This window comes from Corvus cornix, chromosome 11, assembly GCF_000738735.6.
Source record: "Corvus cornix cornix isolate S_Up_H32 chromosome 11, ASM73873v5, whole genome shotgun sequence".
NCBI lineage: Eukaryota > Metazoa > Chordata > Aves > Passeriformes > Corvidae > Corvus > Corvus cornix.
The window spans coordinates 13,888,714-14,031,717 of record NC_046341.1 but is presented as its reverse complement, the minus strand read 5'-3'; the positions used below and the strand labels follow the sequence as shown (position 1 = coordinate 14,031,717).

Sequence of the window (143,004 nt, the reverse complement as noted above, 5' to 3'; positions counted from 1 at the left end):
CATCACATGCAATAGCAGTAAGTTTTGAGGGAGAACAAAAAAGAATTGCTAGTGTGACCCACTTAGTGTATTTATACTGTCACTTAATGACAGATAGCAGTGAAAAGTTCAGCTGCAGCTACTTAAAAATTTCCAAAGCATTCCATTGAGTACAAAAGTGGAAGAGGTGTTAAATTTCTTCCTACTGTCATTTGGCTGCAAACAAAGTTCCCACATGAAAAGAGGAGTATTTAAGTTTTCAATACAACTTTAAGCAGTTTCTCCTAATAAAAACAGAGGCTTCTCAAACACAAGAAAGCTATGTATGATTACATAATCTGCCTGAATTGGCTACAATTCCAAGATAAAAATCTCAACACACCACTAGCCAGTGGTGTTTTCCAGTCACAGAAGAATTCACACGTCCCTCTACAGTTAATCACTACAAAATTGATCCTATGCAGCAGGTAATTCATCAGCAGCCTCTCAGTCTGACAGTCACACCAAGAAAAGGCTACATGAAAAAAACAACAGAATGGTGGACATAAACAATCTCATAGTAAAGTTCATCTTAGGTTTATTTAAATGCAAGCACATAAATTATAAGGGTACATCTTTAAGTTATCTTGTCAAATACTGGAGCAAAATCAGGAAGACATATTCAAAGAATACCCAAGGCTCATTCTCAATGAGCAGCTGCCTCACTTATTGGAAAAGGGTCTGGCACAAAGATGCATAAAGGGTTAATTTTCCTCACAGCACTAGAGGTTGGTATTGATTTACTGTTTTATTCCTAGCAGACAAGAAGCTTCATTGCATTTTTAAGTCACATTCTTACCAAGCATCTCTTCATCTGGAACGACTGCACCTTCACAGCCTGAATGGCTTCATCCAGGAGCTTTTCCTGTTCATCCTGAGGAGATTGCTGTGTTGTTGGCTGGAGGAAAAAAGAAACCAAACAAAACTGAATTCAATTATTTTTATTAAGCTGTTTATGACTTGACTAAAACTGGATTCCCACACTTTAGAATGCACTGCAAGTGACACTGCAGTGTGACCACTCAAGAGTTGTCAGCAATGGTTGTGTGACATGTAAGGGAGAAAGTTCAAGTGCTCTGCAAAAACCCGAGGGGAGGTTACAGGTAGCCTGTGAGCACCCCTGCTTCCTGGAGAGCAAAGCCATGGGGACAGAGCAGGGCCAACTTTTCCTTTCTGACATTTAGAGGTCAAGAATCCAGTGCAAGTACATGAGAAGAAAAGCTCCAAGAGAATGCAGAGACATGACTATGCTGAGAGGAAGCACTGTTATTACTTCTGTCCACAGAGCTTCAAAGCAATGCCCAGACCACACACTGCAACTGCACAGATGCTTTCTGCGCTCACAAGTCACAAGTTCTCAACTGCTATCTGAGCCATGTCATTCCATTCAGGACAAGTTTCAGATAAGCAAAGGATAAAGTACAGTTAGTGCATTCCAGAAGGTAGAAACTACTTGCAGACAGGAACAGAAAGCTGAAGAGAAACAGCAACTCTTCATGTCTCCTTGTCCCAGTCACTCTGTCACATTGTCAGAGTGACTCTCGTTTCCCCTCGGAGAGGCACATTCTAGGCCTTCAACTGAAGTTTTCACCACCTTCTGACTTTCCAAGGTTCATACTGCACTTTCTTAAAATATTAAATAAATCCATTGCTTACATCCTTAGATTTCCCCTCAATCCAGCTACAACAGGCCTTCTCCTTCTGCAGCTGCTCCCTTCCCTCTACCCGAATAATGAGATCAGTTTCTACAAGCATCTTTAAGCTATTTGCTAAGATGTCCGAACTGACACAGATCAGAACCCCTACTGCTGTCCCCACCTGCACCCAGCCTTCTTCCTAAGACTTTACAAGGAAACACTGCCATCCACCTCTTGTTCGGGATCAGCCTTCAACACCTCCACTTCTCTCAATCTTGCCGTTTGTTTTCAGATGAAATACTGTGGGAGATAAAAGCACTGATGTGGTATCTCAGCTACATCTTCTCTAGTCTTGACAAATACCAAGCACACAGTGATTTAGCACAGCAGGTTCTCTGAGCCTACAGCAAATTCTCAGCTATTTATACTTGTTCCCTTCATCCACTGTGCTCAGAAGGTCCCTGGTCTCCTCTTTTTAACTGCATTTCAGAAACAAGCTGGAAAGCCATGAATTACATCACCCTAATGTTTTTAAAAACTCTGTCTTCAGTACCAACTCCCACATGCCCCATGCATGGAGTCCCCAGAAGTATCTGTTGAGGACTGAGATTAAAATCGAGGCCTTCATTAAAACACAGAAGTTTTACTTTAACACCAATTTAATGGTTACGAAACATTTCATACCCCTGTTATTTCCCATATTTAATTGAGTTCTTGTTCTGCAGTTGAAATCTCCCCACTATCCTCTTCCACATACAGAAAACAGAGAGTGCTCTGCAATCCTGTTCTTGCCTTGACCATGCCCTAACAGGCAGTGAAACTCCGCTCTTGAAGCTCTGCAATCACCCAGGTGGACAAAACCAAGGCTGATCTGATCCAACACTGGTGACAAACCTGCTTCAAGGAGGTTATATGAGATAAAGATTCCTTCCAACCAACACTTCTGTGACTCTGTGCCTCAGTAATATTCCAACTATGGACAACAACCAACTAAGAAGTGTACTTCGTCCACAGAAAAAGCCATCTCTGCTAGTTAGAGGTGCTAACTGCACCTCTTACAAAGCTCTCTCTACATATAATTAATCTATGTGCAGGTCTTCTGAAAATGATTTAAGCATAAGGAAAAAGCAGTAACCATGGCTAGATGATCCTATTTCCCCAGCAATTCAATAGCTACAAATCCTCAGACAACCTCAAACTGTGAAACAAGTATGTTCTGCCAGCAGAAGTTTGCTGTAATTGCTAAGCTTTAATTATTCAATGGAAGATCAGACTTTTAAGGAACGTCAAATGACAGTGCTGGGACTCGCGTGCAGTAATCAATACCAGAACATCACATAACAGACTTGCTGAATTATGTCTATACCAGAATGTTGGCTACACTCTACAACCCCCTGAACCCATACCAGTGCTTTAGAGAAAATGAATCACTACTGAGCTGAATGTCCTATGTTCCGACCACATCAAATCTATATGAAAGCACAGCTAGAAACAATGCAGCAATGCTAACACTGACCACAACTTCCTAAGCCCTCTTCTCCTGATGGGCATTAAGTTTACATAGCTACCAGCCCTGCTCTTCCATCCCCAGCTGTTCACGGGGCCAGGTAGTGCTTGGAGAGCACTTAAGGCTATAAACCATCAAATAAGCTGTAAGACAAGCCCAGCTGATTAATAGATTACCATTCACCTAGTTCAGCCTAAAACCATACCAAACACTGCAAGCGGGGCTGTGAAAAGAGGGCTTTTTAAACAGCAACACCAAGCCAAAGCATTTATTGAAACATACACTTACTTGCTACAACCCCAAGAAGTATTTGGTTGAGTCCATGTGCATTGGTTTCCTTATTTTTGGTGTGCAAACATGCTGGTTATGGAATCATGGCTACAAGTTTGGGATTACTGCTTTCATGATACCAGCTATGAGCGCAGCAGATACATCTGTATCTTCTTACAGAACTTTAACCGCTGTAGTTTAGCAGCAGCTGGGGAAAAATTGGGAGTTTCGTTCATTTATAGTGTCAGCTTTACATCAAACTCTGTCTGCATTAACAGAAGACAGAATACTTCCATTTCTGCTCTGAATTTGAACAGTCAGGGCCCACACTCTATTCAACACTAAGTACTGAATTCATCAACAGAAGCATTTTCATGTTAACAGGAGATATTAACTTATTTCTTCAGTATCTCTTCAAGATATAGAGAATTAAGAAAGAGGGAAGTTCAATTTGTATCAGTGCTCATTTGAAGACTGAGAAGGCCATCAGTCTAAACAAAGATGTCTTTACTACAAGGACACTACATTTCATGTCTGAAGTGGCACCCGTAGCAAAATAACCTACACTACTGTCAAAAGCATACAACAGGAGCAGTCGTGTTATTTGAAGGGTTGTTTGTATCAGCTTTACTTCTGTAGGAATAGAAAACATCTTAACAGCAGCACTACTGAAAAAGTTCCAACTCTTTCTTACTTTTCAAAGTCTGAATATTCATCAGCTTACCCCTTTCTTCCAACTTCAGAAGGCGAACTCTTTCAGCTTTAGAACTGTAGGGGTTCCCAAAAATAATCTGGTTATTATCAAGTGATACACAAGACCACATCAAGACACGTATATCCTGCTAACACATGCCTGAAGTTTGAGGATGTGGTGACAAAAGGCAAGTGAAGGAAAGAGAACATACAGCAAAAGCCTACCAGTGACATCCAGCCGGGCACACACTGAATCAGAACACAGTTCTGTCAGATTCCATGTTGAATAAAGCTGTTTATGTTCTGTATTTTCCACTTAAATTACCAACCTAGTAACACAAGATGGTATTTCCAAGTATCATTTCATTAAAAAAGCAACCATGGAGTCCTAGGCACATCTACAAAAATAATCTTGAACATAAGCTTTTGAAGTGGAAGATGCTTTGACACTGGGCAAAAGCAGCAGTACTCTGTAACTGAGGCACAAAATATCCTGCCTGGTCAACTACATGCACAACAAGGTATAAACCCCTGCATGAACACAAGAGAAGCAATTTACAACGATTACACAAAATGTCTGAGCTATACCCACACCACATACACGGCAATGTTGAAGAAAAAAAATACAGTTGATGAGAAGAGTTTTGCTTTACTCATTTTTTCCTCTGAAGCAACAAGGATGCAAGTGAGCAATGCAGAAGGGACAGAGGACTGCCTCTCCCAGCTGCACCAGCAGTTTCTGCACAAGAGACAAAAGCCTTTTGCTAACTTTGAAGATAAGGCTAGCATAAGTTACCACATGCAAGTTATGGAAGTCAAAACTCACAGCAGATGAATCTAGAGGAGGGGGGAAATCTGGCTTTTGGGTTTTTGAGCTTTTTGGTGTGCTTTTTTTGTTCCTTTCAGGTTTTGTTTCTTTGGTGCTTTTTTTTTTTAATAAAAAGGTAAATTGTTAAGTAAACTGTAAGCTACTAAACTGTAAGTTGCCTTGGAAAACAATTTTTTTAAACCCAAGACAGCTTCAAACCAGCTGACCAGAGTACTTAATACAAGTTATCCTGCAGATAACTATTAGGGAAATGTATTATTGCAGCAGCAAACATTATTCTGGATCATGCCTATCCTCATAACAGCAATTACTCCTGAACATACAAACCAAACATTGCACCTACTGTGTAAGATTTACTCATTTTCCAACACTCAGTTCCATGAGACTCATTTTTAGCTCTGTATTTGACACTAAGCTGCACTCTAGAGATGGCCCAAAATAATAACCAATGTGCTGACATATTTCACTTGAAAATCTGGTACCTTGCAGTACTCAAGAATGACACAGTACTGAGAGCAGAGTTCAAGGGAGCTTGTTCAAGCCTAAAAGCTCACGTTCTGACACACAGGTACCTTAAGCTACATGCAAAGTATAAATAATAATGAGTAAAAGGTTTTGCTTCCATTCCATTCTAAAGTGCATTGTCATCTAATCTCCAGAAGTCCTTTTCTTTAGCTAACTGATGTGCTTACAGCCTATTCCACATGGCACTTCCTTGTATTTGCTCCCATGCCTGTACTGAATACCACAACAAATGACATTTACCCAAGGAGGTTTTCCTGCCTCCTCCCAGCTGGATATTATTAAGACCACCTACCAAAACATCACTGTTGAGACATTTCAAATTACTGCTACCCAAAAGAGAGGATGGGTGAGCTACAGCAGCGGGTCAGGACACTGCCAGCCTACAGCGGAAGCCTGGATGCACACAGTGCACTGCTGGGTAACATATTGAGGGAATTACCCAAAAAAAGGCATAAGCATTTGATACCATACAGGAAGCTTTTCTCTGCAACACTGTGGGCTTCAGAACTTCTATTGTATCTCACAGTATAGGAGCTCAGAGATAAACCAGAGAGATAAAAGCATTTTTCACATGTTGAAACTGGTACTTACTACCACAGGAAGCCACAAGACACTATTAAGTATTAAAGAGATGGACTTTTTATTCAGGGTATGATCAAAACCAGCCAGAGCCCTCTTAAAACAAGTCATGTTAAAGGTACTTAAGCATTCAGCTTCAGGGTTTAAACCAAGCTCAGCCACAGGAAATCACAGGGGAGCTTAATCTGGTAGAGGGAATTATCCCATGTTCAACACCTGTGATTATCCCATGTTCAACATCTGTAACTTTAATTTTTCTGAATCACCTGACAACAGCTACTCTTAGAAAGAAGCCACAAGACCAGACAAGTCTCCAGCCAGTTCCCATGGAAATGACAGGCAGAGAAAAGCAGTTTCATTTCTGAATTAATGACTATCACACAATATTTGTGTGGGGGACAGAGACTGAGGGCTATATAGATTTAGAATTTTTCATCACCCAATTCAGTATTTACCAGTCTTTCAAGTAACACTACAGGTTTTACCCACTCCCAAAGATACAGACATCAACATACATATAACTTTAAAAAGAAAGTCTCTTCTAAAAGCCTAAGAACTGTGCAATCCCTTCTTTATAAAGCATTCAGCTATTTTCTGCCTCACTATATACTACTAGTACTGTTTACACTCCACACTTAGGCTAATAACACGTTATGGTGGTTACAGCAAGTGCTACTTAAAATTTTGTTGAATATTACACGCCGCTGAAGGCACATTAAAGATATTTGTGTTTTACTAGGAAACCTGACTGTCCCCTTATTTTCATTTGATTGAAAAGCATTTCTCAATACACATTATTTCCATGTGGAAATTTCAGGTTTCACAGAATGAATGAGGTTGGAAAGGACATCTGAGATCGAGTCCAACCTACGGCCGAACACCACCTTGTCAACCAGACCATGGCACTGAGTGCCACGTCCAGAGTCCAGTCTTTCCTTAAGCACCTCCAGGGACCGCGACTCCACCACCTCCCTGGGCAGTCCATTCCAATGTCCAATCACCCCTTTTGTGAATAAATTCCTCCAAATGTCCAACTTGAACCGCCCTTGGCACATCTTAAGACCCTACCCTCTTGACCTATTGCTAACTGCCTGGGAGAAGAGGCTGACCCTCACCTCGCTGCCTCCCTGCCTAACAAACACCAACATTTGCGGCAAAGAGCGCTAATGAGCTGCGCTTACCAATGCGAAACCACCTCTTCTGCCGGAAAAGAAAGGAAGTTTACTCGGGAAGCCTACGACAGCAGTCTTGGAAGGTCAGGAGGGACTGGAGCACAGGCTGCAAGGCGGACAGCCACGGCACACGTGCACAGCACCAGCAATGACACAAGCCCGGGTTTAGCACAGGGGCAGCACAGCAAAACAGACCGAAACTGACCGCTGGTACGGCCGCGTTTCCCCAGTAAAAACACCACTTTCCTCTGCGCCCTACGAGCAAATGGGCTAAACGCAGCGAGGCAGTGACCCGGCCCAGGCCGCGGGCAGCGTTACCACCGACACGACGGGCCCAGCCCGCACCTCAGCCCCGCCCGGGCCGGACGGTGAGGCCTCCGCGCCCGCTGCAGCCCCGCACCCGGCCGGGCCCGCCGCGCCGCCGGCCCAGAGCGGGCCGCTCAGGGCGCTGCCCCGGGCCCAGGCCGGGCCTGTCCCTCGGCCACCGGACCCTCCATCCCGCCGCACCCCTGCCCGCGGCAGCGGCTCCCCGCGGCCCCTCGGCCGGTGCCCCTCACCATGGTCGCGCTGCCGCCGCCCCCGCCAGCGCCGCCCCGTCATGTGACTGCGCCGCGCGCGCCGCCCCACCCCGCCGCCGCGCCGCGCACCGCCCATTGGCCCGCTCCGAGGAAGAGCCGCGCTGCGCGCCCATTGGCGGAGCGGGCGGTGATTGGCGGCGCGGGCGGCCAATGGGCTGCGTGCGCGCCAGGCGCGGCGGGCGATGGAGTGCGGGGCCGTGCGGGCCATGGCGGCTCGGCTGGGCCTGGCCGAGCCCGCCGTGCTCAGGTACCGCCGGCCCTGCCGCGAGGCGCTCCGCGCTCCCGTGCCCACAGCCGGCCCTGCGCTATTCCCGCCCGGGTCAGCGGGTCCGCCCGGGCGCGCCCCCCCCCCCGGCCCGCTCTCCCCCGCGCTGACTGTGCCCGGCACCGCAGCAGCGCCACCGCACCCCGGGACAGCCGTGCCCGCCTTGGGTCTGGTGGATGTGGTAGAAGTCCCAGAGCCGTGGGCTCGATGAAACAGCCATCGCCAGCCCTGCAGTGCTGAGCTGCTGCTGCTGCACATCATCAGAGAAGGGGCGGCGTTGTCCCTCCAGCACCCCCGGCTCTCAGGCCGCGCTGCAGCCGGACTGCGACACCTTGGCTCGAGTCCTGTCGGGCATTCTGTCTTGTAGCTGTCGTTTTGCTGACGAGGGCTTTGTGTTCTGGGTGTTTTGCAGAAAAGCTGAGGAGTATCTGCGGCTGTCCCAGGTGAAATGCACGGGGTTAATGGCTCAAATGACGGCGACAAGCAGTGCTGTGATGTGCCTGGACCTGGCGGCGAGTTTCATGAAACAACCGGTTGACAAAGTAAGATAAGAGTGTGTGGCTTGGCTGGTTGGTGCATTCTGCCTGACTCAACAAAACCATTGTTCTGTAGTGTGTGTTGGGAGCAGGAATGGGATATAACAACTAACTTTCCCCTAGATCCCGCAGTTTGCTGTGTTAGACCTTTCACTGTTCAGAGTTTGAAACAGCACAAATTGAGATCAGTGTCATAGTCCCTTCACAAATTGAGCTTGCTTTGGTATAATTTCAGCTTAATTTCTACTCTTGTAGTAACAAATAAATTACCAGCAAGGATGTTAAATTTAAGATCTCTCCTTTTACTGTGGGAAGAAAGCAGTTGCTCCAAGGAATCTGTCACTGTGGGGGTACCTGTAAACCTCCATCTGCAAATCTGTCAGGTGAATAGCAGTGACCTGTCAAAATAATGCCTGATACAACATATTCATGATTGTCCATTTACAGCAGAGGAGAATTTAATTGGGCCTAACCCCATGAAGATGTTGCTTATGTCTTCAACTTGCCCAGATTTTGGTAATTTTGTCGCTACCTACCTTGTGATAAAGGGGCCATATATGGACATGTCAAACCTCACTTCCAGTGAAACAGTCTAAAAATATCACTGCATTAAAAGGTGTGGCATTCCTAGGTGGTTAATCTTTTTGTGTGCAGTCAAAACATACATTATTCATTGCACAAACTTGTTTAATGTAGCAACTGAACTTTATGGTGTTGTGTTGGTTGCCTTATTAAGATGTCAGGAAGGAATCTTGCTAATTCTTGGGGTTTGTCTTTGACTTCTTGACAGAGCTATTGTGTTAAACTCTCTGGTTTGAACAAGACCACCTACCAGAGCTCCATGAAGTCTTTGGAATGTTTGCTAGAGGTGAACCAAAGGCTGGGGATGCGAGACTTGGCTGTGCAGTTTTGCTGCTTAGAGGCAGTGAACATGGCTTCAGAAATCCTGCAGAGGTGAGGAAGCTCTCATGAATACACTGGGAACCACAAGTAAGGTTCTCTGTTCTTTAGATGTATAAAGAGCTTGATGTTTGAAAGGGTCAGATATCTCCTACTGATTGGAGCAATGAGGTGAGTTCTCAGCACTGATGATCCAGCCATGAGCTGGGCCACTTTTTAGAAGACCTGTTAAAAAGATTTAGTCTGTGAATCTCAGCAAGTCATTGTCCAACCATGAATTCTTCATCTAGGAATAGCGTAAAAAAATAGGACTCCTAATCCCTGTATTTGCCCATAGAATCACACTGTCATTCATTTAACTGCTGATCATGGCACAGTTCAGAAGTAATGCTCAGTGGAAATAAATCCTCCCTTTTGGGGACACAGATCTCTTAAAATGCACATCACTTGATCTGTAAAACCAATAGGTAGAACACTTCAGTGGAGATTCAACAGAGTTAACTATAATTTTCCATTCTGTATCATCTGCTTTAACCAGAGCAGTCCCTGAAGAGCTCTGTTCTGCAGTGCTGTCACCCTGACAGCACATGTTCAAATGCTGTTAGGTCAGAGCACAAAGGCTGTGCTTGCTTGGTGGTGCTTAATACAAACTGGAAAAAAAATAGCCTGGGGCAGGTGGACAACAAAAAATGACATTCTTCAGTGCTGCACATCCACTGTGTCATTTTCCATATTTAAGCCTTCCTCTGTGTAACATACATACTGCAGGAATCAAAGAAACGGTAATGCTACCTTCTATTGTAGGGATGGATTTATGCAAAGCATCTCATTGTAAATTTTAGATCTTAGGAAGAGCTAAAAGTGGTGTGTGGATCAGGAGCACAAGAAGCAGATTTTCTGACATGCCTTGATCCACATCCCCAGTTTAAAATACCTCTAATTCCAGAAGAGGAGATCATCTCAACTGCCTTCTTTTCCCTCATCTCTTTTGCTCCTCTGAGCCAATAGCAGCTTCTCTGTTTGACTGGCTTACAAAGGCCCAGGTGCTCCAATAGACCTGTTCAGCTGCCAACTGCCATGCAACAGATGGATTTCAGCAGCTTCAGTGAGGCAAATACACTGTCCAACTCTCACTTGCTGTTCCTCAGGTATGAATGCAGCCTCTCTGAAGCACAGCGAGTGGACCTGGATTTCTCCAAACCCCTGTTTATAACAGCTGCGCTGTGCACTGCATGCAGGTGAGTGTAACCTGGGAGACTTTTGACAGGCTGAAATGCCTGCTGAGACTCCAACCAGTGCCAGCATTCAGGGTCTTGCTTAGCATGTCCCGCTGCCCTGCTTCTGAAAATGGAGACAGCTGGAGCAAACCAAGCCTTTCCTCATAGCGAAGTCTGGAACGTGCACTGCACAAAGCAAAAACTTCTATGGCTTTTGGTGAAATACTGCTCCATGCAAGAAGGGCTTCTGAGCACCAAGAAGCAGCCATTATGAAGAAGGAAAAACTCCAAGCCCTACACCATCATGTCCTGGTGCTCTAGCCTTTGGGAGATGGCTCTGATAACTGTAGGCCTGTGTCAGCTAAGAGAGGTGTGTGACTCAGCCAGCACTTGGGAAGAATTTGCTTATATGCAAAGATCTTCCTCCCTCAGCATTACACCTTGTGACAGTCTTATTCAGCAGCACAGGTGCTGTGTAGTTGCACAGCTCCTGACAAGGGCTCTCTTGACAGAGTGACATTCAGCTTTTTGCTGTAATGGCATTTTATCCTGGTTCCCTGAAAATCTGAAAAGTCACCTCTTCCTTATACAATTCCTTATGTAAGTTGAACTCACCCTGAGTTTCAGTTGAGCTCTATTAACTGAGTAGTGTAGGGGTCTGGTTTTTAAGCAGATTTGTTTCTGTGGGAGACAAGGATAGATAGGACAAAAAGGCCTGCCTTGCTCATGTCACAGGCAGTGTTGGTACAGTAATTATCACCTCACCTAAGTGATAGTTGCTGGAATGTTGCTTTGTACAGAGATAACTTTCTCTTGTAGGTGTTTGAAACAAAAAGTGGACAGAACTAAAATGTTGGCTACATCTGGAGTGAAAAAAGCAATATTTGACCGGCTGTGCAATCAGCTGGAGAAGATAAGCCAGCAACTCAGCAGTAAGTGTTTGGCTTTATCCCTGTAAGACAGCACACCCATCCCATGGCCTCACAGTGCCCCATCCTGTTCCACTGGTGATTTCAGTCTGATCACTTTCAGCTGTCCCCTTTTAGCCAAATCTGCCCTCCATTCCAACATGTTTCCTGCAGCCCAGTTCCCACTCACAGTCCTTGCTTCTGGAGAAGTTGCAATAGCTTAGCAAGGACGAAAATAGGAAAAAAGTGGCAAGGACAAAAATATTTTCCTCTCTTCTTGAATGCTCACTGCTCTTTACAGTCTCTGCTGCTGCAATTTATTCCTTGCTTCTCCCATACTACCTGACCTATCTTGGATTCCTCCTGCTTGCTTGGTTTCTGCATCCTGTTAACATGGCAACCTGACACACGAATTACCACAAACATCTTCCTCAGACTGACTCACTCCTGTGCTTTCCTTTCCCCCACTGCAAGATTAACAAGCATAAGCCTTGCTGTTCTGGTACCAACTCAGCCATTTCCTGACACCACCTCTCCTCATACATTGGGCAGATGTCAGGAATATTTCTTGCCCATTGTTGAGCCTGCAGCTCTCTCTGCTCCTCTTTATGGGGGAGAAAGCCTGAAAAACAATACATGCACTAATGTCCTTGTATTTCTGTTGCTTCCTCTTTCTCCTTTTTCCTTTCTCAGGCTTTCATTCTTACTTTCCCACTGAAAGTTACCCCGCCTCACTATGTCTTCATCCCCTGATGTTTTCTGCAACATGCTGCCTGAATCTAACCCAAAAGCTGCTACTTTCTCCTAGGTGTGTGCCCTATAAAAACCCGAACAATACCCCAGCACTAAAGCAACTAAAGGCAACTGGGAATTGCCATATGAATTCAGGGAAGAGTGTGCATCTGCATACCTGGACAGCTCCCTGCATGTTGTGGGTATCTATAAAAATTGTGAGAATGGAATCAAAGGGAAAGAAATAATTGATAATCCTGCCTGAGTTACCTAGAAGGGTAGCAGTGTGGTTTTGGGCAATGAACATGGTGGATCATTGTGGTTACCAATGCAGCAGCAGCTAATTAGCAGCCTGCTAATTAAAGCAGCCAGTCAGTCCATGCCATACTTGAAGTGCTGGCACCTCTTGTATCACTTGTACTCAAGTATCAGTCTGGACCAGGGAACTGCTCTGACTGGACAGCACTACTTGTGGAAGGTGGCACTGCTGTCAAAGAATTACATGTGGCCACCCTTGGAGCCCCAAATACCATTCAAAAGTAAAGCAACTTACTTGTTTTTTTAGAAGATGTTCCACTGGCTGCAGAGACACCTGACAGCTTGCAGACTGCCCTGGAGCAGTGTGAGCAGGAAGAGGGTAAGTTGTGTTTATCTGTGAATGAAAATCACCTCACTGGAGTAGTTCTGAGCTTTCTTGCTGCTCCATGTTTTAGTTGTGTGATGGGCCATGATGCTGCAGTTCACAGCAGCTCTCTACATCCTGCAAACCATGGGCTGTGGAAGCACAGAGAGAACCTAGCAGGACAGTGGAGTTTATACTGAGTAGTCCTAGAATTCAGGACAGCTGTTGTGTTCAGACACAGAGGTGAGGAGGTGACTGTCCCAGCAGGTGAGGGGAGCAGTGACCACAGGATTAGATAACAGGGACAGGCCCCTGCTGGTGTCTGAACATTTGCTCACTGCCTGTTATCCCCAGCAGCATGTTGCCCATGGTGGCCTCTCATGGGCTTTCTTGTTTCCTCACAGGCTCTGAAGAGGATGAGGAGATGCCATGTAAACGACCAAAGACTGAAACAAAGCAGGACTATGAAGAATGGAAAAAGAAAATCCTGGAAAACGCTGCTAAGGCACAAGGGACAAGGAGTACTGACTCTGTAATGCCACCCAGTAATGCAACTGCTGCTTGCTCTTAATTTTAACTCTCCCTCTGCTCTAACAAGAGATCCAGTAGCATATGAGTGATGGCTGCCTGGCAGACAGCTCATTTTATTTAGGTTTTAAGTATTTAAGAACGTTATTTGTAATAAATGACACCACGGATTGATAGGAATTTACAGGAAGCCTGTCTGACTATTCAGCAGGCTGTGGCATTAGGGGTAGAATAGCTTCATTCTCCTGCTGCAAGAAGCAGGTAACATTCTAATGCTACTTTAAGTGTAAATAAGTTATAAGTTACAGGCCATTGGGCCCCTGGCTGGAACCAGTCAGTGAAATAAGAGGGAGGGGACTAACAGTGCCTTGTTAAACTGCAATGCCAGCAGAGAAATGAAGCCTTATTTTTAAAAGGTTTTTTTTAATAAATATTGTTTAGTCATTGAATTTGACTTATTTTCATGTGTATAGGAACAAAGTCTCTTGTGCTTTTGTAAGAGGTCCCAAATATTCCAAGAAACAATAAAAGTACTGGAAGGAAAAGCTTTGTCTTATGATATCATGTTCTTGGCACACATAGTTGGAATGCAAAATAGAAAACATGAAGGAGATGCCTGTGCCTTAAGAAGGAAGATCTCCAGGGGAAAAGGACTGGGTAACAGGTTTTTTTGTGCCTTGCAGTCATAAGCTTAGAGAAGAGGTCTGTGTTCCTTTCTCTTGCATATTTTCTGCCTGGGCTGTATCTCTGGACCTACCCAGAAATACTTTCAGGTGTGTTTGGCAGCAGGGCTTAAACCAAAGTTGATGAATAGGCTTGTTCCACTTTCATGAAATTTATTAGTATTAATTCAGAAATATACAGACCAATGAATACAATGACATTCAGCATGCAGAAACACTGTGGAAGGAAAACATGAACAAAAATGGGCCTTCATAGAAGGTGATAAATTATCAAGATTCTTCTCTGTCCCAATTCTGGAAATGCTGCAGAAGTCGGGACTATGCAAAGTGAGAAGCACTTGAGTGGAAAAGATAGCTAGACTGGGGTAAGCCAGTCTTACAAACCTCATCATTAGCAACCAACACTTCTGTAAATTCAAGGGATGTTAAAGTCCGTAAAGTTCAAAGGAGCTTTATAGGTGCCTTTGATGGAAAGCTACTTCTAGTAGTATTAGTTTCCATTTTTCCTAGAAGGCATCCAGTTCACACTGAGTTTTGCAGAATCCAGAACAGGAAACCACAGGTTTAATAAATAATGTTATACTTTTATCTGAGAGATGGTAAGTGGCTCCCACTCTACACAAAAGAGTTTAAAATCCAAAATAAGTTAATATTGTGAAGAAAAGGTTTAATGTTCAAGAGCAAGGTGAGGGGGGGAAAAAAGGGCTTCAACCTCCTAACTGGACTAAAGGCAGAGTCTGGCAACACTGTTTCCCTGTCACTGAACCTATTAGAAATGACACCTGTTTTGCATGTCACACCATACCAGCTTCTCAGACTTCACTAAAATTTCCAGAGAGGAGAAACAAATCCTCAAACTAAAACTTAGCAACTTAAGTGCTGCAGTCACAGACAATGAAAAGCACTTAGAAGTTTTAAAAACATAAAATCTCTGGAAATCTCCTTTTCTCTACAACATGAGATCTTTCTGCATAGACCCAACAGTCATTAGGTGATTTGTATTCATGGCAGTTTCACATATCTCCTTCCAGAAGTTCAATCAGTTTATCTCAATTCAACTTGCCATAACAAACAGCAGCAAAGGACCAAATTAATTTGCTTCAAACCAGTTCCTAACTATGCAGTGACTATTTTTTAAAGGAGAGAGCAGAACAGTAGCAAAACAAAACCAAAACCATCCAAGCTGGAGTTGCACTATAGCATCTTCATGTTGTGGGGAAATTACCTTTTTGAAAGAAATAGATAAGATAACAATGCTTGTATCTTTTGTTTTAAGTAACAAACACCTGAGGGACAAGTTGTGCCACTCTTGTGGCAGTTCTCTAAAGCTGGTAACATACATACATCAGTCAGGAAAAAAGTCTTTAGAGATCCCATGGTTGGTGTGAGAGACCAGAAAACTGCCAGGGGTTTTCTGCTATAAACACACCAATACTCTGCAGAATCAAAGCCTTCAGCAAGAAGTCAGCCCCTGTAACAGCCACGATTTTCCTCCGCTATATAGAACAACTAAAAACTTGTAAAAACAAACAAAGTAGCTTCTGCTTTTAGAAATCTTGTGCCTCTTCCTTAAGGCACTTCTGGAACCGTAGCACTAACACACCAGATAATTGAGGAAGACAGTCCCAAAACTTTATGTTATAAAACAGGGATAGAAATCACTGGAGACACTTGAGTCCTCCTTCCACAGCTTCATGTCCATCTCCAAGAGTGGTGGAGCTGTCACACAAGCTCACGCGAGCTTGACAGACATACTCTGAAATCTCTTCAGCCTGTTAGCAGCAGCCACCACATAGAAGTGTTTCTGTGAACAGAACAGAACAGTCCAAGTGTGAGCACAACCGAGGCAAAGGAACTTTGCTGCAGCTGACAGGGATTTTTCTTCCAGGTAAATCCATTTCCTTCTAGTGACCCCCAGCTTGTGTGGGTTGCAGTGGTTCCTACACAGCAGCTGGGGCTGTGAGGTTCTTCAGTTGTATTAGGAATTGTATAGTGATAGGTCTTTAGATTATGTCATCTTTAAAATGCAAGTGCAGAACTTTGCCACCAAGCAGTTGCAGTGCAGGACTGAATGAAGTGTAAGCCTCTGGTTTAACTCCTTGGCAAGGAATTGCAACTTCCCAATGACAGAAGAGAAGGAAATGGTCGTCACTGAGTTTGCCTTACAATTCTTTTTAACAAGATCACTGTGTTCACCTTTTAGGATCAATTATCTACAATCAAATAGAGACTCAAACACAAATTATTATCTTTCACTTCATAAAAACTTAGTTCAGAAGGAGCCTGGGGTCATCAGAAAGATCCTGAAGAGTTCTCTCAATGGGTGTAAGCCTAATTTTTTTTTCTCTCTCCCACACTTCTATTCTGCAGTGGGAGGCACAAACTGCCTAAAGTTGTATCCCTACTCCATAGTGACAACAGATCCATGCAACTGTTACCAATGGAAAGAGTATAAAGAGAATGAACATTTAATATAAGGCAGCATCAGAAGCCTCTGAACATGTAGAAAGAAAGTATATCTTTCTAAACTTCTAAAACACCAATCAGAAAGAGTGAAAATTGAAACCAAACTTGCTAGAAACAGAAGCAATATCCTTCTGCAGGACAAAACAACTTACAGGTAAAAATAGACTTCACAACTGGTATTTACAATCAAGAAGCCTGTGGGCACAGTGAGCCCACACACAAGGGGAGGGAATGGCTCTGCCTGTGTTGTGCTGATGTTCCCTGTGGAAGCAGATTTGCCAGCCTTTGTGTATTTACCTTCCATTTCCTGTGGGCCATGTAACTCTGCAGCAGCAGCTGGGACTTCAGGCGGAGCTTGGACTTCTGGGCCTTGGCAGGGAGGTTGTTGAGCCACTCGTGCTTCAGACACTGCGTCGCGCTCATCCGGCAGCTGCAGGGGAGGAATCTGCCGTGAAAACCCAGCCCCCTTTGCTCATTTCCTCACTGCCCTGAGCCCCTCTTTATTAGTGATAAGGAAACTGCCTCAAATGAATGAACACAGTGAAAATGCTGTTCATGCCCGTGCATGGGATCCTAATGGCATCCTGCACTCTCCAGCAGGAGGGGCGAGTGGGATGCTGGTGGCTCTGCAGTGGCTTGGTTGAGCTGTGGTTAAGTTCATGAGGTAATGTATCATTTTATGATGCAAATTCAGAACTTTGCTAACAGAATAACGTTTGTGGTGTTACCTGTCTGCCCTGACAGCACAAGCCCATTCTGTGCCTCATATTTAAAAAGCACAATTGTCTATTCACCCTAAACTTGGATGAAGCTAAGCATACTTTATATCCTGACATCCAAAAATGGGCCAAAATGCCAGAGGCTATCCTAAAAGCTTTGAGAAATATATGGTAATAGTAGAAATCTTGAGGTACAGATGTTGAGAAAGAAGTTTAATTTGCCTTTTTTCAAATCAAAAGCCTATGCCCAACTCCTGAGCTCTGTCTGAGCTGTCACTGAGATGATGAGAAGACAACTCCTGCCTGCTCACCCCGATTTCAGCAGTCAGGGGAGGGGGCTGCAGATCTTGCACAAGGCCAGACCCACTGTCCCAGTGGGGCAAAGGTGCCTGGTCCGCAGGAGAGCAGGGGCTGCCACACTTTGTGAACAACTGGGCCAACTAATCGCTGCTCTCTGCAACTCACTGATAACACTCTTCTCTCACATGCTCGTTTCATTCACAGCTTCTAACCAGACCTTGCAGAGTGTCCCTCTGGAGACCCTAATCCCATTGCACAGAAAAATTGAAGACTCCAAAGCAAAGTTTACAGTATCATAGCAAATCATCATCACAGTCTGAGAAGAAATCCTTACATTTCTCCTGCTGGCAATATGCTAAATTTCAGTTAATTCTTTGCTTTTCATAGGAACCTATTGTTTAAAATGTAATTAGTACTAGAACTGATTTGTCTGATTTAGGCAATGATCAGAAAGTTGTTAATATTCTAAGCACTCCTTTGAATTCCCCTCAAACACACAATCTGTTTTACTGTATGCATCATTTCCTGGTTTGATTAGTTTTGTGTCAGTACTCAGCAAGAGAAAAATTTCTCCACCCAGCCAACCCCCCAGTCGTGGTCTGACATCAATATCATCCTCATTCTCTTCTTTGTTTCATATGTGCAATCACTTTTTCTAACAGTGGAGCCAAGAATGAGAAGCCACATGCAGAGTTAAGTCCCAAACACTCCCTAATATCTCCCAAAAGCCTGTAGACCACTTAAGAAGAGAACAATGCACATTCTCACAGCTGCAGCTTCCATTTATCCTCCATGGCATTCAAGCGGCATTTTTGCAATTTGTGACAGTCCAAGCTAACAATAGAAATAGTTTTTGCTCAGAGAAGCAAGAGCTTTAGAGACCGATTCCTATACTGCAAATTCTTCCAGATTCTCAGTGTTCTGCCTGTATTGATGCTACTGTGAAAAGCAGCTTTCCTCAGTCAGGGTACATGGACACTTTCCTTTAAAACAAGGGCTTCTGAATCACTGAGGAACTGCCCAGCAAGCCCAGAGACAGCACACAAAAATGTCACATAGTAAGTTGTCATTGTTGGCTACAATCCAAACAGCTGCTTGGTAGGAATTTAGTATCATTGGTGCTACTGTCCCCACAATCAGACACAGCGGTACCTTTTCTCCTTCACAAGTAGCCTGGAAATAAAGTCTTTGGCTTCCTCCGAGAGCTGTTCAAATGCTTCTGCATCAAAATCCCAGCTGCAATTGACTACATAATTCATTGTCTCTGCATCAGTCTCTCCCAGGAATGGGGACAGGCCACTAAGCCTTAAAAAAAGAAAGAAGGGGAGGGGAGAAGAGCAGTTATCATATGCAAGATGTGTTTTTTTCCTTCTATGAATCCTCTGCTTTATTACTGTTGTTATGTTATGGGGGGGAAAGGCTCCTCTCAGCTATGGAGGATTCCACTTCTCAGTCCCTGCCATGATAAGGCAACAGTCTGGGGAAATAAATTCAGCATTACCCCCTAGCAGTTCACTCAGGTCAGGGAGCAACATTAATAGAACCCCAAGGCATGGATTCAGTGAGGATTTAGGTACATCCTTCAGTGTCTTCCCAGCTAGAAAAGCTAGAGGGACTCAAGAGCTTTCCCAAATCAGGGCCCGTACCCATATGTGGGTTGAATTAAACAGAATTCTGAACAATAGATTACTTTTTACAATTAGCCTCTAAGCCCAGATTTATTGCTTCCATCATCTATTACTTCATTCAGTTGGGTTTTGGCTAACATACAAATTTAAACCAGAAATTTATCCAGTTCACAGAAAACATATGTGAAGGATTCTGGGATGCAAAACAAGCTTATCAAAAGGTGGAGACTTTGGACAGACAAGCTGTCCATGGTTGCCATCCAGATATCAGAGAAAAGTTTTAGCCCTGTTCATGACAGGTCATTTCTTAGACCCATGGCCTAACACAGACAATATTAATTCTCCTGTGCAGATGCATACCAAGTCTAAAATCATAAAATTATCAGATTACAAATTTAAAAATTAATTCAAGTCCTCAAAAACACAATCAAAATTTAAATTCTCACATATTTTGGGCAACTTTTCAGGGTTAAAAAAAAAGACCTGACCCATTTTACTTTGCTGAATAAGATGATAAGGGAGAAGAACATTTACATATTTATCAAAAGGATCATTTGCTGTTTAGACACTCTGGACACACAGCGAGGTGCCTCTGTATGAAAAGCTGGGGGGTTGAACAGAATTAATTAGGAGGAGTCACAGCCAGATGGGCTCAGTGGCTGCTGCATTCCTGCCCTGCAGGGCCCTCAGAGCCACCACACGACCCCTGGCAGGGCCACTCACAGCATGTACGTGATGACACCCACGCTCCACATGTCCGTGGGGAAGGAAACAAAGTCGTAGTTCACCACTTCGGGAGCCAGGAACTCCGGTGTCCCGAAATTCACCTTCAGCTTCTCACAGGGTTTGTACCTGTACCAGGAAAAGAGCCACAAGTGAGGAGCTGGGGAGTTCATCTCACCAAGGGAAGAGCAAGGTTTTTGGGAGCGTGGCAGCAGAGCAGAGCCAGGAGGAAGACCAAGGACACTAAACCTTGCAAAGGGCTCTCCCAAAGAGTGGTAGCAGCTTTATCTCTGCCAGGCACCACAGGATACCTTCCAGCAGATGTTGTCCAAAATCCATAAAATATAAAACAAAGCATCTTTGTTTATACAGGATTTGGAGAGCATTTGATTAGTGGGATGTACTCAACTACAGCTCAGGACAGACATCTGCATCACAGATACGAACACAATACAGCTACTAAGGTGGAACTGGAGAGGATTAGAGTGTCCCCATATAGGGGAAATTACTCTGTTCTATTGCTTAACAGGGAAAGGTTATGAAGCTGAACCAGTAACAATTGACACTGATGGCAGTTGGAGTAACATCTGTGTTCAGGCAGAACAAGCCACTAAAGCACTGCTTTTAAATCTCTTTCTCCTGGAGGATCTTGTTTGCAAAACTGCTTCAGCAGAAGTTTGTATCTTTACCCTCCCAATTTAAAAAAACAAACAAACAAAACCCCAAACTCAACGTACATTTTTTTTTTCTTTCTGAAGTATTTTATGGAAACAAAGTCCTTGAACAGATACTTATATACAAACACATAAATATATATATATATATATATAGGCATGAATGTACCAGCTTTTAGCTTAAGAAAAACCTCAAAGGGTTTAAAAATAAATAGATAAATGTTATTGTCTTACTGTCATAGTAACAGAAATAATTCCTTTTTATTCTAGGGCAATGGACTCATGCTCTCACAGCTTTTCCTTAACAAACTCATGCAAGCAAAATAAAAGAATGGAGAGAAGTTCTATTTCTCTGAGGGTTTCCTGTTTCACATGGGATGGCTCAAACATGGGGATTTTTTTTCTTTTTTTTTCCTTCAATCAACTTAGCTACTTAAAAGAGTTTAGCAGATAATTTCTACAATTAGAACCTGCACCATGAAACCCTGCAGTCAAGAAGTCTCTGGGAGCCTTCACAGTGTCCCAAGAGTAAAAGCTCTACATGGGGAATAATTTTGAGATAATTAGAACAGTAGTATAGCCTTATCCAAGAGAAATGTTATTTGAAAAAGTAATTAGATAATTAATGCACACAGCAGAAGACTCATGCCTGCAAAAGCATAATGCTCAGCTCCCTCACACAGAATTATTACAAAGCCATCAAAACACAACCCCCCACCAAAGAACTACCAGAAACATGTCAGAGGTTTGTGGGTTTGATTTGGTTTTGTTTTTTAAAATAAATTCACAACTGAACTTTCTTACCTCCTTGCTAATCCAAAGTCAATGATTTTAATCTGGTTTCCTGTGTGATTTACACATAGTATGTTTTCAGGCTACAAAAAGAGAAGATGGTATTTTGAGTTAAATGTTTGAGACAGAGATCTAGCAAAAGATGGATAGTATAGATGTCCCTCCATAAAAAGCCACACAAAACAGATCAAATGCACCCAAGGTTTTTTTTCCCAATGAGAATATTTTTCAAGGTGGGGATGAGGGGTTGATGGGATCCAAATGTATTACAACTGCAGAACTGTCTACGAGTCAACCTGGTCTAATATCATTTGTGTAAGGTGCTGTGTAAACAAGCAGGAAAAAAACAGTTTGTATTTCTGTTTAAAAATTATCAGTTATTAAGGGACCATTAGGAAAACATTGCAATTTTGCTGCAGGTTGGTTCCAGGCAGTAAAAAGCACAAACTATGGAAGATGATTGAACAGGTATTTGAACACGGTTACCAAGGGATAGGGGAAATGGAGGGAAGACTGTGGGCACTTCTAGCCAAGGAGGTTTTGGGTGGGGCTTTTTGTCACTGATGACAAAAGGGGATTGCTTAATCTTACAGAGAATGAAAAGCTTCTGATTTAAGAAAGGCAAAAGCCCAGAATCCTGATCATTTTACTATTCCAAGCAAGCTACTGAACAGACATTGGAAAAAAGTAATGAATCTCTAGAGCTCCATTCATTGTAGCTATTAAGTCTATTCCTTTATGACGTGAGTCCATGAAATGAGAAATTACTCCTCAGTAATTAGAGACTCTGTAAACCAGCACCACTAAAGCACGAACAACTGACCTTCAGATCTAAGTGGAGTATATAATGCTGGTGCAAGTAGTGGACTCCTTCACAAATCTGTTTGGTGAACAGGATGGCATCCAGCTCAGTCAGATGGTAGTTTTCATCTGTGATCCGGTCAAATAATTCCCCACCATCAAGACTAAAATTTTGACATAGAAAAGCATTAAAAACCCTAAAATCTTGCATTAGCCCAATTTATTTTCGAATTGGGAATTAGACTCTGTAATCGAGGGTCCTAACGAAACATCCAATATTAAGTGTATCAGTAGCCTCAACGACTTCAAGAGACTTACTTCTCTTGAAATTAAGTATCAATCTAAATTTGAAAATGGAAATGTTGTCACTAATATTTGAGGGGATACATGTCAAACCCAAAGCCACATGACCTGGTGATCCTATGGGACCGGGAGAATCTACAGGGAGTACTAAACTATATGTTATTCACTCATCTTATTAGTCAAGGCAAAAAAAGTCTTCAACCTACAAAATTTACTAAATGGAACTTCTCAAACTGAAAGCTGTTTTACACGAGCTGACAACTGAACTTAATTCTGCACGGAACTTAAGAGAAAATTAGTCAGAGATAGAGCTCTGACAAGAAATTACCTTTAAAACATTGTTATTTCCTTCTGAAAGTGAGATCAACTCTCTCTCAGGCTGGGAAACTACTCACCTCTTCACAGCTCAGAATTATCATTCCCTATTTCGTTTAGTGACCTGAGAAAACCCAAACATCTGACAATTCCCAATATCATTTAAACTTACTATTCCATGATCAAAGTGATATTATTTTTGGCTTCAAAAGCATCATAAAGCTGGATCAGATTCACGTGATTTAACTGGTTCATGATGTTAATTTCATTTTTTACTTCCTCCTGAAAAAAATAACGAAGGGACAAAAAATGAGCAAAATGCACTCCTTAAATTTCAACATACCAAAACAGAATTATTTGTAAAGTCCAACAACAGCTACATCACAGATCTCACAGGGATTGGACGTTTCATCATGAATACAGGAGATGATGAAGATTGACACCAAGCCCAAGATTTTGCAGTATTTGATGGTACTCAAGGATGAGCTGCCCCTCCCAGGGCAGCTTGGGGCAGTGGCGCTGGGTCTGGCAGGGAGGGCAGGGTCAGGGCTCCCAGCAGTGTGGTTACCTTCTCCTTGGCTCCTTTCACTTTTATGATTTTGGCTGCCAGGTTGAGCCCCGTCGATATTTCCGTGCACTTGTGAACTTGCCCAAAACGCCCCCTGTGGATGCCAAGGAAAAGATGGGAAACCAGCTCAGCAGAGCTCAGCACAGAAACCTCTCCTACGACTATTCTTATCATGAGCAAAAATAGCCCGGTACAAAGTGAACGGAGTCGGGTGGCCAGCAGCATGGAGCTCCTCTTTCTCTCAGCTTATGAAGGATTAGTTTTATCTTTCCAGCCAGTTGTTCAGTGCTTACATTAAAATATTAAGCCCCCTTGGTCCTGCTGAGGTATGATGGCCTGGCCATGCTCTGGCTCCCTTCTGTAACTGGACCCCCTCGCTGTCCTTCAGGGATGTGGTAGTGGGTATATTAACAAGGATATTTCTGTCCTGATCTCAGAACTTTTTAAATGAGCATAAGACCAGTAACTGTAGCCACTCCGCAGACTGCATTTCTGGCGTGCTGTAAATTCTACCCCATGTCACGCAGATACGTTAATGCCCCTTGGGATGATTTCTAAACACCATCTTCCCTGCTGTTGCATCACATTGCTTACACTTATTAAGCCATATTTGTATGTGGATCAATGTGTAAATCAAGCCTTCTTGTCACATAAGTAAGGATACAAGAATACAAAAGCTGAAGCAGCTGCAGACTTCCTATGAGTGAAAACTAAACATAAGGTCAAAATAATAACTCTTCCTCAGTTTTCTTTAATATGCAGCTCAGCATAGCAAAAAAAAAAAAAAGATTTTGGAAGTTGCCTGACTTAATGGGCTTTGTTGATATCAGATGCTCTGAATCTGTCTGCCTTAAGGGTACAGGTTTTTCTCACAACACTGAGGCCAGGATTATTGTAACAAATGAAAAAACCAGTCATCCAAGATGGCAGTCAGGCATCTGAAAATGGAGCTGGGGCAGAAACCAGCCATCTAGGGCACACCCTTGATGTAGGAGCAGCTGTGATGGCCCGAAGGGCTCCAGGACGAACCCCCTCCCTCTGGCTGCAAGGGAGCTGTCTGTGCCGCTCACACGCACACCCTGGGGCCAGCTGTGGAGCTCTGCAGCTCCCTGCATTTCCCCAGCAGCAGCAGCACAGCATGGGGACAGCCACACTTACCCCCCCAGGACCTCGTGACGACACACGGAGTAGCACGCGGTCACCTCTGCTTGCTTGACGCTCACGATGCGGTGCTCGAAAGGAGCCGGAGGAGAGGGGCTGTCATCTGCACAGGGGACAGGCTGGTCACTGACACCTCTGCACACATCACTGCCCTGTGTCACCTCCTCACACCACGGATTTCACCCCACTGGATGTGAGGGGCTTTCACTGCTAACTCCCTTTTACAAATGAGGAATAAAGTCCCAGAACTGAGATCAGGATCCCACCTCCTGAATCTCCTCTCTGTTTTTAACACAGTAAACCCACTGGACACCCTTAGGAGACCAGCATCTTAGTTTATGCATTAACAGAAAGGATCACTTGAAAAAATTATCTGAAAGCTTGAAAAAATTATACTCGATCATCTTTTAATCGTTACATGACAGCCAGAAAAACCAGCAAAAATACACAGCACTGAGGAATGAGGACAGTGACTGATAAAATCATGAGGTTCCTCTTAGCAGCAAGAATTTTGGAGACAATTTCCAAATTAAAGCTGCAATTATTAGCATTACAACTATTAAGTTTAGTCTGTTTGTGGTAAGCTAAATTAGTTAACTGCGATTACTTAATGTCCAAGATTTTCTAGGATAAATCTTCATTAAACCAATTTTTGATGTCCCCCATTGAAAGCAATTTTATAATTAATCTCCAGGTATGTCAGGCTACAAGTTAACATGTTTTCAACTCATCTGCAGCCACTGTTCAGAACGCCAGAGCAGTCAGGTCATCTGCCCATGTCTGTACATTCTGGAACATACACATGTATATGCTGCCAAGAGAGAGCACTCCCTGAGACACTGCAACCAAGTGTCCCTCAGGAACCAAGAGATCCATGGCCAATAACAAAATAGGCCATGGTAAGAAACATTTCCTGCAGTACTTTTCGGTGCTCTGGATCTCCAGTCCAGAGTTGCTAACATGCGCCTGGTTTGCACACTCTATCTGAAGGAAAAAACGCTTCTTCTAAAGAAAACGGATTTTTTCAAAATTCAAAATTTCAAAATTCTCATCTTCTGATCACACATACACTTCACCCTATTTTATTTTAAATTTTTTTTCCCCAAAACACACTTTAAAAGGAAAGTTACTATTTAAAGAATCTGTGAATTGTTATTTACATAGTCAAAGGTACCCAAGGGAAAATGCTCTTGAAGTGTAAGACATGGGGGCTCTACTGAGCAATACTCCTGCTCTTATTGTCTATACAACAGGCACAAAATATATAGCACAAAATCCTCAATGTACAAGTTTCAAGAGTAACTGTGAACAACTCACCGATAATTTCTCCCTGAGTGGGAAGAGCTCTGCCAGCTTCCAGAGCTTTGGTCTTCCCCGGTGCCTCTCCTGTACACTGCCGAGTATCGTGCCCGCTTCCCCCCGGAGATGCAGACTCAGATTCTCTCCTCTCAGGCTTGGTATCTGTTGAAGATTTTTCTGCTTTTGCTGTTTCTTGATGGATTTTCACTTCTACCCCTGCACCTTTCACAGGCTCCTTTGCAGAGGTATTCTGTGAGGTTATGGGCTTGCATTTTAATTCCGATTTCTCTTCAGCCTTTTTACCTGGTTTGGGCTTGCTCAGGAATGGCTGTTGCTTCCCTGTTTGAGGTGCAAGTTCATTTTGCTTATTGTCCCCTTTAACTTCTGAATTTGGCTCGGAGCTGATGTTTTTAGGGCTCTGTTGAAGTTTTAATTTGTCAGGCAGCTGTTTGACTCCTTTCAAGTCTGCTGCTGTGGATTTCACTTTGGGACCTTTACCTTTGTTGTCACTTATGTTTCCCTCCTTGGCCATCTCAATCTTTTCTTTCATGTCAGTCATATGTACACTGATGGATATCCTGCAGAACAAACAGGAGAAATTTGATATTGATGCAGGTGGCCAGCCTGGTTTTTGTAACTTTGTGGAGGAAGAAAAATCTGTAAGTTTCCAAACCCACAAATTTCTACAGCATTGATAAAACCTAACTGTACCAGTCTTGCTGGGAAAGACTCACAAACACTAAGGGGAGAGCACCAAAAAGCATACTGATTCTTCTTCTGTGTCCTCATCTCTCTACATGTCTGCCCTTCTGCTGAACAAAATGTCTCACCCTGCAAAGGGTTAATCCCACATTTGAAAGCTTAGCACTTTTTGCAATTATTACAGTTGGTCTAATAAAACACCACTCATCTGGGCAGAGATAGTGATTGCCTTCCCAAATTACAGGCTGATTATCTAAATAGCTGGCTGCTCATATGGCTCTACAAATCTGATGGTTTGCATCCTCTTCCAGCTGGCTGACCTGCACACTCAGCCAGCTGGGTTTGGGTCTTCTGATGTGATAGCATTCTTTCCACAGCTTTCTCTTAAAAATCTAACTTTGATAAACTTTCTCACTCTATCAATACAATTTTCCTTGGCATTTTAACTATTGGAAAAGTTTAATGATTTTTTTCCCTCTTGTGTTAGAACCAATTCTCTGTGCTCCTAAAGTCCATCAAAGGCATTTGTGTGATAATGTTTGAGTCAACTGCTACTGCTCCAACCGTCATGAACAGTCTAATTTTACCGAGGCTGAATTGAAACTTTTGAAGTTGTAAAGTAGATTTTATACAATGGCAAATGAAGACAGTTTCTGATGTCTGGGAGAGAATGTATCTCATTTTCACAGAGGTTGTTATTGCCTCTTTCAGTGGAGGAGCCTCACTACAAAAGATGTTATAAAAGAAAATGTTTCTGCTTTCGTAAAATAAGAGTCTGAAATGTCTCATTTTCTGCACCTTTAACACCCGTGTGCTGTGTTGTGGATCTAAGCTGCTCTGGTGTGAGCTATGAGAGCAGCTGAACGCAGCTCTGAGCAAACACTTCCTCTGCTATCTAGACAAGCCTGAACTCAGTGGGACTCTCGGGCATTTCTCCAAGCTGGGGAACACAATGTTCCTTTGACGCCTCTGTGTGGGCTTACAAACTTCATTAGAAGTTGCATCCATTTTAGAGAGGCGTTTACCACTCTCATGTGACTTCACACTCCAAACCGTGACAGTACCCTGGGCAGGATGGCTGCAGCTGCCCCTGGGGTTTACTCCAGCTTCTGCCTTCCAGTTACCTGCTGACCTCCCTCATTCCCCAGCCAAAATCTGGGGCTCAGACGCCAAATTTGTACACATGAAACACAGAGAAATTCCCCACCCAACATCATACATACACACGTAGGTGTGTATGGATGAGTGTGTCTATCACCCCCCCCCACACATATATAAACCACTTTATAGCCACCCACCCAGACAGAGAAGGCATTGGCAGTTACAATCTGCTACAGAAGTTCCATTTATTGGGGTTTAGTTGGCAGGAGTCTTTTGGTTGAGGGGTTTTGTTGTTTTATGTTGTGTGGGTTTTTAAAAATTTAAATAAATGGGATTAAAATAAAATCCTAGATAAAGAATTCCAAGGAAAATGGACTATGAAACACCTATATGAAAAAATGAACAATCTTTAGATGACCAAGACACTGAAAACACTGAGGACAACAAACACAAGTTCTTTGGTTTTGTCATATACTAATAAATATCTCAAATTCCTTTCACCCCCAGCAATAAAGGAAGGACTAAGTGGTTTATAACTACTTGAGCTCCTCTGTTGTGGTCACCTTTCTATGTCAGTACACAGAATGCTGATACGTCAAACCCCTCCCTCCCATCTGACTCCTGGGTTGCACAGAACTTTACACAGGGCCCCTTGAGCCTTCTGCCTTAATCCTCATAAAGTCTCCCCACTCCTATCCCCTCATGCAGGAGCTGCCTCCTTTAATGGCCTGGCTTTCCTTCTTTCCCTTCTAACACATGAAAAGGTTTCAGGTCACACAGAAAGCTACCAACAAGGCCATTACCTGGTATGTGTCACTTCACACCCCGTGTCAGATATGGCCCGGGATGTGGAGGGCACAGCTTCCCGGGATGCCGCACTCGGTGCTGGAGGTTTGTTTTCATTCTTCCCCGGTTTCTGATGAACAAGCTGCCTGTGGCACTCATCAAGGCGTGGGGCTCTATCCATGTTCTGTGCTTTAGCAGGAGCATTTTGGCTACCTGCATGATCTTGATGTACGAAGGGAAGACCATTGCGTTGATTCAAAGCTTTGACACCGACGTCCTTTTGCTGTGGAGAGCTCTTAGAGCTCTGTATGTTGCCAGCACTTTCTACTCCTTGGTGCTGTGCTGTCCTCTCTTTAAGCTGTGGTTTGGAATCAGCTTTGTGGGCTATAGCACTAGAAGAGTTCACCTTCTCACATGCTCCCTTGTTTTCATCCAGCTTTTTCACGCTTTTTGTCTCTGAATAAAATAATCCATTACTAAACTATCCTTGGCAAATGTGATGGTAAAACATAGAAAGAATAAAGCAACACACCTCTCAAAATAACCTACAGAGTTACACCTGAAAAGATAGCAAGAAACCCTCCAAAAGGTTTAAAATCTTTACACCCTCAAGCTCGAGATACTACTAATGCTCATGGCTTAAAACCAGAGATTTACCTGCTCTGTGGCTTTCCAGCAATGTCACAGATTGAACTTGGATTCCTTAAAGCAAACGAAAACCTGCAAGGCTCAAGCTCCTTGTATCTAAAATCTGAAATCACTCCGTGGGCAAATATAACGGGTAGTTAAGGCACTGTAGATCCTGCAGGACCCCTCCTGATTCCAATACACCCTCTACCCTTTTAGAGGGGTAGAGACACACCCAGCATTCATCACCTTCCCATGACAATGGCTGTGACTATTAACATTCAGCATGCCCAGACCACCAGCAACCAAGGTTTGCTCACAACTCTGTGTAGCTTTTGAGTCAGAATTGTGACCATTTGCTTTGTTTTTGTCACTTCCAAAGCGATGAAGCTAAAAAGGAGATTGCCCATAATGCAAAGGATTCACTGACAATTTGTGAAGACAACGGCGTGACAGGGCCTGCTCAACATCACATTCACCCCTGTTGCAACTCCACAGGCATTAATAATGGATGCAACAGGGCAATGCCCTGAGAGATGCACCCTAAATAGGAACCTGGCCCTGACATGCCAATGAAACTTGCTGATCAAAAAAAGATATTCCCAGTGTCAACACGTCCCTTTTACAGAGAGGGTGAACAGGGGGGCTGCTTCAGATATATTAATGGAAAAGAACTTACTAGGTTTGCTATGTGATATGGCCACTATCTTCACAGTATCTCCAAACAAGCTCTGCTCTCTGAATTCAGCTCACCAAAACCCAACTCAAAAACCCCCACCTCTTCAGCTAAACAAAGGTGCTCCTTTTAATTTCTGTGTCTTCTAGCTTTTTGTGGTGCCTGATCCTGGGGATAAATCATCATGTGAAGGTGGTGAGAACAATTCTATTTTCCCAGTACTGAGGGGCAAAGTTACTCAGTTCCATTTGAGTAATTCAGGTAGTGGGAAATAGTAGGCTATTAATTTCCAGTTTGTCTGCTGTACATTCTAGAGTCAAAGCTTGTAGCATGCCTGGAGGGATACATACCTTCCAGAGGCTTCTTGCTTTCAGTCTGGGTTCCTCTGTTACTAAGCACATGCTTAGGTTTTGCACCACTCTCCTCAGACTTATCTTTGGCCTAAAAATGACAGGGGAACACAGAAATAACAGTTACAGCCGAGAGTGTCTATTTCCCACCAGGTTCCTCCAACTATGTAGGCATTCAGACTCTGTAACATGGAAAGTAACATCTCTTAACTTATGAATTATTAGTCACTGCTGTGTTCACTTCCTTCTTCCAATCTCCCCCTGCCCTTGCAGGCAGGCATCCTTTTAAGACAACATAACACAGATTAATACATTAGCTCACTGCCTTCCAAAATTTTTACTGTCGCAGTTTTTGCCTCCTGTCATCTTTATTCCTATTGATTAACAAGTATGACATGTGAAACATGACACAGTAGAAAAAGAAATGCCACTGTATTTCTGTAGCTTTTTAGCTAGAGACAGAATGAAAAGTAATGTTTCTGAATGTATTTGTCAAAACATATTTGTCTCAAGGTATCTAAAAATTTATTATTTGACCTGATAGAGGTGATACCAAAAAAGAGCCTCTAGCTTTATGGTAACTCTTGTGTATGTACTTGACATTTCACATGTCACCTTTAGAATGATTAAAAACAGATTAAAAACGGAAGCAGATTTTTATTTTTAAGCAGTGTTTTTCCCCCAATTAGTTTGAGAGGTATTTTGTTATAGGACCACTAAAGACTTCACACAGCAATACATGTGAAATCAAATTACAACCGAACACTATTTAGCAAAAAGCATTACACAAAATTAGGAAAAGGCATAGTATTTCCTGTGGTTGGCATATAGTTAAAAAATCTAGTGATGAGCAGCCTCCTATCCTGATTTGTACAAGCAAATAAGCACCATGTAAAGTATTTCTGCAGGTAACTGATTACAAGACAGCTGCACATCAGCCCTTCACCTGTTAGTAAAAGCAGTTAAGGATTTCATGCACCAACCCTACAAATTGCACAGAGCCTCCCCATCTCCCCCTTCCCAAAAAAAACTCAAAACACCCAAAGAGTAAAAGTAGGAAAAAATCATTACCCTTTTTATTACAGCTCTAAGCAAACCTGCAACAATGACCAGGGTGAACATTATTCTTGCACAATCCTACATGCAAAGAAAGCCTTGGGTAAGTGACAGTTTAATGCCAGTGTGTTTTTCTCTGGTTTTTAAGTAAGAAGTTAGAGGTTTGGAACATAAGAAGCTCAATTCATAGTCTTTTGTTGACTCCAACCCCATAAAACTTTTCCATAAGCATTCCCACGGCATCCCTGGAATGCTGTCAACAAACAGCTTCACCCAGAAACGCAAACACAGCCTCCCCACTCCCAGCCCATCCCAAGCCAGCCTGTGATAAGCAGCGCCCTGTTACAAACAGCAAAGGCTGGAAAGCAGGAACAAGCAGGCAGCAAGTTCTTTTTCTGTGCTCCCCCTGCAACTGTGGAGCTCTTTGGCCATGTCTGTGCTGCTACCACACAGCAGGCTGCAAAAACCAGACCCAAGTTAGCACATGGCTCAGCACAAGGTAATTTGTTCTTAAGTTCACCTGTGCTTTGCTCCACATTTTCCAGCCAGGTCACGTACACACACACAGAGCCTCACTAATTCGAGCCTAGTTCAGATATCACTCAGCAGTCTGTGATCAAAGCACAGACTTATCTTAAGGTCTTATAACTGACCTTACGCTCCAATTTCAAAAAGTGTTCATGACCAGAAACAAAAAAGGAGGACAATGATGGTCATATTGCAGTTTGCCATAAAACTGCTCACCCAGTACACCCTGACTGTTCTCCAACCAAGGCACAGGTTAGAGCCTGGGACACAGACCTCCACCCCATCCCAGCCCACCAGGTTGTCACCAGCAGGTCATCTCACCTCTCAATTTCTATCTGCCCATGCACAAAATCAAGCAAAGGACAGTATCTGTCTCCAGGCATTTTGCAGTGACTGCAGACAGTGACTGTAACAACACAGCTTTACCCAAAACATATGAGACTTTTCCATTTCTCCAAAAACCTGTAGAACTGAAGTTGGAACTGGAAGTATGAGCTTTATCCAGATTTAAGGTTGATAACTAATGCATGATTTATTGCTCTCAACACTCATTGAAGCACTTTATAAGTTCTTCTGTCTCCTAACAGCCAGCTCACTTTAGCCGCTGGCACTTAAAAAAGGGAGAGCACTGAAAGCCTGAAAAGTTACACTGGCATCAAGCACTGCCCTGTTCTTCTAAAGGGTTAGATGTACCTTCCCATCAAAACATTTTAGTTTTGGTAAAAAATATTTGGATTAAGATACAAATGGACATTTTCATTTGAGCTAAATTCTCCTTACTGTAATCACATCTCTACATACAACCAGATTCTTGGAATCAATAAACATATTCCAGCTCTTGCAGCTTTCCTCCCTTTTGTCCCCATGGTGGGATAGAAGCCATAGTGAAAAATGGAAACTCCCATTATAAAGAACTAATTCCAGATGCCTGTAACTTTTAAAAAACAAGGCTAATCTATTTCAAAATACCATATCAGTTAAGTATTGGCCTTGCTGTTTCTCCCTCCCTGTCCTCAATAATTAAGAAATGCTTAGGAACGGATGTCTGGGAACTTGCAAACACAAGAACTACTTGTTTTCAGGAGTGAACCATGTCAATGGAGTTGACGAAGTCACAGCTGCATCAAAAAAATGTAGCTAAGGACAACTAAGATGTCTAAGGACAACATAAATTTCTCAGTAACATGACCATAGGTCAGCACAGGTTTCAGGAACTGGTGTGGATTCAGAATTTGTGAATGAACAAAGAAATAGAAGCTTCTCTCAAAAAAAAAAAAAAACAACCCAAACTTCTAGTATGTTACTCATTCTTTTCTCTGGGGCCTCAATTCAGTCACTAATTTGGGTGACATTGCTGAGCTCTGAGCACTGGTAGAAGCTGAATTTTCCTTTACAGTAGCAATCTCCTTCTCACACTCATTACAGGACTGCCCAGCACCCTTCAGGAACTTCAGACACTGTTTTGAGCTTGCTCCCTGCCTTAAGAGCCTTGCAATTTGAAGGTCCCAGCAGTAACGTGTAGCAGCAACACAGAAAGGAAATCTTGAATTAAACATCATGCAAGAGATTGACAGGAGAGCCTAAAGCCCTGCTATGTCATAAAGTGAAATGAAGAACAGTAAAACTAAACCAACCTCAACAGGGATTTCCAGCAGACTCCCCTTCTTCCAGGGCACAATGCCTTTGAGAATGAAATCCACTACTTTAGAATTTTTTAATACTTCTCCCACAAATGTAATAACTTTATCCAGGGTATCAACCCTTTTCTCTATCTTTGCCAGCCTCTCCTTATGCTTGGAGGCATCTAGCTGGGCAGCTTTCATCAAATTCAACACTTCTGAGCATATGCTCTGGACGTCAGCTTGGGCAGCACTGTCCGGTACGTTCAGGCCCTTTTGCATTGCATCTGTGTCATCAGGAGCTGCTCGGGATACTGTGAGCTTGTTACTGCCATTTCCTACATCAGCAATGCTTCTGTCAACTTGCTGCAGTTTGCCTGTCAGGTCTTCTTGGAAATGCAACAGTTTGTCCATCTTTTCATTCAAGAGATACAGTTTTTTGTCCACCGTACTTAAACTGCTCACTTTTGTAGGCTGAAACTTTGTCAGGGCGTTTCCCTCTGCGAGGTCCAAGCTCCCCGCAGACATTGTGTCCAGACAGCAGGAAGTCAAACAGATTAGGCTGGCTTTTCATTAAGCATAAATTAGAAAATGAGGCTCTGAAAGTTCATCTTCTTCAGCTATTCCTATACCAGACAAGCTCACTTACTGGAGTCACTAGAACGTATCATGAGATAGCTACTGCACAAAAGATTTATTTCTGTGTTATCTATTTCTTACTGTGGGCTTTCAATGATGGAGGCAACTTGGCACCAGACTATGTTTTCTTGTGCCTCCTTGACGTCACAAAACCATTTAAAATTCTTTCTCGAGTGGCTGTTGATAGGCAAGCATCTTAACAATGGCCAATGCCTGCACAGGCCTCTGGAGGGAGGGGAATTGTTTTCATGACCGATTTTAGTTCTGTGATAATGAAAAGGTGCTAGAACATTTCCCTTCATTAAACAGGAAAAACATAAAAGTAAATTGGCTGGCCTTGTGCTTCAGCTTGGAAGAATTCAGCTTTGTAGCATGGATGCAGAACACCCAGCATCAACACAGGGTGCTCTTTCAGTTGGCTGGCAGTTGAATTTAAAAATAGAGTACAATGACAATGATCTGAAATACGTACCTAGCACCAGCATGTCTTTGTCAACTGAAACTTCTAAAATTAAATCTTTCTCCCCGGTTATAAAAATGAACCAAGTTAAAAAAAAAAAATCATTATGAAGGCACAGCAGAATTAGTCAAACTATTAGCAATGAAATCATTAAATCATAAATCTTAAACGATTTGTAACTGACTTGCTTTTCACTTCTGAATCACAACATATCTGCTACACAAATTACATTCCCTAGAGAACAGAAAGAGTCACTTCACACTGCACAGGCTCGACTGCCACAGCTCTGAATGCTTTAGAAACATTAATGAATGCACCCTTACAATACCACACAGAAGGGGAGTCAGTTCCCTGCCACAGAGGATGAACTGTGGCATCAAGAGAGAGCAGTCTGTCCCATGCCAGATGTGACACTGTAACACGACAGTGTCTGGTTTTCCCGGGTCCGTTTGTAGAGCAGGGAGGAGAACAGTGGGGAAACCCTGCTGCCACAGGAGTCCTGACAGCAAACAACAGCAAAGCCCCGGCCTTTGGGATACTGAGCATCCCTCTGTCTCCAGTCCCTTCCTCATTTTTTGTAAGGGGCATATGGAAAGAAAATGTCACTCTTAAAGTGAATTTCCTGTATGAGATAGGACATCCTAGACATTAAAATCCTTCCCACAGAGTAGCAGCAGCATTAAAATTACCCTCTCAAGACAATGTTGAGTCCTTGCCACTTCCATAAGACAAGAATTTTTACCTTTACAGTAAAAAAAGTGTTACATCTACCAAGGCCATCATATAATTATAGCCAACCTGGTGGTTCTGTGACATTTAGAGGCCAATAACCAGCTTTACCAAACACAGCAAAAGCTGTGAGACTTGGACTATTCATCATCTTCACGGGAGAGTTTGAATACCAAGCAATGACTTTAGAAGAAAAATTGGCATTTCATGCCATATCACTTCTCCTGACCAAAAAGGTATTTTAAAGTCACTGGTGGTGGGGATAGAATGGTGTAAGTTTTGTGATATCCCATACAACACAGTAAAATATACAGCTCTATCTTGAAGGACACTGGCAATGAATGCCTTGCAACTCTACTACTGCGTTTAAATAATCAGAGTTTTTAGCCAAATACCTCCAAGTAGTTAATTCTTTCAAGACTATAAACATGCTTGATGACAAAAGATAGAAACAACCAATATAATTCACTAAATCTAGAGTACCTGTTGAATGTTGTCCTCTTAGGAACAAAAAGAAAGTGGTAGAGTCATTAGAGTGTTGTATTTAAAGTCAGACAATGCAGAGCAAATACTTCAACAAGGAAACAGCCACAGAAAGTCATCCCCAACTGCACACTCAGAACTCAACTTGCCACCACCAATGTGCTATTCCAGGCACAGCACACGGCCAGGAAACAATGCAAGTACAACCAGCGAGCACAACTGGCCTCTGGGCATGCTTGGGGGCAAACAGGACTCCTTCAAAACCTGGAACTGCCTTCTTAGTTATTTAACAATTGAGAGCAAAAAGCATGAATGCTGCCCAATTGTTATTAACTAGTGTTATTATTCATGTAACTGCTGATTTAATCCTCCTCACATGCAATGGACTAGTGGTAAATGTTGTGTAAAGCAAAAAGTGGGGCTTCAAAAAAAAAAATCCCATCCCTTTCTCCTCTGGATTCAGCCACACGCACTGTGTATTCCAGCTACATGGAACAGATGTCACCACCCAATAACTGCTCACACAGCGCACTTAGAGATGTTTGAGATAATGCTCTACAGAGAATTCTTGCTAAAAATATGCAGCAAATATTCCTTGCCAGTGTTGTCTGAGGAACAGGGAATATCCTGCCACAACTGCCTCCTACTCAGATACAGCTGTTTGACTTATTACACTACTTACATCAAACTGTGCATCCATAAACAACTGCAAAATTACAGATGGGTGAAGGACAGAGAAAGAAACCTCATTTGGACCAAAGTGAAAAGTTTTAAACATCTGTCACAAAGTTAAGGTCAGCTTTTCTTTTTTGTTTTCATTTTCTCCTCCACACTCTCCCCTTTTGCACTGCTGGCAAACACAAACAGAAAAAAAGGCTCTGGCAGGTCTAACAGTTTGTCTTGCCTTCAGGACGATAATAAGTTGGGGTCTCCCCCCCTGCCATGTGGTCCTGGGAGAGGGGTCCTGGGGGGAGGCACGGTGTTTCCCTGCCCCTGGTCAGCCTCGTTCCCCATTGGTTTTTTGTGTTCCCCTGCGTGGGCAAGGACCCTCAGTCCCGGGATTGCAGCAGTTCCTCAGCAGATCCTCAGCCATTCGGCTGGAGAAATAAACATCTCTGAAACATCTAGCAAGAATCTGTCCATAGATATTTCTTTTCCACGGGGCTCGTTGTCTGATACACGTGCTGGCAGTATCCCCACTGTAACAATAATATGCTCAAATACTGGCAAAAACCCTTTTATTCCTTTTGCTTTGAATTACAATAGGAGGCAATTGTTGTTCAGAACATTGATTTAGTGCCCAGTGTTCAGATCTTGCTTGAGCAGCCTGGAGAGAGTATTTATTTCCACTGCCAGTCCCAAGCCTTTCAACAGTTACCAAAAAATAAGGGAAAAATCCTAAAATGCCCGACATCACAAAAAAGCCCAGCTGTTGTGACAAGTGCCACAGCCTATTAAACTCACTTTTTCTTTGTTAGGAGCTACTGCTTATAATGACATTTTGCACTTAGATACCACAACACACGGTGCTTCATCTTCAACCCCCAAATTTCACAGTGTGTTGTATGAACAACAAATACCAGGGAATGCTGCAGGACTTCTGCAGAGAGCAGAGCTATGCTCAGTCACCCCAGCTGGCATTGCCAAAACTGGTTGGTGACCCACAAGACTCCATCCCAGTCTGGATGTAACTTGAACAAAGTTTCTGATGACCATTGGTCTCCTGAGGCTTCCTGTTCATTTCTTCCAGGTAACAAAAAACGAGCTCTGGGATCTGAAGTGCGCAGGCAACTGCCTTGATTCCATTGTCTGCTGAACTGAACTCTGATCCCTTTAGAACACCTCCAAGGTATCAGGTATCTCAGGAATGCAGAGAAAAGGAACACACATGCTGGAGAAACAGAACTACAAGTGACCTTGAACCAATGACGCCAAAGAGACTTCTATTCTCAAGGGGGAGAAGAGTTTATTCCTCTTTGGCTCTCACCTCACACACACTCTCCCAGTTGTGAGAGAGAGGTGTCAAAAAACAAGAGAAAAAGTCACATCTAACCATAGAAAATCTATCATATAGCAGTTTAGTTACAGTTCCTCCCTGCTAAGTCTGACCCAAAGGAAGGAAAAAATCCTCAGACATGGAGTGAATAGAAAACAAGAAGTAAAAAAAAAAAAAATCTACACCATGTACTGAAGTGACAGCAGAGACTTAAACCCCAAACAAGAAATGTCACAGAGGTTAAAACCAGCTGCTCAAACAGATCATCTCATTAGATTGTTGCATTGCTTCCAACAACATTGTAAAACTGGAGATGGCTGACAATACATAGGAAAATGAAAAAATAACTTTTTATATGGCCTATAAAAAGCCAAAACTTAATAGAGAACTTAAAGGCTTTGGGGAAAGTTTGCAGTGCAACAGAGTTCTAAGAAGATGGAGAACTCAATGTGGCAAAACATCAGGAGCTCACAAAAGGAATAGCCAAAGCAAATAAGCTCAGAGCAATCTGGCTACATCTGATAAACACTGCTCAGGCAGAAAAAAAATAAAAACACAACAAAAAACCTAGCAAATATCTTTTACATATTTAGAAACCAGATTTCAGCTTTTTCAAGTTATAATGAAAATCTACTTAATCTACATCTAATTGCTGCAGCTCATTAACATAAATTTCCTACTTTTCCCCCCAGCAGATGAAAGGGTAACTGAACCTTTCTAGGGTACCTAAATTTTTGAAACATTAAACCTAGTTTCTCATGAACAGCACAGAAGGTAAACTTTTTATATCCACAGGGTCATGGTGCAGCAACAGACCAATTCTCACAATGGCAAATACAAAAGAGGCATTGGCTCTAACTCAGAGGAATAACTTCCAAAGGCAGGATATGCCATACAGCCTGGATAAATCCATCTAGTCCAATGGTTGGCTTTCCTGCTGGGACCAGATCACCCCGGGAACTGGGCCATACCAGCTTTAGAAGGCCAAGAAACCCACGTTTAATGTACCACTCATGTCACTGTTGGTTGAAATCCACCTGCCCAGTAAAAGGATCTGTGGAACACTATTGGTATCCCCAAGTGACCCTGGCATGATACAACTCAATATTATCTCTGTCACAACATGACTGTGGTGCCAGGTACACTCAATCTTAGCCACCACTGTAGAAACTTGGGGTTTCTATGTATTTAATGACAGAAAGCTGATAACACAGTAGATTAGGAAATACCCTTGCAAGTCCTGACTTCCTCCCCCACTTCCATTTCATTATTTTTCAGACAACTGAATCTAAGGAAAAATCTCCAGGCAGCAGCACAGCTAAGGATAGGTTACTGAACCCCAGATCATGTGCACTACTGTAATGCATCTCAGTCAGGCAGCTGACAGCAGAGAGCTGAACAGATCAATTATGACATTTCATTTACATCAAAGTGATGAGATTTCTAGATAACACTGTTTACCATTTGCCTGCAGTCCTTCCACCAGGTTACTCTGCCTCTCAGGAGGCCAAAAGTGCACCTGTTGTCCATCCACATTCACTCACTTGACCCCAGAGCTTATTCTCACCACCAAGTCTGTTACTCACAGAAACTACATTAAGAAGCTCATTACTTTGAATTTTCATCCTTTCAATTTATTTTCTTTTTAAGCAGCTATTAAACTATTTAACTAACTTGGAGCAGAAGAGTGGCAACTGAGAATGTTTCCCTGGGATAGTGGTAAGGATTCATGCTCCCATTCCTCCACACCCTCCAACAACGACCTCTCCCTCTGAAAACTGAACAAAAAAGTCATGCTGTTCCTGCTTTCTCTGAATTTCAGCAGTTTTTTATCTAATGCAGTCAGTTCCTCATAAAGCCTGCTGATTTAAAGCCACAAAAGCTTCCCCTAGGATTCAAGAAGCATCTTATTTACAAGATGCTTTCTCAGTACTACTGGGAGCTCAGCAGAGAGCTCTGAGGCCCACTTGACACCTGCCAAATGCTCTTGTGTCAATGGCAGTTTGTTCAGGTACAAGTAATTCTAAGTCAGTAGGGATCTGCCACAACACAGAAGAGTAGCCCTGGCTGTGCAGTAATGCCAACAGGAATAAAATCAGTAAAAGGAAATTCTTGTCACTGAAGCAATGGGATAGGGCTCTCATGATAGACATATAGGGAACATACCTGTTGCATAAGAAGGGGTTATTACTAGACAGTCAACTTTTCTGGAAAACAAACTTACATAATCCAGAGTTTGCTCCAAAACACATTAAAACCAGTACAATTGTTCTTGCTGACTTGAAATTTGACTGGCTTCAAATCAAATCCCTCAGAAAAGCCTCTGCTTTGCCAGCAACATGCTTTTGTTTGAGAAGATGAAAATCCCCTAACTGCACTGTGCTTTCTGCACTTCTGCTCCCTTCCTACTTCAGGAGATCTTTTTAGCTTCAAATCTGAAAAAAACCAACAAGAATGCACACTCAGAGCTGTACTAACTTGTTAATCATTTCCATGTTGTAACCATCATTTCCAACTTCACCTTTCCCACCACCATGACTGACAATTGTTGCAAGAATATATTACACTACTTTATTTGCTTCTCCACTTAAATTCCCATGGTTAAAAGGCAAGAACTCTGTCCTCCAGCCCCCCCCCCCCCCCCCCGCCCTTCATGGATACTTACTGAGGTATCATCACCTCGAGCACAATTTTACACTGCAGTGGTTTAGGTCTTTGACAGGTAAAACACACAAGCACCTCAAATCATGCTGGATTGCACTGGAATTAAGTGATGGAAGTGTTCACAGGCAGCCTTGCAATAGGCAGCCTCCAGCCTCCCAAACCATCCGACTGGACTCCAGCATGCCTTGGCTACTGCCCCACACCCTTGGAAACTCCTCCCAGGTGGCGCTTACAAAAGCAGCTGCTGCCATCATGTCGGGCCTTGTGTAAGCTGGAGCCTCAGTCACTGAATTTTTTCTCTCACTTACGTTCCCAACTGTGGTACAACAAGCACCAAGCACTGTGGTCACTGCTCCTTGCTAATAATGGTCTTTACAGGACCTTAACAGCACAGGGATTTTTTTAAGTAAGAACACTCTTTGACATTTCTACTCCCCACTAAAAACCAAAACACGATGTTAAGGAAATTCTAGATCAAGTAAATACTTATCTGCCCTATAATGAAGTCTGTTATGTGCTGTATTCACTTGCTGATTTAGATCTGGCTGATATTTTGCTTTGACATCATTCACAAAGACAGGAATAACCATCAGTTCAGGCTTAGTCTAGACACAAACTACTTTGAAAAAGATTCAGAATAAAAGAGTTTGTGTACAAAAAGCAGTGGTTTTGCAAACTCTTCTCAGTAATTAAAAGCTCAGATAGAAGCCACTTGCTCTCCTTTAGGTGAATGTTTCAATGTCTGGCAAAAAGCAGAGAAATTGCTGCATCCATCTGTGAAAAACATCTCCAGCTAAACTTAACAGTAGTTTTCACCAGGTTGGAAGAAGTATACAGGAAACAAACAAAAGAATGTGATCTACAGAAAAGCTTGCCTATAAGAGCATTATATCACATGCCAGTGGAATTGCAGAAAGCAACTAACAACAGGAATCAAGCTTCTCAGAGCAAGGAATGAGAAAGCAATTTTTAAAGTTTATCTCTGTAAAGCAGATAGCTTAAGAACAGCTGGGTGTGAATGAGAAGCCTTGAATTAGGGCTCCAGGGGTATGATTAGCACAGTGATCTATTTTTACATCTGAGGTTAGTATCTCAGTACAAATATCCAGTAAAAACAGAAATCCAGAGCACATTTGGTACAGCCATTTCCACTCCCAAAACACTAAGTACCCCCCCAGTGCCTCTCTGCAAGGCTTCTATCAGGACTCAGGAAGTTTTGCTTCTGAATCACCTTGTTACCTTAAATCAGCCGTCTACAGACTCCAGAGTATGAATTTTCCTCAGCCACACAGACATTTCTCTGCACTCATAGGAGGCTCCTGAATTAAAACTAATAAATCATCGATTTTGGAATTCTGCTATTAGATCTCCAGCTGCATTGCAGAGACAGCTGTAGTGTAAACACAGACACACTGATTATCAGTGCTAGACTACAAAAACAGCCCCAAGTCCTGGCACCATAAAGCCAAAAATCACTCAGAGGAAAGCAAGCAAATAACAGTGCTGATAAAAGATCCAGGATATAAATTGTTTGGATTTCATATTACTTGATACCGTGAGTATTTGTCACTAACAGGTAGTAGGGCAGTGCCAGCCAGAAATCCAGTTACAGCACAACAAGATCCTCTCAGTGCAAGAAATTAGGAGAGGAGTTAAAACACGGGGCTGGATGCTGGAAAATACTGCAGCAATATTCCGCAGAGAGGTTAAGCAAGTTACAGCTGGCAAGAGTCTCTTCATACAGTCCCTGAAAACAGTGAAATACAGGGGCCTCTTGCTCTTGTTCCACCACAAAAGAAGAAAAGGGAAAATTCTGACAAAGTTTGTCTAAACTGAATCCAGTGAAACGTGGATTCTGTGCTGACCATAACACAGATAAAAGTGCCCACAAAAACAAGCTCCGAGGCCCACAGCAATGACTGGCAGCTTTCTACCTGCCTTACCAAGACAAGCAATCCCTGCTGGCCATGGTGACAACTGCCTCATGCAGTGGGATGACCCACAACCATTTGGTAGCTTGTGCCAATGTTTTCTGGCCCTAAACCTGATAATTCTGCATAAAGCAAACCCAGAAACAAGAAAGTCGGTCAGTCATCAAATCTGTAGCAAACTGTTTTCTTTTTATAGCAAGACAGGTCAAGGAAGATGTGATTCAAGCTGTGCTGATTCCTAAAGAGGTGCTGAAAATTAACCAGAACCCTGAAGCTTCCTACACTGGGCTCCTGGGGACTTCAGCTGAAACTGGGAACAGGAACCCACCAAGAAAACTTCCAGAACAGAGTCATTTATAGAAAAAGGGCAGTTCTTTTCAACTCTACCCAGCCCCATACAATACCAGTGAACACGCAATGACAGTGCTGGCAGGAATCAGGTCTCTGAAGGGAAGCATTGGGGACCTGAAATCAGAAGTATGCCTAAGATGGGTCAGTCAGAAAGCATATGGACTGCTCAAGCCTGAACAACAAAACAAGGACACAAATGAGAGTGAAAGGTGAGCCACAAATATAGAAGACAACAGCAGGAGGACCTGTTAGCTCCTGCTGTCTCAATTCAGCCATGGAGAAGGTGAAAACAAACCTGGATTGTAATGTCAGAGACTATATATAGTTTACTACTTTAGTTTCTGGGATATGAACTGTCTGAAAGGATACTCAGTAGAGTATATTTAGACAGCAGACCACTATGGTGCAAAATTTAAATTGGAGCACGTGACATCTTCCTCTTGAGTTCCCACAAAGCTTGGGGAAACAGCGTTAACAACTGAGATGGTCAGAAATTTTCCAATCATGTATTTTTCTAAAAGTCCCAAACCTTCAGAATGGCTTCCTTCTTCCATTCATTTCTTTCAGTCTGTCTGCCTGTCTGTGAGCTCTCCACAGCAGTGTGCACACAGCCTGCCAAGAATCTGGACCCTGGGAGGGCTGTTTGGGCCCTGCAGTACATGAACTGTCCAGAGCCTGGATCCCAGAGCTGCTCTGCTGAGGAGAGAGAGGAGTGACTTCCCAGGTAAACAGGAGCCTGAACTGCAGGTACCAAGGCCTGGTCTCCATCAGCAGCTCTGCTGTCCAAGCATCCACAAAATGGGAGACAACTGTTTAAAGAGATTAAAGCAAAGGTAATTGTTGCACAGTGCAAGACATTTGAAAACAATCACACGAAGTTCAAGATGTGAACCAACACTACCTGAGGAGTTCCAAATAATTCTACACATGACTCAGAAAAAATAACTCTGAGTATGAAAAGCAGCAAGATATTAGCCCCTCCAAAAAACCCCCACAGAGTGGGATGCATACCCCCCCCCATAAACATGAATGAGGAAAGGAGCATCAAGATTAACTTATGTGAATGACTAGGTAACTTCAAATATCTCATTAAGTGTCTGTGTCCTAAAAGAAGAGTTAGGTCCAGCAAGTCAGCAGAAGAAAGACAGCATTGCCACCAAGGCTAAAAGGATTGATGTAGGTGAACATCAAAGCTGTTCAGTTCTGAAAGGAAAAGCCTGAAGGAAGTACAGGCGACTTGATCTTCAGGCACATGTTAGAACACTCCTATCACTGCCTCTCCTAAGAGCCCAATTAATTTCAGAGACAAAAAATGCCTCATCTTATTGCTTGAGCACCGATTTCCCCCTCCACTGTACCTCTGAGCAATAACAGAGTTGCAATCAATCTGTAAAAACATGCAGGGCACTGTTACAGAGCTGCCTGGGGTTGTGATCCTTCCACAACAGCCCAGTCAGCTGAGCCAGCCACTTGTTGGAGCAGCAGCAGGCAGATCCCCAGGTACTGCACCAGGAGACTCCAGCCCACAAACATGCAAACAACAGGTTCCCCCCTGCAACTACTGACATCAAAACTGTACACACACCCAGCAGATCCTGCTGGGACAGTCTCAAACCTGACCTGTAGGCTGGCACTGGGAGAAGAGAGCTCTCACTAGGGTTAATATTAAACTTACACATTAGAGCAGTTCTCACCAGCTTTACTGAGAATTGCACATGTGGTCCAAGACTATTCATCCTTATATGTTCTCTGCTGGTCACATCCTCCAAAAGCATCCTTCCCTTTGCAATGTTCCATGAATTTGAGTACTTGCTTTGTGAACAAAACAAAGAATGATTTTCCAAGAGATAAACATAATGAGTTTGGTAAATTGGCCAGAGCGATGTAATCCAATGTGAGACATCCAAAACAAAGTTGGTTTTGATTGTTAGTGCACTGAGAACAAGGAAAACCAATGAATCAAACTAAATCTAAGACAACTTTTACCTGTGGATAACTTTTACCTTAATGTGCTTCCAGAAGACAAGCACCATTATCACTAATTTTACGGAAAAGGAAATTGAAGTAATGAGTATCAAAGAATTACTCAGTCACCCAACAGATCAATTACAGAGAAACAAGACATTCTGAATCTCATTATAGTCTTCATTGCAAAACACTAACTCTGATCTGCACAGAGCCAAGCCAGAGAATGCTATGGAGACAGATAACTGCAGTACTGACTTATTTTCCCCCAAGACACGACTAGTCCAAAAAACCCTGGCTCATTTGTTTTTATGGTTCTAGGGCCACCTTCTGTAGTCCTTCTGAAAATATCTTCCATTTGCACTCCTTCAGAAAAAAGCAAGAGAAAATTGCATGTATTTCAGGCTATTTATTACCTTTAACAAAAAGCTGAACACAAACAATTTAAACACATCATTATCTCTTCAACATGAGGAACAGATGAGTAGTATATTCAAATTAATAGACCAAAATGTTTTTCTGCTATGTTGCCATAAATAGACAACAAAACATGCAGTCACTGGGATATGAAAGGTGTCTGGTCTTCTGAGCCATTCTGTTTCTTATGTAATATATGATAAAAAAAAATCATATTATACTCTTGGCTATTAAATCCACTACATGTCATTACATTAGAGGAATTTAAGACTTTGAAACAATACCTTACTTTTTGAAATTAGTAGAAATTTTGTCCTTTCTTCAACCGAGCCAGAATTTGGTTTATTGCTGTTGATTTAGTTCATTTACTCCACTGGCTCTTTAAAACACAAAGATAATTACAAATACAAGCTCTTTAAGAAAACCCATTACAGCTGTCATTGAACAAAATACATGAAGAAATCCTTTCTTCAAAATTTTGAAAGAGAACAGTTTTAAAAACCCCACAACAATTTGATCTATTCTAATTTAAAATGCAACTACTACAATTATTTTTTTTTAATTTCTTGAAAATTATTATATGTACATGGAATTCTTTTTAAAGTTGCTTAAGTACATTTTCTGCTACTGATCTTTTCAGCAGCTCAAAAAGTAGGTAAATGCAAACAAGCTGCTGAAACCTAGACTTCCTACCATGGTAGCAACTAAAACTGAACTTCACAGGTAGCTTGAAAATACAGTGGGTTTTAACGAGTAGCTTACAAAGGTAGAAAAGCAGATTCCCATTCTCTCTTCCACCAGTGGCGTCTGCACGTCTCTCTGCGCTTACAGGGTCTGTGCTCTGCCCATCAGCTGAAAGCTTTGGACACAGCTCTCTTTTGCTTTGTTCCCTCAGACCTTTGCACAGTGGGGTTCTGATCTCACAGCTTTCCAGGACTACCCCAGAGCACCCTTTGAAGCACTGAGTGCCCACCGCTCAAGGTGATTGCACTGCTTTTACCACAGGTCAAATGGGCTAATGCAGAATTTGGCTGCTCATTAAATCACCTCAGTGTCAGCCTGCCCAACAGAGTCGTTGTCTTAAAACTCACGTATGTCACATATATGACAACCAAAGCAAAAAGCTGTAACAACCAACCTCCACATCACGTGAATGTCAGTCTGCCATCCTATACAACAAATATTCCAGTCAGAATTAAAGTTTTAATATGCCAAGGCTAGTAAAAGTAAATTTATTTACGAAGGCAAAGCCGCAGTCATCATTTCAGAAACACCTCCTTGACACTGGCAGGTGTTCTGCAAGCCAACAGGCTGCACAACCTGGCCAAGAATGTCAGACACACAGAGCATGTTATAAAAGGCACAGAAACCAAATCTGTGCCATCCAGAAAGTTTTCACTTTCAAACCAGGTTTACAATAAAGCACTAAGGAGTCCCTTACCGTAAATCTCTTTATGTAATCAGAAACACAAAATCCTCCCATGCTCAAACGTAGGGATCTGTGCAGGGCAGATTCTTGATATAAAGTCCCCATTCTGTTTGGCTTGTCTGGTGGTCACCCTGGTAGCCTGCAGCCTTTTACTGAATAAAGCTGCAGAGTCTCCCTGGATCTTGCTAGAATTCTGCTTGCATGATAAACCAGGCATTTCATCTTATCTGACACTACACCAGGCATTTCAATCATTTCACTGCCTTATCAGCAGTACTAAGTTCTATCCATATTCCAGCAGTTCACTTCCTGAATCACCGATAACAGATACTCCAGGGCACGGAAACAATACAAGATGACAGCCAGACCTCTGGCGTCACTGAACAGTCCCTTCTTTGCATTTCTTTGTTCCTTCGCTGATTTTCATCCAATTTTACTTTGCTTTAGCTGTAACTTAAGGACAGCACCTTGGCTTCAGCCAAGCAATGACAAGACTGCCATTTATCCAAGTGCTATTCTATTTTTCAGTGACACTGATAACTGCTGCAAGTTATTTGCTTCAACACAACGGGAATATTACACATTGGGAATTTCTTGTGTTTCCAATTTCTTTAGCACAGGAATTGAGGGAACAGTGGATGGACACAAAAGGACCATTCAGGAGGGTTCATCCTCCATCAGAATTCACATACCTATTTATGCCTTAAGCACTGTTTCTACATCTGATGCTATGCACACAGAGCCATTCACTTCAGTCTGTAAAACACCTTACCTACTTACACAAGTGTACATTGCCATGAAGTCCATGTAGGCATATTTGTGAAGCCCTAGATCTAGGATCTTTTAATTTTTTTCTACCTACACAGTTAAATATACAGCCACAATGCACCCAAATTATGTTTCTTGTGCATTTGGTCCTCAGCTAATGAATTCCTTTTTATTTTGCCCTGTGTAAAATACATTTTCTTTTAATAGAGTTCTGACCCATAAGTTTGTGTCCATGGAGGACAAATATACAAAGAGAACAGATACCAAGACGCTGGATGACCTAAGAAGGAAATAAGTTCTAGAGAAGTAGAAGCAAATCTGTTCTCAGTTTTAATCTGTGCCTTCCTTTCCCACTTAGCCAACAAGCTGTAATAGAATTATCTCTGATTACAAGCTGCAAGCGATCTAACATTAAGCTGAATCCATGAGGCATGGGTACACAAAATGACAGCCTCTCACTATGGCCCTGCCTTTGAGCAGGTGGACAAGCACCTCAGGCAGCCGGCCCAGGGCCTGCCATGGGCCACGTCTTCACTGCTTCAATCACAACAGAAGTGCGTTCTACCACAGGATGGGTGCACGTGCACTCTCCCCTGAAACAATCAGGTGAGCAATGGAGATAAGATACTGTACCTTAATCATTATGATCTAAGAGATGTCAGGTCCAGAGGTGTGGGTACAGAGCTGGCTGCCCCTCTCACAGCAAAAACAAGTGTTGTGTTTCCAGCTGGGTTTGTATAGCAAAATAACAAATATGCTGTTAAAAAACAGAATGAAACCAACATAAGTACAGACAAAACTAGAAACAGGTGAGGAACTCTTGCAGGGCCAAAGCCATGGAGTACGTGGCCATGCTTGCTCTGCTGCATTTTTTACTGCCAGGCAGGGAATGTTTTTCAGGCTAATCAACAAACAAGTGAACAGGGGGTGCCTGGAGTACAGGATGACTTGAGCACAGCTCATACAGGCGAGATAGTTCTACCAAGATGCTGAAAGTGTAACATTCTGCTTAAGGGATATAGGCAACCCGAGGCTGCCCCAGATGCTGGACTTAAACCTCCAGAAATGTGAGACCAGTCTCAACTGTCAGACCCCTGCATAATTCCTAACTCCTTTTTTGTGCCTTGGCTTTCCCACCTGTAAAACAGAGTTAAACCTTTCCTAGCTCATAGAATATTTTCATAGCTTTAATATTTATTATTACCATTCTGCCCTTTAAAAGGGCAAAACTAAACCATAAATTCTAGGTCAAAACTGCCCCAAAATTTTTAAGACACATGAGCTTGGTGTATGCAGTGGCACAGGAACACTGGTGCCCTCTGAGTTGAAAGCCCTGCCCCTGCTGCCGAGCCGTTCCACATGGAAAGGGCACAAATGCTGCCAGCCTTGTGGCAGCACCTGAAGCAGCATTCCTGGTACTGGGAACACCACCCAGCCACTCTCAGTGGAACAGGAGACCATCCACATGGGCATCAAGCTCTTGAACATGGCCTTCAGCTTTTTTACTAACACATAACTGTGGGAATTAAACACCCCCATTCCAGTACCTAAGAAAAGAACAAATATTAGAGCTTTTCAAGAAGTGTAGGGCTTAACAATGACCCTAGACCCAAGGGAGGGAAAGAAGTATTTTTATATATTTGTGACTTATTCCAATAGCACAAATAACCATGCAGTTAGTGTAGATTTAGTAAAGAGACAGTATTACTTAATGTGGCAGCAAAGGCACGTACAGCATGCAAGCACTGTGCCATGGGGGAAAGCTTGCATGACAAAGAGAATCCTTTAGAAACTTTGGCAAGAACTCTGGAATGAGCAATGCTCAGCCTGCAACCTTCCATTAGCAGATCTAAATACAGAAGCATAGTGTAAAACAACACCTTCCTGCAGTATTTTCATTAATTAATATTAAGAATATAATTATTATGATGAGTTTCACTGACTGCTTTTTTTCCCATTTAGTTTCCGAAAAATAACTTGGGAGCTTCTCTCTCCCCCAGTGTAATTTCCAGTCTCACAATGTCAGTTCTGGACTGCGTGATTCTGTGAGTATTAAAGGCAACAAATTAGTAGCAACTATAGAACTTTTAATCCACAAGGAAATAGTCCATTTTTCACGAAGTTAAATGTATTGCTGTGACAATGGACACAGCTACAGTTTCTTCTAGTACCTGGGTAAAGTCTAATGGATTTTACATATAGGGAAATACAGAGCTTGGTGCCTTGACCTAAAATACTGTGAGCTCGAGGCAAGGAAAGTGATCACTGAGTATAGGCTTTGTAGGTGTCACGAGACACCATTTACTTATAGAATAAATGCAGAACTTTACCAAAAATCATGCACGTTAACATCCAACAAATGAAATCAAGATCAAGGTTAGTACTTTGGCTTTTAGAGGAATTCTTCAAGTCTGCTATTCTTACACTCCAGAACTCCTCTTCCAAACGAGAGAAGTTAGCAGCCCATCAGTGCATTTGGAGCACAGACCAAGACAAGGGAAGAGGTAAAGAGGTTATCAGAACTGGATTTCCCAGCCAGCTGCTGACACATTTGCCAATTCCTGCACTAACTACAGAGTAAAGCGAAGCGGCTCAGCATTTTTGAGGTGACCTCTCTCATCTCCCAGCACCAGCCTCTGTGAATTAGGAGGAGGTGTGCTGGCCCACAAACATCCCATTTCCAGGAAATTTATAATCTAAACAACATTCCTTAGATCAAATGGTTAATACAAAGTATCTTTCTTCCTGAAAATGAGGGGAAGCTTTAATCACTCGGCACATTTCTTTTACACACACTTAAGGGCTATGAAATCACTTAAGTATTTTAGAACCTTTTTTCATTAATAATCAGGGACAGGGAGCTACTAATACTGATGTCACCCAGCCTAAGTCACCGTGACTATGCCCTAAACATCTAACTGAAGGTTCCCAGTTCTCTTCCAAAGGCACTTCCAAACTGCACTGATAACTTACCCTTTCATTACGCTTCCATCCATGCAACAAGCTAGAGCTGGAAGCCAGCATACAGGAGTATCCCCAGGGAAATGCACACAGAATCAGCAGGCAGGATATTGATACCAGAAATGTGCAGATGCCCTTCTGTGTCTGATCAGGACAAGTATTCAGGAGCCTGTGAAGACTTTGACTGATGAGGCATTTCCTAAGAGCAGTCAATTCCTGGTTGTCTCTGTGCCAGTATCAGCTCATTTCTAGAGCCACTCCACTCACAATGGATTAGTATTAAAGGACAGGTCTGCAAGCCTCCCCACCTCATTAATATTCATTTTATGTTTTAAATTCCAGTTACAGAAGGACTCATGCCCAAGGCTAGGAGCCTCATAAATTATATTCCATTTTTAAACCTGCAGCATTCGCTCTCATTGTTTCAGAAGGAAAACACTAGCAGAGACAGCTTTGGGCAGGCTGCTTTCGTTTAAAAGAATACTATCTAAGGCCCTACTTTAACTTCATTAGCCCACAAAGATTTGCACTACAACGAATCCTGCCTACAAAGCACAAATACAATTGCCAGCAAATTTTTATTCTTTCATTATTCTGCTTTTGTTCCAGCTGCCAAAGCAAGTGTGTATAATGTTTGCAGCTGAATAAACTCACAAAAGACAACTTACCAAGGGAAGACTTGAAAATAGCTACAACCACCAAAAAAAGAAACCAGATTAAGAGGCAAAGTGACTCAACATGTACTTTGTCTCCCGGCAAATACGGGTGGGTGATTTAGATGATTTTGCATTGAGAACTACCACATTACACAGCAAACCTGGATTTGATGGTCAGAAAAAATGTCCAAAGAAGAACACATTGAAGTCTTCTCTGTAAGGATGGGGCCAATTTTTGGGTAGCATTCTCTTCCTTCTGTGAAACACCGAGCCTTGTTACACAGGTCAACCTGACAGCACCTGTACCCTTCTAGTCTCCACTAGTGAAGGAATGAACAGCAAAAGCAAAAGGAAGGACAAACTTTTCTCATTTTACCTTTACAAAAAGTTGCTGTAGTGCAGATTTCATGTTCAAGAGCCTATTAGTTTAAAACACGGACAGGTAACTGGAACCAAAATTATTTGACATCATTCTTCTACTTGCCTTCTGAAAAGCCTTCAGCAGGGAGAGGAGCAGACCGGGCATGTTTCCCAGCATGGGATGAATAGGTTGTCACTTGCATGGGATGATAGATTTTTATCAAGTTCCTACTTTGCAGATGCACTATCCTGTCGTTTTTATAAAGAATTAACACATATCCTCTTGCCCACTCTGAGGCAGTCACAGAGTTGGTAATTACAGCCTCTCATTTAATGGTTCGTTAACTAGAGGAGACATCATTTAAGTGAGCAAGCCCCATAAAGTACACATGCAGCACATGAATATACATGTTGAAATCAGAATTACAGAATCCTCTATTCTGAATTTGAAATTCAAAGGTAAATATTTTAGCTGTATTTTAACTTTGGCAGCCTGGATTGATGACTTTTCCCCCCCTATCTTTAAATCAGTGTCCCCTAACTAGATTCATTCTAGCCCTCAAAAACCTTCTTCACAAGATATTTCCCCATTTTGACTTAGTCCTGAAAAACACAGATTAACACTCTCAATCCCACCCCCAGTGGGGGAGGGATCTTGTTCACCTTCCTTATCATGTCTGAATCTGTTCCCCACAGAAAAGCCCAGTAAATTCTCAACTAAGGATACAGACGGGGAAGACCCAACACAGGAACAAAAGAACACAGCCTCTGGAGAACTCCTTTTTCAAACCACTTAATTTCTAGGTATAAAGGAACTCCTCAACTCTGGGAACAGCTGGAATAGCAGTATCCTTACTCCTCTACAGATGCAGCACCTCTCCACTCTCCTTGTTCTCCAAACTGCCCTGCTGCTCCTCACAGCTCCCAAGGGCTGATACAATGCACTGCTTCCTTCAGTGATACCCTGCAGGTTTCCATGTCACTCTCCCAAACAGCCTGAACACACTCATTGTTAACACTAATCATCAGACCTTTCTCCATTCTCTAGCGAAGTCCAGCTTGTCTTTTTCCTACCCTCTCCATTCCTGGCTTACTCTCTCTGCTCCCTGCCTCCCGCTCGTGTCTGGAGCAAGCCGCAATCACCTTCCTGCCTTTGCTATATAAGGAAACCCCACAGCAGCTCCAATGCTGGCTAATAAGGAAAACTGCATGCCTGAAACCCCAGAAACTGAGATTACTGTAATCATAATACAGTAACAGTCTGACAGTGGCCTTTTAAGTCACTGTGCTTTTGAGTATTACTGCAGTCACAGAGTGCAAGCTGTCAAAAACCCATTAATCTATCACAGCTTGATCAGCAAAAAAAAAACCTGGTAAACTGACAAGCAGCAATCTACAATCAGAACTAATTAATATAATCTCAACCCATTTTTTAGTCTCACAAAGCATAATTTTTATGACTTTCTCAGATTCCCAATGTTCAAATAATGAATCTTCCTGTTTTTAAGGAAAGCCATTTGTAACACAGGTATTCAAAATAGAACATGTCCCCTGATCTTAACCATTTGCTGTATTTTTATTTTTGATCATTCTGTAGTTGGTAGGAATAGGGTCCTGTTCATTTGGATTTCAAATTCTTGTAACACATTAACAGTCTACTAAAGATTTTAAAAGACAAAATATTTGGAGACTCATTTTCCTATGTACTATTGCCATCAGTCTCAACCACTGAACAGTACAAATTGTTCAAGTATCTGTTTCCCCTTCCAAACTCCTTTAACCTTTTATTTTTTTCTAGAACTACATTTAGATGCACACGCATGAGCTGTAAGCAAACGTGAGCTTCCCTGTTGCTAAGTAACTGTGTCAGAGCCAGCCGTGCCACTGTTGTAAGCAACAGCACGGCAGCTGCCAAGTTTGGAATCCAGTCAGCATCAAGAAATGTAAGCTAAGTATTTTGGATGAGACTCCCAATCTTCTTAAAATGGGTGTGAGCAACAATGAAAGAAAAATAGATCTTGAGATGACCAGATTCATGAGTAATCCTAATGTTTCCCTATCAGAACACTTAGGCTGTATTTCAGAATGCAGCTATTAGTATTTGTCTAAATTAGGCTCCTTGCTCAATTTCCACTCAGCCCATTATACACTGCTTTGAGGTATTATTTTCAAAACACTGCTCTATGTAAGTGTTAGAAATAATAATTGTGATCATTCAGCTAAATAAAAAGTTTGTTTTAAAAGTGCCTTTTTGAAAACCTTTCACTGGATGTCAAGACCTGCCACTGGAAAAAAATCTTAAGAGTAAATTCTAATGCTCATCTTCTAATCTTAAGATAGATTTGTCCACACAGTTTGGTAGGGAATTCTACTTAAGAAACTAAATTAAAACCTTAAAAAAAATTTTTTTTCACTGCACGTTGTCAACATAATCAGAGGTAAAACTACCCCAGGACCAGGCTCTGAATCAGTACTTGGCCAAGACTCATTATATCTCTTTCTTAAGCATTTCCTAACTTACTGCACCATTTTTCCTTCTTTGGAATTGCTCTGTCCTAAAGAACAGAGAGCTTCGTTAGTTTTCCAAGATGACAGGAAGCAATCTTTATCCTCCACAGTTTCAGAAAGCTACAGTAAAAGGCACTTATACCTTAAGTCTCAGTCCACAGTTCCCTGGTGAGCTTATACAAATTGAGCCTTATTCCAATTTCATTCACCTGAGGTTACACACTAACATTTCAGTTTTAACAGTCCCCAGCCGAAAGGCTCATGCAAAATAAACAGCTGTCCTTTTCCAGAGCTTCTCACACTCGTGCCTTTCCTCTGACTCTGTACAACAAAACCTGTATCACCTCCAGGACACTGTGTGTGGTTTCACAGATAGATTTAATACCTAGTGCACTTTTATGGAGGTTATGACAAGTCTAGATCTAAAGATTTCTGAACTCTGCTGTTAATAAACTGTATGCCATTCCTTAAAAATGTCCTTTAACACATCAGAATTTTTTATTTGCTGAAGAAGTCACCAATAAACGCTACTCTCAAATACACAACTGTACCAGTAAAATAATTTATTCATTTTACTGAAAGCCAGAACTCCTGGGTCACCTCTTGCCCCAGCAAGTTCACTGACCCTGAAATGCATCTTTGGTGTTGCTGAGAACCAGGACCTGGGACCCAGAGCACCTTCACAGCAGAGACACCAACCTCTCATCACTACACCTGCCCTCATGGCCACACACACACACACACACGTTTTGCTCCACAACTTCTCCATATAAAGCAACTCTGACCTCAGTCCGAAGATTTCTCTTTATTAGCATGATATTTTCCATTAAATATTCATAAGTTGTTTGTTCCAAGACAAAAGGGAAACCACTGAAACTTGGTAAACTGCCAGTCTATTAATATTTGTACTTCTGGTATCTGGAACACTCACTGTTCTTAACAGCATTTTATGGTCCTCAACATTGTCCAGGATTAAAAATAGTATTTAATTCTTAACTCTAATTAACAAAATTAGTAAGTTTTAATTGAGAGAAATAACACATAGTAGGAGACCAAAGGCAGTAAACGAAGATAGAGCTCAGGTTTGACGTACAATTAAGAAGTACCAAGAAAAGCAGCTTATGGGGTGGAGTGAGGGGAAGATGAAGAAGAGGTGCCTGACCTTTTCCTGGGGAAATGCCACATGATGACACCAAATGATTCCTGTGAACCATGTTCTGGGCTTGAAATTTTAAACAACTTTGATGAAAGCAGGTTTAAGTTTTCTTCTGCAGAAAAAAGGAAATACAGAGATTTGTCCATTTTCATTGCCTCCATCCTAATCAATTCCTTGCCTCTTACGTAGATGGCACATCCCAACCAACAGCTGGCAGCTGTCAGAAACCCTTTTAAAGTAAGTGCAGGAAAAAAAAAAACCCAAACACTTTAGTACATTGATCCACAGATATTTTCAGCTCATTATGAACTCATAATATCTGTAGAAATCATGCAGTGTCTGATCTGCCATAATACAGAAAATTCTATCATCTTCATCTCAACCAAAAACCCTCCTTAATCATTTACAACTCTAGGGCGACCAGACTTAAAATTCTGCAACTAATAGTTTGTTTTAAAAGTGATAACATAAAAAAAGAGGAAATAAAATTATTCCATTATTATACAGAGCTGTCCTACCACCACTGCAACCAAACTGGCAACCTCCATAAAGGATAGGCAAATAACTGGGGAAAGCAATGCCTTGGAATGCTGCAGTTAGATTTGCTAGATGTTATTTGCCACAATCCACAGTAAAATTAGCAAGAAGCCTACTACAAAAAAAAAAAATCTGACAGCACTGTCAATACTTTGAAGGTAAAAATGCTTTTAGACTCACCTGAAAGGTTGTCTGTACACTGGCTCTGCTGTATTTCCATAAGCAAGAAGTGAGGCACAAAAGGAGATCTGTGGAGTTAAACAGTTGGTACTGAGAGCCCAACATGTGCTACAAGTAGTCCTGGTCCTGCAGACCAAACACCCACTGACAGCTAAGAACCTTCCAGGTCAATTTTCCTGTAAAAGTCATTTCCATCCTGCTCCCCAAGACTACTCCATGATGCAAATCTAAGCACTGGAAGTACAGAGTACCATGGGATTTGCTTGGAACACACTCCCCACCCAAACAAATGCACTTGCACAGATGCACCCAGAGCTTACAACACACCTGCACGTGTTCATGTACAAACAGGGATCCTTCCCCAAAACAGCAACTCAAACAGGCCCAAACTAAACTGTGGCTTAACCCAGCTTTCTGGTTACATTGTTTAATCACAGGTTGGCAATACCTTAAAGGTTCTCAGAAGTGAAGCACCATGTCCTGTTAGGCAGTAAGATACTAAATATCCTTGGTAGTACAGTCCAAGAGTCCAAGATGCAAGGAACAGACACAGTGCTGCTAACAGCCTACATGATCACTGCTTCAAACACCCCAAAACCTAGAAAAACTAAAATCAAAAAGCAATATGTAAAACCAACCTAAAGACCTTGTTTGGGAACTGATATTCAAAGCCAGTATCTCATTTTTAGTCTCTCTCTCAATAAATCCCGTCCAACCACAGGGCAATGATAATCTGCAAAGTATTCCCCAATACCTTGTCCCAATTTCAGCTTCTTTTAATCAACTGTAACCGTATCAGAACAATAATAACTGGAAAATTAAAAAATGTTCGTAAAATTTGACCAAAGAAAACTTACATATATGGGACTTCCAGGGGAGGTGAAGCGTTTCCTTAAACTATTTTCTATTTGATTACTAATTTAAAGGTCAGAATTCTCTGGTCCTGACAAATTATCCAACTCTACCAGTCCTCACACCTTAAGAACTGATGTCCCACACAAGTGATGAAGCAGTGTTTCAGTGCAGACAGCCAGTAACACTCATTAGCAGAATTTTAATTTCCCATGTTAGGTAGGAGTTGATGTTCCAAAGAAAAATAATCTTTCAGGTTGCTTTCACTGAAAATTAAACGCTACCCTCTTCCGGGTCTCCATGGTGAGAATGCCTGAACAACAGTGAGCTGTTTAGAATACGGCTGCCACCTAGGAGCAGAGGAGAGGAAATGCAGAGAAATCTCAAGCCAAAATTTGAACTGTGAGCCCACTTGATGGCCAGACATGCTATTACACAAAGCTATAAACACTGGAAGCACAGATCTTCAGGGGAAAAAAAAGGAAAAGAAGCAGCAGAAAGCCACTCATTAACTGGTGGTTTACAAAGAGGCAGTCCCCTCTTTGTAAACTATTTACAGTTTACCAAACTATTCAGTTCACAACAAAAAGTTTATCCCGTCAGGCAAGTCAACATGTACAGAGGTGCAGTGGTATTTCACTTGATCTTTTGTTCATTAAAAAACTGCAGCCTAATTCACTTTTTCTGAAAGACTATTTTTCTGTGCAAGGTTGCAGGGTACAAAAAAAATGCAGTGAAACAAATGAAGTCAGCCTGAACCACAATGACAGTCAAAGGCAGAGCCTAAAATCTTACACTGAAACTAGAGTAACAAAAAAAAGCTTCACGTAAGCAACTTCCTGAAGCCTTACCATATTTATTCTTGCTTCTCAGAAACTATGCAGTTTCCAAGCAAGTCAGAGCTGCAGTACATAGAATTTTACTCTTTCCTCATTCAGCTGTCACTGGCTTTATTTTAGTTTCATAGACCAAGAACAAATACAATTTACAATTATAATCTACAGTGATTTGCCAGTGTTTCATCCATGGCTCATCTCTAACAAAGAAAGAGCTCTTGAGATCCATCATGTTGATGCCTATTTTGTACAAAGCAGATACTTTCCAGTTCACTTACTGAATATGTTCCAAGAAATCTATGTCTTGGCACACTATAGTTACCAGGGATTTTGGAAGAGGCCGAAATGTCCTGTCTATATAGGAAAAAATTGCTTGTTTCTGGTTGGGGGGAAGAGAAAGTCACGTTTCTTGCTTTGCCAGATCCCCTGGCAAAGACCCACTCTCTCCCTAGGGTGCTTTCAAGGCCACCTGCTTCCACCACAGCTTTCTCGAAGAAACTGGAAGCCATCAGGAGAAGTAACATGACGATATGTGGGAAAGAGCTGACAGAAGAGACCTGCAGAATACAAAGGGAACTGTTTCAGGAGAGCCTCCACCAGTGAAGGAGAAAATATGGCCTTACATGTTTGAGAGGTACAAACATGTTTTTCAAAAGTACTGATTAGCACCAATCTAAATGCAGAAATTAACTTACAATTTTGTCACATCCAACAGCATTAACTTCGGTCCTGTGACGGTAACAAATTCCATATGCAGGAACATAAAGAGATAGAAACCTGTAGAAAGCAGGTCAGAGCACCAAAGAGACTGCATTGGCAGCTCCCTCTGTCCCTTCCTAACACAGCACATCTCATTCCAGCAACAGAAGCAACACCAGCCTGATCATATCCTTAAGTCAGAACTTCCCTTTTGTCACTGTGACTTTAACAACTCACCATGCAAACATATTCTCTGTCCTTAAGATCCACTCATCTGTCCTTACTACTGGTTTCTGTGACAGACTACAGCTCTGGGAAGCAGAAGTTTAATGATGCAGAGAAGTAGGTCTTGTGTTTGTAATTTCTCATTTACTGGAATAAAGACAAATGTGTATTAATGGCTTAAGCACATTTCCACACCATCTCTCTCACCCAGTGTTAATAAGGATGCAAATTATTCCTTAGGAGTTAAGAAAGAAAAACCACTTTCCATGTTTCCTGCTTTTACTCACACAGTTTGCATGTGATCAGTGCCTTGTGGCTTAACTTGAAGCTATCACGGCTCCTTCTGTTAATCACTAACTAATAAATAGCCAGTATTTGATACTCCAGCTTTATTAATAAACACCTTGGCCTCCACCCAGAGATCAGTTCTGCAGCAGAACCTCATTAGACAATTCTCACTACTCAATGTGATACTGAAAAAGCACCAGTAATACTGAAGAAAAAGACATTTAGTTGCACTCTCCCTCCTAGAAAAGAGCAAATGAAAGGTGACAAAACCCCAGGGTGTCAGATTTTATTAATGTAATTACCTCCTAGCTCAGGAGTTTACATAGCTTGAGGCTTTGGGTTTTTTTTCTTGGTAAAACAAAGCCCCCATATAGTTACTGAAGGAAGAGTTTTGGCTCCAATTGCACTATACCACTTTAAGAAAGATTACTTTGTTGAATGTCTTCAGCAGAACTATTTCTATCAAAACAGCTCATTTTTGCACACTCAGGTAGACTTTGCTTTGGTATTTACAGTCAGCAATCCAAACACAATACCAATAAGAACTACGCTTTTCAAACACAGACATAAAAAGCTATGGGGAATAAAAGGAGTCACCACATCCTCGTGTTTTGGAAATACCCGTCACAAGATGCCAACTGCAGATCTACATTTCTGGTGTCTCCTTCTCTCCCTCTCCAGTAAATAATGGGCCAAGAAAGAGTATGGGACAAGAACACACCAGCCGGACAAGGCAGACATTCAGCAAGTAATTGTTACAAAACAAGTGCTTGGCTCTCAAACTTCAGGAGTCTGACCCCCTCGAAGTATATGATTTTTAAAAAACAGCTCTATGTAGCAAGAAATTATTTTCTAGAGATAATTCATAAATAATATGAACTTGTCTAACAAAATAATCCCCCCACATTAAACCACTTTAACTTTCTTCCTACCAGAATTATATCACACCTATTAAAAAATGTAAAACTGAAGTCATACCTAGCATGAATACCAGATTTGTAAGAGGATTAAAACCAACACACCCTGAGTATCACAAATACACTTAATTCTCAGTTCAATAAAATATTGGAATATCAATTTATTAAAAAGTTATGTGAACTGTACATATGTAAACTGCAATATAGTTGAAAAATCTGAAATATATAATTTTAAAGGAAAATCATTTATTTCTGAAAATATTTAAAATATTGCATTTCTGGCAGCAAATTCAAAAGAAGTGCTCTGGAATGGGTGCAGTCTCTCTGTGCATTTGTCTAGCATTTGTCTTCAAGGCGTAAAACATATCTGCTTTCTGATTTTTCACAGCACAATCTTGTGACCACTTTCTTTCTGACTTGTAGAGACAGAATTTGATTTCCAAGACCAGGAGTAGAATTTTAACAGGAAATGCTGTGGTCGTTGTTGGTGCAGACAACACACTTTCCGAGAGTCCACGGCACCTTGGAAATCTGCTAGCCATCCTGCATAAAACTGCACCAGATTGTGCTCACAAGTTACAGAATAAGTCTTTGATTGATAATTTTTCTGTTTATTTCCGCCAAGGCCACAGAAAATACGAAGGCCTTTTCATCTGAAAGGTTAGCATACATGTCAACTTCTTTTTCTTGTTTCTCTGTAGAAGAAAAAAAAGTCACTATTAGAAGCTTTTACCATTATTTGACGTTAATGCAAGTTACACAGAAATTAATAAATCATGTGAAGTAGTGGAATAGAAGTTAGACAATCAACTCCTATGCACAAAGGGAGTGAGAAAGAGGAGGAAGTAATGGACGCACACAAAGGTGCTGGAAGAGCCACAGAATGAGTCAGCCAACCATGAATTAATTTCTTTTCTTTAACGATGAAGGAAGAATGAGTCGCTAACATAAAGATAAACACGTATTCAAGTGTTCCTTCAGGTTTTTTTGGTTTTAGTGGTTTGGGTTTTTTTCTTTCACATGAACACCTTCCATCCAAGAAACAAAGTTATTTTACAATATCCTCATTAAACACAACGTTTGCCCCCTTACTTTACAACTACATGAAAGAAACCTGAGAGTTTAATGGCAGTGTCAAAGGCCAAAGAGCAGATACTTGGACGAAGTCAGGCTCCAAATTTATCATCATGCACATTTCTGGACTTTCTACACTACAGACTTTCCATCTTATCCCAGCTGTAGAACAATGCTAACACCGCACTGAGCAAGTAAAAGCCCGTGAGTTCCCTCTGCTGATGTTGGCTTGCTTCAATGCCACAGACACACAACAGGAAGCCATCAAAAAGTTTACATACTGCAGTGCTCAAATAAACTACGTTGCACTACAAAAATTCATAAAATAGTACAATTTGAGAAATACCACTTTCATAAATACCACCTCCTCCAGATCATGAGTAGTTCTATCCCAGTTTAGCTAGCCACAGGTTGCTGACACACATTGTTAAGAAAATAAAGCCAACAAAGAAACAGTTTTGTCAACAGAATACCAGACTTGCAAACACAAGGAAGAGAGAAGTATGTTCAGAGCTTTCAGCTGTGGAACTCCATCTCCAATCCAGGTTCCACAGTGGCCTGGACTCATTACCCCCCTGTCTCACTAACACACAGTCACACATGTTCACTCGGGCAACTGCTCCACCAAGACACCTAAACTAGCATGGGAAAGCCAAAGAAAAGGCAGTGCCAGAAAATAATGGAAAGCACCATGAGGAAAAAAGACACCAGCATCTCCTATCTCCACCTACCCACACAGCCTTCAACGCTCACATTCATAACAATGGTTTTAGAGTAGGCAACATTTGTGTTACAGCTATGGAGAGAATTCGAGCAGACTGCCTTCCACAAGTGCTTGTACTAATCAACTATGTGGTAAAACCTCAAAAATCCTTTGCCACTGTGTTCTGACATAATACTGATACAGAAATAGCAGAAACCAGCTTTTTGCTGACTTCCTGGCTATGCAAGACAATATCCTCTAGTGTACTGAGTTTGAAATGAGTTTGAAACCGAATTTCGCTGCAAGTCCTACCCCACAGTTTAAGACAAATCAGTTTCTGTATGTACACTCTGGGTTGCTCCACTTCCTCCCTCTCACCATTTAAAAATTAACAGTGCAGGGAGTTTTCAGAGCACAGACACTACACACACTGGTTATTCCACATTAACCTCTTCTATTTTCATATCTAAGCCCCACCCCTTGTTTCATGCTTCCTGATCCAAACGAATCCAGCCACAACTTGAATATATCAGCACCCAGCAAAATTAAAAATACTCCCCCTGTACCACGCCCTGGTTGCTGTTAACAGACTGTGGACTTCTCAGTTTCCCTTCCTCCCTGTCCTCTCAGATCAGCCTTATCCTGAGAGACTTCAGTTTACTCAAATCTTGGTATCAGGGATTAACAGGTGTGCAAGCTTCATGCACTCTCAGGACAATTGTAGTTCTCATCAGTAACAAGTGAAGAGCTCACAGCTGCATGACATTTTATCACACACTAGTCATAGGATACCACAACTTAGACACACACTCTGAAAACTTTCCACTTTAGTCTTATCTGAGAGGAGTTCTGACTCATTTTTCTATTACGAGCAAAAGAAAAATGGTATTGTGTTTCTGTAAGATAGTAAGACATTGAATACTAAGGGGTTTGTTATACAACTGAGAGGCTATTTAGGCAAAAATAGTTTTTCTGGAGCACATCTCTTGCACCCCCAGATCTCCTGCAACTCACTTATACCACAGCCCTTAGAACAGTGACTATGTGTAAATCACATATGGACCTCCCCCTTCACAAATTTTGTATGGATTCATTTTTCAAGGTAGCAAGTTACTTCAAATATGCACACTGGGCAAGCAAATGTTCGAGTAATCCAGCTGAAAATTACTGGAAAAAGAAAACTTGCATCAAGAAAATGTATTCATCTTAAGTTTTATCAGGATACTGAAATGTATGTATATACCTTTATGAAGATTTGTCTTGCTAAGTAACAAGTCTGCTTCAGCAAGTCTACAGACTACACTTACTGAGGCTTGCTTGCTGGTAACCTCTTTCAGAATAACCAAGACCACTTCCTCCAGCATACAAGTGTTTTTGTTTGCTTTAATACAATCAGGGGTATTACCCAGATAACAAGGCAGTCTGGGAACCAATCTAGCTGTGTGTCACAGTCCCATACAGTAAAACAAAGAACACACCCCCACAACAAAATCAGAGTCAAATTATTATGGAGCGTTTGTATTTTCAAAATACATTGTAGTACATCTGACAAAGAAATTGAGTGACAATTTTGACAAGCCAAGCCTAAAGGAAGAAGTTCCTATATCCCAGGGTCATCACATGGCTCTGAAACGTATGACAGGATGATTTTTCTGGTCCCAGTACTGCCATATCCCCTCAATCTACATCTGCTTCCTCTTTCCTCCCCCTCCATTCCTTCTTGCTAAATCTGCAATAGCAGGGAAAATAGCTTGTTTAAAAAAGCCTTTTTGATTATTCTATTCTTCTTAATTGCTGCAGCTCTTTGCTCTAATATGAGCCAGTCACAAAGGACACAAAAGAACCACTCAAAGGCACAGACATAACTGGGAACAAGCACACTGTGTATGGAAGAGCATGACAAGCAAAGCTACAGATGTCATGAGGGTCTTCAGGAAGGAAATTTTCAGAGCTAGATGGTCTTCAAATGTACAGATAATCTGTTCTTACATGTTATTACAACTGAGGTGTTTTTTGTCTGCCTGTTTTTCCATTTACAAATACGTTAGGAACCAACTGTTTAAACACCCATGCAAGCAGTGGCTTCTTTTCAAGTCTTTGGGGCAAAAGGACAGCACAACCTCTGTGGCAAGTAACATGTACCCAAAATATCCTAGAGACATACAACAGGCAAGGAAATAAGATACTGAAAGTCTAACACACTAAGCTGACATCTTGCACTCCAGAGCTGGCTTTCAACACTAGACACGCTGCTACAAGGACTAGCAACCACTCACACAAAAACCACCTTAACTCTAGTAGAATTACAGTTGCTTAATAATACACAACACTATCAAGCAGCAGGTGTGGTAAAGGAATAATATTTCTACAATTCCCACTAATTACTCCGCACATAGTAGTATCAATTTTGTATGCAACTCGAAAAGGGAGAGGTCAGTGTAAACCTATTTTAGTAACTACTTACAAAAGGATGAGTTCCCTGCTGAATTTGTTTTTATAGCCATGACAGCCTTATATATAATTTTTTTTAAATTCTGCCTGATAATCGCTATGGTGGTCTAAACACACTATAGTCTGACATAACCAGAACTCAGAAGTAAGAAAATATTGTAAGCCTACTTTCTCCTGAACAATAAGATGTGCTGTACTGGAGCAAAGACTATGACAAACAGGTGTGAGGCCAATCCCTGCACCAGCTCTGCACAAGAGGCTGAGGAAGAAACAGCCATCACAAGATCAAGTAAAGGAGATGGTAAAAACAGCACAAGAAGAGGAAGGCAACCTTATCAAGTGAGATTCAACTTTAAAAAAACACCAAGAAGAGGCACACCACGCACACTCTTATGCAAAGATCCCACTATATCCATATCTCTACCTGAGTTTTCTACCTCAAAGCATTGGTGTATGCTCACACTTCAGAGTCTGCAGCAAGAGGTTAGAAACATTCAGCCTAATTTTGGATAGGAAAATATGTTCTCTAAATATCCCTCCTGCTGTCAAACTCTTGCTTTTTGGAAACTATAAAACATGTCTAAAGAGAATTAATCTTTTCCTTTGGTTGCTTAGGTTGCTTTGGTCTTTGTCAGGGGACAGAAAGGAACATTCACTTTTATAGGGCAACCCAAGCTTGCTGGAATTTTAAAACCAATGCTGTTTGTGAACTAGACTGGAAATTAAATGCCTAGATAGGATCCTAAAGCTACCAGACAAAGTCCAGCTTGGGTCAGTAACAAATAGGGAAGCTATACACATCATTAAATTCTGTGCAATAGTGAAGAGATTAGGTACTACAAGTACATTTCTATTACAGTAAAACAATTGCCATCTGGACAATATACAGAAATGAAATTCCACCTCCTCTTCCCACATTGAAAACACTTAAAAACCTCCAACAAATCCAAATTTATACTTGGTTTTTACATTAAAGAAACATTAAGGAAGTTTTACATTAAACAGCAGAGATAACAAAATTGGCTTTGAAAAGTCAGAAATTAAAGGAATTTTCAACATGGATCAACACCCTTTTTTTTGTAAGGTGGAAGGGAAAAAATAATTGCATTTCTGAGTTATGCCATAACATATACTTCAAGGCTTCAGGAGTTTTTACGAACAGTATCTTTTGAATATTTGTATGAAGTCTTGTTATTCCCCTTTTATCTGTCTTCCTTTTTAAGTCCATGCTAAGTTTTGGATTCATAATTCACATCTAAAATTACTATCTCCAAAAACACAGCTAGAAAATGCAATGTCAATAGGGTCTTAAAACAAGAGGAACCCTAAGCGACAGTTACACTCTTGAGTGGTTCTAGAATTACTCTAGTCATGTAACAGCCTCTTTAGTGTATAATGATTAAAAACAGCAGGTCACCAAGGAACCCTATATAGGCAAGGAGGCATTCTTTCCTCTAGAAACACAGGACCAAAATTCAGGTCATAGTAGTGATTCAAGATGCCTTTTTTACTTTGACCCTCCAAAAGGTTTCAAGAAACTTTTAAAGTAATCCAGTTATCCTAATCCCCTTTCTGACAACAGATACCATTATATGGTTTGTCCTTGTGATATAGAGCAGGAGCACCTCAACAAAAAAAAAACCAAACCAACACAAAGTAAAAAACCTACTTATCCAATGGCTTTTAACCTACATGTTGAAACTTGATACAGTGGCTAAAAATACAGATTTAGATCTTTGTAGTTAGTTTTATCAGACACTGAAACATAAAACCAGAGGTCTCTACAGATGCAAAACAGTTCCTTCCCCACATTAAGGTATCAGGTACTGGCTGAACTAGTCTAGTTAAATGGTTTGAATGGTAAAAAGGTTTACTGATTTAAAAAAGATACAAATAGAAAATCCAACAAACATTTCTCCAGCATTCATACCTCTTTCCTCCTCGTGCTTTTTCGCTGAGGCACTCTTAGGTCTTCCTCTTCCTCGTCTGCTATGATCTGAATGGCTGTTAGACCTGGATCTTTTTCGGTTTTCTAAATCTTTATTTACTGCAGAATTTATCTTCTCTCGCTTAACTCTCTCTGTCCGCCTCCTTTTGGCCTCACTCTTGTTTTCTGTGCAAATGAACAGAAATGGCATGATCCAGGGTTGTTTTCACCTTTGTTCTTAATTTATTCTTAATGCTTACCCCACAAATTAACTTTTTCCTTTAAAGTGGTCAGATGCCTATACCTTTACAGAACAATTGCATCTGCATGATATCCATGCAGAAATTAAGGTGTCAGATCCAGAAGGACGCTTCACTTCTTAGTTACAAGGATCAAGCCTTTAATTACTTCAAATGCATTTTGCAGCATGAGATGTTTGCTGGTACACAAGAAGCTGTTTCCCAAATAAGATGGGAACACAAACTGCACACATCACAGCCTTTAAGACAGCCCATTGTATCTGTTCCACTAGGAAAAGTTTATCATACAGCAAACACCACAGCACCTGGGCTTCTTTTGACACTAACAATGAAATCATTGCTGCTGCTCAGACAAATCAAATGGTGAGTCAACGGTGCTGCCAGTAAATGCCACAAAACACAGTGTACGTGTCCCACCACACCCAGCCTATGACAAGGCCTTCTCATGGTCAATGCAGAACAGGTGTATTGTTTTCCTAAACACCGAAGTCATTAAAAGAAAAGAGTGTTTACATGAGTTTTATCTGAAGTTAAGTATGAATTAATGAGCTTGGGTGCCAAAAATAGTACAGTCACCACAGCACACTCATGGATTAGCTGCACATTTGCAAGGCTGCAGCACCACTCTGCAGTAGCCATACTGCTGAAAATACAGAAACAACATTTTCTAGAATTTGTGGTTACCTTAGGAGCACAATATAGACATACACAGTCTCCTACTGTATCTCTCTGGGGAACTGATTTCTTCTGGCTGCAGCTGTCCCATTAATCTTGTACAAGCTGGACAGCAAGGTCCAGTCACTAATGCTAATACAGAACCTGCATTTCACAGTGTCACAGCCAGGGTGAGGTAGAAGGGGGAAACCTCTGCAGACCAACCTGTCCAACCCCTACTCACACAAGGACACCAAGAGCCAGTTGCCCAGGACCACATCCAGAAGGCTTTTAAGTACCTCCAAGGATGGAGACTCCACAACCTCTTGGACAACCTGTGCCAGTGCTTGGTCACACTCACAGTAAAAAGCACTTTCTAGAGCTGCTTTCCAGCAGGATGGCCCCCAGCATATATTCATTTTGCCTCAACTGGTGCATTTCCTCTGTACAAAGTTGAATTATACAACCAGATTATGGCCTTCAGCTTTATTTGGTAACTACTTTACCAAAAAAGGGGGAAGAGGAAAGAAAATTGACCAACACTTCCAACCTACCACAGACATTTCTTAACCTCCTCTACCTTGAAAGTTGTCAGCACAATGTCACCTAATTCCTACAAGTGGTAATCTACAACTATCCTTCAAAACATTGATACAAAACATCAAATAGCTGACTTCCATTTTGTAGGTCTGATACATGATTTTAAAAAGTAGATATTATAGATCAGATATTTGTTGGGTTTGGGTCAGGGTTTTTTTTGGTTGCTTGTTTTTTTGGTTTTTGGTCAGGTTTTGTGGGGGTTTTTTTGTTGTCTTTTTTTTTTGTTTGTTTGTTTTGGGTTTTTTAAAATATATATATCTTCCCTGTCAGGCTCTTGTTCTGACTAATTCCTACTACTGGAGAAAGTGATAAAAACGAACACAAAGAGAATGCTATTCATGCCACAATGCACATTCAACTGACTTCTTACTGAGTCCATCAACAAAAGACACACAAGTTAGGCACAAAAAAAGCACTATTTAATTTAATCATGGAGAGAGAAGCAAGACCCACCCAGTTTTAGATTAAACATTATGACTGATTTTTTATTTTCTGAAAACCCAGCTTCAATCAGCATGTACTCTGAAATCAGATCCTTTTGGGACCTCTACACATTTAGTTTCAAAACAGGATTAACACAAACCATTCTCTAAGGGGTTATTTTGCATAGTGATCAATGTGTGCCCCTAGAACATACACAGAATAAATGCCAACATCACAAGTACAAAGGAAGATTGAAAATACCGGCTTTCCCCCTCCTCAAGATTCAAGAAAAATTAACATATTCGAAGTCTACCATGCACAAATTTATGGGAAAGTGAACTGACAACAGTCAATTTACACAGAGAAGTAAAACACTATCTTCTGCCTCCAGGAAATAAGGGGAAAGAACTGTTGCCCCCCTTCTCCCCCACTCTGTAAATATTACCTGTGATGGGTGGTGATCTCTCAGCACGTTTAGCATGCAAGAGTTTTCGACTGATAAATATGTAGCCACAGGGACATGATTTACATGCAACAGGAACCTGGGAAAACAAAAGACAGATTTTTCAGATAATTGCAAATTATGACAAAACTCCTGTCCCATGAAGAAAAAACACACTTAGTAACTCACATTTTGTCCTCAGAGATAACTCTTCAAACTCAGTCTGTACTGCAAACTATGGCCTGTACTGTTACTGTATTTAAACATAGTAAAACCAGATTTGGCTGTAAATCACTCACCAAGCTTTTTCTTTATGCAGTTGTTAAAAATCAAGCTTGAAATGTACAGCTGTTGTGATTGCTTTGCACTACTTTTCCCCAGACTGGCAGGAAGGGGGTGGGGGAAAGTAGAGAGCATTAAAGGAAGGCTGAATTAAAATAGAATTACAATTTCTCTTCAGAGCTCTCAAATATCAGCAGTCAAATCAGTCAGACATTTCCAGTTTTGCTTCCTCTATTTACTTGGAAAAAAAAAATTTATGAGTTAAACCCTACGTTGTGAATGCATTCACTTTCAGAAGCATTTGAAAGCAGCTCCTTTAGAGAGCAGGAGCAGCTTTAGAGGCACAATAGAGCCTGAAGCAAAACAGATGCATTTGTAGCACACTGCCACAGCGCTGCAGACAAGGCCGGGTGGGTACAGAAGAACCTCGTTAATTCAAAATGCAAATAACTCAGCCCAGCCAGACAAGAACTGACTGCAGGCCCAGGAGTTTCAGAGAATACAGTGCCTCTGATCAGCTAAGCAGACAGCAGCAGCATGCTCCCCCAGAAAATGACAATGTAAAACAAGAAATCCCACTTTTAGTATGAAAAATAACAAAAATCCACTTAGCAATTTTAAAAAAGCAACACTGATAAACTACAAACCTCATTACCTTAGTACCAAGATCTTTTGAGATCTTTTAGAGTATTAAGGAATACACCATGTTGCTTTGATTAGGTTTAAGACTGAAAACACAAATCAAAGCAAGTTTAGGCAGAGATCTGGAAGAGATTAAATAACACACATTAAAGTGGAGTCATGCTGAAGCATGACAGTGGGGGGAAAAAAAGGCAGGAGGTAATTTCACAAATGCAATTCTTTAAGACAGGTCACTACAAGTTTGCCAATGTCCACTGAAACAGGAGCACAGAACCACAACTGCCTCCTCAATTTAACCAGACATGGAGAAGCACCAAGTTCCAAAGTTCTACTGATTCAAAAAGCCCTGCCAAATTTGTATGTGAATTTGTAAAGGGGAACTTAACTGCTACTCAGAATAAATAAATTATTTTGCTTTCTGTAGCACATCTGAACTCCTGCACTTCACCCTACAAAAAGCTTACAGAGAGACTTTTTGATACAGGTTTTACAGAACTAGAGATTTTAATTCCCTTTATGGAGACACTGACATAATAAAAACAAGTCCAACAGAGGTTTATTGAACCTTAAAGGTCAGAATTTAGCAGACTCGCGTGCACACTTGTTTCCTTGTTCATACGTCAGTGTAACAGTACTAAAGTCCTACTATCCAGAAGATAATTTGTGTGTGTTCTTAAGGTGATACAGAGTTCCAGCTAAATCCGTTTTTGAACACTTGGGTCTCTCCAATAATGACGTTTCCAGGCTTGTTGTAAAAAAAAACTTTGGCAAAGCCACCCCAGGGGATTGGAACAGAGTCAGTATTTTTCAACGAACTCAGCTGTGTTTAACAGAACAATACTGTTCTAGTGTTACAGGTTTAGCATGTAGGGAGGGGTGTGCACCATTTGAGGGTGGGGGTCTGGGGGAAGGGGTTTATCACTGAAACCTATCGGTTATCCTTTGAAGACCCACACTGGTAACATCCTGTAACATAATTAACGTAGTAAACACTATTTCACGCTGTTTAACGTTTTCCTAACAAAAAGGAAATTTTCTCATACAAGACATTTTACCTGATGCTAAATTAAGAAGTGATAATTATTTCCTCAGATTGACTGCAAGTACTTCAGGCTCTCTAGTTTAACGGGGCTATGCTTTGGTTGTTAAAATATTGAAATATGGCATTTTATCTAAATTACAACAGAAAAATATTTTAAAGTCTAAGAAGTGTTACTCAATATTTCGCTCCAAAATTGTGGCTGTCTAAATATTTCCATGCATGCCACTTCTAGTGAAAAAAATCACTAACAAATACTAAGCCCTTGCTTAAGGAGGAATTTAAGAAACACCAGTACAGGACACAGTCACTTAAGAATTATATGAGAATTTCCTTAAATTCTGCAAAGGGTTCATTTGTACTGTAGGCTTTAGTTCCTTGCTCCCTCTCAAGTATTTGGCAGTGGAAAACAAGGTCCTATGAGCAATGTGTGCCAAGGCAGAACATATATGCACATTAAATCCATGTAAGCCACAGAAGAGCTGCTAACAGAAAATCTACATTGACAAAAACTAAAACACATGATATGCATGTAAGTGCAGAACAAAGTGAAAGTTTTCACGTCAGCTTAAAAAGCCTGCAATGTTTGCTTACTTATTGTTAGTAGTTTGACATTCACTACACTTATTAAAAAAATCCAAAACAAACAAAAACACCACCTCTCTCATATATGACTTCTCACTCATTTTCGTTTCTCCTTTCATCAACTGAATAACCAGAACTTGGCACACGATTTCTTTCTCAGAAATAGTATTTCAGTGACGTGCTTAACGTGCATTTGCAGTGGTTGATCTGTTGGTTAAAACATGAAAGGACGCCCACACACAGCTCAGCACTCCCAACTGTGCCAGGATGAGTAGGAACACTGTAAAAACTATGCAAGTCAGAACAAATAATGTGATTTTTTTTAAAGTTATGCAAGTAGAGAAAAATTATATGAGACTTCTAATTTTTTTTTAAGTATGGCTAAACCAGTGAATAGGGTTGACTTCCCAGGGTCACATAACAGAGCCGAGGTTCCCAGCAGCGCATGTGACAGGCGCTGCCCCTCGGCCGAGCCCCACAGCCGCCGCTGCAGCGCCGGGCCATTGTTCGGAGCTCCGCTGGAACGAACTCGCCTGCTTTTAATACTCACATCATTCCCAGTAAATGGAGACAAGCTCCTGACACGGTAGCGGTGCAAAGCAGCTGCCGCTCGTGTGAGTAGCTCCATTTTGTGCCCACAAGGAACCCGCAGTGGGACACCAACAGCTCACGCGGGCACTCGGGAACAGGGCACAAATTGCACCAGAGGTCTTGATTTCGCTGCTTCCGAACCACCCCATGAGAAAACAAAACCTCCGAGCCCCCTCCCGCCCATCCCTGGGCACATTAGTCATCCAAAGGGGAAACTGCATTATATAAATCTCCCAGTTCATTGTATTTTTAACAAATCGCACAGTTACTAAACAACACCAGCACATAAACAAGCGGTTCTGCAGCCTCGCAGAAACCTCTCAGCACAATACAACTACTCCACTACCCTTCCAGAGGGACGCGGTGCTCAACACACATTCCATGCAAAAGCTGCAAAGGCAACAACCATCTAGTTCACACAAACATCGACTCGCAGCCGCACGGAGCCGGTCTGCCCGCTCCGCCCTCCGCAGCCCAGCGCTCCGCCGCCAGCCGCTCACCTGCTGGTCGCACTCCGGGCAGGACTTGGTGGCCATCTTCACTTTCTTGGCCCTACTGGAGGACATGCTCGCTGCTGCCGTGGCTAGGCTGACACGGCCGCGGCCGGAGCACCGCCCGCCCCGGGAGGAGCCGGCGGGAAGAAGGAGGCGGAGTGAGGAGCCGGCGAGAGGAGCGGGAGGAAGGAGGCGGAGTGAGAAGCCGGCGAGCGGAGCGGGAGGGAAGGGGCGGAGTGAGGAGCCGCCGAGAGGAGCGGGAGGAGCGAACAGGAGGAGGCGGCCAGAGCAGGAGGCGGCGGGAGGAGCCTGAGGAGCCCCGCGCGCCCCCGACAGAAGACAAGCCCCGCCCATCCCCGCGCGCGCGAGCGGCCGACCCCGCCCGCGCCGCCGGATTGGCTGCGCGCGGGTGGCGCTGGGGGCCCCCTGGCGGCCGCGCTGGGAACGGCCCGGGGGTTGAAGGGAGCCGCAATGATGAGGGGACCCCGAACGATGAGGGGAGCCGGAATGATGAGGGGACCCCGAACGATGAGGGGAGCTGGAATGATGAGGGGACCCCGAATGATGAGGGGAGCTGGAATGATGAGGGGAGCCGGAATGATGAGGGGACCCCGAACGATGAGGGGAGCCGGAATGATGAGGGCAGCCGGAATGATGAGGGGACCCGGAAGGATGAGGGGACCCCGAAGGATGAGGGGAGCCGGAATGATGAGGGGACCCCGAACGATGAGGGCAGCCGGAATGATGAGGGGAGCCAGAATGAGGGAGCCCGGCATTGGCGGGAGCCTGACTGAAATGTCCGTGCCGTCAGGAAGCACCAAACACCATTTCTCTAGTCTCCATCTCAATTCAGAAAAAGACAAGCCGCAGCAGAGGGGGTTGTTTATCACCTGCTGCACTGGTGCCTTTCGGAGCCTGGTGGTCCAAGAACAGGGTGTGTGGCCATGCCTCTGAGTGGGGTCACGCTCACAAATGGGATGTTTTCGAGTACAATGCCCTCAGACAGCAGTATGCTACTGCCAAACCACTATCAGGACCAGAGCAACAGGAGCAGCTATCTCAGCAGGGCCTGAATTTCTGACACATCGATGCATTTATGTCCTAGCGAATATCCCCCAGATTGTCATGCCAGCCCTCTCCATCCTTACTTCCCATATAGTATGAGGAATAAAGAATCAAACATCGTTTGCAATGTCCTCTCCTGTGCCAGTACAACCTGGTTTTTTTGTCTTCCCCTTCCACCAGTCTCTGCCTTGAGCCTGGTTCCCACACAGGGCATGAGAACGTCCTGCTCTGTCCTTGTGAGCGCTGAGGCTCCCCATGTGTGTGGTGGTTTCTGGCTGTGTACACAGTTACTAGACTGGCTTATTTGCCCTTTTTCTTTCCTCCTCAGTATTTAAGTTATGACTCAGAGGGTGGATTTGTTTCCCTGTTCTCCCTGCATATTGTTTCCAGCCTATACCAGTCCAGTGGCGTAGGTCTTTCTCCAGAGATACACAAAGACAAGACAGGTTTATTTTCCATATAAACTCTGACTGCCGCCAAAATGCAGATGTGTTCTATGCAGGCACAACATCCAGATTTCACTCCTGAATCCACACCAAATCCATGCAACCAGGACCTTGAGTTTACATTTGGATTTTTAATTTTTTTTCCTTAACTGATAGGCCCCAGACATAGCAAAACATAGAAAGGTATTTGAGGAGGATTTAAAACAGCAGGGGGCTCTGCTGAGTATAGTAACAGTATCTAGTAAATAAATTAATCAATATACAAGAGAGCTCACAGAGATCTGTGACAATACCCTGTTTTTCTTTATAGTCAGTAACAGCTGTTCAACAACTCCATACAAACAAAAATGTTTTCCTTATTGAATGCGAACAAGATAGTTCCCATCTAGAAAACTGATTTACCAGACACGTATTTTTCATGTTACTCTAATTTTTTAACACGTTAGTTTTGAGTTCTGAAAGTCCAGGACTATTTCTTTTACACAATTTCAGAGGTTTAATCCAGCACTGAGATTAAAAACAACAAATACCTTTTTAAGGGTACAGGTACCTTCTCTCTTAACAGAGTCAATGAGAGGCACTTTGCAAGACCAAGCCTCACTTAAAATGTGTTTTACACCAATTTAAAATAGAAAATAAAGAAAGTTATGCGATTTCTCTATCCCATCAAAAGCTACACACGACTTTGTAAGTACCTGATGGCTTATTTTCTTGGCTGTTGTCACCACAGACTCCAGCTAAGCTGAACGGCCTGAGATGTTTCGCCCATCACTGCCTGACACATCAACTGCCTGCACATCGCAGTATTTTGGTGTGCAACTATAATTTTACAAGGAAACAAAAAGTAGGAACAATTCACATATATAATCCACTTTAGAGTGGGAGAGAGATGCACTCCTGAGTTGTATTTCTGCTCACCACTCCAAGCAATTTGGAAGCATCCTACTCTCCTGCAGTGTCCCCTGGGACAGCTGACAGCCTTGGGCTCTGTCAGCCTCAAAGTGCTGACAAAATTTTGACAGCAAATTGAGAAATTAAATTCCTAAAGTGCTGTGCAACCTTGTGTCAAAAAGGTTATAAAACACATCCTGGTTAAGTTACAACTTCCTAATTAGGAAGCCATAATCAGCAGGGGTTTTATTCTTTCCACGGCCAAAGTACTATCTAGAGAATTCTTAAGTTATAGCTAAAATACAAGAATAGGATGTATGAGAGCAAAATTACAAATAATAGGAAGAGGTAGATGATAATATTTGCAATGTTACCATGAAGGCATTGAAGTTGTAATGTGATAATATTCAACTGGCAAGAAGAAAGTACTATATAAAAAATACATTGATTATACAAACAAGCTTTAATCCTATTTTATTACTCTGATTTTGGTAATTTTCATAATAACAATAGTTTGTAATACTTAATAATGTTACTGTGCTTCTCACCAGTAGATTTCAGGGCAGCTGTAATCTGAGTCCCCTCTGAGTCCTTTCATAAGGAATCAAAGTCGTGCCTAAAAAGTCCTTTGAGATTTCTTTACTCTGAACTTGGGTAAGAACAACATTTAAGCAGCACAAATGTTGGCTTCGCTGTCCAAGTACAGCTAAATATTGAGTGTTTCCCAGCTACAAAGCAATTTTTAATACAAAATGTTGTTCAGCATTGATGCCTCTTGGTTTCAGAAAGCCCAGGCTTAGGCTGGCTCCTGCCTCCAGCTCAGCTGAGCATATTAAAGCTTGCCTGAGAACAAAGGGCCACTGCCCCAGATTTTTTAAAAAAGCTTTTCTTAAAATACCAATAACTTAAACTATTTAATGGCAGTAGCACCTACTGTTCCCCCAAAAAAGGCTTCCAGCATTTTATTCTCACGTATCAGGCCTTTTTTGTGGGAAACTTTTAAAATCCACATGGTGTTCAGAACCATTTGGTTTCTACAAAATAATTTCTTTTCACCAAAAACCTTACATTTTCATAGAGCGTCTTTTCAATTGGTTCTTATGAAGAGAATTCAATAGACTATTTTAAACATTCCATCTGAATTTGGTTTTGGGGTAGGAGGTTGAGCTTTTGTTTTGTTTTGTTTTTTGCTTATCATGAGATAATGAGAGTTGCTAAACGTTAAGATATGAAGTCACTTAACTGGCACTTTTGCAGTGGACTGCATTGAGCTTTGCACCAAATCTTAAAGATTTATGTTCAGTTTGAAGAACAGTAGGAACAGTCATTTCTCTGAAAATGCTGCTTGTACTCTGAACTGCTACCATGAGCAGTACTCCACAGGAAAAAAACATCCTCTCTACTCGTACAACACAGAATACAGAAAACCTTGCTCTTTTTGTCTATACAAATCTAGTTTTCATTATGTGGTTTCCATTTACTTAGTGTGCTCAAAGATTCCTAAATATCATTAACAATACTTTGGCATTTTAAGCTATTGAGAGCAGTTTTCTATCTAGTGTCTTTATTTCAATGAAACAGCAGCAGCAGAATGAATGCTCAGTTACCACATGTCATTATTGTAATCATGGGGTTTAAACCATGCAACTATTCATGGCAAAGCAGCTTGCTGAAGGTCTGCTAGAATGGAAACATGTGAGAGCAGCTGTTAGTCTGTTTATCACCTTTATTTCTCCAAGTCTCCATCTATCTTTCCATGTATTTATACATTTGCTGTTGTTCTCTAGCCGGGCACCATCAATACGAAATTCATTCTTTTAGCTTCTTATAACTGCAAAAAAACCAGCCTGTGTCTTTATGACTAAAGATGGAATGTAACATGGAGATCAAAGGATCTTGGTAAGCAGCACTCTCCACCTCCTATGTCTAGTTTGTCTGAAACTTGGGTTCATACGATTTGCACATTTGTTTAGGAACAACTTTGCCTCAACATTGCAAGTTCATCCTACACTATTTACTTTCAGGAAAGCATCTGTATTAAAATAACCTTTGGAGATACATTTACCATGTGTAAAGAGAGAAATAATTTTCTCTAACACCACTTCATATTGCATTTACCATGGAAAGGCTTTATTTCATCCTATTTGTTTCCTGTGTGCATTTCTAACCTTAAGAAATTAACCAGACTATTGAATTCCAGTTTTGCATATATTTATTCCAATGTTTTACTAAAACCATTTTGGCTTGTGCAAAGTGCATTTGCAGGTGTCAAGCCTCATTCCAAGGCTGCCCTGTGTTACACACTAACCAGCAGCCTTATAAAATTTGCAAGCAAGGTCTGAGGGCTTGCTTGGATTGTCACCAGCAGAAACAGAGATGTCAGGGGATCTGTACCTTTACTTGTGGGGGATCAATCAGAGACACGGGGGCAGTGCTGGCTGGACACTTTCTGCTACACCAGCTGTTTCTGGGGGATGGATTGGGGGTGGAACAGCTGTGTGTGGACCAGGAGCAAAGGTTAACTTGTGTTCTTCCCCCAGCAAAATTAGTGTTTCCAAATTACAATCCAAACTTTGCTTTTAATAATCTGGGTAGCATTTCAACCTTGATTTCTAAGGAATCATGAAATACACTTGAATTAAGATACCTGGGAAGGCTACTTGTATACACTGAATGTAAATATTAGAATTTAAAATTTGAACATTTCAGGTAATCTGATTAAAGCTTACTATAAAATCTAGGCTGGTTTTGTGGTAAATCCAACCTTGACATGTCTTACCACAGCTTGAAGTATTTTCTTCTGAACTACTTTTTATCAAACCTAGAGAAAAGGCACCAAGACACTGTTTGTTAATTATCAATCAAACTGCCAGATTCAGAGAGCACTCAGCTTTCCAGGTACATGACTGATGACAACTTTAAAAGTAATGTGACAAAACATACAGGCTCCAAAACCTGACATTTCAAAAGTTAAAAAAGTTTAAAATATGGGGAAAAAAAAATCAGATACAATGTCCTGCAACAGTTACTGCAGCTTCAAGTAAACAAAAATGGACTTCTTGGAACTTGAATTTCTAACAGAGCACTCTATTGGGTCATTCTGTGGGCAGAATTTTGGAGGGAGGACAAGCAGGGTCAGAAACACTCCACATGGCCTTCACAAACTGAACAGTAAACAAGAAAAAGCTCTTAGTACAATCAGTACAATGACTGGAAACAAAAACAAATGAGTTTTCTGCACTACCTCAAGAATGTTCCTTCAGCACAAAAAACCATCCCATCTCTGTTATTTTGTTAACTATGAATTGACTAAAATCCTCAAGCAGCAATTATTTTTAAATTAGCACGGAGCAAGTGCTGAGAAATATTGCACTTGAAATAGAATAAGGACTGGAGCAAATTACTAGTGAAACTAAACACTCTGGCAAGCAGAAGCTTGTTAGAAAGAAGAAATAGTAAAGACAAAAAAAGGCTCAAGACATAATTGTATGCAATGAAATAAAATCAAACACAGCAAAAGCAGCTTCCTTGCTCTTCATCAGCCGAGGAAAAAACCAAAACAGAACAGAACCCAAGTCTCAAACCATCTAATTTAGGCACCTAAAATTAGGAAGCTGGTTTGCCATAGTCTCTCTAAGTGACGAAAAAGAAAGTAAAAAGAAGCTTCTACAAAAACAATTCACAAATAAGGTTGATTTACAGCCCAGGCTCTTACTCAGGGAGGTAACATTAGGTCATAGGAATATTCCTGACTGAATGATCCCTTATTCCACTCTCTGAGCACAAACAAGGAGGCTCTTCTGGGCACGCAGGACGGGTAAAAAGGGCCTTCTCGTCCCCACGGGCAGCAAGAAGGAGAGAGCATTTACCTCTCTCTTCCCTGAATTCTGCTGCTGTTGTATTTCATGGCAGACCTCCAGTGATTTGCTATGAAAGCTGAACTGAACCCGAGAGATAAAAACATTTTCATCATCTGGAAACAATGAGGAAACTGTGAAAGAGGACCGGCTTGTTCCTGCGGGAGGGAAGGATCAGGAGCAAATGCTCCCCTGGCAGAGTGACAGGGTGAGGGACAAGGCTCTGGCGCTCGTTCAGCCTCGCTGTCTGCCCGACTCTAGAGCCGCTCTCCAGCAGCCCCGCAACAGGTGACCCACCCGCAGACCCCACCGCGCACCCCGCGCCGCATTCCCAGAGCCACGCCAGGCTGCGAAACCAGCGCAGGCGGCCTTTTCCCCACGGACAGAGGAGAGTCGGCGTGGGGAACGCCGCACTTCCCACACCCAGAGCAGAAAAGCACACTCAGACAAAGGGAGCGCTCTGTGCGCGGGCAGGCGGCGGCACCGCGGGCTCTGAGCGGCAGCGACGCCTCCGTGGCACCGAGAACACTTGGCTTTGCCGTTCCCTTAGGAAAATCCCGCGCACTTGCCCTGACCCCGGTTCCCCCAGCATCTCCAGCAGCAGGAGCGCCCCGCCCTGCAGACAATGCGGGAGCGGCCCAGGGAGGCCTCTGGGTGCGGTAGTTCCCTGCCCACCACCTGATGCCGTGGGCAGGCGCAGCCGGGACTACATCCCCCACCAGGCAGCGCGCCCGCAGCCTGGCTGGTGCAATCACACCTTAGCACGTCCCGGGGCCGGGGCCAGCGCCGGCTGGGAGAAGGATGGGTTTGCCCGGGACTCTTCCAGAGCACTAGCGGGGGCACTTCTGTTGGGGACAGGGGGCTGCAGCGCTATTCGGATGCAATGGTGGGATCTATTGCTCCTGTGGTGGCATCGCAACATTGCAAGATCAGTTGTATCCATTGCAATTAAGTTTGTGGGATCTGGACATGAGAGGATCGAGCGTATACGAGTAACTGTGCCAGCTCTTCGGCATTTCTTCTGACTGCATCTCCTGCTCGCGTGCATCTGACTAGCGCCTGGTTCCGATTACAAAATACACCGATCCCCAGCACTTGTATCCTTAATTTGGCTTTGGGAACTACCCGAGCAACCATGCATCGGTTTGTCTTGGTTGCCAGGCAAGCTGCGGCAAGGCTGTGCGGCCGCGGGCCAGGGGTCTGCCGGGGCGGAAGGACGGACATTGCTCTGCGTTGCGCCGCTTCGCTGGCGGCCGGGCAGCAGCCGCGGGGTCCCCGGCGGGAGGGGACGGTGCGCTGGAGCAGCGCTGCCAAGGCCTCCGCCGTGAAGATCAACGAGAAGGCGAGCAGGGAGAAGATCCTGACGCTGGAGTCCATGAACCCGCAAGTGAAGGCGGTGGAGTACGCGGTGCGGGGCCCCATCGTTCTGAAAGCCGGGGAGATCGAAAAGGAGCTGCGGAAGGTGAGGCAGAGGCGGCGGGGCGGGGCAGGGCAGGGCAGGGCAGGGCGCGCTCTCCGCAGCCTGTACCAGCTCTGCCCCGGGCGCTCCTCCGCCGCCGCTCCCGGTTGGGATGTCGCAGGGCTCGGCGGGGACATGACACCCTGCGGGGCTGAGACGCGACCCTGTGGAAGCCTCGGGAAAGCGGGAGGTACCGCGAGTGCCGCTGCAGTGCCTCCTACCAAGTTAAAAACTCTCGGAGCACAGCAGCCTGTCTCCCATCCCTCGCTGCCCCGAGCCGTGGCCGGACGCGCTCTGCGTCTCCCGCCCCTGCCCGGGCCGCCCCCGGCCCCGCTCCGCTGCGGCAGCCCCGGCCCCGCGCCCCTTCCCACGGGAGGCGGCAGAGGCACGGAACAAAGGAAGCCGCTGGCCGGCTACTGTTTATCTGGTGTCACTGGCTGCCTGAGGCAGATACGGGACACCCCCATAAAGCAGTGTTTACATTTCTCCGGCCACTTTGACCCTTTGCTGCAATCCCGTGTCCTTTGTGTTATACAAGGAGGTGAGTGACCAGCTTTCATCATACTGATAGAGCGTTTAAGTCGTTCATGAGGATTTTAGCGATACTGCCTTGGCCGGGGCAGGGAGGCACCTTCAAAACCGGCGGCGGCCTTCTGACAGGTGAGCTAGACCCGGCTATCCCAGGCACTGCTCCGCAGCCTCATCCAACACTGCTCTGGGTCGTCCAAGGAGATCACCGATAATGTGCTCCTTTTTTATTGCAGAAGTTGAGGTGCCTGAGGACAAGCCTTCAGAGCACAAACGCTCAGTAACGCTGCCCAAAGTTGTAGGTGGTTGGTACTCTTTGGAGGATCAGATAATAAAGCAGATCCTAAGAGTCTGGGCCAATATGTGCTAAATAAAGCATCCAAATCAGTCATCGCTTACATTTTGTTCTTCAAATTTCTTTCTTATTCCTTGAGTATTGAAAAAAAGATTAAAAAGAGAAATCCTCAGCAATACAGACATGTCTTTTTGCTTCTACTGTTCAAACCACAGCTTCCCCTCTCATCACAAGGACTTGCTTATTTTTGTTTTGAATAAAGCATCTGGCAGAGTAGTTTTTCTGTAATTTCAGCTATTATTCACTGCCTTTGCTGCTTTAGAGAGTCTTTCTAATATCTTATTACAGGTACTGCAAGACCATTTTCATTAGTTAATGAAAAGTGCTTTGAACAAAAAAGTGCTACAGCAGTTCTAACCATAACAGATTAATTCTCTGGTCTTCGTGTTACTTGGTTCCCCTTGTTTTAGAAGGTGAAACGTTTTCAGCTCACTATAGTATATACATCAACTATTTGTCTCATTCAATAATTATTAAAAACAGCATCTTTTTTTAGGATTTCGCTTAAAAACTTCAGAATGGTGATGGGGAATTAATTTCAGAACATCTGTTTTGATTTTTGCCTTAAAACTTGTTTATAAAGGTGTCAATGTGTTTACGCAACTAGGTTCCCTAGTGGGTGCATTTTCCAGAGTATAAAATCTTCCAGTGTTCTCACTGAGTATGTTTCTTTTCAAGTTAACATCGCAGAGCAGGAGATATTACTTGACAAAACAAATATAAAAGGCCCTTCACTAACTCCTCCCAGCTCCCCTGCTTACTCCAGTTACCAGCTGAGTCACTGGCAGAGAGAATAATCTGCTGTGCACTTATGAAAAAATCTAAGAGCAAGTCACTGCCAATTACTATATTAAAAGATTTTTATGTCAGTTTTGCGTTGTGCCTACTTATGTGGCATTTTCCATTAAATTTTTTTTTTCCAGGAACCACACTCATGAAATAATGTTTGCCATTGATAATGGCTACCAGCATTCCTAGAGGTGACTATGCTTTAACACGAGTAACGCAAACAAACCTCCCAGCTGGCAGGGAAAGAGGAGAAGAATTACTGCAAAAGTTGAGACAGTGTATCTGCAAAGAACACTAATCAACTCAAGCAAGCAGAAAGACTTTACTTTCTTCCACACTGCTCAAGTTATTAATTCGTCTTTGCCCTTCTGATAAAAATACTGCTATTCATTCCCTTGTTTAATCAAGCTGTCTGCTAAAGGATACAGTGTTGAGTAATATCCAAGTTCCTTATAAGTGAAATATAGGTTATCTAATTGTCTATTTTTTGCGTGTGCGTGTCTGAAATTTAATTATGTGTGCTCACACGTCAGTGGCACTTCTTTTTATTAAGTTGGACAGCTTTTTCCATCCCTCTCAATCTTAGCTCACAGAGTTAGGCCAACAACTGCCAGCAGAATTAACGCTGCTGGATGAAGAGAAGAGGCTGAAGTGGTTGGCAGAGGAAGGGGATGCCCCACAGTATCTCTAGATCCACAGCTACTCTTCACTAACAGCAAGAGTTGCCCCATAGCAGCTCTTCTACCTCTGATGGGGAAGGAGCTTTGCACAGGCTGGAGAGCAGAGGTTCCCCAGTATGAAGTGGAAGCACTGCAGTGACTGGGGGTAACAAGAACAGGCAGAGGTGAAGCAATGGCAATAAATCTGCATTTATCCTGTTCTGCCCAGATGCCTTTAGGTAATTTGTTTCTAAACTGAAAGCACCCTAAATGCAGCCATTGTCTAATCAGATGTGATAGAGGCTCTCCCTGTTTAAACTTGGTTCCATTTGGTTACTCTTCATACTTGCGTAACTTACACAGCTGTTATGGAGATTGTAAAACAGCTACTTGAAGCTGTTTGCACAGTGTAAGCTTTCATCTACCTTGAGGTTTGTTAGTGTTCAGATCCCAAATAGCAGCTTCTCTATTATTCTATCTGGCACTTGCTGCTTCTCTATATTAAGTCCAAATGATCACAACAGGAGCTGTTAACTCCACAGTGAACACAGAAACAAGGACTAAAATGTTACTCAAGAAGTCTTTGACTGGGCAACTGAAGGGATATTCCTTAAAAAATAAATAAAAATGAGGCAATAGTTTCAGCTCATATGCTTGGGACTAAGACAATGTAAGTGACAAGTAGAATACTCAATTAAAGCAGAATAAGATCGATTGTCCAATACAGGTGGGCATGCTGTACCTGGATTTCACAAGTTTTGTTGGCTTGTGGCCTGTATTCATCTAGGTGGAAAATCAGGGGTTTGATGTACATTAAGTCTTTCAAGATGGAAATCTTCATGCAAAATCAGTGACTTGAATTACTTTCCTGAACCTTTCTTTCGTAATTTTGAAATTGTGTCATTCTTCGAAAGTGAAAACCTCTTTTCTCTTCCCCTTTGCTATTGGTAGCAATCAGCAGATTCTGGCTTACTAAGATGACAGAAAGAACAAACTTCAACGATTCACCTTGGTGTTTCTGGAAACTTTTTAAAGCAAGCTAGAGCACAGGCATATTTTAATAAATGATTACACTCTAAATAGAACTCAGTCAAGTAAGACCTTTTTTCTACCCCCTTTGTGTAGACTTGCTAACAGATGGCTACGATATCAAGTATTGACTTTAATTACATTTCGGACTAGAAAATTGCTCCTGAATACAAATTCAATGCAAGAATAATGCAATCTCTGAACAGAGCCCTTCTCTTCACCTAATTAGTAATAACAAACTAACTTATCTTTACATAGGCAGGACACATACCTGATTTGTTCCTTTGCATTCATGCTAATTTTAACTGACCTTGTTATGAAAAATCCCTTCATATCTGTTACCCTGACATTTCTCTTCATCTGTACTGTCCTTTTCTCCCCCATTCCTGATTGGGTTTTACATAATGTCAAGTTCTGTGTTAGGTTAAGTTGGCTTACATCTCCTTACAAAGCGTATGCATATTAAACAGCACTTCAGGATCCACAAGTCAGCCCAGGTAATACTGGAAGCAGTGCCTGGCTTAATGTAAGGCACGCAAGGTCCTTCAAAACTTTCAAGTTACTGAAAGAGAATTGTAGGGTAGAAAGGGGGAGAGGGATGGTGTGCAGGGATATATTGTCAGCATGTAGGAAGTTCTTCCGATAGGGCAGGTGGGTAACACATCCCAACCCTGGGCCTGGAGCCATGGGCCTTCAATGGCATTATACAGTTTCTATACACTGAAGTCCCTATTTTTCTGTTACCTTTACAGTATGCTCATCTCCTCTGCCCACGCTTTTCATTTGCATAACTATTGCAAATAAGTTTATTCAAGCCACTTGTTCACTCCCTACATTGCTATTTAGACAATAAAACTACCAAAATCCTTCTACTTATGTAGCTGAAATCTCAGGCAGCTTCTGCTAAAGTATTTTGGTTAAAATACTGTAGAGCTGGTTTGGGTTTTTTTCCCCCCTCACTAGTTCATCAGGCTTCTAAATTGAATAGAAAAAATCTGACTTAGAATCCAGCCTTAATTGTAAATGTGAGTTGACTGTGTCCCTGGGAGTTTTGGAAAGATAAAACACAATTTAGACAATGACATGCAGAAATATGATTTAACACGCCAAGAAAAAGATACAAGATTGACTGGTACACCCAGTAATGAAAGATGTTAAGCTTAAATTACCATCCTATAATTTTCTGCTTTGAATACGTGACTGTGTGCACACTGAGAAAGTATCTTCCAGGCAAGAGCATCTGACCTCATTAAGACAGAACTGTTGTTCCTCAGTTGTCTGTACATGTTGCATACGTAAGTGAATCTGTAGTAAAACCCATGTTTTTTAAGAGGGGAAAAAACTACTGCAGATGAAGTTGAAACAAAACTGGTTTCAAGAGCATGATTATCAAAATCGTATGTTCAGAAGCACGCAACCCACAGGATCCAGTTTTTGATATTTTCTGGTTGAACACATTAGCAAAATTTACTCCAAAATAGACCTTTTCCAATAACTCTTCAAGTTGAGGGTCCTAATGTCTAATCACTTTCTAATGAGCATTATTTTAATTCTGTCTTTTAATTCTGTCATGAATTCTAGTACTTTATCTATGTAGTCAAAAAATTCTGAATGCAAATCCACTTTAGTCAATGTGTCAGGCAAGAGTAACTTGAGGACAAGTTCTGTTCTGTAATCTCTGAATCAGATCTGCCAATGAAAGGTCAGCCCCACTGATTTCCTCATGTGATATGAGGGGGCATGCAAGTCATCACTGCCATTTTAAGTCAAAATCCAGAACTTTCCTTCTCCTTCCTCCCCAAAACAGCTCGTGTCAGCTTGAACTACAGAAGCATAATACAAACCCAAAGCCTTACTCCATGGTAAGCAGGTCAGGTTTATTTTTCTGCTGTGAGCTGTTTTAATAAAAAGATTGGAATGCTAATTCAGGTCTTCAGGTCCCTATTAGTTAAGGGCCTCTGGGCAATGCCTTCTTGGCCTCTTGAGAGGAGGAGATAAAAAAGCAAGCAAGGAGCTTGGCTACTACAGCGTAGATCTCAGCTATGCTGAAATGTTTGGGTTTGCCAGCTCTCTGATTGTACAGCTTGTTTGTGCAAGTCACAGCAAAACCAGGCTCAAGGAAATAGTACAGTGTTTCATAGTGTGATGTTATTGCCTGATAACCATGAAGAGGAGGCACAAAGCAATGGTGGTGAAAATGAAACAATTGGGAGCAGCCAGGAGCAGGCAAATCCTGAAATTCAGAAATAGCTGTAATACCATGTTACTCTCCTGGGATTAAAAGCAGCTCACATTTTAGTGGCCTTCTCAAAGGAACCCTTTTCAATTCTTTCCTATTACCAAATCAACACATGCTTCTCTTCAGACTGACGGTTTTCCTTTGAAATTTGCTGAAGTTTTAGCAAAGACAGTGTCAGGTCAGTTTGCACCCTTCTTTACTCTTTCTGGGCACAGTGGTATTTTGCAGTTTGCCAGCATTTTCAGATGGTACCTTTGTAAAGGGAACCTCCAGGTACTCTAAAACTCCTAAGAGACAAACCAGCTCCTGGCAGGGCATTGGCCTCATGGGTGGTGTATGTTCTGGCATCACATTGTTTCTTTGATCAAGTAATTCTCTCAACACTTCTTGCATCGTCACTCTCTCTTTGAGAGACAGCTCATTGTTTCATACTGTTCTCCTTTTCTGTTGTGTTTTTTGAGGCTATGGGGATGTCTAGGAGAAGAGGAAGCTTCCCCAAACCTGGTAAACTGCATTTGTTATTATACTGGCTCTGCACCAATGAATTCTAGTTCACATATAAAAATCCCTTCTCCCAACTTCATGTGATATTTAGATACAGTTGTTAGTATAATTGTGTCTGGCTTGCTTCAGGTTTCAGATGTTTTTCATCTGTTTTCTTAAAAGATGCATTTCTTCTGAAAAGAGCAGAGAGACAGAAGTAACTGTTGAAGGAAGTAGTTTCTGAAGAGCATATTCCAAATCCTGGATGATTCTTTCATCCATTAAAATCCTTTCATTATCCAGAAGACAGGTACTAAAAGAAAGTCCATGTTTTTAATATTTTCTCCTTTAAACGTGAAAGTGAAAGATGGCTTCTCCAGCTTTAAAAGTGGCTACTATCATGAATCTGTTTGCTAACACTGTCAGAAGAGTGGCAGGAGCCTGGCCTTGTTCCCGAGCTGAAGCTGAATCACCTTGTGAGCACAGTGTGAGGTGCCGCCAAAGGCAGGAGGCTGGAGCAGAGCTTGTTTTGTAGGGCTGGGCATTGGTTTTCCTCCTTGATGTGGTTCATACCCTCTTCAGAAGGCAGGAGACTCAATCTGGAACTTACTGCTCACGAGTTTGTTATTAGAGCTCCTGTTATGCAAGCTTCCCTTTTGCAAATCTGCCAGCTTCAATCCAGCCAGACTGCTTCTGGAACACACCTTGCAAGCCTGCCTGCACCCAAAGAGAGGGAGGGGATGAGAGATAGACAAGTGTGGTGAGGGATCCCTAGAGGAGAGCAAAACAACTCCAATGGCCCAGTTCCTGCTCCCCCTCTGTGTTCCTTGGCTTGCAGGGACATAAATAGTCTCAGCTCAGGTATGTTGCTGACATGGTTAAAGACTGCTTAGCCTTCTGCAGTGGAATAAATCTATGACCTGTTGCAGCCCTTTTCCTACTTCTTTGCAATCTGATGTTGAGGTTATCAACATCACATTCACATTTCCTCTTTTCATACAGATCTTTCCACATACCTTCCAAAAAAAGGATTTGGCATAACCCTCCCCTTGGATACCCACACCCATCATCATAGGAGAAACCTTGACACAAGTAGCCAGTGACTAATGCTGCTCTGTAAGAAGCATCTGAGCAGAATTCTGCCTTGAACTCATCTGCAGAGGCACAAGCACTGTCTAGACTTCCCTTGCTGCCATCGGATATCCCTGCTTTGGAACTTTGACCCATTACCATTCAGCACTTGTTCTTGCCTGTAATTGTTTTCTGTTCCTTCTTTTTGAAATGCTAAGATGGGACTTTTTGTTCTAAAGAACTTTTCTAGACATTTTTAAGAACTTGTTTAGAACTTCTTATTTTAGACTAAATCTGAACAACTTCTCATACTCCTTTTTTAACATAGAGAGCCTGGAAATCAAGTAATAGAAAAATACTAAGTGGATGTAGCAATTTTTGTATAGATTTCACTAAGAGAGGATATAGCAAGTCTTGTGAAGACAGTTCTAAAAAATTGCTGATATTAACTTGTTGTCAGGGAAGGAAAAGGCTCCAGTTATTTAAAAGCATTTCTCATTTGAAAGACAAAAAAGATAACAGCTCTTGTAGCTGAGACCAAGAAATACAAATTAATGAAGAGGGCCGTGGGCCTTTAAGTCGATGGGAACTGTGTGCACAACACAGAAAACCCATCATTACTTCTCTAACAAGATTTTATGGTGAGAGAACTATTGTGTATGGTTTGCTATTTATTCCAGACCCATCATTTGAGAAGCAAAGGCAGTGTGGGGTTTGTGGAGTAGGTGATGATTCTATACTTGCAGTGATGGCAAAAGCACTGAGTTTGGCCCTAATAAAGATTCAGATGGTATCAATGCTAATAAGCTACAACATTATTTATGATCGACTTGACACAGACACCAAAAAGCTCTGTTACCTTTGTTTTAAAGGCTGTGCCGCTATAAAAACTCCAAAAGTACGTTATGAAATGCCAAGTACCTTTCAGCATTTCACCAACCAAAGAAGCAGCTATTTTTTTTATTGCAGAACACAATAGTATTTGTGAGCAAAAAATTTAATGTAGGGTATTTCTATTATTAGGGAGTTGGTTTGTTCTGGTTTTAATCTGATAAACCAGAGTACTTCTATTTCACGTAGCTGTTTTTTCAGACTGCCTAACTTAAGGCAAAGGAAGTATCCATGTTCCTTAACAGATTTGTATTACTTTGCAAATCTAGTGAAACTGATTCAATTTGCTGTAAGGACCAAATGCAACCGAAGTATGTGGGAATTTTTCTTCATTTCAAGCAAATAGAATTTGTTCTTCTTCTACATACCTCTTTCTCTTCCTACTTATTTGTAATTAGAATGAAACAATGTGCTGTCAGTGGACCCCAGATAGCTTGAAGAAAACACATTTTTAGCTGTTTACATACTCATAAATTACTAAACTTCAGCCTCAGATAACTCTAATGTTTATCTGGCATCCCTATTTCTAATTCTTTATTTAGAGCTGAATTCAGCTCTTAATTTAGGGACTCAGATCAACAAGCATAAAAGCAAATGACTTGATGAAGTCAGTGTGTCACTTCCAATTATTTTAAGTGAACTTTTTTTCTATTGCTGCTAAATGTAAGGCCATGTAAAATTTACCCTTTTCAATCAGGATCACGTAAGCCAAATTGTCTGGTCCTAATGCCATTTCTAACTACATATTTAATTTTAAAAGAAAAAAAATCCTGAAGGCTTTCAGTTATATGAGTGGGGATAATCCTCCAGATCTTAAAAATCCAAATCTTGGCATCCAGATCTTAAACCTCCAAATCTTGGCATACCTGGGGATCTGTATCCCTGATGAGTACCTGTATTATTGTTATCTTTGCACATCTGGGTTTGAGTCTGTCACTGAAGTCCAGCATCATAGTCCATGGTGGAAAAGCAAAAATCAGTCAAGGCTTGCCAGCCACATATTCTATATCCAAATCCAGTTATTGTCTGTAAATACATGGACCAGGAAGAGGCTTTCTGAGTCCATGCCCAAAGCAAGTTGTTACTGGTAATTTTCTACAGAAAACTAATCAGTCTCATTTTGCAGTTCCTTAGTCCACATGACAATTCTGTCACTCTTAAGAGGCCTTCCTACTATCTCTTAGAACAACTGTAAATTTATTACTGCCTATCTCACTTATTCTTCTTGTAATGTTGTCTTTTACTTTCAGTGAATCTTTTTTTTTATTTAAACCACTGGTGTTTTTTTCAACCAGTCAGTTCCTTGCCTTTTTTATGCCCTTATTTTATTTTGCTTTTTAAAGAGCTGTGATTGCTAATCAACATTCATTAACTTCCTTCCCTGTGTTTTCATGATGCATTCAGTTTCTCACAGGAAAAATGGCTGGCTGTTCAGATTTTGGAGACTAGGAAGCTTTTAAATATTCATGGTGATTATTTAGCACTTCTGTTTATCATACAGAGCCTCACTATGATATATAGTGAAACATCTCTACATGGAAAAGTGGGGTCATCATACAAGGAATACTTAATCTAAGTATAAAATAAATAAGCAAGCAATATCTTTACTGTTTTGACTCTAAAAGAACTAAAGGTCTTTAGGTTTCTTTTGTTGGTGGTTTCTCAAATATCCTCAAGTCTTTTTAGCTTCTTGACTGATCCATCCCTCCCTTAGGTGTCTCAAAGAAGTTGCTCTAATACTGACAATTCAAAATGCCCTTTTTTCATTTTTTTTACTTCAATATGTAGTTTACAGCCAAATCAGTCTCTTACTTGCAGCTAGCAGAAGAATAAAAGCCAGTCTATCATTTAAAAATGTGTCACAGTCAACACAATTTCTGTAAACCATTTAAGATTTACTGGCAGTATTGCATAAGAAATGCATTAAGCTTTACCTTAAACACTGTAGCTGTTCTGAGATCAGGCACTGTTTAGTTACAGCCATGTGACAGATACTAAAGAAGAATGATCTACTTCAGCCCTAACAAAACATTCTGAATTATCCCTTTCTAGGGAATCAAAAAACCTTTTACTGAAGTGATTAAAGCCAACATTGGAGATGCACATGCAATGGGACAGAGACCAATCACCTTTCTCCGTCAGGTAAGACTACTATAAAACATTATTATTAATTTTTTATTAGAATGCCTTAAAAGCTATCTGATACGGGTGTTAATATAAGTGATTGCCTAGATGCAATTAGACTTAAAATAGTTCTTTTGTAAAAAATTAAAAATGTTCATTTTTGAGCTGAAGTCCTACTGCTTGTTGATTGTCCTCTTTTAACACAATAGCTTTCCTTAGTTTCCATATCATTCCCCACCCATACTTTTTCCTGCCACTTCTGTGTTATCAGTCAGCACATTCATTACCAATAATGCTCTTCAAGAAAGGAAGTGGTTGTCTTTAAAGAGAAAAACAAAAACCTTTCTTCATCTGAGAGTATACTTTGAGATCTGCACGTAGCTGGTTTCAACTACTTGTACCGTATCTCATTTTGCACATTTTACCTCTGGGCAAGCTAATTTGTATGTTAACTTTTAGGGAAGATTACAACAGAGTTCATGTTTGTATATTATTCCTAAAACACAAATAAGGTTAAAATGAGTATTATCCTGTTTACTGAGCATCCCTCACATCCTCATGTAAAATCCTCCGTCTATAATAATGTAAATTCAGAGACTTGCAGGACAAACTGAAGCCTTATCAAACTGCGAGTCCAGGTGATGAGGGTACAAAATCGAGCTGTGCAGTAAACTAGGGAGACCTGAGCTTCTTACAAATTATTCAGACATATTACAGGTTATTCCAATGTTATTAAATAAAATGGGAAATCCTTTCTCCCCATGACTGTGCACAGACATGGATTAATTCATTCTCTTTGTCCAACAAGATGACAACAGCCTATCCATATTACACCATGTAAGCATAAAAATGAGAGAGACTGGAATAAATTAAGCTGATCTCAAGAGAGGGCTCTCAATTCTTTGTGTCTTACATTCCTTCATTAACTTAATTCTGCCGGGTCGTCTTGCTACTTTTACTATGTTCTATATCACCACTTCTTTTTTTAATTCAATGTTTCCCACAAATTCAAATCAGTACGAACTAGAAGTTATTTTGGGGAAGGATTATTAGAACATGCATCTAGGACTTCAAAAGCTGATCGTATTTCTCAGTTCTGCTCCATATTTAAAGTCTTGATTTCCTGTCAATAAAGTGGGCTAGTAATACACAAAGAGTGGAAGATGGAGCTGGTTAGAGATAACATAGGAATAATTAACTGTGCTTTACTGTGTTTGCACTACACTTAGCTCACCTGGACTCCAATCTTCACTGTCTGTAGTACAAATAGTTAATAATTCTAGAGCTGTTTTTATCAGCATAACTTGGAACATGATAAGATTTCTTCTCTTCTGTGAGCACAACCCTTAAAAAAAAACAACTGCAAAGTCTTCATCAACAACCTGTTTTAAATTAGCCAGTATTTGTGATCTTAATTTCCAAGAAAAGTTAACATAATATCATCAACTTAAAATAACCATTGAAAAGTGGCCAATTTACATTTTCTTGGCACTCCAGGTAGTGGCCCTGTGTACATACCCAAACCTGCTGGACAGCCCGAGCTTTCCAGAAGATGCCAAAAAGCGAGCCAGACGGATCTTGCAGGGCTGTGGAGGAAACAGCTTAGGTAAGGCTCTGTTCCAGTTGCTCCTGTTGGTATTAGCAACAACAAAGATGGTTTCAATATCTGCAGCTGGTGGGGCGGGTTTGCAGTGTGACCTACAGGTGGTGACAAATGGTGCAAATTCTTGGTGGGACTTGTGACAGAGGAGGAGGTGAAGGTTATACATCTATGGAGCCCTTGCCGCAATAACATCTACGCGTAACTAAACAGAATGCTGAGATTTTTTGCACTAGGAAAGTGGCAGAAAGTACTAGTGAGGCTCTCTTCTGTTGGTATGATATCTCTTAATCTGGGGCTCTGTGTCTCCTGCTAAGACTGGGTGGAGGGTTTTACAGTTTTACCCTCTCCAGAGGGTTCCTCTGCCAAGGAGTCTACTGTCTCTGTAATGCTGGTATCAACAAACAATATATGTCCATCTCAGCTGATCCAGTGCATGCTCCTGGATCTTTATTTTGAACTGTCAGTTCAAGTATGTTTGTCGGAGGATGAACTGGGGTATCAGAAACTCAGGTACCAAGGTGATAATGCTCTGCAAAAGGAAAGCTACACTGCTGAAAGGTGGTATTTTTTTACCTAGCTGAGATAGTTTTAACTGAAGATGTCAGAGCTCTGTTTCTCCAAGGTAAAATAACAACTTGTGAAAGAACTACAAGGCTCTGTTCTTCAACTACTGTTCCTACAAGAGTACACATGTAATATCCACATAAGTACAAACTTTGCATATTCAGTAGAAAGGAAATGGAAGAGACAATTTCTTTCTCATATGGTGACTGTGCTGCCTACTTGTACCTGGCAAATGCCACTAAAATTTCCACTTTGCAGATACTGCTGGGTGCAGCAATGAATCTGACACACTTACATTCTTTCAAGTAGGCAAACAGTGACATTTCAGAGGACTTATTACAGTAATTGGCATATTTCTTAATCTTTGTGATTGCAGTGCCTATTTGCACTGGCATATTTTGAGAGTAGGTGCTGTGAAACTTAATAAAATAAACAAAACATAAACAGTGATTGCATTAGCAGTTATTTTGGCTTTGGACTATTCCTAACAACACAGCCTAATACAGAATGTATTTTATCTTCACCTTCTTCGTATTGGTTTTTCTTTTAATGTAGACCATTAAAAATACATTTATCAAAACTGAGAAGTTCCTCTAGCTAAATGAATCCCTTTCCTGTCTTACTTTGGAACAATAAATGCACATAGTACTGTTGGCACATAAGAGTTACTGGGGATACATTTGAGTTTTGACTCAGTCTTTCTTTGTAGTGATTCTGAAATTCAGGGACATGGAAGGAGTTCTCAGAATGATGAGTCTTGGCCCCTTGGTGCTCCCTTCCCCTTAAGGGCGTGGTGGTGTGGGACATCACAGCCCCATGTTGGAGTAAAGTATAAGGAATTCAGCCTTGCATAATATTTCAGAAATATGTTCCTTTTTTTCAGAAGATCATGCATTTCCCATCATTTCTGTTAGCTCAGTAGATTCTGAGGAAGTAGGCCTGAAACTGTTGCAATATTCAAATAAGATGATAATTCTGAATACACCCTCTTAATGTCAGTGGATAAATTGAGGTTCTGTAAGTAACTGGAGTCTAAATGTCTTTTTATCTTGAAATTATTTATGCCAAGAGCAACTGTATCTCTAAATTCCTGACAACTAAAACCACAGTAGACCTTTCTGATGTGCTGTAGTGGTTTCTTCCCCCTCTCCACCCTGCCTGTCTCCAGTATGGTGTGTCAGCCCCTTCTTTGGTCTCTGGAGCTCATCAGCCTCTGTACAGCATCTCAAAACATGCAGTTGGAGGCACAGGGATGTGCAGCTGAATGGAAGTTACCCCTATCACTTTGTTGGTAGTCTGACAACTTACTGCTGTTCTCTTCATGGCTGAGAAGGAGAAATTTGCTTTCTTCTGAAAAAAACAAAGATTAAAAGCTGACCTCTCTCTGTAGCTTTAAGTGTTGTGTTTTGTTCAAAACCTTATTTTTTAACAAATTTGTCAATCCAACACAAGGGTGAAATCACTACATATGGTCAAAGCCATTTGAAGTGTTACACCCACATCTATACCAGCCTATTTAAATGTATTAATTGCAAAGTTAATATGAGTGTCTTTTCCTCTGGAAATGAACTGGAATACCCTCACTTCCAATGAACATTCATTTGGCAAATCCCTACTCATGGTTTGAGTCTCGCTACTCCCAGGCCATATATAAAGGCTCAGATGTGTCCTCAACTTCTCATGTGTCCCAAACACTCTGGGATTCTACTGACACCACTTACTTTGCATGTGGGATAAATGGCATGTCTTTCCAGGCATTTGAGACATTTACCCCTCTCCTATATACAAAAATACATAATATATGTAGCTTTATTGGGTTGGGTTTATTTATTTGCATCCCACAATGCAAACATACGGATTCTAGTCAAAGCCATCAACTGAGTACAATTAAGTGTAGAAGTACAGATCAATTAAATGTTCTGTATAACCTCAGAGTGGTAGGACTCAGCACCCAGTGGCTCACAAGACAGAATGACAACTTAGGTTTGTTCTCCTCCTTTAACAACATCTTCCTAGCTGTGGTCAAAGACCCATGTACAGACCCAATATAACTTCTAGTCCTGTAAAAGTGAATGTTTAGGACATCAGGGAACTTCATGCCCTGAATTACTGTTTTGTCCCATGCAATTGTGCAGTACTTGCAAAGGTTCCTTGTCTTTTTAAATCATGCTTTCACAGAAGTCCTACCAGGCAGACTACTAGCAGATAACTGAACGATAAGAGTTAAGTCAGGCACAATTATTCCACTGCACCCAACAAGCAAAGAAGATTCTGCGGCTTCCTGACAGTGTTCTAAAATAGATGTACACTTGTCACTTCTTTGTCCGTCAGTCTTAGGCTTCATAGCTTGAATCCATTCCTCACCTTGACCTAGGCTTATTTTTGCTCTTTATTTGTTGCACATACTCAGCAGTGATGCACACAGGCATCTAACAGCTCATTTTATTTAAGATTATTAGTTGTGCTCTGTAAACTGCACATGAGATTGGGGTGATTCTAGACATTTCTGCTGAAAAATGGTTGTGGGAGATGCTGTGGGGGAAGAAGAGAAGCAGTTTAGGATTTTTTTGGTTTCAGACTGTGGGAGAAAATGATACGTTATTTTCATATTGCAAATAAAACCCTTATATTTGTCATGGAATAGAAGAAGTTACTTTCCTTTCTATTGCACATACTACCTCTGTTCCTTGTTCCCATTACTTAAACAGGAGTTTGTTTACATTCAGAAGTGCTTCCAAAATAAAGAAAGCTACTGAAAGATAGTAAAAATGGGATTGCTGTCCCAGTTTGCAAAATAGGCTTGAAATCATGCTTTTTACCAATCCAGTATGTTATTTTTGTATTTTAGTGATACTTATTGTATTTGTCTAACTCTAAATTAACTCTTTTGCTCTATGAATGAACCAGCTCCCTTTCCTCCTCCATGGAAAGAAAACCAAATCCATCCTGGGGATCCATATAAATATGGCTCATATACAAACTACTCCATACAATATTAGCTCAGGAGTTTTGCTAGCAAACAGAAAATCTGATGTACATTGTACTGAATTCTCATCTAATTTTCTGTTTGCCACAGGATCCTACACTGCCAGTCAAGGTATAAATTGCATCCGTGAAGATGTTGCTTCATATATTGAAAGAAGAGATGGAGGGGTTCCTGCAGATCCAGATAACATTTATCTCACCACTGGGGCAAGCGATGGCATTTCTGTAAGTGTTAAAATGAAACCTGTCCTTTCTTGGTACAAACTGCAGCTTATCAGTTACCTCTGGAAATACAAATCTCTGTTAAACCTCTGGTCTCACAAAGTCCTGTGAGTTTGGTCTGGCAGATACTGAAGCCCCATTCAATGAATATCCAATCCTGTGAACAAACCAGTGAACCCCCTGTGTGGATGTCAGGTGCCAGCTGAGAAGCAGGTGCAGTCTCTTAATATACATTAAATTGTACTTTTCTGTAAAGGTGGTATGAACTACAGGTGCCTAAATATGAGTTTAGAAGATTCAGAGCATTCAGACTAAATAATGGTTGTCCTCAGTGATTAAGATACATAAACATTGGAGATTAGAGGGTATCAAGCAGTGGCAGAGGGAAGAGGGAATGACCTCAGAGGTGAGAAGTCTCAGCAGCTCTTCTTCCAAGTAAACTCTGCTAGTGCAGATCAATGCCAGTGAAAATCCCAAAGATGTATTTCTGTCTGTGTATTTCAGTTTGTTTGAGAAACACTTCAGGTTTTGTGTTCAGCCAAGGTTCAAAGACGGTCCTCAGTTAAGACAGGAATACCAGTCTCTATCAGATTGCTCCTTTACACAGACCCATTCACTGATAGTACAGCAGCAGTTTGGCTTTTACGAAAGCAGCCTTTGACAGTGTGTTGGTGAAGGTGGTTTTTTTTTAAAGGACATCTAGTGGCAGAGCTCAGAATGACAACGCTCCGGCAGGAACAGCTCTCCAGAGGTCTGCAGTCAATTGGCTTTCCAGAATTTCTGACACTGGCAGCTTGTCAGGAATGGCAGCGCAGTACATCTAATCTGCACCATGCTGATTTGATTTCACCATTGCTGTAAAGTCAGCACCACAACGAGTCTCATTATTTGGCCCTTCCAAAGACAAAACAACCTCAGGGGAGAGAGGGTGTTGAGGAGTTTTTAAATATGCATTTGGTCCTGATTATATGTTTTGGATGCTTGGTATTTTTAAACTAGTGGTGGGTACAAAATTATATCGATTATCAATCATTAGCTTAGCAGCTGAGTATGTGATGAGAGGCACAGAGCAGCAGATTTTGTACCAGAACCACCAAGAAACTAAAGGATACTGCTGCTGAGAGAAAAGATATTTTTGGGTTTAGATGCCAATTACATGCTGATAAGGATGATTGCTTTGATTGCACCTGTACTTCAGAGTTCTCCCTTGGTTATAAAGGCAAGAAATCTCTCTGCTTCCTGCCCCTTGTGCACTGTTTTATTTAATTCACATGTAAAAAGCCTCCACATCACACAGCCATTGGGCACAAGGAAGTTGTCTGGACTGACCTTAGCACAAACATTACCTTTCTGTCTGTGTCTTCTGGGAATAAACTACATATGATTTTATTTCCGTCCCAACACATGCAGACTTCTGATCTGTTCTGTTACTTGAAAATAAAAACATAATTGCTCATAATGGAAAACAGGTTTCTCTGTTCCAAGGGAGAATCTGCACAGGCCCCAGTTCTAATTTCTGTTTTTATTTATTGGTCTCTTGTGGTTAATGAGACAAAATGAATGGAAGGCAATGAGCAAGAACTAGCTAAAGCTTCTTTGCTTACAACAGGGCACAGCAGAAAAATCATTATCTTGATATTCCTGTTGCGAACTTGCCCTCTAGCTTTGTGCTCAGAATGTTTTTCCTGAATTTTGCAGTTAATCTGGCATGATCTTTGGAAGCTATGTCATGAGAGGATTCCATTAAGCTTAGACCATCCTTACTCAACCAGTAACAACCTGAAATAAATAATTCTCTTTGACTATCTGCTTCTAGGACAGAAATCTGCCTTAACTCTAGACTTTTTTAGGAAGGAAGTTTAGTAACTTATTCCAGAGTGTATTATTAATTCTGGTGTGTGAGCTTTTTTTTTTTTTTTTTTTTTTTTTTTAATTCCTACTTTTTCCCCAGGCAATTTTAAAGATCCTGATCTCAGGAGGTGGCAAATCCCGAACAGGAGTGATGATTCCTATACCCCAGTACCCCTTATATTCAGCAGCCATCTCTGAACTGGATGCTATCCAGGTGAACTACTATTTGGATGAAGAAAATTGCTGGGCTCTAAATGTGAATGAACTTCGCCGTGCCTTGAATGAGGCTAAGGCATACTGCAATCCAAAAGTCCTCTGCATCATCAACCCTGGAAATCCCACAGGTCTGCAGGAATTTTGTTTAGTGAATGGGTTTATGGGTTTTAAGACCTTTTTTTTCTTTACTTTTTCATTCATTTGACACTGCAGGCAAATCCTAGGTACTTATCAAATGCATAAAGCTGAATTCCAGAGATCAGTGCTCTAAGTAGGACAGTATGTTTTACTTTTAGAAACATATTTTCAGTATCATGGAACTCCAGAAAGGAGGGAGCAGGTTCACTTCACTGGATCCCATTTGAAGCCACTGCTTCCACTGAAGTTTTCCAGACTTGTGGAATGACTTTCAGTCACTTCTGGTCTCTGTGAAAGATCTTGCCTCTGGCATAGCCTGTAGCCCCTTGCTTCTGAGAGGCAATGACTGTAAAAACTCAGAACTCAGTGGCAAGCACTGCCTCCCTCAGAATTTAGTTGTTTGAGTAGTTGAGGTTGACTGGTAAGAAACTAGCTCCCACCTAACCATCATGCATATGAGCATTTACAGTGATTAGCTGTACACACAGTACTCTGAATAAGTCATTGGTTGATTACCATATCTCACACTTCCTTTGCTTAGGATGGACTAAGTTACCTTGTACCATAATTCTTCCGAAAATGCTCCTTAATTTCATACTTAGTGAACGGAATTCTAAAGTTCAATAGCACTTTTCAGAGGACGAGTGATATCTTCTTGAAAAGTTGGCAATCTGAGTAAGTCTGGGTGAAAAGATTGGTATGTGTACACTCCACTAACTTTCTTCTTGCTTTAAAAATCAAACTATAGGACAGGTGCAAAACAGAAAGTGCATTGAAGATGTGATACACTTTGCTTGGGAAGAGAAACTTTTTCTTCTGGCTGATGAGGTAATGGAATAATCTGTTCTCTCAAAAGCACAGCTAAGAGTACTCTTATGAGGTTTAATTTTGTTCCATGTGTGGTATTGGTATTTTTTAAGTACAGGGAACAGACTCTCTGTTACCATATTAAGACATGAACAGACATGCAAGATTCTTAATATCAAAGGATCAGTATAACAGGTGGCTTGATCTGGGTTTGAACTAGAGAGAAAGTGTAGGGGACACAAGGAAGAACTTTGCTGCAACAGACCTAAAAACCTGTGTGGTGCTCAGACCACTTCAAATGGAAGAAACAGAAGGAAAATCAATTTAAACATACAAGTAAAGGTTAAATCATACAAAGAAGCTCACTGTTCTTCCAAAGGCCCAGCCTTTAAGTGTGGTCACATCAGATAAAAAGTATCATTACAGTAACTATTACTTAACAAAGAACCTTGTGTCTTCTAACAGCTTTTAAGTTTTGAGTGTAAGGACTGTTTCTTCAGTTCAGATCTGCCTCTCTAAAAGGCCATGTTTTATCCTTAGTTGGGGGAACAGAGCACATTAATGTCTTCTGACTGTTCAGGTTTACCAGGACAATGTGTACTCTGAAGGATGCCAGTTTCATTCTTTCAAAAAGATTCTGTATGAGATGGGACCCGAGTACTATAACAATGTTGAGCTGGCCTCTTTTCACTCCACCTCTAAGGGATACATGGGCGAGTAAGTCTGATTTAGTTTTTTTTTTATTTCATCTTCCTCGTTAATCTGGTTGGACAGCCCTTTTATGTTACTGACCTGAAGGTAATCCACTGTAATTAATCCTCTATTAATTTTAACTAAAGACTATTAAGAAAAGAGAAACAAGCACGGAGTAATGGATTAACTCAGTGGTTTTCAAAGTACCAAATAATAAGCATATTTATTTCAGACACCTAATGCCTCAGTCCCACAAAGGTGAAATCCTACAGTCCCAATCTGGACCTGTGATAAAGGAAAATTGGCCTCCAACATTCAAGGGAACAGCTCACTAATCACTGGGAGGTTTGGTATTACAAATGTTTGGGTATGGTTGTTTTGGGGAGCAGGAGATGGAAGAAAAAGAATTTTTTGATTAAATGTATACTGCTACAGCCATATGCTCTTGTTCTGAAGATTAAAGATCCATGTTAATTGTTAACTTGCCTAATAGGGAAGCTGCTTGTCCACCTTTATCTCTGTATGGGATACTGGGACTTAATGTCATGTAGCTCCATCTGAAACCATTATCAGTGTGGCAGCTGTTTCAACAACCTGTATGTTACCTGTTGTAAGATTCTCATTAATTGACTTTCCACTTCTGCAGTCATTTTCAATGCTTTTGTGGTATTTATACACTTGAGGTTAACCAACCTCTTCTGTTCACTTTGTCACAGATGTGGCTACAGAGGAGGTTACATGGAGGTCATTAACTTGCACCCGGAAATTAAAGGACAGCTCGTTAAGCTACTTTCTGTTCGCCTTTGTCCTCCAGTCTCAGGACAAGCAGCCATGGATATTGTGGTGAATCCTCCAGTACCTGGAGAAGAATCTTATGCACAGTTCATAAAGGTCAGCAATAACATGCTTCTTTTGTGCATTTCCCAAACCTATCCTAAGTACTGGGAACTCAAACTATGCACAGAGATCAGTCTTCTTTCCTTCCTCCTTGGACAATACTGTATTAACACTAATTTACAGAACTATGGAGTGTATTCAAAATTAACTTAATATGACACTTAAAAATACTAGGAAGGCATTATCAAATCAGTTTTCTTGCTGATAAATTCAAATTTTTTCCTGTGTTTAATATGGCAAAAGGTTTACTAAATAAGATTTGCTGTTACTAAAATTTCATCAGGAATATAAGTTTAAATAAAATAATAAAATCAATCTTTTTCTTAAATATTCAGTGTCTCTATATACTGAGCAACATGACAATCTGTATTGAAGTATACATATAGTTTCTCACTTGTAAAAATGACGCTGACTCTGTCTTAAAATATTACATTATCAAGTCCAACCAAAGGCTCAGCTAACACGGTCTCTAGAAATAGCCAAGAGTGAATGCTCAGAAAGAAGACTGTGAGAAGAAGGCACAAAGATAGAGACTTCTGTAGGTTATTGTCTGACTACAACACTGTAATTGTATCCTACTAAAGCCTTTTTGCACTGCTGTTTTTAAGAGCAGAACTGGAATTCGGAATATGGTTTTCTCTAATAGCTCAGCAAAGCCCTACCAGTGTTTCATTTGGGGAAGGCTTTTTGAAACATAGTTTCTCCTGGTGTTTTTATTGCTACTTCAAATGTGTCCAACTGAACACCTTCCTTTTAAACAGGAAAAGGAATCTGTTTTGAACAATCTTGCCAAAAAAGCCAAACTAACAGAAGACATGTTTAACAAGATCCCAGGAGTTCACTGCAATCCTCTTCAAGGAGCTATGTACGCTTTCCCACGGATCTTTATTCCTTCCAAAGCCATTGAGGAAGCTGAGGTCAGTCAGTCATTCTTACTCCAATCCATTTTAACCTCCTCTCACCTGTACCTGCCACTTCTAATGATGAACTTTGATTGCAGAGATGGAGTACAAAAGCAGTATTTCATGGGCTGTGTATGATTTTAAATATAACATGACCTTTATTTTAAGAGAGGAAAACAAAACAGATCGTTTCATCATAGTGCTAAGGCTCCCAGGTTGAGAGTGTCCCCAAGGACGCTGGTGTTTAAGTCACACAAGTAGCTGGCCCTGTGAGGTTTCAAATTGCTGCCTGTGCCTGGGTTAGGGAGGCCAGCACGTGTGAGTGGCAGTGTGCTTCTGACCCTACAAGGGAAACCCCATTCAGCAGGATTGGGAAGGAGGGCTGGAGGTTTCCTTATAAATTTCACCGTTTTGCCTTTGGGACAGGAACCTATATTAATAAACGATAAGTCTTTCTGTTCCTAAGCAGAGCTCTGAAACCTAATTTGTAATATTCATTTTGTAAAGGGAATCTTATTAGCACAGCTGAGAACAAAAATAGGGTTGTTTTTCAGCTGCTTATTTGATTAGGTATATAACCTGGATATATTTAAGAACTTTTCATAGTTATTAATCAGGGGACTTCCTAGGCAGCAGATTATTCAGGAGGAAAAAAAATAGTAACTGCCAACAGAACTGGAACACACAGTTCTCAAATTAATTTAATCTTATCAAATGTCAGTGCCTTAGATTTTTCCAAGTACAACTTTGAGACTTTTGACAAAAAGTTACAAGCAAGTCAAGGACAATAACAAAATTACCTAAACCCTTTCTTTTGAAGTGAGTTTTTGTGTAGGTTATTCAGCCCTGTTGCTCCTTGAAGTACTGTTATTTAATTTACTGTGAACTGCCCCATTAGCAATTGATCCTCATCTTCTTTAGTAAATTGAATAAGAAACTAATAATGTAAGATAAAGATTCAGAAAAAAAAAGCAGTCATGAAATTCTATATATTAGGAATATTTTGATTTCTCTAATTCCAATGCATCCTTTCCCTTAGGCTCATAAAATGGCACCTGATATGTTCTATTGCATGAAACTTCTGGAAGAGACTGGAATATGTGTTGTACCTGGAAGTGGATTTGGCCAGAGAGAAGGAACCTACCATTTCAGGTACAGTTTCTGTTTATTTAAAAGCAAATTAGCAGTAATAAGCAAAGTATCATCCCATTTCTTTCTCTTCTGATTAAATATGAGGATTTTTATTTCAGTTTCTGTTGTCTCAGTGTCTACTGGACAGTTTCTGTGGACTGACAGCAAGGTCAAAGACCTGGTCTGCTAGATGAGCTATTCAAGTTTTAATGGTGTTTTCACATCTTGCTGATATAACTACATTCTATTTTTACACAGTGGCATTTGAAATGCCTTCTCCAGGAATACAAACAATAGTAATAGCTTAGACTTTAATCTTAAAGTTGGCTATGGAATTAGAAAAATTGCCCTGCATTCTTTTGGAGGAGGAGGGGGTTACAACTGTGTTTCCATATGGAGAAACTTCATGAAAAATGCTTCCCTATAAATCTGCTCTTTAAAGACTATATAACTTTCTTACCGAAACAAGATGTTGAACTAAATAATCTAATACCAAAACTGTGTTGCTTTTGCTGCCAATAAATAGAACTTTGCTCTAGCCAAGTCACTGATAGCTAGAATTTATCATGGAATTTAGTCTTCCTCAGTCTGAAACAATACAACAGAGGGTATCTTTAGCCTTGACAGTTCTGCAACACAGCCAGCTGGGTTAGACCCCTTGGTACACACAGCTCCAGGAAAATCCTAGAGAGTCTATTCCTGCACCAGTGTGGGAAAACCATTGTGATCTGTGTCTTGTGTACAGACTGGCATACACACCCATGGCATTTTCAGATTCTGCCGAAGAAGGGAAAAAGGGACTAAAACCTGCAGAGTGGCATGCTGCATTGTTTTAATGCTTCTGAACTCAGTTTTCAATTAAAGAAAAAATGTACATTTACTCATAACTGACAACTCTTAAATCTCAAAAAACTGGGTGTAATTTGGCATAACTGCCCAACAGTGGAAACTGTGTTGTTCTTATTTCTTACTGATAACCTTCTACACCACTCAACAGAAAATAACAGTTCTTGAATTCCTGTATTCTAACCAATTGAAACCAATTTCTCTAGTGTAATGGTATAGTTCATTTAAAGTAAAAATGCAGAAAATGATAGAATCACATCAAAACAGATATTAAACTTGTTGCTTGCTGTGCTTTGAGATTAATCAAGATCTGCGCAAAGATCACAGTTTAGTTGGTTCTGAAGATAATGTGGGTTGGTTTTTTTTATTTCTTTAAATATTATTTTTCAGAATGACCATTCTTCCTCCAGTAGAGAAGCTGAAGATCCTACTGGAGAAAGTGAAAGACTTCCACATAAAGTTTCTTGAAAAATATGCATGAAACTACTGTGGCTTTTTCCCCCTCATCCCCTCCCCTTCAAGGCAAATGCAGACAATGAACAATGATGTGCTGAGAATGTGCTGTTTATCTAATTTAACTAAATTCAAAATAGATAGAACCAGACTCAGATCCCGCTACAACTTATTGGACTATTAAAACTATATCTGGTCTAGAAGACATTGTTACACCAACTTTTTATAAGGGGAAGGGGAAGAATGTGAAGAAAGCGCTGAAAAGAAAGAGTCAGTAAATGTTTTTGTGCCTTGATTGGAAGTTACATTTGCGAACTTTTGACTCAATAGGTTGGGGAAGGGAATTGCTCATTAAAATTACTACTGTCATGTGGGCTTTTTTACAAAACAGAAATGACAAGTTAAATTGTTTAGATAGGAATGTGTTTCCCATCTTAAAATTCTACTAAACAAAAATCCAAATTCCTACATTATAGGTATTTCTTGGTTTAGTTTTTGTTGGTTTTGTTGTTAAGTGTGAAGTGTTCTCCAAACCTGATCAAGCATGTAGGGACAGCATTCTTATTTAAAAAAATCTTCAGCAGATGTATGCAGATGTCTTTGAAATTCTGCTAAAAAGAAATCCTGCCATCCCAGCATAGTTGGAATGGAATATACAGTTTTGATCAGAGGAGTGAACATGCTGTCTGCTTGAACCATATTTTTATGGAACTGAAACATAACGAGGAATACAGTCTTCTTCCTGTGCTATTCAACACATGATCCCAGTATATGAACACTGAACACTTCCTGCCATAACAACTCCAGCAGTCTCCTGTTAACTTTACTCCATCTTTTATACACACGGAACAGAGCAAGTTACTGTCTCAAAGCAGATGTGAGTACAGTCAATCCTTTCAAGTAGGGTAAAACACAACCCTTTCAGAACCACTCTGTCTGTGGGGAACATTTGTTTGGAAACATCACACAGCCCCTCTAGCTGGCCAAAATCCAGCTAGAACTGGCAAGGACTGACACGTTGTTACCAGGAGAAATGCTGGGGCTGATTTCTAATGAAGGAAAAATGTATTTAAAGGAAAATGTCTTGCACCAAGCATAAAGATAATGATAGTACAGCTGACACTTAAATCTTCCACAGTCCTACTGCTGGCTGAACGATCCTGAGTGCTTCTCAAAGCCCAGCTAAATAAGGTGGCTATCTAGGAGTACAGCTGAGGAACTCCACCAATCTCTGCCAGCTTCCCTGCAAAACAAAAGACAGCTTCTGTTTCTCTAGAGCTGGAAGCTGGACACCCTCTGCTAGCTCTGATAAAGGGCTAAAGGAACAGGCCTTTCAGTATTCAGATGTGAAAGCATTAGCATTTGTCAGGCTTAGGCTCAGCATTTACAGAGTTTATTCATTAAGAATATCACATTCCATCTAGTCATTAATTTTAAGTTATTATTTAGAAGTAAACTCATTTTAATGTCTACTAGCACTTTGTAAGGCTGCTGTTGTAGCTGGTTCAACACCCTGTGCTGATCCAGGTTACTAAAGCCAAGGGCTAGAGAAACACCATCCAGATAAACCTGTGCCAATTTATCACGTGAGGAAGACGAGATGTTGTTGCCAATAACTGTCCTTGCCACAGCAGCCCCAGTCTATGACCCAGCATTAGCAGTGGGTGAGCTTCTCACAGTTCCTTACTGAGGCCTGGGAGAAGAATTTTTTCTCCTCAATCACCTGCCAGGGGTCACAGGTTATGGATGAAAATGGCATGGCTGCTACGCAAGCTACTGTGGAGGATTGGAGAGAAACAATTCTACCTTTCTCCTCAGAGAAATGCACTTCTGGGAGGACAACAAGTGTTCTCTCATAAGTGAGAACACTTATGCTGCTACTATCATTGAAAAATACAACCCGTCAGCACTCTCCACTTGGCATCCTTAATATGCACTAATAAAACAAACCCAGAAAGCAAAACTGTGGTAGGAGGTCAGAATAATGATGTAAAAATAAGACAAACAGCACTTTCCTCCTCTAGGAATGTGTCCAAATCAGATCTGGCTTTGGACTCTTAACGCAGTATAGATTGAAACTCAGATCTAACAATGGGAGTTAGAATATTTTTTATATTTTTGTAACTACAGCTTTTTCATGGGGTAGTATTTGTAATCTAATAAGTCAATAGATTTTATATTTGCCTTGCATTTGCACCTGATACTTCTGGAAAAAAATGTAAAGGTTTACAAGTTTATAATGATAATTTACAGGTGTGAAAGGCTTTTTGTTTTAAGTCGGGACAGCAATTCTTATACTTTTAAATCAAATTATAATGGCATAAACTGAGTTTTTTCTAAACATTCTATTATGGTGCCTTTTATGTTTCTGACATTATAAGGGATAACAATTTGTTCTTGATGCATCTCATATGGAAGGGTGGTAATTTCTATTGTCCATCCACAATATTTGTATGTATTGTGATAAAGTTAATGTGCATTTTTGTGGAACAATCATGTAAACCTAAGACAAAAAGGCTTATTTTCCATGTCTTTGAAATATTTCATTAATAACAGACAATCCTTCCTTTCAAATGCATGCTTCTAGGTTTGATCTTCCTCCAGGTGCTCCTTATAGCAGTACTTCAGATGTATGAGACTTCCAAATAATAAAGCACATGTTAAAAAAATGGTACTACTATTCCATTTCCTATGTCACTGGAGCAACAGCAGCTGGATTGCATTATAACACATTCAATTCCATATTCAAACCAGTACTTACTAATATTTAGTACCCATGTACCAGATCATTAATTTCTGCGTCACTCCAGTTTATGGACTTGAAATTTGTCCAACTTACTACAATAAAACTATTCCCTAACAGTGCAGAAGTGTAAACAGAGATGGTCTTAGGCAAGTTTATGCTCGTAATTAATCCTATAACGTAAGGAGCTGCAACCAGAAGTAAAGCAAGCCAGAGTTCTTCCTTCACAGAGAGGATTAGCCAGTCAGCTGAGGCTGATCAACTGTGTCCTGAAAGCTTTGGTGAGGGGTCTGTTTGGTGTTGTGAGTTCCCTTTTAAAAATCTTCTTATATGGCTTGTAGGAGATTAAACTTACAGAGCAACACTGTCTTGTCTGTTTGCAGTGACACCTCAGAATTACTTTAGTGGTGTTTGTTTGGGAATTTCAAAGAAAACAAAATTTAGGGAAAGGAAACTAGTTCTGCTTCCCTAAACATATATGCATATGCCACAACCACCAAAAGCATGAAATTCTCTTCTTTATATCAGGATTTTGAGTGTTTTCTGGAACAGAAACACTTACCTGTTTGTTTGGAGGGATTTTTGGGGGGGGGGTTGGAAGGGGAGAATGTTTTTTGTTTTACAAACAACAACGTGGTCTGATATAAAATGCTTATATTATGAATTGTCAATCAGATTTTTTTCAACTTTTTTTGAGTGACATAGTCTGTCCCATCTGGCTCAGGAGATGTGCCAGATGTATATGATACAGAAAAAGCCACTCACTTCAGAGAGCTTGCAGCATCAGTATACACCATGTGAAAACCACTAGTCTTTTAAAACATTATCTAAGTGCCTTTTTACACAGTTCCTTGGTCAAATTTATTCAAAACCCAAGATACTCCTACCCCTGGTGTTATTTTTTTATTTGGATACATGCAAGATCATAAGTTTCTTCAATGAATTCTATTTTTAACAATAGAGATTTGAATATTTTAATATATTCAATATTTGGTTTAGCCACATCTTTCTAATGTTCCATGTTATTACATGGAACATTAAATCGTGTATTCACCTGATCAGAATTTGCACAAGCTGTAACCATTTGCACTGGACAGAGCAGGTTATTCTCTTTGCTAGCTTTGAAGCCCTGCATGTTCTGCACGCTGAACAGCAGTAAAGCAGCTAAACCCAAACCCGAGCTCTAAACAGGGCCCTTGCTATGGAACATAGAGGCTTCCCAGCACCTGTGGAAGCCCTGGCAGCAGAAGCACCGCCTGCCCCAGGCTCGGACAGCCCCGGCCCCGGTCACAGTCCCCGGGGATGGAAACGCTCACCGGCTCCAGCGCAGCTCCTGTGTGCCCGGGCTGCAGCGGCTGCTCCAAACAGGGAACAAAACAGCGCAATTCGTTTGTGCCACCAGGGCCGAGTGTGTGTGTGTGTGTGGTGTGTGTACGCACGTGTGAGCCTGCCCAGCTCCTGTCTGAGCATAAGGATTATAAAATCGTAGAATCATAGAATGTCGAGGGGTTGGAACGACCTTGAAGATCAGCTTGTCCCAACCCCCCCCCCGCCATGGGCAGGGACAGCTCCCACAAGGTCAGGTTGCTCAAGGCCTTATCCAGCCTGGCCTTGAGCACTGCTAGGGTTGTGGCATCCAAAACCTCCCTGGGTACCAGTGTCTGTCCACCCTCACAGTGAAAAATTTCTTTTATCTAACCTCAGTTTTCCCCTTTTCAACTTGTACCCACTTCTTCTAGTCCTGTCACTACAAGTGCCGACCGTGTGCCTCTCTGCCACGCCTGAGGCAGCTCCGAGACGGGGCATCCACAGGCCACCCCCACGTCCCCTCACGCCCTTCCCTCCCTTCTGACAGAGCCCGGGGTCGCCGGAGTTCGCTCGTCCCCGGCCCCGGCGGCTCCCGGGCCGCCCCCTGCCCGCCCCGGGGGTGTGTCCGGCCGGCCCCGCTGTGGGCGCGGTTCCGCCTCGGCTCTGGCCGGGTGTTGGCCATGGCCCCGGGGAAGGCCCCGTGCCGGCGGCGCAGCAGCGACTCGGGCGTGGAGCCGGACCGCGGGGCTCTGCCCCGGGACAGGGACCAGCGCACCGCCCTCTCCCAGAAGAAGAAGGACCAGCGCATCGCGCTCTTCCTCAGCGACTTCGATCAGCAGGGTAGGGCCGGGGCTGCCCGGGGTGGGTGGAGGGAACGGCGGCTCCGGGCCGGGAGAGCCCCGGGCCGGGGTCGCGCCCTCGGGCAGGGCCGCCTGCCCCGCGGGCCCGTCCGCGGAGGGGTTGGCGGCTGATGGAGGCTCCAGGCGCTCCGACTCCCGGCTCGGATTTCTCCGGATAAAACGCTGTTTTAACTTTCTTTTATAGCACGGTCTTGAAGTGCTTATACTTGGAAACATGTAACACGCATTGCAATAAAAGCCTGTTTTCTTTTAAAGCCAAGGAGCACATCCAGGAGATGAAGAAAGAGCTCGATTCGCTTTTGCAGACAGCGGAGAAGGCGTTTGCGGTGGAGCTGCTGACGATGCCGGCTGCTGTGAGGAAGATGAAAAGGAAAGAGGTGCTCGGTGAGTGTTCGTGGAGCTTCGGGAGAAAACCCGGGAATTCGGTGGCTTTCATGAAAAGGTTTGCTTTGTCCACTCAGTATTTTAAGCAGATCAGCAGTTCTGTTACCCTGCAGATGCTCGCTGAGCACTCTTGTTCAAGTAGACTGATCTGTGTAACAGGGTATATAGAATTAGGTGACTAGTCTGGAGTGTACTGTTATGTGTGCACTTAAGTAATCTTATTTAAAGTCGGAAGAGACAAGGAGTAATTACAAACCTAGTGTTTTCTGTGTGTAAAAACAGGCATCTTTGTTATTCTGAATCTGTTGATCTTTAGCCACAGAGATTATTTTGCCTTTGTCAATTTGAACTCTCCTGAGACTTTCTCATCTAGTCGTTTACCTGTGATGATGAGCAAACAAGTTTAACTCCCACTGATGCAGAGGTTTAAGATGTGTACACTCAGCATCAGATGTATATTCTGGTGAGAAATGATGTTTTTGGAATCTACCTTGCAGCTGGAAATTGTAGGGGCCACACAGAGATCAAACCTGAAACTCTTGAAGAACTTGAGTTTACTGTACGCCTGAGTATGTATTTTGGTGTCCTTCTTGAGAAACTTCTGCCTAAGAGCATTAGCTGCAGTGCAGTGTGTGTGTGTGGTGGTTCTTCAAATTCAGGGGATACCCTGTGTGGCCACACTCGGGATTCTTTCAATGTTAAACACTGAAATGGCCTTAGATTTTCATTGTTGTTTTGTAGGAGTGACTGTCCTAAAAGAATGGAATCTTGTTCAAATGCAACACATATGCTGACCTAAGGTTACCTATTTAACCACTGTAATCCTGAATTACTTGTTCAGCTTCTGAGCCCATAAGATAAGAATCTGAAGATAAAAATTGTGCAAGTAATAGTATCTAAATAAGTTATAATTTCTTGAGTTACAGATTTGCAAGGGCGGGAGGAAGTGGCTCTTGCTGCTGCAGTGGTAAGTGTGTGTTTTCAAATTTTATCACAGTTTACAGAACAGAATTCTTCTCTCCCTGCTGTAAGTACTTCAGACACACGATTTCATTTGGCTGTGTGTTTATATAGAAGATGGTATGAAAAGACTAGACAGCCATCCATGGTGCAGTTATGAACATTACCTGTAGTTTTAGGGTCATCTGCTGGCAGAAATTCAGATGTTTCCAAAAAAATAAACTGGTGTTTAGCCAATCCCACTTCCTGTCAGTTGCTTTCATGCCCTTTTAGTTCACTGCCTTTTGTAACAAAATATGCATTTACTGGGAAAAATCTGATGACCTTCCCATGTTGGATAAACATTTTTTTTTAGACTGACTGCTCTCTAGAAGCTATGCCAAATCCCAAACTGGTGAGGACCAACAGCAAAAAAGGCAAGGCAATTCATTAATATATAGCCTGTGGTTCTTACATTTTCTTTTTGTTTAAATTGGTTTGAACTGAGCATTTGTAAAATGAATGTTAAGCCTGAAGAATACAAGAAGGAAAAGTGCATAACAGACCCTCCCAGCATTCAGTGCAGAGGATCATGAGCTATGCTACTGTAGAGGTACTTCAAAGCATGAGATAAGAGTTTCTGTCCTTTGTATTTATTAGGGAAAATGGTGAGAAAAGACAGATTTAAGGCTTTACAGTATAGCAGGACAGCTAGGAGAGTCATCTCTCTTTTCTTAGGTTCCCCTTGACATTCTGCCCATTGAGCTTTGTAAGAAAAATACCATTTTTCTTCATATCCCAAAATATGCAATAAGGAGGAGACTACCACTGGGTGGTAATTCTGTTTTGTCTGGGGGCTGAGGGATTATCTGGGGTCTTTTAACTGTTCTGTGTGTCCCAGTGTCTGTAATGAACACACACAGTTTGCTTTGACCTGTGTCCCAGGTGAATGACTTTGGATAGCAGAAGGGGTCCATAGTTGTCAGGGGGAAATAGGCTTCAAACACAAGGCTGAAGCGGTGTGTTGTGCTCTTCATGAGATCTTTTATTTTCCTTGTCTTGCTAATGCTTTTCTAGTTAAGGTAACGACAATTGTTGAATATGAAGATTCCAAGCATAGTTCTGCAAAGAAAATAACTAAAAAAGTAAGTTTGTTCTGTTTTTATTCAAAAAACAGTTCTAACCTGCCATGAATGCTGCTGGATCCATGACCAGGCAGGCCAGCGCTCTGCTGTCTGTTGGAAAAGTCAGTTGTTTTAAATTTAATGTATTTGAAGCTAAGCAAGGATAAACAGTAAATTATTTTCATAATGAAATATGGTATCTGCACTTCTAGCGACTAATTCAAACAGGCATGCAAGTACTGGCATAGTCATTTCTCTCTTGACTTGCCAATAAGTCATGATGGTTTGCAGAACCATTTTTTATTGAAACTTTTTTTTTTAAATCAACCTCATGTTTTAATCCATGCTTTTCTAGAACTGGGTTGTCCATTGTTGTCTCTGAACCAAATTAAGTGTTTTAGTTTTACCATCTCAGTCTGTCTGTGCAGTGTAGCTCCTCAGCCAGACACTGAGGTAGCAAGATGACAACAAATACAAAAAAGATTTTGTGCAGTTACAGACTTTTACTGTGAAAGGGTTTAAAAGCTGGAAGGGTGTATATTAGACAGGTGGCTGGCTGTACAGAACTTCAGTAGGAGTAAGTATGTTTTGGCATTATGAAACTTCTTTTAGAATGCGTATTTGACATTTTATATATATGTAAAAACAGCACTATGGGGCTTAACTACCCTTTTTCAACAGGGAATTTTTACAGTATTGTTTCCTGCAAATATCTATCATCTTGCTTTCAAATGCCATCTTTTTAAACTGCAGTCTTATAAATTTTCAGATTTCCAAAACCAGGTCACTGGTTTCATTGGCCTCTGGTTTAAGTGGCAAACTGAACTCTCTTTCTAGGTAAGACTGATCTTTGGTAGCTCATTTAACTCACCTGAATTTGTGAGTGCTGAACACAATTATTTTCATACAAAGTAGTTGAGATCTGAGCCCAATGGGAATATATCTGATAAGGATTCTTCCATAACCTGACTGAGATGCACTGTGGTGATGTGAACCTGAACAAAAAAGCACCTGTAGCTGATGAAGGCATGCGTGGGACTGAATGGTGCACAGTTCTGAACTTAGGGGATCAGTACAGATTCCCAAATAATACTGCTGGAAGAGAGCCTGTAAGGAAAGCGTCTTTGCTTTTCGAGTACTACTGAATTGTTCTATAATAAACACCTAACTCAGGTATTGCAGACCTCCCTTGCCTAGTAACAGAAATTACTATTTTGTTCCTGTATGGTTTTAGGTCCCACTGTCATGTTTACCTCAGGAGGGCTTTTTCACATGTGTTTTTCACACTAGATCCCTGTCATGGGGCACTTCAGAATTATCTAATCCACTGACTGTCTACCTTCATCCTAGCTAAAACTCTACATTAGAAGTAGTTGAGGAGGAAATAAATAAAAATAATAAACCAACAAAATAAAACCTCCAGCAAAACACAAACCCAGTAACTACTTTTAGTGTCTGTTTACTCTTCTGCTATTGTGGCTTGCAGAAGGATGTTAAATCTCTTTCTTTTCATTGCAGTGCCACAAATCTCAAAGCCACTCCAAAGGGAGCTACAAGGTAAGGGTTTTTCAGCTTGTTCTTAATAAATTTGTTCAATACCAAGACATTATATATCTATATTATTATCAATCTAAATATTAATCATTACTCTAAATGTAACAGATCTTCATGGTCTGCCACTAAATGTGATAGTGGGGATGGGAACCAGTTACACCTTCTGCTTTGGGTGTGGGTGTTAACTTACATTCTCATGGAGCTACAAGATTTGATGTCCTAAGTTTAAAAAAAATGTATTTATAGAGTATAAATTCTATTCTCACTCGCTATTTACAGGCTTACATCTCAAACTTGTTCTCAGAACCCAATCTTGATTAAAATGTCGCCTATCTAAAGTTAAAAGAAAAATAAACCAATCCCTACAAACCCCCCAACCAAATACTCTGATAATCAGTTCTCTGCATCTTGAATAGTCAATATTTTCAGTTATTATCATTCTTCATACACTACAGAGTTTGGTTTTGGCACAAGCTGAAGTGAGGGGATGAACAACTTAAATGGGTCCTGATTACCAGTAAGTGGTTGTTTCACCTTGACCTGCTATAAATGTCAGAGGCTTGTTTCCATGCAGAACACACCCAAATCTTACATTTTTTAAGTAGAATAAGAACAACTGTATAATGAAAACTTAGGAATTCTGCATGGCATAAGGCATGCCCTGTGCCTCTGAGAGGTAGCAGCTTTGATATTTGTTGATATCTCCCTCTGTTGTAGACAGACACAGCACATGTCTTATCTTAAGCCCTGAGGCATGAAATTTCCTCTTTCCAAAACTGTAAACATTCACTGCTGATACTGGAGACTGGATATTCTTGTTGGCCAAAATGTCATCTTGTGTCACAGGCTTACACGGTCACTGCAGTGGCAGGGTCATAAAACATTACCCAGCAGTACCTGTAAGTACTGCTCATGGTTAGATTTCTGTAGTCTCCTGGCAGAACTGGAAAAATTTAAACAGGACTGTCTCTCTCCTAGGTGTATTTCCTAGTACTTACATTTGCTTCATGCTTGAAAATTGCCAGCAGAGCATAGGAAGTTAACCTCAGAGTAACATTTTCATTGTATTCTAGTGCTGGATTACAACAGACTGTCTCAAGAACTTTACCTGCCAGTGGAAGAGTTCAAGGCATGTTAAAAAGAAGTAAATCAGTACCCCAACATAAAACTGTTCCATTTGTAAACATTCCCCTGGCTGATGGACAGGTATCTTTTTTTTTTTTTAACATTTTCAACTTACAGTAGTTGATCAATGCAAATAATCTGATAGTGATAGCTTTTCTTGTTTCTAAATGAGATGCTGCTAAACAAAAGGAAAAATGGTTGCCAAAATTTTGCAGGGTACAGGGAAGTACATGATTTTCAGAGAAGCTGAGCATGCAAGAAGAATCATTTAATCTTACAATTTTTTCTCTTCACATACAGACACTCTGTACAGCTGGTGGAGACCTCCGTAATATCGATGTGCAACTCCTAAATCAGGACACAGTACAGCACATTCATAACTTGGTGGTAAGCTTGAACTAGGAGGCTTATAGATCTGTGTATTCAGACACCTGGTCCCAGGCTATCATGTGAGATAGTCATGAATGCAAATTTAAACTCTTTGGAGTTTAAGCCTAAACTGGTTGGCATCAGTTGGAGGGGGGAAGAGGGAGGGAAGAACTGCTCCACATGGATCACATCTAGAAGTAACTACACTGCAACAGGCATGTGCAGTTTGGTGATAGCCTGAAGGACCAAAGGAACATTAAACTCTTCTGGTCTGCAGTGCTCTGGTGTCTCTCCTACCACATGAGCAAACTGCCATTCTCTTACCTCTCATTCACAAAGGCTGACAAAGCTACAGCTGTTTTGAGTCTTCTTATAATCCATTATTCTGTGTTCCTTGCTGAGTAAGAACTATTCACCTGTTAAGTCTCTGCTGCAGAACAGGAACTGCTTTAATGGTTTTGAAGCAAAATGAAGTGGAACAGAACTTTGTAGCACATATTGCCCAACTCTCCCAAAGATTAGGGTACCTGGGCTATTATTTGAAGTAATGGAAATCTATCCAGACCTGAGAGTTATTAACCAGTTTACAGTTGTGCAGGTATTGAGACCACTGCAGCTGAGTCAAGCTAAAGGTCTGGGAGCTGTTCTGTGTTTTTTGTCATGGCCCTGCCTCTGTAGGCAGAAAGTAGGGAGTGCTCACTGCTTGCTTTAACAGTAGTGACCTTTCTTTCTTCTTCCAAGTTCCCTTGGGAGTAGCTTGAGCTAAAATGAATTTTTCCCCCCTCAGAGTGAGCTGACTGTACTGTGTGGAAAGGCAACACCTAAACCAAGTTAATAGAACTGTCTTGTGACTACAGAACATTCGTGACAGCTCTTGCCTGCTGCCTCCAAAGTGTTTAAATTATGTCTATTATTTCTTAATAAAGTGCTATACTGCCCAGTAAATGTTTTTATAAGCTTTTATATCATGTGATGTGTCTTATTAAGTTCTTATTATGAAGGATACCAAAGCAGAAGAAAATGTTACTTTTTCTTTATAACAGGCTTAGTTTAGATTTTAACTAAGTTCACAGTAAAATGAAGAGTAAGAGGCTATATATAGAAAATAATTTTAACTCTGATATTCAACTCACAAATAAACTGAAGTACAAGGTACTAAATTTTTCAACAGCCTTAAGACACTTTAATTTTAGTTATGTGGTACCATATATGAATCTAAGACAGGAACAAAATTTATTTCCAGTCTTGTGCTGTGACATGACAGTAATGTCATGACAGTAATGTGCAAGATGACAGGTAAAACAACAGACTCTTAGAATTTGTTATCAGGTGCTGCTGGCAGGAGCCTAAATTAATGCCAGCTCAGGACTGAAGCAGAACTGCTCTACAGTGATCAGCTCTTCCTCCACCCCTTCACTTCAGCTATCTGAAAAGTTACTATGAATCCCTTCCTCTCTTCCCCCTGAAAAAAAACAATGTGAATGGGGATTAAAGGTTTAGAGTATTTCTGCATTTTGCAAGGACTTAAAAGCAGAAGACAGGTGGTGTAATTGTTTAAGCATTACAGGTTAAGACTGTCTCCTTGGAGAGATCAGTCAGAAAAAAGGACCAGTGTGTAACCATGGCTTCACAAAATGCAATCCCAGGTTTTAATAAATGAAAATAAAAGACCCACTAGAGAATGCCACATCATAAGTCAGTACTGAAATACAGATCAAACAGTATTTATTTTTGCTTCATTTTTAGAGTCTATAACAAGGATGTTCAGCAACACTCATATGCCAATGCCTACCCAAGCACATTGAAACCCTTGGAGTTTCCCCCTCCAACCTCATTAATAAAGTGTCAACAACTATCAGAGAAATAACTAAACAAGTCACACTTCAGATTTGTAAAGAAAAGTAGAGCTTCAACTTTCTCACTTAAACAGGAGAAAAACCTTGCTATAGAGGCAGCTTACCAACCCAACACTGTTCATGCACAACAGTTCCTTAATTCAGGTCACATTTTTGCTTTGTTCTGACATTTTTGCCAATTAAAGTAACAGAACTAAAGCTGGAGAACTTAGTATCTTCATACTTAAACCAAAGTGCAAACTACTAGAAAAGTAACAAAACCATCTGCATTTATTACGTTTCCAGGTTAAACAATTTTTTTTTTTAAACTGGAAACATTTCTTTAGGAAGTGAGGCTGAATCAGGCTTTGAATAGGATTCAATGGCTAAGAGAAAGACACCATTACTTCAGAATTTAATCATTCCCCATTTAAGGGGTTGTTATCTTTAGACTGAATTCAGATATCCTTGTGTTTTCTTCACACAAAGGGGACATGGCTGCAGCCTTCCCTGTGCCCATTTAGTCATCTCTCATTTCAGGAAGAGATTTGAATGTGGCACACAATTGTTATCTAACCTCCACCTAGTCTTAAAGCAGCTTCAGCCTCCCTGTGTTTATAAAATATCTATCATCTACATAGTCTCTTCATACACAGACTAGTTAAAGCCACTGGAAAAGTAAGAGTTACAAGGCAAAAGAAATATATTATACACCAACTGCTTTTATTTAATTTCAGAAACCGTTCACAAGATGGTAGAAAAAACTTACAACCACTTCTAATTTAGTCTTTCATTGTTCCCAGTCAGCTCTAAACCCATTATGTGCAAAGCCCATTTACCATGCATCTAGATGATAGATACAGGCTATGAAATTCTTGATTCTACTTGTAGCAGCTTATGCAGGTGCAGCCAAATACCAAGCCTCAGGACAAATTGTACACAAACTTTACAATGTAGAATTTGAATTTAAAATATGAAACTTAAAATCTACACAAAACTGGTAAAAATCAAGCACAGATACGAGGACAAACTTAAAACCCATGTGAAAAGGAGTCTCGTCTTCCTTTCAAGTGCTTTATTCTGCTACACAGTCAAAATGAAGATGTAAGCTTGTGGTTAGTTTAAATTACACTCTGTAGATACTATAGACCAATTTAAAAGTTACACATACAGCAATAGATGTCCATTGGTTCATCTGGATTACTTATACAATCCAGCTGGATTGTTGAAAACAAGTCAGGCAAAATTTGAAAGAAAATCCTTGTGCAACTTTTTAGACAAATGTTTACTGGTGGGCACACTGTACCCCAGGTCCATGATGGCTGCTTTCTTCATCAGAACTATCATTATAAGCTTCACGTCTCTGGCCACCACCTGAACCACGAGTGGTATCAAATTCTTGAAGATCTACCTCTTCTGCATCACCAATTACATTGGGAAATTCTGGTCTAGCTGGCAGAAGATCTTCAAGTTCCTGCCCCAAAGAAAGAAATGCATTCAGTATTCCATCTACAACTGCTAAATAAAGTGACCAGTTTCCAACAACTTCAAGACACCTCTAAGAGCAGGTTTGGCTTAGAAGTCTATGCTGATGAAAGCTCTGAACTGCAGAGTCATTTAAAAGTATTTGTATCAACTGGAAGACACCACTTCAAGAAAACCAACAGCTCTATGTATCTTCAACCAAAAGTGCAATCAGTAAATACAGTTGCACTCTCTAAACTTATCACACAGCAACAGAAATATTCTCCTCCTGCCCTCATCTATGCACCATCTGCACAGCTCTTAAATACAGCCTCCATGCATTCATATTCCAAGGGGTATTTCCAAGTAATGCATGGCCCACAAAAAAGGTTAAAAGAACTAAATTTAAGCGTCTAAATTTAAGCACTGAAAGCAAGCCCATGAGGTACAACATAGGCTCTCTGCACACTCTGTCAAGTAAGATACCGAATTTATGCTTGAAAAACTACTTACTGAAAGCTTTTCTGGGCTAATCCAGTTATTTTCAGGAAACTGAACATCAAATTTAATGTAGAGATCCCCCTTCTCAAAAGGATTGCGATATTGTGGCATTCCTTCACCTCTGACTACACGAACACAACCTGGAATCCAAAGAGAAGTAAAGTAAGCAGGAGAGTGCTACTGCAGAACCATTCTCTCTCCATACAGTTCTGTTTCCTCAGACTAGGTTCAGTTAACAGGACAACAAGGGTGGGATTAAGTGCTGAAGAATTACAAAAGCATAAACAAAGAAATCCTTATCAGGTCAAGCTTACCTGGTTCAATTACTTTTCCAGGAGGATATTTAACCACAATCTGGCGTCCATCAAGGTGCTTAAATGTGAACTGAAATCCACACAGTGCTTCAACAAGTCCAATCTTGTGTGTCATATGCAAATCATTCACATCCCGCTGGAACACCTGGAAAACAAAATAGGAGACATCCTTTCAAGTACTGTAATCACAGCTCCACCGACTCATTATTGAGAGTTCATTATTATTTATCGTTAAAATTCAATGTCAGAGCAACAACCTTTGCATAAAGTGAACTTGATTCTATTAATTCAGATGGCTTAACATGCTTGGGAAATTTGTGCCTGACCAAGTGTCATCTAAAATAAGCCAAACCACACCACACACTGAGGTAAGGGTCAAATTAAACCAGGCCTGTACAGCAGCACTGCTTTCACCCCCAACATCTTCCACACAAGCAACCTATAAACAAAACCGACAACAGCTTGACACTATTTCCCCCCCACTGGGGTATGTTTCACGTCTTTGTTTCTCAGCTTTTGTCCTCATGCATATCTGCTTTAGCTACCTTGACCAAGAGCAGGACTTTGGTCACTTAGCTGACAGATGTCAGAAGTGATCTTTAGGCCACATAAGTCAGGATTCTTAACCAGAGTATATCTTAAAATTTACCCACTGGCAGAACCATGAGTCCCACCTCAAGGGAAATTTTAAGAACACAAAGTCTAGTTTTACTCACTAGGACAAAGTACAGACTGACAGATCAGCAGTCCTTGACACAGCTTTGAAAAGCTTACAAAGTACCTAATTAGCAGATAAGTAACATTATAGCCTTACTATATGACTGGAGTTTAAATTTGTACCCCATGCTACTCTGTCATAACAGAAAACCCCTCCTTGAGGGCAACACACAAATGATTTCTTATTTCATCATAGCAATACTTGGCATTTTTTAACAACAGAATTAAAAATGGAGCTGTCACCTCAACTCTGACCCACATGAGTATTAAAAGAAGATAAATTGCAATATTTAATTCCAAAGTGCAGTGTATATAGTCCAGAATACAGTGAACATAAGTCTAAATAAACCAGTATACAATAATAACGTTTGTTTTGTTAAATGAATCAGCAATATCACCATTCTGTATTATTTCCAGAACCACAGTAGCAGACACAGAAAGCACAATCTGGGGATTTTATCAGGAGTTCCCTGCCATGTCACAAGACATGGAAAAAGAGCCACACTTAAAATTTTGTTAGTGTCACAAGCAAAGCAGATTAAAGTTAACATCCTGAATGGCTCTTCACTGTATCTACTGTATCAAAGTCACTCTGAGCTTATCTGAGAAAGCTACCTCTTATTAGCATTAGAAGGCACCAGAAGCTGCCTTTCCTCTGGCTAAGGACTTGCCCAGTTTTTCTGGCTCACCATGAAAGCCACATTACACACTACAAATCTATTAAAAGCTATTCACCAGCTCTCCCAGAGCTGCAACTGTATCAATTACTTTAAATGAATGGCCATCTATATAACTTAAATATTAACAACTGGAATAAAAGGCATTTAAAGATAAACTCAAAAGCATTACCTCATTTTCCTTCTCTTGGAGTAAAAGGACAATATCGCCTGGTTCCACACCTGGAGCCTGGTCTGCTTCTCCACTGAATGTAATTCTTTGCCCATGTTTCATGCCTTTATCTACATGGACTTCAAGTATTTTTACCTCTTTGATCACCTTCTTCCCTTCACATTTTTTACAGCGGTCTTTTTCATTAATTACCTCACCTAAATAAAGACAAATTTTGAGTTCAGAAATTTTGACACAGTTGCATCCAGCTCCTAGGAAAAACTATTTAAAAGCAAGCTGAAGAATTTCTGCAACTCAAATAGTGATTTAGATGTTGCTTTATGAATTCCTCACAAGAGGAAATCCAGGCTTCATTTACCCTTGCTGGGACAGAGGGTAGAAAGAAAGTAATAATAATAAAAAAATTCCCTGACTGCCCCATCTCCCAGCATATCCCCACAAGACAGTACTGAGTAAATGCAGCCAGCACAACTAGAGAATCTTGCATACAAAACCAGGAAGAGAGCTGGTCACATCAGATTCACTGCTACAAAGGTAATTACTGTTTCCAGCAAACTGAAGGATGACAATCCAAAATGGCTTCAATGCTCTATTCTACCTCACCTTTATTTTTCCAGTGAGCTCTTGTCTCTATACACAGTAACCAAAGTATTAGGGCACATGGACTGTAAAATTTCAGTACTAAGTGCCACAAGCAGATGCACTTGGCTTAAAATATTAAGCTTCTCATCTTAGACCACCCTTCTGTGAAACAAAGCATAACATTATGATGCAGTTGAAACTACAAAATATGTAGGTTAGGCATATAAAATGTTAAAGACAACATCATTTATGAAATGTTTCGACAAGTCACAAAATACAGCTCTTTGTAGCTTGAGTGTTGTGACAAGTAAAATCATCCACAAGGTGATGTTACTACTCTGCCAACTGCAGAAGGCCTAAAAAGAAATCATAAGAAGTGCTGAACATGTTCCCCCCAAACAGAGCCAATTCAGCCAAAGATATCATCTCAATTTGAAGAAGTGAAAAATTCAACTTTAGGTTCCCATTTTTAACCTACAACTGTCCTTGGATATCAGGAGATGCAAAGACAAATAGTTCCTAAACCAGCAACATCTCAGGTTTTTACTTTAACACGAGTAATAGCAATAAGTAATATTCACATCTATGTATTTTAAAGGATGATCAGTCCCTAGTGCTTGAGCTTCTAGGCTGCTTTTCAGTACATTAAACACTGTAAATCTTGCTGCTATTCTGAGTGAAATGATTTCTCCATGCTGCCACCAGAGTGAGATGCAGCTGACTGGGTAAGGACAGAACTGTCCTGGATAAGTTCCTCCTGAGATTTAAGCAGGAGTCTGGATCCAAGCAAGCACATTTAGTAACAGAGCAGAGCCTGGCCTACCTTCTCCATTGCAGTCAGAGCACACGGACTGCATCTGCTGCACCATTCCTGGGGCCAGCTGCCGGATCATGATGCGCACACCCCGGCCCCGGCAGGCGTTGCACTTCTGAACGGAGCCGGCCTTCCCTCCCTGCCTGCAGCACAAAGCACCAGTTGCATGAAAAGGAAGTTCTTCAGAAAGGTACAACCAGAAACCCCCTCCAGCAGTAGGTTAACATGCCTATATGCCCAACTGCACTGCCAATTACAGTTAGGTTCTCTGCTCTCCCACCCTTCCCCCACACAAAGCCCTTGAATAGTTCAGTTCCATCAACAGCATCATTCAAGTTCAACAATTTGCTGGTCTGAAAGCAGGCTCCAGTAAGTCAAATACTGATAAAGATCTGACACAGGAGATCCTTCATTACACTATCTGCCAGCAAAGCAACCAGAGACCTCAAAAATACAAACAAACTTACCCATTACATGCACTACAAAGGACATTCTTGCTAAGTTGTAGTTTAGTTGTCTTTCCATTATACAGATCTTCTAAAGAGACTCTACAAAAGAAAGCATTTCTCCTGGGTTATCATGTAACAACTTCGTTTCCCCATGTAATTAAAATACTTGCCTAGGACAAATGAAAAAAACCCCAAAAAACAACAAACCCAGATATTCCTAAAAAGACTACATCTGCTATCAAAATAAGATCTTAAAGTACCATTTTGACTTTCACAAAGAGTTACTGAAAAAAAATTCCGTATGTATAAATACCCTCGTACAGCTGAACATAGTTTCAGAGAAGAGCTGTAATTTAATCAGAAGAAACCACATTGGTTGTGTTTCTCAATAGGAAACAAGCTTATCTAGAATTTTAGGTGTTACTATACAGTCATAACTAATTATTATTTTTAGTTCTACCAGCCAGGTGAGAAACAAACCTCTGTAAACAGTCCAGACAATATCTATGGCATAAATACATAAGAACACACATAGAATACTTACTACTGTATTGGACTTTCTACACAATGGAGTTTAGTGGGGAGGGGTTAGCATGTCCCCAAGGCCACTTAATTTTTTAGTGTTTCTCCTAAAATGGTTTCTTAGTGGATAGAAATTTCAGCTCAATGTATTGAGAAAAGGTTGCCTAGCATCAGTATTTACAAATAACAACAAAATCAAAGCTTATTAACACCATACCATACAGTATTAGCTACTAAAGTAAGCAAGCATGTGAAATTAAACAATTTCACTAAGCACGGTTTGCCAACAACAGGAAAGATGTTGCTTAACTGTAGTTCTTAAACGGATCTGCTCAGCAGGCAAAAAGCCAGCTATGACTGCAAGAAGGGATCTCCAAAACACAGTTAGGTGTGATATTCAAGAATGGCTTTGACAAAAAAAACCAAAACCAAAGCCACCACACACACTTTTCCATTAATTATGAGGTGCAACCATAGTTCCAGCTGGCACTGCCCTACAAATTCAAATCTTTCCAGAGCACCTCCACTTTCCCAAGAATCTGCCTAGTAAGTAATATTTGGCTGTTGACGGCTTTTCCAGTTTAGAACTACTAAACATAATTAAGGAGCAAAACAAAGAAAATAAAGCTAACAAAGTACGTAATTCAAATAACCTGGCGAAGTGTTTGGTAGTCTCTAGATTAACCAGCCAAGGAAAAGTAACTCTAGATGACTGGCCCCTGGCTCTACACACAACATGCAGGTCTAAAGAGTAGTGCAGACTGCAGAGGATCTCAGCTGAGAAGTGTATCAAGAATAGAAACCAGCAGAGTCAAGTACTGAAGAAAAGCTTCAAAGTACAAGTTGCAGCATCAAGGTACTCACTTGAGTGGATGCATCATATCTTCTCCTCTTCTTCTACCATTGCGACTTCTACTCTGGCCACCCATGAAATTGAACAATCCACCACCAAAGATATGGGAGAAAATATCGTCCATTCCACTGCTTCCACTCCCTTCTCGGAGCCCCTGCTCTCCATATCTATCATACAACTCGCGTTTCTCAGGATTTGACAATACTTCATAGGCAAAGCTTATTTCTTTGAACTAGAAGAGGAACAGAGTCAAAACAGCACATGGTAATTTAGAACTTCAAGGCAGCATTTTGAGTTTCTCCCCCTGCATGAACACCTATCAATTAAGAAGGTACACAACAAAACACCTTTCCATCCTCAATCTAACACAACATTTTCTTAACAAGACTTTAAAGTCAGACTTTGGCTTAGTTATGTTACATCTTACCATAAAATAAGACATTTTACTGCAAAACTTGGTTGGCTTTGTTCTTTACTAGCATGAGACAAATTTCATACAAATAAAAAAAAACCCAACTGAAGAAAACCACCAACTACACAGCACTGCAGAAACCAAAAGGCAGAATACCCAACAGTTACATACTAACAGCAAAGACTTCAAGATGTTGGGCACTTAAAATACACTAACAAGTAACTTACATGAATATACATTTCAGTATTTGGCTCTATGGCAAGAAAGTATCTTTTCACAGTCATCTCTGCTCACCTCTCAAGCAGCCATCAGAAGTTCAATTTTGTTAATCAACTGAGTCAACTTAATTGACAATTTTAAAATTGCTTCTAGCATAACAAATCTAATTCAACCTTCCTACATATGTAATTTGTTTGATGCTGCAGCAGTTTTAAGGACCTCTACACATACATTTTTCCATGTTGGAAAAACTTGAAAAACTGACAATCTTTTTCAGATTCCTATATAGATGCCAATGCCAGCTGACATTATCACAGCAAATGAGAGGCAGTTTTTTTCCTCAGCATTACCTTCCCAACCAATTTGACTCAGCCAACTGCTGCATTTTGTCACCAGGCACACTGGCAGATTTTGAGACTGGGGAAAAGTTGACCAGACAAGGCTCCCTCTCACAGCTGGTATTTTTGAACAACTTGAACAGCAATCCCCCAACACCTGTATTCAGTTCCTTAGATGCTACTGTAATAGCAAACTTAAGGCATTTTAAAAAAAAAGATGAGTAAATCTTTCTTACTTTGTCCCCTGCATTTGGATTCTTATCAGGATGGTATTCCTTGGCCAGTTTTCTGTATGCCTAGTTGAAAGAGGTAGAAAATTAGTTTAAATTTCCATTAATTAGTTTTTTTTTCCTGAGAAACTCAAGTAGTGTCCCCAGGAAGAATGAAAATCTAATAAAGCAAAGTGAAAATATTATAGTGTTTCAAAGTCACTCATACATTGATATGACCTAAAAAAATTTTGACATTGCTACATGCATAAATTAACTATGATGGTATTTAAATGCAGCTATGGCGCACAATAGCTAGAACTAGTTTTCCTTCTTATCCTCATTAACTTAGAGGGAGAATCCCATTTGACTTTCATTAACATGACTTGCTCTTTAGAACCCACTCAAACCCTACACCACAACAGTAAATTTGAACCCGTTTGCCCTCAATCACAGCAGTACAGGAACAACAAAATGGCTGCCTCAGCTTCCCATTCAACCCTACAACCACTCCTCACAACAATCACTTCGTTCTTTCCTACCTATCACTAATAGAAGAGTTCACCTCACTTTGAGCTGAGTATATGAGTTACATGTGCAGAAATGTACACAGCACTGCTTTTATTCAGCTTCATTGTTGTAAATCAGTAGGAGGAGTAAGTACAGACAAATACCCAGAAGGGACTTTCCAGTATGCTTTTTTCTGACCAGCACTTTGACACTCGGGACCATCACTGGTTCTTCAGCAGCCCTTCATCTGTTCTGCTTACACTTGAGAGGATCAAAGCAAAGAACACAGCAGGCAGAGACTTTTCCTACCACTGGAGTTAATGACAGTAAAACCTTAACCCTTCCTCTACTCCACCTCAACACCCCTCAGAAACAATCAGGGGACAGATATTAACAAATTACATTGTATACAGTATTTTATTTTCCAAATTACACCTATTTAAAAAAGCTACAGCGATGCAACTGCAAAAAAATTGAAGCATCAGTTATTGGAGAGGATTTTTCAAAGACTTTATTTCTGAATAACTGAGCACCTAAACTAACTCTTTGGAACTACAATGTTAAGAGCTTTACACACAAAGCTTTACAGAAATCACAGTTTAACTTTTGAAGAAGTAAATTTCCTTTTTTTACATCCATACAGTTGCTTCCCATTACTGATTTTATCTTGAAGCACTCTGTACTTTTGCATACAATCAAGACATGATAACGAACTAATGAAATAAAAACAGTGTTGATATTACAAGTCTAATATTCTAAAGCACAGTAAGTGAAAAAAAAAAAAATCACACATCTTACTGAACAAACTGCCCATCAGGAACAAAGCATAATCTTCCACAAACCTGTTTTAATGGATTTTCTGTTACATATATTTTCTGCTATAATGGATTTTCCCCATATATTTTAAGGGATCCAACTAAGAAAAAAAGCAAAACACCCCTAAACTGATAACCTAAGTAACATTATCTAATCAGGAAAAAAAGGAGCTTGTAATGGTGATCTTTAAAAAGAGAAAGCCCTCACATCTTGGATAACAGCATTCCAGGCCAGAGCAACTCTTACAACTACCCATGGCCCTAAAGGAAGCCACCACTATTTATTTCATCAGAACCAGATCCAGAATCAAGGTCTACACTGGAAACACATGTGACTTCAGTGAAAGTTTATTTAGCCACTGTTAAAGCCTGTTCTCTCAGCCCCTTTTGACTAAAATATCACTGGTTCATTTTTACTTTTTCTATGCTGTTATATAGGTCAAAATACCAGATTTTACAGCAACCACGAAACCTCTCAATGACAATAATATAGACATTAACTCCTTGCTGTTGCAGACAGTTGGAAACTTTACACTCCATGATTAATCTAATATGTGGAAATTAATATTGGGTGGTGCAGGCTATCCTAGCAGAAAACTGCTCTGGTTTTCATTCTTACAGGACACAGATAGCTTTAAGCGAACTCTGTAAGAAAATAAATTATTATGGTGGACAGTGCTGTATACAAAACACAACCTTCTCACCGCCTGCCTTCCATCTCCAGCACAATTTCAACACTGCAATTGCCTATCCCTGCACAAATTAGGCTGCCGCGTGCATGACGGGTAAGGCGCAGTTGTTGGTGCCAGCACCACCCACCCGCGGAAGCCACTGCTAGTGAACCGTCTGGTTCATTCTCCTCCCTCACGTGTAAACGGTCATTAAGGCCTACACAAAAAAAAACCAAAAAAAAAAAAAAAAAAAAAAAAAAACCAAAACCAAAAACCAAAAAAAAAAACCCAGAAAAAAGTGCTTTATACTAAAATTGCTATAGTGACGACCTGGCTCCAAGTTTTCGCCTCCCCTCTTTGTTTACCTCGCCTTGGCGCTTTCGGCCTGGAAGGAATCGCATCTATAAGCGAAACCGAATCCTCCCAAGGCCTGCACGTGGGGCAGACAATGGCACCGGTGAGGATCCACCCGCAGGGATTCTCCCCCCAAAAAGCCCTTGCGGGCGCGCACGGCGCGGTGCCGCGGGGGCGGGACGAGCCGCATCCCGCCCGCGCCCGGAGCCCACGCGGGACGCGCCGGGACAGGGACGCGGCGAGTGCGGCCGGGCCTCACCGCCCCCTCCTCCCGCCGGGCTCTTGCCCTGCCCGCGGCCTCTCCCGACCGCCCGGGCGCGGCCTACCGGGCACCGCGCCGCGCCCGCACCGCAGGCCTCGGCCCCGCCGCCCGCGGGCTGCCCCCCGCACCCCCCTCGGCCCCGCTCCCCTCGCCGCTCGCCCGCGGGCCCTACCCGGCCGGGCCCAGCCCCCCCACCCCAGCGCCCGGCCTCCGCCCCTCCGCCGCACCTTCTTGAGTTCATTGTCGGAGGCGCCGGGTGGCACGCCCAGGATGTCGTAGAGCTTCGTGTCGGCCACGTTGGCCATGGCGGGGCGGTGGCGGGGCCGAGTGGGGCCGGGCGGGCCGAGGGCGGCGCGGGCAGGGCCGAGACCGGCGGCAGGACACGGACACGGACCGGCCGCGACGTCACTGCGCACGCTCTGCGTCACCCCGCCGCGACGCGCGAGGCCCCGCCCCCCACGGCCCTCCGACCCAGTTCCGGCGCGGCGCGGCAGGGGGCGCTGTGCGCAGGGGCTGTGAGGGCACGGGCGGGGCTGTTGAGTGGGGACCGCCACACGGGCAGGGAGCAGCGTCCTCAGCTGTCCCGCCTGTTACTACACACAGTCAGCGGGGTTGGAGAAGACCTCTGAGATCGTGCAGTCCAGCGTATGACCGAGCACTTCCATGTCAACCAGACCGTGGTACTGAGTGCCCTATCCAGTGTCCGGTGTTTTGTTAAACATCCCTAGGGAACAGTGACTCCACCACCGTCCCTGAGCAGCCTGTTCCAATATCTAACCACACTTTCTGTGAAGAAATTCTTACCTTACGTCCAACCCGACCGTCCCCCAGTGCAGCTTAAGGCTGTTCTCTCATCCTGTCACTTACTGCCTGAGAGAAGAGCCCGAGCCCCACCTGGCTACACCCTCCTTTCAGGGAGCTGTAGAGAGTGGTAAGTTTACCCCTGAGCTTCCTTTTCTCCAGGCTGAGCCCCCCAGCACCCTCAGCTGCTCCTCATCAGACCTATACTCCAGATTCTTTCCCAGCTCCATTGCCCATTCTTTGGACTCGCTTCAGCATCTCAATGTCCTTCCAGAATTGAGGGGTCCAGAACTGGACACAGAACTCAAGGCATGTTCTCACCAGTGCCCAGTACACTGGGACAATCACTGCCCTGGTCCTGCTGGCCACCATATTACTGATACAGGCCAGGGGCCATTGGCATTCTTGGCCACCTGGGCACACCTGGCTCATGTTCAGCCTTTGTTGACCAGCACCTCCAGGTCCTTTTCCACCAGACACTTCCCAGCTGCTCTGCTCCAGCCTGGAGTGCTGCAGGGTGTTACTGTGGCCAAAGGGTAGGACTGGCACTTTGTCTTGTTGAACCTCACACTGTTGGTCTTGGCCTGAAATTTCAAACCTGAAATGCCACTGCCTGTGCACACATGTCCCCCGAGTTCCCAGCTCCTGCCTCCCCAGGTGTGTCACTGAGGTGAACAGGGCGCCTGCACACCAACCTGCTGCCTGCCCTCAGGCACCAGTGAGTGTTCCTTTAGGGACATATTGCTAAGTAGTTATAAATAGCACTGGTACCCATCTGCTCTGGTTTTGCGTTTTGCTCCACTGCTGGAATCTGAAGCACCAGTTCCTGTGCGGGGCCCAGAGTGACTCACAAAGCGCAACAGCCCTAAGGCCCCAGCTGGGCACCACTCTTAGCAGGCAAATAAAAAGCTGGGTTGTGTTTAATTAGATGTTTGTCTCTTAAAGCTGGGCTAGGAGAGCAGCTATTGAGCCCTTTCTCAGCTATAGTCTCCTGGTCATTACCTCGTTGTTAGGCAGGGGCTGCTGGAAGGCTCTAAGAGCTGTGGCAGGTGTGTGACTGAGGGTGGTGGCATGGGGTCTGTATAAGGGCAACCCCCAAAAGCTAGCTTCTTGGCTTCTCTGTGGGTAAGCCCAGATTGTGCCTCAGAGAGGGTGCTCCCTGAGGAAGAGGTGAGCAAGGCTGAGGCCTGAGGAGAGGTTGCTGGGAAAAGATTACTGGCCTGACATGTGAGAGAGAGCAAGAAAAGGCCCTTTGAAAAGATTGCTGGGCTTGTGGCATAGAAATTTGAATATGTCCCTTGCCTAAGGGGAACAGATCTGAGTGCCTGAAGGCTCCTTTCCCCTTTGTCTGTAGGGGTACCCTTCATCTTGTCACAGTTCCTTGACACAGCCTGTGGTCACAGTGGCTGGATTGGGAAGTACCATCTGCTGGTGGCATCTCTGCTGCTTCTTGGGCGGGTGTTTATGGGGCCCTAAATTTCATCATTGTGTTTATGGTCTGGAGTGATCTGGTTCAGTAGATGATGGTAATACCTGCCTCTGGTGTTGCAGCAGTCAAGAGCTTCAAAAGAAAATGGAGACTAGTTTTGAAGGGAGAAGAAGAGTGGCAGGACAGAGAATGGCTGCTGGAAAGACAGTCCTATGGACTGTAATTATTAGTCTGGTTCAGAGATGCACAGAAAGAAAGAAAAGCCCTTGTAAGGAGGGGTATTTTTCTTTGGTGTTTTTGGAGGCTGCCTGTACAGCCTTTGGGAATTTCATGGTTTGATTTATGTAGCTAAATCCAGTAAGGCTTCATGATTTGGTTTACCTGTGTATTACTTTACTTGGCTTCATCTTTTATTTTGGTAAGACTAAATTCATCTACTCTAAGAACTGTCTGCCATGCATACCTGGCTGGACTATTTTGGATGGTACTTACTTACAGATTAATATGTTTCTAGAGAAGATTTTTTGTGTGTTTTTGTCATATAGGTTTTTCTTTTTAGTGGGCTGTCAGATAGGAAGAAAAGTTAGGAGTGTGTGGAGGAGTGCTTCCTTGCCCTGCAGGTCAGATTTGCATTTTTAGGTGTTAAGGAGAATCAGCAGGACTGATACAAGCAGTATTTGACATAGAAGGAATGTTTAGCATACCATAGCATTTATATGTTTTCTTTGCATTTAAAAAAAACAAAATCTAAAGCTCTAAGAAGGTGAGTTTGCACAAACCAGTGGGGTGCCATTCTTATCTATGTCTACAGGGAGGAAGTCCACTAAAAGTATGATTCAGCCCAGATGTACCTGTCCTGGGAGCTGAGTGGCTTCTGAAGCCACTTGGCATCTTGAGGCCATGTTGGCAGCCAGACTCTGAGCCAGGATTGATGGACTGTGGGGGCGAGAGGTGAGCTCGGGGTATCAGCTGCAGCACAAGCCAAGGAGGCACTTTAGAACCAGTGTTTGTATATTTTCTTCTTCCCTGCCGGAACAGCTGTGTTACTACAGGCCTGGTTTATATCTTGCACAATCAAACTAGATAATAAATAATAAGAAAAGTCCTCTGGGATGAAAATTTACATTTTATTTTTAAGTGGAGCTAAAGAATCATAAAATGGGATGATTAGCTTTTTATTAAATTCAAATGCAGATAAAGAGCAAGGTGGTGTTTCTTCTTCCTGCACACTACTTTTACAGTAGACTTGTGAGCTGTACTGACAGAACCCATTAGACACACAGCTGGCCATATCTCACCATTTAAATTGTTTCCAAAATATGTTCAAATTGAGACTTTCCTTGGAGTCCAAAAATGTGTCCTCCCTCGCTTCTTTTGGTATCACTTGCACATTCTTCGTTTTCTTTGTATGTCTTTTTCATTTTTTGAATTGTTTTATTCTTCTTTCAGATAAGAACTTTTAATTTAGTTCTAATGTTATTATTATCACACAAAATGATAAAAAGCTGTTGCTATATGAAGGTTTGTTTGTTTCTAAATAGGCTACACAATTCTCAGCTCTTTGAGGTATTGTTTTAGTCTTACATAGGCACCTATGTAAAAGGGACTATTCAAATTCAGTTATTGTTTCAGACCTATTTTTTCATTCTTTATATAAAACAAATTTAATGTCTTTTGTAAAGTGAAGCATTTTACAATGCTTTGTTAGAAATCAAATTAATATTGATTATGTTTATCACTGGAAAATTGGAAAGAGATCAATTTCATGTTACTACAAATGGAATAACCCCTGTTCAGGCTTATTTATGAAATTATTTATATGTTCAACATGGTCTCAACATGAAAATATGACCAGGCATCCCTAACTCCTGCTTTAACACTAAACAATCAAATTTAAATTTAAAAAAGGTGTTCTGTTTAAATACTGCTGAAGAATGCAGTTATACTGCAAAAAAAAAAGGCAGCGCCTATATGGCCATTGCTTTGAAATGTTTTTGGTACCAGCTTTCATCAGATAAGGCAGTGAGTGTATCATGCACACCATCTGATTTCTAGAGCTTTTCAGCAACAGCAAGCAAGCCAGTAAAGAACAAAGAAAGGACATGAAATTGGTAGAGAATTTTAGGACTCTGAAGTGCCTGTTAGGAAGTGGGCAGCTCTAAAGGGCACAACAACCAGTGGTTGCCAGCCAGTTGTTCCCTCACTGATCAGGAAGAGCACCCTGCCTGCCTCTCCCTGAATTCCCTTGACCAGGGGAGCAGGCCCGGGTTTTTGTTATGGTCAGAACAACAAGTCTGGTTTATTGTCCTGCCCAGGTGTGGTGATGAAACCCAGGGCTACCTGACAGGTACCTCCGTGCAGCACCAGGAATGAGTTGCACACCTTGTTCCTTTTGCCATTTCCTGGCCCTGGTTTTTGCTGTCATTACACCTCTCTTTTTCCAATGCAGGCTCCTCCCAAATAAACAATCCACCCCTAATGACTTGTACCCCATTGGCGCAAGTTTCGCTAAATCTGCACTCAGATTTGGGTTACTTAGATAATCCTGGCCTTATATGGTATTACTGACACGGTTACCCTGGGGCTGGTGGCCTTGCATGACTTTAGGCCCTGGAAGGTCCCTGGCAGTCCCCTTCCAATTCTCTCTTCTGTCTGCCAATTTCTCCTCTAACTCCTCCTTAAGCACCTGTGGGATCCAGCCACTCTCACAGCACTATTTGTAACTTTTGTCACCCTCTCATAGTGTTATTTGTAATTCCTAGTGATATTTTTTTATGTCACATCAGTAGTTTCACACATTTTGTTCCATTAACTGACTCTCATGCCAAAACGGACTCCCTGGTCTGTCATTTGCCTGCAACCCCAACTGAGCATAGCTGAGGGAAAATCAGAAAGTTACTTACTTTTATCTGAGTGCTGGGCGTGTTTTCCTTACAAAATTAAAGCAGACATCAGTGAGGATGGGAATGCTAGCAGGTAGTGCTAAACAAGCTAAAAAGCCTGCACTGTGGGGATCTGTAAGAGGGAGTGGGGAGGGAGATAGCTTAAGGGATTTTCCTTCTGAGTTAGCAAGAAGAATTTAGGAGTTCTGCATTTTTAAATGCCAAGTTATCAAGGCACTTGGGCTTTACTACATTTTTTCCATCTGAAGGGTGGGTGGTAAATCCTTTTTTTCTTGTAAAGAGAGTGTTTTGAATTAAGATTTAGGTTTTGGAGGTTTTGGGTGTAGAGTCAGAGATCACAGAGCAACATGGATTGGGGAGAAAGGGATTTAATTTCTTCCTCACTGAAAGAGATTTCTGTGTGATGAACAGTGTTAGGTGTTAAGTATAGACCTTTTTCAAGGTTGGGAATGATCAAAAAAATATACCAATTAAATTTATTAGCCTTATCTCTTCCTAATAAACTCTTGGTCACAGACCTTCCTCTGTGAGCCAGAGCAAGATAAATTGAAAGTTTCAGCAGAGTTTGGCATATGGTGTCTGAGCTGAAGTTATGAAGTGCTAAGTTAGATTATCAGGCTGAATTTATAATGGTCTTTAGCAAGATGAAAAGCCTTTTTTCCTAAGCTCAGGAGAAAGCTCAAAAGGATTGTTATTTTATCCTATAAGTAAGAGCTAGATGAGTAAGGAAAAAAGTGTGTATGCATATAAAAAGCTAAAAGTGTGTGCATGCATATTGAAAAGTTGACATTGCCAGTACCTTCCTTCTCCATTTAAGTTGCAGGTGATTGGAACCCATATCATTGATTTCCCTGAAAGCTTTGTGCTAAGCAATGTTTGAGAACAGTCTGTGCATTTGTATCTGTGCTATGTCTTAACTCTGGATAAGCATCAACACACTATTATTTTGTTCTAAACATAATTTGTGTTATTATTTGACAGGTTCACCTTATGTAATTGTTTGGCTTGTCTGTTATTCCTGATGTGCTAAAACTGTGCTTTGGGGGATTTTTATGGAATGCAGAGCTTATTGCAGTAGAAGTGTGATACAGGTATGTTATACAGATGTCAATAGTGAAAAAAGGTGGTGTGAAAATTAGTTTCTGTAAGGAATCAATACTTTCTAAAAAAACCACTTCTTTTTGTTTAAGGTAATTTTTTCTAAATACCTTTTAAAGACCCTAATTTAAGACTTGAGAATGTTTGTGAGAAGTTTATACATTTCAAACCCATAATTTGTATAAAAAAACCCAGCAAAACCAAAACATCTTTGCTGAAATACAATTTTGGAGGAAAAGGGAAAAATATCAAAATCAATGCTGAAAATAAATCAGCCAGACCTGTTGCAGTCTCTATTATATAAGTTCCTGAATAAAGTCTAGTTTCCTTCTTTTCCTAATGTAAATATCTCACTGCTGCTGTAATAATAGTAGACAAAATGTTTTTAATAAGGTTTGTGTTTGGAAAAAGTGTTTCAATTGATTAGGATGTAATAGTGCATGTAACAGCTGAGATGTAAGAAGTGGCCTTGCTGTTGTTTGTTTTAGTTACCATGGCTTGTAGTATACCTGTGTTATACTTGCATTCACTGCTTTATATAAGAATTTTCTTTTTTCCAGTGTGCAGAAAGTCCCTGAGCTGTAAGCATGTAATCTTTTAACTTTACTAACAGTTCAAGTTCACTTACTCAAGGATCTCTTCATGTGCATTACTCTGAAGCCCTGGTGGTTGTGTGCACTTCGGCCCTTAACTCTGTGTGAAGTCAGAACAAAAGACATTCTTAAGATAAAGGCTGCATTTGGTAAAAACACCTGCAAACCCATCATCTCTGTATGCAAACAGATTTACACAGGTTTTGTATTTTCGTGCTTAAAACTTGGATTCAGCAAAGGTTAACATCTTTTTGAACTATATGCTCTTAACAGTCTCTCCTCTCAGGGCCTGTTTTTTGTAATGGGTGGAACCATTCTCTGAAAATAACATTCTCTTATTTACTACTTTGTGTTGTGTCTGTTCTTTGTGTGAAGGCTTGTTCTCAATAAAAGAAGAGTAACAAGGACATTTTCATGTCACATAAATGTAAAGATCCTGTTGCTGTACCTTTAGATGTATTTAAATTTTCCTGAAGTATGTTGCAGCTGTTACAGGTAAACCAGGCCCTCTAAAAGTAGGGTGTGTGGGGAATGGCTGAAGAATGGTAGTAAGGTAGTGCTGGGTAGACTGTATGAAGATTTAAGCCAGGATGAAAGAAACCATTAGAGAAGGTAACTAGGGACAAACAGCAGTAGTTTAATGTTTACTTATTTTAAGAATGCTTTAGCAAAAACCCAAAACCAACAGTAATATGGCTTCTGGAGGTAATATGCTGCCTCTAAAGGTCCATCTGCTATGCAACCTACCTTTTGAGAAGAAAGGAGACAGCAGTGGTGCATAATATTTCAGGGCTGGGACATGTATCAACTACAACGAAAGTATTCTGTAGAAACAATTCACTGAATAACTTATTTATTCTATAGAGGAAACCGCACCTGCTCATTAGCCTACCCATAATCCCTCTTAAATGCAGCCAGTCCAGCTTTTGACAGAATCTTGTTCTTCAACGGGGTAAACAGATTCCTGAAAGTTGTTACAGAATTACAGCTGGTGATGAATTGTAACTCTTTCCTCTATGCTTTAAGCTTATATTTGTAATTTTGTTATAGTTAAGAGTCAAATTATTCCTAGACCAATGCATAATCAGTGTTTAGGAAATACATAAGGAATTTATTAGAAACTGCTGAATATCAGATTTCTACATTTCCATTTTCTATTGCACATGCTCTCTCCAGTTTACATTGTCTCAGATAAATTAGTTTACACAAAATATTTCACTATTTTCATGAGTGCAAAGACTACAAAAAATAAAAAAGAATAACGTTTCATTTGAAGTTATGAAGATATCTGCATTTTCTCTCTTCCCTTATATAGCCAAAATATTGATGTCTAGAGTTATGTGTTACTTTGGAGAAAGTGCATCTGATAAAAGTTTTATATACAAGACAGATCTTTCTGCTCAGAAAAAACGCAGAGGATTGTCACATTTGGAACTTTCCAAAATGAAACACTTTTACAAGTTGGACCAGTATTTCTTGACCAGTTCAAGAGTGCTGTTTCAGAGCTGTGTACTAAAGGGCACATCTATCCTTATATAGAGATTTTTATGAGTTTGTTTAAGTATGCACCAATACCTATTGCATTATTTGTTGTAGTTCTAAAGGTTACTTCATAACTTTAGCTTCCAACTTGTTCCAGTTGATCTGACATTTACTGTTGATTTCAGCATAAGTGCAAGTCTGGAGCTTTACCCAATGTCTGTCTGATCTTTTCCAATTTGAAACATGTTTGCATAACAAGTTGAAATTTGAATATTTTTTTAATCTGTCCTGAACTAATAATGTGGACAGAGTATCTGAAAGTGAGATTTTTACCTTTCAGCTGCCACCTCTTTTAGCCTTCAGGAATAACATGTGACTTAGGGGAGAGAAATAATAAAATTGATTTGCAGATCTTCTCTAGCACTAAAAGCAGGAATTGTTTATTCATGCATCTGCTACCTTTGTACTCTGTGAAAATGTGAAAAATAACTGTTAGCTTGTCATCATACTCCTCTTGAATTTGCAACTCATTTCTGACTTCTGAGAAGTCTGGGAAGGGGGAAAGGGGAGGAAATAGAATCTCTTCCTGTGTTATTTAATGACATACTTTTTTATTTTTTAATTCAAAGTGGGGAAAAAAGGCCTGAATAAAAAAATAATGAAAGGGTTTGTGAGAAACAGTAATACTCACAGTCCTCAAAGATGGCTCTCCTGATTTGGTCACAGGATTCGCATAGAAGATTGGGAGTTTTAAGATCATCTGATAAAACTTCCCCCAAAATAAAGGCCAGACTGCTTCATTCTCAGCTAAGACTATTTGTGATATTAAGGTGTTATTCTAAAGAAATTGCCCCAGTGATGCATTGTGGTTAATGCTTCTAATAGATCACAGTAGTTACCCCTTTCATGAGATAAATGCAGCATCTCCAGCTAAAATCTGATTTGCAAATTAATCAGGAAACAGGAAGTGTCCAGACAAAAGAAGACTGTGAAGGGAATCTGGCTTTTTTTTGTGTGCAATTTTCCCACCTTTTAAATGTCATTGAAATAGTCTGTATTATGTTGGACATGCAAGTTAGCTTATCAGACAAGTATTGGAGATTTCTTCCTTTTTTTTTTCCTTCTTTCATCTCTGTAAGGAATGAAGGAACTTGGCATCTGCTGCCTGTGAAAGAAATGCCAAGAGAAACTACAGCTATGCTTAGTTCCACTTTGTCTGTGCAAGTTGATACCCACTGCAACCCCCTTCAAGTCTACATCCACCTCCCTGCCGGTGTCCTGCACACAGCTGTGGCCAGGGAAGTTCCTGCAGCAGGGTTGTGGCTGAGCTCTGTTGAACTGGAGGCGGCAGTCACTGACAAAATGCTTCTCAGCTAGAGGTCTGAGGCTTGAGAAACCTAGGCTTTTCTCAAGGCCAGAGCTCTCCCTGGATGGAATGCTTTCGACCATCTCTGATTAAAGCTGGGAACAGTTCTTTAAGATCATGTTGCAAACGACTGCTGTCATCAGGGTGTGCTTTGTGCTGTGTTACATGCTAGCGGCTCCCTCTAGGAAAAGTCGGTGGTAAAGGGCTTAAACTCGTTTCTCTTGCTGCTTATTTGCGTTTTTCCTGCGTCTCAGAAATTTTCCATGTGGCAGTGCAGCAGAGGCAGACTGGCTCTGTGATAAAGATTGTGAATATTCCTAGTGCTGTGGGAATGTACTGCTGAAAGCAGTGTAGGGTGGCCATGCTGCCTTGCTGAAGTCTTCCTCTTCTGCCTTGATCGTCAGAGAAGCAGGCACACTAGGAGAAGACCAGTCACAGTGGTTCATCTTGGGTATCTTCAGATAAACTTGAACTTTGAAATCTTGTTTCTATCTGGAAAGAAATTAGTCCCCGTCAAGTAAGATGAAATGCACGTACTTGATTTCTGATAAAAGCTGAAGCATGCAGTTCAAAGAACATTCTTGTGTCTTTCTCATTTTTATCAGCAAATCTTGAAGAAAAAAAAATGAAAGGGAGAAAAGTATTTAAATTGTGGCAGTTTTCCAAATCTAAATAATGTGGCTGGTGATTTTTTAAAAAAAAATATACTCTGTGCGTTGTGACAGTTGGGGATGCAGCTGACCGGAGTTGAATTCAATTACCTTAAGGTTATGAACTTCCTTATCTTCTGGGTGTTATTTTTCCTTCTTAATTGTCTCCTATCATTAAAGGAATGATTTTTCGTGGGCAGCCGGGGAGCTGAGCCCGTGTGTCCCCTGCTCACTCCGGAGCCCCCGGCCCGCCGCTCTCGCCGCTCGAGGGAGCTCTTGCACGGGAAATGACTCCGGTCCCACCTGAGCCTGCCTCTACCGTGCCCACACCTAAAAACCTGCTTAAGGCCACCCCCTTCCCCCCCCCCCCCAACTTCACTTTGACACACTAAACATTTTACATTAGAATTGCTCATCCTAAATGTTCGGCTAGGACAGCAGTATCAGGAATTGTTTCCATAGTAACTTGAAAATAGATGCTTAGAAACACAATCTACTAAACTGACAGTAAATTTGGAATAATTTTGCTAATGGGACTTCTGTAAATTTAACAAACTGTCATTTTCAGCAAAATCTGGTCCATATTGCCCGGTCAGATAGCTCTGGCAGTTGGTTATATTCTATTATGGGGGAAACCAATTTGAATACAACCCAGTGCTTCCAGTTTGGGTTTGGTAACAGAAACAGCAGTGAGAAGAATAAGGTCATACTTTCAAAAAGAAAGGAAAACTGTAGGTAACAGCAGAAGGGGGGGGGGGGAAGGGGGAAGATTTGTAAAAGGCAGACAAACTGAAAGCAGAGGATGACTTATGTTTGCAATAGATCTTGCAGTAACAGGGCAGTGCAGGGAAGTGCTGTATCATGGAGAGTGGCAGCCAAAGCTGCTTTTCTGTTTCATTTCATGGGAAGTGCAACCACCTCTCGTGAGTGTCTCATGATCATAGCTAGGAATTGTAACACCCCATGTTGTGTTCCAGTAGACATCTAGCTTCGTTAAGGGAATTTTTCACTTCCTGATCTTTCACTTTTGAGGAAAAAAGAGGAAAAACTCACTCTTCTAAGAAGTTTAGAGATTATTTCCTAGGTATCCAGGTTATGACAAGGCCTGTATCTCCTTGCCCTTTTTAATGTTACTTCAGTGATTTTTAACGAAATAGTTAATCAGAAAATAATCTTGAAATTAAACAGTCAAAATTAAATTTTCTATTTTCCTACTGATTGCTAAGAGCTAGTGAAGACAACCTTTTCCTCTTTTTAAGTCTGTAAACTGTGAATGAATATTTTTTGGAGCCTTCAGCTTGACTCAGAAAATGAAACTAAAGAACTAAATGGTAGACAGGAAGCCTTTGCCTGGTATCCAAGAAACACACATTTGGAAATAATCCTGGGGCTTCTGATTACAAGCTGAAAGGGGAAACTTCATTATTTAAAGTATAGAAGACACCGAGAGAAGCTTTTTCTGTAGTATTCTTGGTTGTAGGAATATAGTCTGTCATTTAACAGAGATAAAACAGTCTGCTGCCAAATCACCGGATGGCAGAAACCAGAAATTGTAAAGTAAAAGTCTAAGGACAAAACAGGGTGATGCAGATTGTTAAATTCTAGGGTGTGTTTTTTGTGTGTGTGCATTTTAAAAAAGGGACATAGTAACAATATCAATAATATTTTAAAACACCCTGCAGAAACCATCTTGCTTATTTCTGGCTATTAATGTCAGCATATGTTTAAGGTAGCATCCTGAGTGAGTTATGCATATATAGTTCACTATATAATATATATATATATATGTAATAGTGATTTGCTGTGAAAATTTTTATTTCTAGGTAAGTAGGTTAGCATCACCTCCAGTATAATTTCAAGGGATTTCAGGTTTCAGGACAGACTTTTAAAAATACATCCTTTTAAGAGGCTCAGATTTGCTCTTTCATCATTTATAACCTATATAAAAATGAAGCTAAGATTTGTGGATTTTACTTCGATATTCCAGCATAGAACTAGTGTAGTAGTGGTGCAGACTTGCTCCCTAACTGCATTCACTGAACAGTGGAGAAGAGCTTTTTTGAACTGCATATGGGAAAACAGTCTGTGTGTTGCCAAGAGGTTGTTGCCTTATTAAGCTTTAAAACAATTTGGTTTATATAGGGGAAAAAAATCTGAAACCTTGGGGTCTTTAATTCATTCAATTCTATTGGCTAAACCCGGGAACAATCACAGTTAATCAAACAAGCTGATTTGGCTCAGGTAATGAAATTACAGTACCTGGTTTTGACATGCTGACAATTAAGTGAGCAGCTGACTTAGGCTGAGTATATTGATAGTCTCGGAGCTGAGGTGCCCTGGTGGGGTAAGGTTTCAGAACAATTCTCTCTGTTTCCAGCTGGAGAAATGAGTAATGAACCCAGCTGCCCTCTAGCATTGCTCCAGCTCACAAACACTTTACCTTCAGCGTTGCCTGTTCCTGTCAAGTGAGGGAACATGTGGGCAATAACAGCTCAGTGCTCCTGACAGGAAGCATCTTGGCTAATGCCCTGTGACAAAGGGGGAGAGCCAAGCACTGCCTAACAGTGGGAGCAGGAGAGTTCAGTACTGGTTCTGAGCTGACAGAGGGCACAGAGCCTGCCGACACCACAGCAGCGTGAGCTAAATCAAATAATAGTTTCCTCCTACTACTTGCAGAGCTGTATCAAAAGAAGTGTGATATGGCTAGAGGAGATCAATAGAGGAGGGAGTCATCCCTTACAAAATGGTTTAGACATCCTTTGGAAAGGGAATATGCTGCATTAATTCTGAGAGACAAGTATTGGGTATAAACCAGAAATAATTACATGAGCTTTGAGAATCTTTTTTATATTCTATAATGCGTGCATGTAGTCTTGCAAAGTTAAAGAGCATGCTCAGAGTGCCTATATACGTTTTTTTGGTTTTGTCCCCCTGCTAGTTGGCCAGCAGTGCCTTTTCTTAGTTCTGTATCTGTGCTGAACAGACATGAAATTACTCAGCTGAACTGAATGTTGGGTAACTACACTGGACTATCACATGTGAGGCAAACTGTATGAGAACCTTGGTAAGGAACTATGAATTAGCCAACTGTTCAAAGCAGAGGGTGGCAATGTGGGCTTTAGAGTACTTTACATGGAAATGAAGATTAAGGAGTTTCTAAATTTGTAGTAAACACCTTTCTCAAAGGGTTGTGGTGTCCTAAAGAGAAGAGAAATCAAACCAGACTGCTTTTTTAAAAGTAAATTAGGATTTTGGTGTCTGCTGCTTTTCCGAACAATATAAGCTCCTTAGATTTATGCGGCAAGATTCCAAACACTTCTACCCAAGTAGTAAATAACTTGTTTTTCAGAACAACCAGATTTACTTCATTCTCCGCTCTGACCCAATATCACCATGGATAGTAATAGCAAGATTTACATTGTGTGTATTTGTTCTGTCTCAATATACTCCAATTTTCCTTCCAGTACAAATAAATCTAATAATTTATACTCTCTAGGTGTATACAGCTGATATAAATTTATACTAACACTGTTCAGATTAAAATTTTGCTGGACATAATAATGGGGAAGGGAGGACTGAGCTATTTTGCATTTCTATATTAAGTATGAGAAAGGTACTGGCCTGGCCACTAACTCCTCCTCCGGCCCTTTGGCTCTTATTGCTATATTGGACTGCTGAATTTTATGTGCATTAGTGAAGAGCCTTCAGCTGGTTTGGTGCACACCTGTATTAGCAGTCAAAACTCAATGTAATTTAAAGTAGCTCATTAGCTGGTTGATTCTTTGCCTTCATTTCATGTTGTCAGTCTGAGCAATGAAAAAATGTCTGAAATCTTACAGTCATTTCCAGCATCTGAAATTCTACTGGCTTGGTGTTTCTGGAGGGGTGTGTTGGGAGGAAGATTGTTCTAGAATATTTTTTCCATTTTTTTCTTTCATTATGCTTGCAACAAAGAAAGATGGATGTGATCTGGGATTGTATTTAGAACTTCTTTGTGTAGAAAATCTGGATTTCGTATAAAAATAAGTGTAATTGTGTACCTGTTTTAAGTGTATTATGCAGACTTCTCTTGAGTGAACTGATAGCTATCCTATTCAGTTTCAGCTTAGTGAGGAGGTGAAGACTATAGGGATTATGATGATATTTACTTTTTTCTGAATGTCATATTTTCTTTTAAATATTATGCTATAACCTTTCTCTCACTGTAGTTTTCTTTGTATGTTAAGGCAAAATTGATTCCTGAGCAGGAATTTGACACAAGACTTGTGTTCTTCTTAAATTTTGTGTAAACTCCAGCCGGTGCATGGAATTTAAACTGGTATTTTGTAGAGCTGAACTTCACCTTTATGACCTGGTTAAAGCATTTTAAACTTGATATCAGCAGGTCACTTGTGAGGAGAGACAACTAATAAGAATTGATTCAAGCTTCACTTTTTTCACACTGAATTTCCAGGAGCTTTGAATAACAGCTGTAAAGAGTAATCCCTGTTTCCTCATTGTCACAAAACTTTTAAACATCTGTTGCCTCATACCTACCTACTGGTGCCAAGAAGCTGTCGCTTTTATGCCCCAGACTGTCAGTACACCAGATCAGCCCACCATTTTATCTGTTCCTATGGCCAGTTTGACATGATGCTCATAAATGAAAAAATTCCTGAAAAATGCCTATCCTTAAAGGCTGATTTCAGAAAGATATAATTTGAGGGTTTAATTACAATTTGAAATTGAAGTTGTCATATACTTTACAATCCACTTACATTGGTGAGTATTTTAATTTTGACTCTATCAGTGCTGTCAGTCAGACATGCTTGATGTACTTATCTGTTTGTCTCAAGTTCCACAGCTAAACTATTGCATTCCTTATGAATATTGACCAATTCTTAAAATTTTTAAGGAGCTTCTCAGTTTTCACATGTGCTTTGACAGTGATGAATCAGGACATGTTTCTCTGCTGTTGCACTTGCTGTTATTTATTAGGCTGGGGATCTTTGGTTTCATTGTTTGTTAGTCCTTGTACCTGAGGCCAGAATTTAGGGCAATGCTATATTAGTATTAGTTTCAGTTAAAAATATTCTGTAAAAAGTCATGTTTTAGTTGACTTAAAGACTCCAGTAATATCCCTTACTTTATTGTACTGTCATTATTTAGTGCAGGGATTAAATTTTTTGTTATCCTTAAAAATGCTAGCACAATAGATCATATAACAGTGGATGAATTGTAGCTGGCGTGGCCTTCGATTCTCCAAAAACATACATTTACAGATTTCTTTATTCTGCAGTCATGAACCAGTGTAAACACTGGAAGAAAGGAGCATGTTCCTTTCATCCTCTCTGTAAGCCCCAGGGAACACCAAAGAAAGTAAACTGGTAGCTAAAATGGATCACAGAGCACTGAGAATTGGAGCAGAGCATAGAGGTGGAGTACACATAGTAGTTTTGCAGTCAAGGAGTTTAATTAGGGCTGTGTTTCAGCAGCTTTGATGTGCACCTGTACAAATGTATACTTACATGTCTCATGTCATTATAATCAAAACTGCCTTTAATAGATCTTAAACCAGCAGTGATGATTTGTCCTTTGGTAAATTTGGACAAATGCATGAGGATTTATGAGTATTTGCAGAGAATAATTATTTGAAAAAAACCCTGAATTTGTGGTTCCAATTATGTTTCAAAATTTAAAAAACATTTCTATAAGACTGTACTGTTTGATTTAACATTGTCTAAATTACAGTCTTGCAGTCTTCCTTGTTCAACACAGTTCTAGGGCAGCCTCATTACTTCTTTTCTGACCTTTGTCTGGGAGTTGGTTCTGAGATAATGTCCTGGAAGACTCCAAGGCTAATACATCTTTCTGATTGAACAGGATTCCCTTGGTGTTCCAGGCTTTTTGGTTTTTTCTCTGAGCTATCCCAGTGACATGTACTCAACACAGCACTACATTCATTAGCGCTGGAAGTGTCCTGCTGATCTCATAGCTGAACAACTGAAATAAAAATTATTGAAAAAGGGCCAATCATCCTCTCTAACTTTCTATGTAAAAACTAGTGCAGAAGGTGCATCAGTGGTTTGTGTCTGTATCCTTTTAAGACTCTATGGCAGCACAAAACAAGAGCTGTTTCTCTAACCAAAATTTATGTTGGTTATTATAGGAATAGCTTCAGACTATAAATCTAATGCATTTAGAAATTGATTAATGCTTAATAAATCTCTATTGTCTTGACAATTTTATATGCTAAAAGGCAATTTTTCTTTGTATAAATATTGGTGTTTCAGAATTCAAACTTCTTGAAGTGAGTGTTTCAGGGGATCAGCAAGATCAATTGTTTAGTAGAGGGCTTTTGTTTTAGCAGAGGTTAACAAAAATCCAATGTACTGAAAGCTACTCATAGGATTGCATCATCCAAGTCTGAGATATCTATGGATAAAAGTTACAATTACCTCCTAGTGTATGTGTTTTCTGCCTCTTCTAAATCGGAGGCCATATTCTATAGGAGGAAAGCAGCTTGACCCAAAAATCTGTGATGTGTTATTTTCTATGGTGCTGTCAGTCACTGCTACGTCAGCTGGGAAAGCTGGGGCAGAAAGGTCTGCAGCAAGCTGACTTTGCAGCCCTGTCTTTTCTCACTGCACACTTTTGAGGAGTTTTATTCAGCTGAGTTGCACAGATAATGATTGTTCATATCTTTCTGCCCTTATGTGGACTTTGGCAAGTGTCGCATTCTTCCTGTGTCTGCTTCAAATCTCTAAAGTGTGTTTACCAGCACCCTATAAATTCTAGATCTCCTTTAACTTGAAGGAGACAGGCAATGAGATGATACAGCTCTTG

General features: G+C 41.3%; 7 protein-coding genes and 1 long non-coding RNA gene across 10 annotated transcripts in view; 4 read left to right on the top strand and 4 right to left on the bottom strand.

Annotated features, from left to right (window-relative positions):
- Positions 1 to 8,308, bottom strand: part of VPS35 (VPS35 retromer complex component) — a 25,806-nt gene extending 17,498 nt beyond the window's left edge. Inside the window, 2 exon segments of the mRNA XM_039558465.1 lie at positions 818 to 916; positions 8,216 to 8,308. Of these exon segments, the coding sequence (XP_039414399.1) occupies positions 818 to 916; positions 8,216 to 8,293 (177 nt within the window). The 5' untranslated portion in view covers positions 8,294 to 8,308.
- On the top strand, positions 7,979 to 14,062 carry ORC6 (origin recognition complex subunit 6). Of its 2 annotated transcripts, none has more exons than XM_039558468.1 (7): positions 7,979 to 8,055; positions 8,486 to 8,615; positions 9,400 to 9,563; positions 10,658 to 10,747; positions 11,546 to 11,658; positions 12,935 to 13,003; positions 13,393 to 14,062. In XM_039558468.1, the coding sequence occupies exons 1-7, from the start codon at positions 7,991 to 7,993 to the stop codon at positions 13,557 to 13,559; spliced, it is 798 nt and encodes a 265-aa protein (XP_039414402.1). In that variant the 5' UTR covers positions 7,979 to 7,990; the 3' UTR covers positions 13,560 to 14,062. The 2 variants fall into 2 exon arrangements, with proteins under 2 accessions (XP_039414402.1, XP_039414401.1); XM_039558467.1 differs by having other exon boundaries at positions 12,932 to 13,003; positions 13,393 to 14,061.
- A 273-nt stretch (positions 14,063 to 14,335) lies between these two features.
- MYLK3 (myosin light chain kinase 3) lies at positions 14,336 to 36,680 on the bottom strand. Of its 2 annotated transcripts, XM_019284162.2 has the most exons (14): positions 33,409 to 36,680; positions 31,262 to 31,327; positions 30,191 to 30,281; positions 28,555 to 28,993; positions 25,967 to 26,526; positions 24,647 to 24,752; positions 23,489 to 23,582; positions 23,093 to 23,202; positions 22,325 to 22,466; positions 21,514 to 21,584; positions 20,036 to 20,164; positions 18,837 to 18,989; positions 16,963 to 17,095; positions 14,336 to 16,003 (listed from the first exon to the last, which is right to left on the bottom strand). In XM_019284162.2, the coding sequence occupies exons 1-14, from the start codon at positions 33,919 to 33,921 to the stop codon at positions 15,932 to 15,934; spliced, it is 2,679 nt and encodes an 892-aa protein (XP_019139707.1). In that variant the 5' UTR covers positions 33,922 to 36,680; the 3' UTR covers positions 14,336 to 15,931. The 2 variants fall into 2 exon arrangements, with proteins under 2 accessions (XP_019139707.1, XP_010394848.1); XM_010396546.3 differs by lacking the exon at positions 31,262 to 31,327 and having other exon boundaries at positions 33,409 to 36,679.
- A 22,852-nt stretch (positions 36,681 to 59,532) lies between these two features.
- Positions 59,533 to 71,759, bottom strand: C11H16orf87 (chromosome 11 C16orf87 homolog). The gene is made up of 4 exons (XM_039558464.1): positions 71,574 to 71,759; positions 67,938 to 68,034; positions 65,559 to 65,741; positions 59,533 to 60,095 (listed from the first exon to the last, which is right to left on the bottom strand). The coding sequence occupies exons 1-4, from the start codon at positions 71,637 to 71,639 to the stop codon at positions 59,977 to 59,979; spliced, it is 465 nt and encodes a 154-aa protein (XP_039414398.1). The 5' UTR covers positions 71,640 to 71,759; the 3' UTR covers positions 59,533 to 59,976.
- Positions 71,760 to 78,626: 6,867 nt separating this feature from the next.
- Positions 78,627 to 105,435, top strand: GPT2 (glutamic--pyruvic transaminase 2). The gene is made up of 11 exons (XM_039558512.1): positions 78,627 to 79,288; positions 89,382 to 89,471; positions 90,951 to 91,059; positions 94,697 to 94,830; positions 96,779 to 97,022; positions 97,781 to 97,860; positions 98,420 to 98,556; positions 99,249 to 99,423; positions 100,191 to 100,346; positions 101,371 to 101,483; positions 102,699 to 105,435. Exons 1-11 carry the CDS (start codon positions 78,962 to 78,964, stop codon positions 102,787 to 102,789), a joined length of 1,656 nt encoding a protein of 551 aa, XP_039414446.1. The 5' UTR covers positions 78,627 to 78,961; the 3' UTR covers positions 102,790 to 105,435.
- Positions 79,295 to 81,440, top strand: LOC109144241. The gene is made up of 2 exons (XR_002044865.3): positions 79,295 to 79,945; positions 80,050 to 81,440. It is a non-coding gene; the product is annotated as an uncharacterized LOC109144241 (long non-coding RNA).
- Positions 105,436 to 107,028: 1,593 nt separating the features above from the next.
- LOC104687444 (borealin-2-like) lies at positions 107,029 to 114,130 on the top strand. The gene is made up of 10 exons (XM_039558514.1): positions 107,029 to 107,652; positions 107,928 to 108,056; positions 108,983 to 109,023; positions 109,372 to 109,432; positions 110,073 to 110,140; positions 110,889 to 110,956; positions 111,638 to 111,676; positions 112,747 to 112,879; positions 113,099 to 113,185; positions 113,955 to 114,130. Exons 1-10 carry the CDS (start codon positions 107,493 to 107,495, stop codon positions 114,000 to 114,002), a joined length of 834 nt encoding a protein of 277 aa, XP_039414448.1. The 5' UTR covers positions 107,029 to 107,492; the 3' UTR covers positions 114,003 to 114,130.
- A 740-nt stretch (positions 114,131 to 114,870) lies between these two features.
- DNAJA2 (DnaJ heat shock protein family (Hsp40) member A2) lies at positions 114,871 to 126,280 on the bottom strand. Its single transcript, XM_039558513.1, has 9 exons — positions 126,085 to 126,280; positions 123,273 to 123,332; positions 122,079 to 122,299; positions 120,711 to 120,791; positions 120,253 to 120,386; positions 118,848 to 119,044; positions 117,282 to 117,426; positions 116,980 to 117,107; positions 114,871 to 116,476 (listed from the first exon to the last, which is right to left on the bottom strand). Exons 1-9 carry the CDS (start codon positions 126,160 to 126,162, stop codon positions 116,288 to 116,290), a joined length of 1,233 nt encoding a protein of 410 aa, XP_039414447.1. The 5' UTR covers positions 126,163 to 126,280; the 3' UTR covers positions 114,871 to 116,287.
- Between the last annotated feature and the right edge of the window lie 16,724 nt (positions 126,281 to 143,004).

Excerpts from the sequence above, each read along its gene's own strand:
- C11H16orf87 (XM_039558464.1), bottom strand. The coding sequence starts at position 71,639 with ATGTCCTCCAGTAGGGCCAAGAAAGTGAAGATGGCCACCAAGTCCTGC. Across the intron at positions 65,742-67,937 it reads GAGATCACCACCCATCACAG|AAAACAAGAGTGAGGCCAAA; the intron begins GTAATATTTACA and ends TCATTTGCACAG. Across the intron at positions 60,096-65,558 it reads AAAGCACGAGGAGGAAAGAG|AGAAACAAGAAAAAGAAGTT; the intron begins GTATGAATGCTG and ends TTTCTTCTACAG.
- LOC104687444 (XM_039558514.1), top strand. The coding sequence starts at position 107,493 with ATGGCCCCGGGGAAGGCCCCGTGCCGGCGGCGCAGCAGCGACTCGGGC. Across the intron at positions 107,653-107,927 it reads CAGCGACTTCGATCAGCAGG|CCAAGGAGCACATCCAGGAG; the intron begins GTAGGGCCGGGG and ends TTTCTTTTAAAG. Across the intron at positions 110,957-111,637 it reads AAACTGAACTCTCTTTCTAG|TGCCACAAATCTCAAAGCCA; the intron begins GTAAGACTGATC and ends TTTTCATTGCAG.
- GPT2 (XM_039558512.1), top strand. The coding sequence starts at position 78,962 with ATGCATCGGTTTGTCTTGGTTGCCAGGCAAGCTGCGGCAAGGCTGTGC. Across the intron at positions 97,023-97,780 it reads CAACCCTGGAAATCCCACAG|GACAGGTGCAAAACAGAAAG; the intron begins GTCTGCAGGAAT and ends ATCAAACTATAG. Across the intron at positions 100,347-101,370 it reads AAGCCATTGAGGAAGCTGAG|GCTCATAAAATGGCACCTGA; the intron begins GTCAGTCAGTCA and ends CCTTTCCCTTAG.
- MYLK3 (XM_019284162.2), bottom strand. The coding sequence starts at position 33,921 with ATGTCTGCGGGGAGCTTGGACCTCGCAGAGGGAAACGCCCTGACAAAG. Across the intron at positions 31,328-33,408 it reads TGCTGGAAATCCCTGTTGAG|GATTGTGCAAGAATAATGTT; the intron begins GTTGGTTTAGTT and ends CTTTGCATGTAG. Across the intron at positions 18,990-20,035 it reads GGTGTCATCACGTACATGCT|GCTTAGTGGCCTGTCCCCAT; the intron begins GTGAGTGGCCCT and ends TCTTTTTTTAAG.
- ORC6 (XM_039558467.1), top strand. The coding sequence starts at position 7,991 with ATGGAGTGCGGGGCCGTGCGGGCCATGGCGGCTCGGCTGGGCCTGGCC. Across the intron at positions 8,616-9,399 it reads TGAAACAACCGGTTGACAAA|AGCTATTGTGTTAAACTCTC; the intron begins GTAAGATAAGAG and ends ACTTCTTGACAG. Across the intron at positions 9,564-10,657 it reads GCTTCAGAAATCCTGCAGAG|GTATGAATGCAGCCTCTCTG; the intron begins GTGAGGAAGCTC and ends GCTGTTCCTCAG.
- DNAJA2 (XM_039558513.1), bottom strand. The coding sequence starts at position 126,162 with ATGGCCAACGTGGCCGACACGAAGCTCTACGACATCCTGGGCGTGCCA. Across the intron at positions 123,333-126,084 it reads CCGACAATGAACTCAAGAAG|GCATACAGAAAACTGGCCAA; the intron begins GTGCGGCGGAGG and ends TCTTTCAACTAG. Across the intron at positions 117,427-118,847 it reads TCCAAGAGAAGGAAAATGAG|GTGTTCCAGCGGGATGTGAA; the intron begins GTAATGCTTTTG and ends TTTGTTTTCCAG.